Consider the following 144,179-nt stretch of genomic DNA (forward strand, 5'->3'; position numbering starts at 1 on the left):
ACCATTTTAAGAAATCTAAGGATGTTTGGGAGCCATTAACAAAATATTGTAAAGAATGAATATTACTTTTTCCCTTTGAACATACACGTCCAAGTTGGGGAGGATGGGGATACTTTTTGTTTTCTTATGCTTAAGGACATTTGTTGGGTATGTGGGGGGGAGGGATATTTGATGTGAATTAGACTTTGGTAGAATATTAAGTGATGTTAAAGTATAAAATGATTTTATCTTGTATTGCACTTATTGAAAGTTTTAAAAAATGAATAAAGAATTTTAAAAAAATAAACAAAAAACCTTGTTTCTCTACAGCAGGTTCTGAATTATGACTAGCTAAGCAACTTATTTTCACAAATATATTTCCTTTTTCATAGTTGCATAACTTTTGTATAAATTGCCTCTTTGCTTAAGCTTGACTACAATCCTGGCATTGCTCATCGTGTGCCCTTTCAAACAGGACCTCTGCCCTGAGCAGCTGGAAGGACTGCAAATTCACCTCTCCATCCCCCATCTCTCTTTCTGCCTACCTGTAGCCCCTCTCCCGCTGTTTGTGGCTGACTGGCTGTAGCCCCTCCTAAGCAAGCACTCAGGTGACCTCAATAGCCTTGCTATTTAAATTAAACCCTCTTTGGGTATGACAAAGGAGCATGAACGAGGAACAGGTGCTCCTTAGTGGGCTACTTCATGCGTCTCCAGAGTGTACCTCCCTATTCTACTTCACTTCTTGTATATTTCTATTTCCTTTCACTATTCCTCTCCTTTGGCTCCAATTCACTTTCTGTTTCTCATTCTCCCCAATCTCACTTCCCTCTCCTCTCCTCTCCACACCACGTCCTCACTTTCTTTCTGCTTTTCCTATCCCCTCACCATCTATCTTCTCATCTACCTTATCCTCTGGCCTCAAGCTCAAACATTCTCTCTCTTCCATTCATCCATCTCCTTTCTCTTAGAGCACTTCTCATCTTCATCATTATTCCTCTTTGCTTCAGCGCACTCTTAGAAACATAGAAACATGACGGCAGAAAAGGGCTACAGCCCATCAAGTCTGCCCACTCTGCTTACCCACCCCCTGTCTATGCCTTAATGACCCAATTTTCTTATCTTGACCCTCGTTTCTTATCTTGACCCTACTCCTTCTTCTCTCACCGCTGGAGATGTCAATCCCAACCCTGGCCCTCCACACCATCTGCCTCCCGAAATGTGTAACTGCCCTAACCTTAAACCTTTAGTCTCTCCTTTAGTCCTTCTCTCTCCCTTTCTCATGAGCCCTGTGTAATGCTCACTTTGCCTCCAATGAACTGCCCTACATTTATGACCTCTTTATCACTCAGTCCCTCAACCTGCTTGCTCTGAGATATGGATTGGCCCTGAGGACTCAACTGCAGCTGCTGCCCTCTCCTATGGTGGCTACCACATCTCTCCTACAGAACACCTTACAAGTGTGCTGGGCTTCTTTGCTATCCTTCTTGCAGATTCCAATCTCTTCTCCCACCTCAATTGCACAGCCTTTCCTCATTTGAAGTCCACTCTTTCTGCCTATTCACTCCTCTAACTCTCCGAATAACAGTCATTTATCACCCCTCCCCCAAGTCCCCTTCCTCCTTTCTCACTGAATTTGACTCCTGGCTTTCCGGATTCCTTGATTCATCTTCTCCCTCCCTCCTTCTTGGGGATTTTAACATTCATGATGGCAATCCCTCTGATACTTATGCCTCTTAAGTTTCTTAACCTCCTCATTCGACCTCCAGCTGTTCTCCACTACATGTACTCACCGGTATGGCCACTGCCTTGATCTTCTCTTCTTCTCCCTCTCTAACTTCTCTACCTCACTGCTCCCCATCTCTGATCATCATCTTATAACCTTCACAATTACTCACCCTCTTCCTCAGCTATGCTCAATTACCACCAACCGGTCTTGTAATCTTCAAGCCCTCGATCCTTCCACGTTCTCAAACATTTCATCTCTCCTCAACTCCACTATGTTATCTCATAGAAGTCCATTCTCTCTTCTACTCTGGACATCCTTGCTCCCCCTGTTCCCCGCACTGTCAGGAATACCAAACCTCAACCTTGGCTCACCCCTAGTTTCCGCTACTTATATTCCTGTGCCTGCTGTGCCAAGCACCTTTGGCTCAAATCTCGCACCAATGCTGCCTTCCTTCACTTTAAATTTATGCTGACCTCCTTTAATTCTGCTCTTCCACTGGTCAAGCAAGACTACTACATCCAGCTAACCAACTCCCTTTCTTCCAACCCATGTCGTCTCTTTGCCATGCCGAACTCCCTCAAGCACACACACCCACCCCCAACCCCTCCATCTCTTTCTATCCAGATGATGGCTGAATATTTGCGTGACAAGGTTCACAGGATTGGCCTTGAATTCGCTGCAAAGTCACATCCTTCTCCCCTTTCCACCATCCACTCTCCCTCACACCATCCCTTCTTCCTTCACCCAAACAACTCGGGAAGCACCTGCACATCCTTCCCTTGCCTGGTCTCACCCTCGACCCTCCTTCACCTACCACTGACTTTTCTTCTCTGAGATTACAGAGGAAGAAACCGCACAACTTCAGTCCTCAGTCAAGCCTACTACATTCCCCTCAAACCCTATTCCCACCCCTCTACTTTACCCCATTTCACATACTGTTATCCCTTCCATTTTCCATATTTTCAACCTATCCATTCCCACAGCTACTGTTCTCGATGCCTTCAAACATGCGGTGGTTAAGCCACTCCACAAAAAAACCCTCACTAGACCCCCACCTGCCTGTCTAATATCTCCCTGTCTCCCTTCTTCCATTTCTATCCAAGTTACTCAAGCACGCTGTCCTCCATCACTGCTCTGACTTCCTTTCATCTCGACAGACTCTTGATCCTCTGCAATCAGGCTTCCGACCCTTACACTCCACAGAGGCTGCCCTCATCAAAGTCTGCAGTGACCTGTTCCTGGCCAGATCTAAGGGCCTTTACTTGATCCTCATCCTTCTTGACCTGTCCTCTGCCTTTGACACTGTTAATCACTGCTTACTCCTTGATATGCTGTCCTTGCTTGGATTCCGTGAATTTGTCCTCTCCTGGTTTGCCTCTAATCTCTCCCATCGCACATTTAGTGTATGCGCCGGTGGGTCCTCCTCTGCTGCTATCCTGCTAGCGGTTGGCATACCCCAGGATTCTGTCTTAGGATCTCTTCTTTTCTCTTTCTACACTTCTTCCCTTGATGCCCTGATCTCCTCCCATGGCTTCCAGTATCACCTATATGCTGATGACTCCCAGATCTACTGCTCTACACCCAAAATTTCACCTAAAGTCCAAGAAAAAAATCTCTTCCTGTTTGGTTGAAATTGCTGCCTAGATGTCCTGGCATCATCTGAAAATAAACATGTCCAAGACTGAGCTGCTCCTCTTTCCTCCTAAACCCTCCGCTCCTCTCCCTCTGTTCTCAGTCTCTAAATAATACTGTCATTGTTCCAGTCTCCTCTGCTCCCAACCTTGGAGTCGTCTTCGATTCTGACCTCTCATTTCCTACGCACTTCCAACAAACTGCTAAGGCCTGTTGCTTCTATCTCTACATCACCAAAATTCACCCCTTCCTCTCTGAGCACGCTACCCAGACCCTTGTCCACACTCTTGTAACTTCACGTTTACATTACTGCAATCTACTTCTAACCAGTCTTCCACTGTGCCAACTCTCTACCCTACAATCTATACAAAACTCTGCTGCACGACTCATCTTCTACCAACCTCACTAAATTCATGACACCCCTCTCCTTAAATCACTTCACTGGCTCTCTATCTGCCTTCGTATACAGTTCAAACTCTTAATACTAACCTACAAATATGTTCATTCTGCTGCCCCTCAATATCTCTCCTCTCTCCTTATACATCTCCCAGAGAACTCCGTTCCTTAGATCAGCTGCTCTTAGCTGAATCCTTCTCCTCCACTGCCAATTTCCTTTCATCTAGCTGCCCTGTATGCCAGGAATAAATTACCTGAGTTTGTCCGCCAAGACACAAAGACCCAATCATTCCTATTATACTTGGGAAGCACAGCATGGAAACTGCAAAACGGACAGCACAAGAGCTACCCTTCAAGTTTTGTGAGAGACCTATTACCCTTAGGTATCCAGATCATGCTTGTAGATACTTGTGTTGTGCTCCTGTCAGCAGGTAGAGACTAAAAAGTAACCATGATGTCGCACCATAAGGTCCCTGTGCAGCCCTTTTACAATCTGTACTTCTCAGGCTCCAGCAGGCGGTAGTTGTGCAGCCTGGATTGGCCACAGTTGGAAACAGGAAACTGGACTAGATGGACCATCTGTCTGACCCAATATGGCTATTCTTGTTCTTATATCAATAATAATAAAACGCTAGAGCGCGCATGCACTCTCAAAAATTCGTGAGGTGTGGCGCCTTGAGGTGTGCTTCTGTGGCAACATTCTAACCTCACGGCGCATGCGGGGGCTGAAGGCGCGCGACTGTGCTCTCTCCCTGTCCTCGGCGCATCACCGCCCGTCCTCACTCGCCGCTGCCTCTCACTCGCTGCCTGCCCGCATCCTCGCTGTGTCACCTCACTCGCCGCCGCTGATCCTCCTCTTCAGAGCAGCCTGCGATCGTGGCCGGCTTTAAAGAACCTCGCAGGCCGCTCTCCAACCTCAGTAGCACGCTCCCTCTGACGCACGGGATCGCATCAGAGGGAACGTGCTACCGAGTTGGAGAGCGGCCTGCTAGGTTCGCTAAAGCCGGCCACCAAGATCGCAGGCTGCTTTGAGGAGGAGCAGGCCAGAAGACGCCGGGATGGAGGGGAGGGTAAGAAGGGGATCAATACCGGGAGCCAGGGGGAGAGGGAAAGGGGGCTGCTTTGGGGGGAGGGGTGTGCTGGGGGGAGACAGAAGGGGCCATGGAGAGGGAGAGGTAAAGGGTGCTGCTTTGGGGGGGAGGTGTGCTGGGGCCAGCTTTGCTCGGGGGGGAAGACAGAAGGGGCCATGGAGAGACAGGGAGAGGGAAAGGGGGCTCCTTTGGGGGGGAGGGGTGTGCTGGGGGGAGACAGAAGGGGCCATGGAGAGATAGGGAGAGGTGTGCTGGGGACAGACAGCTTTGCTCGGGGGGGGGGGGGTAAGACAGAAGAGGGCCATGAAGAGACAGTTAGGGGGGGGAAGGGAGACAGAAGGATACAGACAGCGGCCAAGGAGAGAGAGATAAAGAAACACAGACAGACAGACATCTATTCTAGCACCCGTTAATGTAACGGGCTTAAAGACTAGTTAAAAAATAAAATATATATACACACACACAAAAAAACATCAGACTATATAGCAAATAAAATATCACAGGCAATATTGTTAATAACAATAATAAAACAGTTAAAGCACCATTGCAATGTAGGTCATTACTCTTTTATATACCTATATTAAAATCCCATGAGATCACACCCAGCCTAATTAATATATATGCCACATGAAGCAAGAGCAAAAAAAACCAAACAAACCCCTGCTTATTCACGTCACATAATCTGAACAGTGTGTGGTGATTTTCAGACGTTGATAAATCACTCTTTCAAGCTTGCAGGGTTAACCAAAGAAATCTGAAACTGATCAGTTGATGGACTAGTAAGAAACATTCACACTTCCACTGAGCACAAAAAAAGCGCAATAAACAGGTACTAAAGTCTAACAAAAATGAATGTTAATATAGACATGTGCCACCAAAAAAATAACCTCCACCCTACAGAAATCGAGTGGTAGGAATAATCGGGTAAAGAACCTTAAAGGCAGGATTTGATCGGTGGCTCTGTGCAATACAACAACAAAAAACCAACATTAAAGTGACAAGATGACCACAGTACTTATTTGTACATCCAATAATCTGTCGCACCGACGATGGCCAGCGTTTCGCATTTGTAGCTGCCTCAGGGTGTGGACAAACCTGTGCTCCTGAACATCATCACCATGATGTCTTTTTGCTCTGTTATAGAACAACACATTTAAGAAAGCTTCATTTTCAAGTCAAAAATAAAATTGCTGTGAAAAATAGATGCAATCACCCTGAATAATGCTATACAAGGTCAAGTTACGTCTCTATTTTTTTTTTTTTATAAAACCTGTTAGGTTTAAATACTGCACAAGGTATAAGCTTCCTCCACTGCTAAAAAAAATAATAATAATAAATAATAGGACTGGGGTTTTTTTTCCCCCAGGCACTGTATTTCCTAAGCACATGCTTTGACATAATCTGGAAGCGCTAACACTAATGCTCGCAATCGCAAAATAAATTCCACAGTTACAGAAATGCATCTGCAAACATCGATATTAATAGCACCTACCAGTTCCACACACACTGCAAACACATTAACAGCAAACGAGGAGCTTCTACTCCCACACGCTCCTACTGAGCATGTGTGGAAGCGTACTGATGAGCTCTCCTGGCAGGACGCTGGGATTGTAGTCCGTTGCCTCGCACGGTGCACAATGTATGCGTGTCAAGAAACTGCAAAGCCCAGCATGCCAGAGGAGCCTCTTTGGAAGCCTCCCAACGCCTGAAGCACAGTGCAGGAGCAGCAGAGGGGTGAAAAGAGCTGGGAAGAGGACTGGGGAGAAGTGTTGTTTTTTTTGCCGTGCAAAACCTCAGCAGCCACAAAGGGAATCCCTCACCGGCCCGTTAATTGTGTGCTGCTTGCAAAGCTGTGGGATTAGGCTGAAAACAGCACTTGATGCAGAAGGATATTTATCTCTACCACTTGCACAGTTTTAATTGCACCTTTTAATTTCACTAGTAGCTCGAGTTATTTTCAGGTACGGGAGGCATTTCCCTGTCTCTGGAAGGCTGGCAAACTCATTGTACTACCTTAAACTGTGGAGGGTTAAGTGACTTGCCCAAGATCAATAGAAACAAGAATTGAACCAGGATTCCGTGGTTGACAACCTGGTGCTCTTATCACTAGACTATTTCTCCACTCCATGCTTGTGTATTTTTTTTATTTTATCTATCTATCCTAAGTGGTTTTATATTCAGGTACTTTATCATATTTCCCTATCTGTCCCGGTGGGCTCAAACTTTTATCTAGTGTACCTGGGGCAATGAGGGGATAAAGATATAATGTACTACAAAAAATATTTTGGCTAAATCACTATGATTAAAATAATCAAACACCCCATAATGGATACAGGTGCTTTGAATGAGTATAGGTTAGTATTTGACAAAAGCACTTATTGTTCCTTGCCATCTAATTAATTCCACCATAACTGAATGTTGCAGCTTTGCTTCTGCAATAGCTGATATCAAATGTCTTTCAATTGCAATCAAAAGTAGCACACCATCTCTTTGGCACCTGACAGAAACTGACTCTGAAAGGGAATGCCTGTGTTCAAAGATAGACTGCTACAGATCTGAACTGTGTGTTTTACATTTAGATTGTCACCGGCCTGTTTTTGTCTCGGCCCCTGACAGGGTGAAACATGGCCATTTTGGGCAATTTAGAATTGTCAGTGTTCATTGTAATGAAATAATTTATTTTATTTTTTTTTTTGCTAGTCTGCTGGTTTTTGGACTGGATATTACAGATTTTGCAGATTGCTTGCCTATCTAGTTTTTGGGGGTTTTTGGACCAAGAATCAAGTGACTTTTTTAAAGTGATTTTATACTGGATCAGACTGTGGCCTATGGCACTCATATTGTTCTCATATTGTTCCTTAAAGCCTTGAACTTCACCTGTCATGCTGTTCCATCAAGAGTAGGATAACAGCTCTTGCCTTCTACAGCACCCTTCCCCCTTTTGGGGCAATTAATGTAATCCCATATGTAATTCATTTGTGTCTGGCAAATGATACTCTTTGCTATAAACAACTCTAAACTGTCAAGGTATAGCAAGTTACAGTATATATAAATTTGAATTTTCTTTTTTTTTTTTTGAATAGGCAGTATAACAAATTTTTAATAAACGTGGGAACTTGTATTATATATCATATGTGGTGGACGTGCCCGAAAATGAAGTTGAAGGATTATCCTTCAGTTGATAACTTCCGAACGGTAATCAGTGCAGTGTTGACTCCTATTTTTGATTATTGCAATTCAATTTACCTGGGTATGATTTAATGCCTCTTTGCATTCTTAACTTGTTTAACTTTGAGCTGATTTTGCCTGTAAATGATGATTTGGTTATTTAGTCATCTACCATGGAATGGATCGCTTGATCTAATGCCTTTCTACATCTTTAACTGTTGAAATTTGATCTGATATGCCTATATATGTTGATTTGGCATATTGACATCTATTATGGGGGGATGTTAATGTAGTTGTCCAGTTATGTCTGTGTTACATGTATGGAGATCGTAGGGAGCACAAGATACTATGTATGTAATATGTAAACCACATAGTTGTATACGGTATATAAATTTTTTAATAAATGTGATTCAAGCTCTACAGCTGGCGCCAAATGCTGCTGCACAAACGATTGCGAGCACTTCTAAGTTTGATCATGTCACGCCTATTTTGCGTGATTTTCATTGGCTTTCAATTGCTTCTCAGATTGAGTTTAAATCTCTATGTTTGATATTTAAGTTATTGCGTGATAAGGGTTCAACAGTGTTGAGTTCTCTTTTGCAGCTGTATCAGCTGTCTCAAGCGTTACGCTCAGAAAACAGGAGTTATTTAGAAGTATCGTCTATGAAACTTTTGAAGTTAGCTAACATTGTGGAGCGTATTGCCTTTCGAAACTGCTCCTTTGTCAGGCCCGATGGATGCCTTTGTGGAATGCAGCTCTGCAGCACGGAGTTCAGAGGTTTCCACGGCTGGAGAGCCCGCGTGAACTCAGGCGCGAGATCTCTCCTTCGAGGGCGTCACTCTTTCCTCCGAAGAGCGCAGTCCGCCCAGCTGTCCCGGAGCAAAGGGAAAGTCTTTTTCAGATGTTCCGGCCCGGGAGTCTTTCTTGCTGGTCCCACGGAGCGGGAGGACCGATTCCGGAAGGGGACAAGAGGAGGAATTATCAACTATCCAGCGGGCGACGAGAATCCAGCAAATTCAAGGAGTTTTTTCTACAACTGAGGCGGCTCAGGGCATTGTGGGAGCTGCAGGGAGCTTTGGAGCAGAAGCTGCTCCCTTGCAGAGGCCCAAGCTCTTCACGAAGGAATCCATTTGGGAAGCTATTTCAGCTATGCAAACGTCTCTCGGGAATCAAATCCAGCAGCGTTCTACAAAATGTACTACTGCACTCTCAGAAAATTTGGAACTTAAAACTAAAGTAACAAGTTTAGAGTCTAAAACTAGTGACTTTGAAGTTAAGATAAAATCTTTGGAAGTATAAGCTCTAACTTGGGCTAAGGACAGTGCCAGTTTGCACTTTAAGTAAGAAATGATGGAAAATTCTATCAGGAGATGTACTCTCCAGATTATTAATTTTCCTAAAATGCATCCTATACCGCCCTTAGCAATGTTTAAAAGATATATGAGCAAAATTCTGAAGTGCCCGAGAACTCATACCCACCTCTCTCAAAAATATTTTACCTTTCTACGGGGTTGTTAGATCTCAAAATCCCAACCAGCAGAATGTGTCTGCTGATAGTTTGGATCTGACTAATTTCCTTGAAAGGTCAGAGTCTGAGGCCCAGGTTTCAGCTACTCTGATTGTACAGTTTGCTATTGACTCTGATAGGGAATGGATGCTTAAGATGTTTTTTAAATACAAGGATGTGCCTTTCATGACGAACACTATAAGAATGTATCTAGATGTTTCTCGGTCTACCCAGAAGAGAAGGAAACAATTTCTCATTTTGAGGCCCTGGGCAGTCCAATTGGGGGCAACTTAGATATCCCTGCAAGTGTGTGTTACTATACAGGGATGATAGATATGTTCTTTATGAACTGCAACAGTTGTCTAAATTTATTTCGGCCAGAGAGCAATCATTAATTACTACTACACTTCCCCCTCAATATTCGCGAATTCAATTTCTACAGATTCGCTTATTCACGGTTTTAAATTTTAAAAAATACATTTTTATTTTTCAGGCTATTTAAAGCCCTGTAAGCCCCCCCTTAAGCCTTACCTGGTGATCTAGCGGGTTTTAGGGGTAGAAGCAATGTTCCCACGCTCCTGCCTTGTGCAGATCGCTCACAGGAAATGGCTCGAGAAACTATGGGAGCTCACGGCAGCTATTTCCTGTGAGGGATCTGCACGGGGCAGGAGCGTGGGAAGATCGCTCCTGCCTGAAAAGCTGCTAGACCACCAGGTAAGGCTTAAGGGGGGGGGGGGCTTTCAGGGCTTAAAATAGCGGTCCGGACTACAAAGATGGTGATTCCAGCAGCGCTTGCATCAGTCTCCACACGCTGCTTCGGGCCCTTCTACTGCCCTGATTTACTCTGGCACGTCCCTGATGACATCATCAGAGACGCGGCAGAGCAAATCAGGGCAGTAGAAGGGCCAAAGCAGCGTGTGAAAACTGATGCACACGCTGCTGGAATCGCCATTCGGGTCCGCGGGAAGAGAAGGGGATGGGCGGCAAAGGAGGAACGGAGATCGGCGGCGGCGGCAGGAGGAACGGAGATTGTCGTCTGGCTGCGGTCTGGTTTGTGGAGGCGATAGGCTGGTGACGTATTAGCGCACATGCGCACTCCTTCGGCCACAGACCTACAGCGCACAGAACACGCAAATAGGAGTGCGCATGCGCGGCTAGCTCTTTATTATATTAGATGTTTTATATTGTAATTCGGCAAGAAAACCAATGAAGGCGACCGAGTGCTCAATTTCTTTATTGTATCGATTTGGACTTGACACGTGCGTGTCTCGGCCCTAGGGCCTGCTTCAGGAGTCTACAGAACAAAATAAAGAGACTTGAACAAAACAATATTCATATTTAGAACAACATCAATGGAAGTAAAACCTGGTTGTCTCAGTCAGTCCTCCTTTTTCTGGAGCCATATGGTAACCCTAGCTTAACCAATCTAAAAAAATATATATACTGTATTTTTCGCTCCGTAAGATGCACTTTTTCCACCCAAAAAAGTGGGTGGAAAAAGTGCATCTTACGGAGAAAAAAGGGTGCGTCCTATGGAGTGAATACCCCCAATCCCCCCCCTTTACCTTATTTAGCCCGCAACTACTGCTCGCCCCTCACCTGCCACCGCTGCTGCTGGTTGTTCACTGCAGCCGAAAGTAGAGAAAGGGAAAGGCCAGACGGACGCAGCGATTGCACGCTGCCGGCCCAGAAGCCTTACTCCCGACATCAATTCTGACGTCGGCGAGAAGGTCCACTGCACCCGCCTGGCCCTTCCTAGCAACTCCTTCCAGTCTGGGCTGAGCCAGGAATCCCACTCCACCCGCTGCTGCTTCTTCATCGACGTTGAGGGTAAAGCTTCTAGGCCGGCGGCATGCAATCACTGCACCCGCCTGGCCCTTTCCAGCAATTTTTCTTTGTAGGGGGTGAAAAGCCGCTGTAGGGAGTGAAGGGCCACTGCGTCCCTACTCATCCCTTGCTCTCGGGCCGCTCTCGGTGCTTTAGACAGGTGTCCTCACCCCCCCCCCCCCCCCGCTGCTGCTTCATGGACGTGTTCTCACAGCGGCAACAGCGGGAGGCAATTGAAACCAGTGCACAGGCAGGCTTGAAGCGAGGGCGGAAGAGGACAGGCTGGAAGGCAGTTAGGGGAATATAGGAGGGAGGGAGGATGAGACAATTGTTGGGCCTGAGTTTGGGGGGGGGAAGATGACCAAGGCAGTGAGGGGAACATAGGAGGGAGGGACAATTGGGCCTGAGCTGGGGGAGAAGATGACAAAGACGGGAACATAGGAGGGAGGGAGGGACAATTGTTGGGCCTGAGTTGGGGGGGGGGGAGATGACCAAGGCAGTGAGGGGAACATAGGAGGGAGGGAAGAAGGGACAATTGTTGGGCCTGAGGAAAGAAAGAAAGGAAAAAAAAAAAAATCACCAGACAACAAAGGTAGCAAAAATGATTTTATTTTCAATTTAGTGATCAAAATGTGTCAGTTTGGAGAATTTATATCTGCTCTCTATATTTTGCCTTATATTTGTCTCTTTTTCTATAGTTATTACTGAGGTGACATTGCATATTTTAAAAAGTCATCTGCTTTGACATCTGTGCCTGCCCTGTGCCCTGTCACCGCCTACCACTCGACTACCAGAGGAGGGACAGGGTGCAGAGTGTGGGGTTGGGTGCAGAGCCTGGCAGGGAGAATTTGGTTCAGAATGTTTTTTTTCTTGTTTGCCTCCTCTAAATTTAGGGTGCGTCTTATGGAGCGAAAAATACAGTATATAAAAGCAAAAAATTAATCAGAAAATAATGGTATATATTGAAGAACTAAGGCGAATATTGGGCAGACTTACATGGTCTGTCACCATATATAGCCATTTGGTTGAGGATAGGCTGGAGTGGGCTTTGAAGGCTGGGATGGTTTAGATGGGCAGGAGTGAGCTTTAGAGACTTCAGTAGATGGAACCTAAGCACAGTACCAGGCAGAGTTTTGGGTTCTGTCCCAGAAATAACTAAGAAAAAAAGAAAATTTAAATTAAACAGTAATTTAAAGAGAGGGTAAGGTTGGGCAGACTGGATGGACCATTTGGGTCTTCATCTGCCGTCATTTACTATGTTACTATCATATAAGAACATTTGGCTAGTCATAGCTTTGCATCAACCCTTGCCAACACTAAAAATGCCTAATTCTTCCCAGACCATCTTTGCCCCATACTGCCTCCACAATGTATGCTATACACTCCCAAGCAGCTTAAGTCAGCTTACCACATATTTCCAATTCAGGAAGGCACAGAAAACTCATGTATTCACTTCTCTGCACTGACCTATTATAACGAATTCGTATGTATGAAGCCTATACCTTTTTATGAATACTGTACCTCTACATCATTTCTAATATGTAGAGGGCCACAATGATTCCTAGCCAACATTTGCAGGATACAAGAATCAGTATGGTATGGTATGGCAGAGGGACAAAGACTTACAAAAGAGTAGCATGCTCTTAATCTCCAAAGGTGTTAGTTATCAGTCATTAGTCTAAGCACAGACGGAGTCGTTTCCATTTTCTTGGGCCTGGTATTGCAAAGGAGCATTTCCTCATCTCTTCAAGATGATTCTTACCAACAATCATGACCTCAGCTGGTGAAGCCGAGTCTTCAAGAAGTCTACCATTGAATGACCATGGCTACAGAATTCCTGATTAGTGAAATAGAAATAAAAAAAGGGCAGAATGGAAAATGATTTTTGCTGTCAGTGGGAACTTCGTGTAGGCAAGGTCTTATATGGATTCAGAATCCCTCTAGGGTCCAGCATAGCCTTTAATTTTTGCATGAGCTCAACTGCTTCCTCCGGTTTGCTGTAATAAATCTGCTGCTTCTTTTTGAAGCCCAGTCCATGTTCCGCGCTAATGCTCCCCTGATACTTTGCTGTCCACTCATAAACGAAGGGCTCGATAGCATTGAGAAGCGTCTGCTGATATGAGTCAGCTGTAATGTTCAGGTGCAAGTTTCCGTCCCCTGCGGAAAAAAAAGAATTACAAGAGTCATTCTTTTATGTCTGTAAATCAGATCAGCAGAGTGCTTTATAAAAGTCTTCATACCTTTATACATTTTTCACATTCGGTTGCTGCAGAATTCAAACTGCATAAAAGTAAGAGTTTGGTTCACTAAACCACACAACATACTCAACACTTTCAATGTGGTGAAAGAACAATTATGGGCCTGTTCAAAAGTAATTAAAATAAGAAAACAGGAAGTCTTAATGACTTAAATGCAAAATTCTTCTACCAACTACTGAGCTAAAAGGTGTGAAGCCCCTTTGCAGCCATTTAGGAAAAATGTCTACTAGAGGCTGACCAGATTTTGGTTTTGGCATTGAAACTGGCCCGTAATCCAGATTTGGGTTTTGGCCAAAAATGTCAGTGCATTTCCAGCTGAAAATGACAACCTCCTCTCCCCCCAAGGCCTATATTTAAATGCTCTGGTGATCTAGTGGCCTCTTTCAGACAAATGAGATCCAGAGTCACTGTTACTCCTGCTAGTTTCTCAGACAAAATCGCTGCCGAGACTACTTCGGGAGGTCCCAGCGGCCATTTCGAGATTGGAACAAATAGAAGCAGAAGTGACTGGAAATTGGAACCAGCATAAGGAAGAGCAATCTCAAAATGGCCACTGCGACCTCCCATAGCAGTTTCATGTAGCTGCCGGGGGAAGTCCTGGCAGCCATTCTGGCTGAAGAATCTGTGTGGGGGCAAGAGTGACTGAGGATTGTTCTTGCCCAGAACAGACCATTAGACAACCACAGCATTTAAAGGTAGACCTGGGGAGGGCAAAGGGGTTGTAGTTGGGGGGGGGGGAGGGGGGAAGATGGCCTGTATAGGAGGTCCCAGCTTCTGTTGGGGGAAGGGGGTGGCAACTGATCTGGAAGAATCGGTTCTCTATGCCAAACAGCAAAGTTCAGCTGCTGTTTTGGTTTTGGTTGTCCTCAATGTCTACAATCTTTGCAGTCCACAATCGTTACCCAATTTGCCACCACCACCAGGGCATGCTGAGTACCAACACCTTTTTCATTGCCTGCTAAAATTGATCCATGGTCCCCAAATATTTGTGAAAAAACCCAGGCTGTGCAGAAGTTGCAGGAGGCCTGGCTATTGTGGGGTAGGTATCTCAGTAATCTCCCCACCCCTAAAGGAGGGGATGGCATTTGAGTACTGGCACTTTAAAAATAACATGCTGTGTGCTACAATACAGAGTGGCTCAGTAAGGAGAAAGTGAATGTCCTTGAGTGACTCAATTGAGCTCAGACTTGAAGACTACAGGCCTCACAGTGGAAGTGAAAGACATCAGAAAGTGATAATTTAATTCCAGAAAGCAACAAATAAGCGCAGAAGATTCCTAGTGGGTGAAGAGGGGAAGGAAAAGCTGGAGATTTATTAAAGTATAGAATTGCATCAAAATGTTAATTAGACTAAGGGCTCCTTTTACGAAGGTGTGCTAGGGCCTTAACACACGGAATAGCGCGCACTAAAATGCCACGCGCGCTAGCCGCTACCACCTCCTCTTGAGCAGACGGTAGTTTTTCGGCTAGCGGGCACTAATCCGGTGCATGCGCTAAAACCGCTAGCGCACCTTCGAAGAAAAAAAAAAAAAGCCCTAACTGAATTTCATAGCTCCCAACTGGTCTTATATTCTATGTTGCTTCTTTAAGAGCTATAAGTGACACATACAGGAAAGTGACTTTAGCTCATTAGTCCAAAACTAGTATACATCTTACCCAGGTGTCCATAGCCAACCACATTCTTTGCGCTCTTCCCCAGCCGTGCTCTTGTATCACATACAAGGTCATAAAGCCTCTCTACGGGAAGCGAAATGTCATACTTGTACACATAGCCGTCATGGGTCAGGGCCTCCGTGATGCGTTCTCTGAGTGCCCATAGAGCCTATTCTTTCCAGGGTTGAAGGAAAGGAATCGAAAGGAAGGTTAAGAGCAAAGACCAAGACGTAACTACTCTCTCTCATAAACATTGCCTTATCTCATAATGGCAAAAATTAGCTTTTCGTTTCTATTTGACTGTAATGAATTTTGGGAGCAATCTTCAAGCTTTCCTTTGAAAATCTGCCCAGGAAACAAAACCTACAAAGAGTTACACCTACTTTCTTTGTAGGTATTATTTCATTAAAACAAAATAATACATTTATCCATAACCTGAATATCCCATCAAGACACCCCCCCACACACACCTTACCAAAAATCTTTACTGCACTGGTTCATAAGTGAGTATTTTTCTGCTTATATTTATTATTCTAAGATATTTACCTAGCTCTCAGTTTCTACTTTTTCTCTTGAGCATCCTTCTGGTAAAATGGGAAGTTCCTTAATATATTTTATTTCTGATTTATGGCTGTGTACGTGTTTATGTGCTGCTTCTCTGTCAAGTTTGTCTTGGTATTATTTTGTTTGAAGTGTGAGGGTGGCAGCTCGATGCGATGAGCAGTTTTTCTGTCCCTTGGTTGTCTGTGTAGTTTTATTCTTTGAATGAATAGGAAACGAATGGCAATTCTTATGTTCTTAACACACTTATGGAGAGAAAATAGCTTTGAAAATTAGGCTCCCCAGTTCATTTAGAAAAGTAGAAGAGATGTAAATTGCAGACAAAGTTTCCTGTCTCCCCTCCATCTCTGTTTGAAACATAGATGTCAAATCTGTCCACTTCAGTCTTGCCTACAGGGGCCGGATTAAAAGGTAGGCCCAGTAGGGTCCGAGGAGGTCAGGGGGGCCCAATGCGCTGCTAGCTCTGTACTCACTATCCATGGAGGAGGAGAAGATAACCAATATCTCCCCACTCCCAACATGCCGATGCTGCTGCTCTGGTGGCTTAAGCAAAGAAAAAGACTTTGTGGCTCATTCAAGTTCACGGCTGCCGGCCCTGCCTCCTCTGACATCATTTCCTATTCTGGAGCAGGGTCGGCAGCTGCAAACTTGAACAAGCCATGAAGTATTTTTCTTTATTTTTGTTGCTAGACACCAACGCCAGCAGTTGTGGGGGTGGATAGACATTGGATAGAGGGGGGACGAAGAGACAGACTCTGGATGAGGGTGAGGAGAGGGGATAGACAATAGACACTGGATGACATTGGGGGAGAGAGAAGGTAGATGCTGCATGAGGGTGAGGAGAGAGGACAGATATCAGATGGAGGGGGGAGAGGGAACAAACACTGGATAGAAAGGGAAAGAGGGAAGCAGATGATAGATGACATGGAGGGAGGAAGACACTGAATGGGAAGGAGGGAGGGAGAGAGAAATGATGGGCTTAGGGGAGGGAGGATGTTGGATAATGGGGTAGGAGTAAGGAAGAACAGCAGGAAAGAGGGAGCAGAACTGAATGGTGGACCATGGTGGGAGGAGGGAAGAGAGATGGGCTGGGAAGATGGAGGAGAGAGGGAAAGGAGATGCTGGGCTACAAGAGTAGAGGGATTGGAGATAGTAGAAATGGTGGAATTATGTAGGAGAGATCAAGGGGAGCGGTAGCGAGATGAGTGAGAGAAGGATAGTGAGAACAGAAGTAGTAATGTGATAATGAGGTGTAGATGAAAGGTAGCGGGGAAGGGGGGAATAGGAGGCTGGGGAATGCGTGAGATGGGAAATGGCAGTGCTACAGCATGAGAGGAGAAGATGAAAGTTGAAAAAGGAAAAGAAAAGGTGAGAGGTGATGAAATTTGAGTGGACGGGGCAAGAAAGAAAAAAAGGAGGAAAAATCTCAAAGGAAATAATCAGAGACAGGTGTAGTGAGGGAGTGAAACAAGACAGGAGAGATAAAAAGAGCCAGATGGATAGCAGACACTGGAAAGAGAATTAGCAGAAGACACAGAAAGGCAGAAAAGAAACTGTGACCAACTTGATGGAAAACCTAAATGTCCAGACAACAAAGGTATTTTATTTTGGAATTTATTAACTGGAATAGGTTAGCTTTCTATTGTTCAATGGCATAGCCAGACAGGGCTGGGGGAGGGGGCTGGACTGGGCAGGGCCAGGAGCCTAGTGTACTTTGTGCCCTGTGTAATACCCCAGATCCAACTAGAGTTTTGGGCTTGTTCTTTTGCCTTGCCCCTTAGTTCCAGCTATCTAGCAGCTTCTCGGTGGTCATGTTTTATCACATTCCTTTTGAGCTTAGCTTCATATAACAACCCCTTGACTTGAGAATCTCATTCTATAAAAAAATACAACCTACATATATCTTATAAAATAGGAGTGGGCAACCATCATTTCCGAGAGCCACAATCCAATGGGGTTTTCAAAATTTCCATAATGAATATGCATGAGATGTATTTGTATACAATGGAAGCAGTACATGCAAATCTTAAGAACAAAAGAATTGCCTTACTGGGACAGATCGCAGTTCCATCAAGCCCAGTATCCTGTTTCTAACTGGCCAACCTAGGTCCCTAGTAACTAGCTAGATCCCAAGTAGTTAAACAGATTTTATGCTGCTTATCCTAGGAATAAGCAGTGGATTTCCCAAGCCATCTTAATAATGGCCTATGGGCTTCTCTTTTAGGAAATTACCCAACCCTTTTTTAAACCCTGCTAAGCTAACTGATTTCACCACATTCTCTGGCAACAAATTTCAGATTTTAATTAAATGTTGTGTGAAGAAATATTTTCTCTGGTTTCTTTTAAATCTACTACTTTGTAGCTTCATCACATGCCCCCTAATACTAGTATATTTGAAAAGAGTAAACAAGTGACTTACATTTACCCTTTCCACTCCACTCGGTATTTTATACACCTCTATCATATCACTCCTGAGCCGTCTCTTCTTCAAACTGAAGAGCCCTAGTCGCTTTAGCCTTTCCTCATAGGGAAGTCATCCCATCCCTTTTATTTTATTAATTGTAAACCACCTAGATATCAAGAAATTAATAAACATGGAAACTACATTTTCGTCACCCTTCTCTGTACCTTTTCTAATTCCACCATATCTTTTTTTTGAGATACGGCGACCAGATTTGCACACAGTATTTGAGGTACGGCCATACCATAGAGCAGACATGGGCAACTCCAGTCCTCGAGGGCTGGAATCCAGTCGGGTTTTCAGGATTTCCCCAATGAATATGCATTGAAAGCAGGGCATGCAAATAGATCTCATGAATATTTATTGGGGAAATCCTGAAGACCAGAGCTGCCCATGTCTGCCATAGAGCGATGCAAGGGCATTATAACATTTTCATCTTTGCTTTCCATTCCTTTCCTAATAATTCCTAACATTCCATTTGCTTTCTTAGCCGCCATCGCTCATTGAGCTGAGGGTTTCAACGTATCCTCAACTAGATTCTTTTCCTGGGCAATAACTCCTAATAGTTATTGGTAGAATAACTCTGTACTACTGTCATTTTAGCAACATACTTATTAGTAGTTAACAAGGTTAGCAGCTAACATATGTAGCTGTCATTAGTCACTAGTGGATGTGTCATTTTTAGGAAGGTATGAGGGTTTCATTGATCAGTTAAAGTGACATGGTAAACAAAAGTTAAGAACCCCCAATCTAAATCCAAAATTTAATATAATAAAGTCCTGGGGTCTAATGTGAAATAAGCTCTGGAACGCGTTGCCAGAGGTTGTGGTAAGAGCGGATAGCATAGCTGGCTTTAAGAAAGGTTTGAACAAGTTCCTGGAGGAAAAGTCCATAGTCTGTTATTGAGACAGACATGGGGGAAGCCACTGCTTGCCCTGGATTGGTAGCATGGAATGTTGCTCCTCTTTGGGTTTTGGCCAGGTACGAGTGACCTGGATTGGCCACTGTGAGAACGGGCTAATAGGCTTGATGGATCTTTGGTCTGACCCAGTAAGGCTATTCTTATGTTCTTATGATTCCAGGATATGAGATCAGGGAGAAAAGAGGAACACAGAGAAAAAGAAAAGTGAATTGAGGAACAGGACAAGAGAGAACGACAAGAAAGAGACACATCACAGAGTAACCTTTATCTTTGTGTCATCTGTAGCCAGGGTCCCAGCAATCACCAAACTGGAGCTCACAACCTGCTCCAGGAAGTTGTTTAGTTTCTCCTCGTCATGGCCAGCATTGGAGCCCGAAGTTTCAATCAACACATAAAAGGGACTCCCTGGAGAGGAGAATGGCAGGAACAATACATGGGAAACTGCTCTGGGTTGAATGTTTGGGTTTGTTTGTTTTTTTAATAAGACAAAACTCAAGAAGAGGAGGATGCTCAAAACTTACTGTGCCTTTAAGGTGCATTTAATATTACTTATAGCCAGTGTAGAGTAAAAGCACTATGTCCCTCTGAGCACCAAAGCAACTTGTTTGGTCTTTTCGGTGCCCCATAGCAGCCTCCGAGAATGGTATTCAAATGTATTACAACAAGCTCAATATTATTACAGTGAGCTCTCCAGGCAATGCCCAGACATTGCCATGTGATGCGTAGAACTTTAACGCTTAAAAATTTATGGCATCTCTGGAGGAGCCGGGAGCATTGAACACGCATGTCTTATATTTATATCCCGTCCTCCCCAGAGAGCTCAGAACGGGCTACAAGGTAACATACATAATAACAAAAACAAGATACAGAAAACGAAGGCAGAGATATTTGTCTAAATTCTAGAGCGAGGTTTTTCAACATTCAGGTGGATCATCCTACATTAGCAACTCAGAGATAAGTTATAGGTGTGACTCAAATTTCTATGCGTGTACACCGGCATGAAGTGCTGGTAGAATGGCATGGGGCAGCTCAAAATATGATGACAGGTCAAAAGCGCGCGGCGACAAAGGCGCGCCGAGACAACTGAGCGTAAGGCGGAAGTCTACGCCGAAGAAAAACAGTGTTTTAAGGGGCTCCGACAGGGGTGTGGGGGGAACCCCTCCCCCACTTTACTGAATACAGATCGCGCAGGCGTTGTGGGGGGGTTTGGGGGGTTGTAACCCCCCACATTATACTGAAACCTTCACTTTTTCCTAAAAAACAGGGAAAAAGTTAAGTTTCCAGTATAATGAGGGGGGTTACAACCCTCCAAACCCCCCACAATGCCGGCGCGATCTGTATTCAGTAAAGTGGGGGGGGGTTCCCCACCAACACCCCCCGTCGGAGCCCCATAAAACACTGTTTTTCTTCGGCGCGGGCTTCCGCCTTGCGCTCAGTTGTCTCGGCGCGCCTTTGTCGCCGCACACTTTTGACTATGAACCCAAAATATACATGAACATATACATGACTTAACTTTTCTGTGGGTGCGGGGGCTTTTCTTCGGAAAATTTGTGCATGCCAAAGTGGAGAGAAAAAAGAAAAAAGTATATTTGAGCTAGAAATGTAAATCCATTTTGCATGGTTGATCATCAGCCTGCCTCTCTGTCCCCCCCCTCCCCAAACAATGGTGTTAATAGACACACTTATATGACATATGCCTGCAATGGATGGAGATTTACTTTATGGCAAATACCACAAAGCATGCTGGGATTGTTTTCCTTTTGTAATTCATAAGCCCATGCACGATATGTGTCTATACTTTATTTATTTATTTGTTTTATTTTAAGATGCTTATAGCACGCCTAAACCTAAGCAGGTTCCAAAAATACATACAAAATTTTAAAAAAACACACAACAAAATAAAATCCATGACAAAAAAATACTAGATAGTATAATAGCTAGTCATCCTGCATCTACTTTATCCCTTTAATCACTGCTTCTACAAACAGAGATGTTAAAAAAGCTTTTTAAATCTCTGTACATCATTGATCAGTCTTAACTGTCCACTAGATTCACCCTTGCCATTAAAATGGCTATGGAACTGCTGCATTTTATCCACAGACAGGCGCATTGTCACCTCAGATCTCAATGACTAACATGGATGATACAACATCATAAACATGTGATAAGTACCAAGGCACCCCTTGATGGGTAGTAGAGAATGACACGGTGGTTGTTACCCGGGGCTAGCCGCGGGTAACCTGCCAAAACGGTGACCAAAAAAAAAAAGGTCACCGCGAGATCGGGGACAAGGCCATTCACCGCCCCGTGGAGCGGTGAATGGTTAGCACACGCGGTGAACGAGCATGAACACGCGGTGAAGAGAGTTCGATCCAGCAGCCTCCTCTCTCCCAACGGCCGGCCGGCCATGCATCTCCCTCCCTCCCTCCTTTTCCCTTACATTCCCTTGTTGAAACTGGCGATTTCTATAAGGATATGTGCTATATTACAGCCGGAGCCTTGAAGTTGTGTTGCGTTGCCTGCTGGAAAAGTCTCCTCCGACGCAACTTCCTGTTTCCGGTTGCATCGGAGGAGACATTTCTAGCAGGCAACCCGATGCGACTTCAAGGCTCCTGCCGTAATACAGCGCATAGCCTTATAGAAATCGCCAGTTTCAACAAGAGAAGGTAAGGGAAAGGGAGGGAGGGAAATCCAGGCTGGCCGGCAGGAGGGAGCTGCTGGACCGTGTGAAGGGTGCTGGGGGTGGGGGGATGGAGAGGAGAAGACGCTGAAGACGGGGACGGGGTGGTGAAAGGGACAGCGGGGACGGCGATGGGGCGGTGAAGGGGTCGGCAGAGACGGGGACGGGGCGGTGAAGGGGACGGTGGGGACGGGGCGGTGAAGAGGATGGTGGTTCGAGGATGGGGCAGTGACGGGAACAGAATTTTTCCCCATGTCATTCTCTAACGGGTAGCCTAGAAAATCAACACCAACACTTAAAGTGTTAAATGAAATCTACACTTCTTCCTCTGTATTCGCGGTTTCAGCAATTGCGGTTTCGATTATTTGCATAGAGAAATGGCTGATTCCAAGCGTTTACAGAGAAAATCGCCGATTCCCAGCACTTTCTTCACCGTGTTTTGCCTCTCATTCAGGAACAGTCCAGGTCTCCCACCATGTTATTCACGGTATCACCATATTCATGATGGTTTTTAATAGAAAACTACGAACAACATATGAAAAAGTTATTTGCAGGTCTGTTAATCCCCTATCACAGGGAATACAGAGGGAGAAGTGTAATAGGTAGCCAGTGCAGTTGCATTAAAAAGGGGTGGGGTGGAGTAACATGCTCAAACCTACTACTACCACAGATTAAATGCAAGGCGGCATTTTGAATCACCTGCAGCGCTCTGCACTTGGACGATACCATCCTCAAATATAAGGCATTACAACAGTTTAGCTTCTGTAACACCATACTTTGAACCAAAACCCGAAAATCATAAGGTGATAACATTGGTTTCAATTTACTTAGAAGCTGAAATGTAAAAAAAACAGTTAACGCTAACTCTCTCATAGATAAACTTGAATCTAACCAGACACTTGAGACTTTTATCTTCTGCCAAACTAGAAGCATTACAGCATTCACTTCCACCAACTCAAGCCATATAGGGTCCTCAATTCTTCCTGCCAGTAACAACAATTCAGTTTTAGCAAGATTCAAGGATAGTTTTTGACGAACCATCCACGCATTCACCATCCGTAAACATAATGTGAAGTAATATATTTCAATTCACTTCGCCACTAAGACATCGAAAAGAAAAATTGGACATTGTTTGCGTATAGACGATAACTAACATACAACTCACAAAATATATCACCCAATGATGCTAAAGAGAGATTAAGGAGAAGCGCTATTAAAGCAGGTCTTTGTGGAACCCCTTTACAAATAGGCATCATCATGGAGATACAAACTCCGCTCTATACCTGTATTGATCGATCTTGAAAATAAGAGAGAAACCAATCATACACTGATCCACCTATCCCCACTGCAGCCAGTTTACCTAATAAAATCTTGCTCTCCACCATATCAAACGCTGATGACTCCTCCAATTCTGTCTGCCACCAAACGGCTTAACAAAATGGATCACCCTATCCAACTAATCACCCCTTCTTCTTTACCCCCCTTACTTAATGTTTCTGCTCGGCTTTATCGAACTTCGCAGTATATATCACCGCTGTATGTAACACTACTGTATGAACTCCGCTATATATATGCAACTTTACAACAAATGTAACTTCTCTGCAATAGTAACCGACCTGAAAAATAACTTTCACCGCAAATGTAGCGTCGCCGAAAATGTAAATGTGGCTATGCCAAAAAAAAAAAAATGAGTAACTTCGCTGTAATGTACAGTCTCTTCATCTGTTAACCGCATAGAACTTCCATGGTAATGCGGTATACAAAAATAAAGTTATTATTATTATTATCCACTGACACCACACAAAGTTTTATTTTTTATCCATCCCCATCCTCAACTCATCAACAGTAGAGACCAACAGTGATTCATCAGTGTGCTCTGTTCGAAAGCCATACTAATGGCACTCCAATACATTTTCCTCTTTCACAAAATCCTTTCCTTTGTTTCAGGACCACCTTTTCAATGATCTCCCCCCTAAATGGTAGTACCGGAGTTGGCCTATAGTTCCTCAAAACAGTCTCATCCAAATTCTCTCTCTTTAATAATGACTTAACTGTTACAGCTTTCAACTCTGGCATCATTTTAGTTTCTAAAGATTTATTAACAATCACAGTAAAGGATGACATGACATCTTTACCCCCTAAAGTTAAAGAGCAAGGATCAACCATTGATCTAGTAAGACACAAAGATTGTAAAAGAGACCATACATTGGCCTCTGAGAAACTAGCACCACCTCACAAGCATCACATGAGAAGTTTCATATCCAGGCACTTCCACACTGGGCAATGTCTGTTGCAATGCATTGACTTTTTTGAACCAAAAACTGTAAGTGCTCTTCAGCATTTGGTTCCAATTTCTCTGTCTGAGCAACTGGGCCCTCAATCAAATATTTTACAGTTTCAAATAATTCTATTGGCCTATTAACCTTTACCTTCTTACAATACTCTCAGGTCCAAGATGCTATTGCAGTCCCTAGTGCAGGTACAGCAGAGGATCATGAAGAAAATGGAAAAATCTCTCTTTTTCAGAATTACAGGGCTTTAGAATAACCTTACTACCCCCACTGCGGACTCAGGTCTCCTTCCAACTATTCCGTAAGCATCTGAAAACCAGTCTTTTCACAAAAACGTAACGCTCTCCTCCCCCCCTATTCTCAAGCCACCAAACTCAATGTGCTATTCTCTTCCTTTATTAAACTTTTGTAAACCGTGCCGAGCTCTATATTCATGGAGAGGATGCGGTATATAAACTTAAGGTTTACTTTAGTTTAGTTTTAAAAGACTGCAGGACGGACATATCTTTTTAATGCTTTGTTTCATCATATATTCCGTTCCTACCGGGAACCTCCTATCCATCTACTGCACGATACCCCCATTCTGCAAAAGTAGGGTTGCCAGATTTTACTACTGTAAAATCTGGACCCATGGCCCCACCCCCGAAGCCTGTCCAGTTCTGTCCAAGTCAAGCCCCATTCCGCCTCAGCCTCGCCCCCCCCAAACCTGTTCTGTGCAGACACAGGTGTGACGCGATGACATCACATGCATGCACGTGACATCACCGTGTTGCTTCCGCTGAAAGCTTTTCAAAACCCAAAGTGATGGGTTTTGAAAAGCCTTCCGGGTAAATCCAGACATCTGGTAACCCTATGAGTCCTTTCAAGATGCACAATCCATTCTGTTTTGAAAATCTCCCTTGTGCCTATTCATTAAGAATATCCTGAAAATCCAACTGGCTGATGGTCCCTCAGGACAGGTTTGAGAACCACTGCTCCAGCCAGCATGTTAATAACATCAGCCTCGCCATTACCACCTTTACCTGTAAGAGGGTTGTTTAGTTTCAGGTGTTTCTGTACCAGCTTCATACATTCATTATCCAGGAACTCGTATGCAGACAGGACCTCTCCCAGCATGCCCTTGCAAACTCTGAACGTTTCTAGGACGTGAGCAAAACTCTCACAACCTTATAAAGGAATTGCGAAGATGAGATCAATGAAACTAGTAACAACAATAAAAAAAAGCCTACTTCATTCAAACCACCCACAGCATCCTCAGAGGGGTGATATACCTGTTCCATCTAGAGCAGTGGTCTCAAACTCGCGGCCCGCCAGGTACTATTTTGAGACCCTCGGTACGTTTATCATAATCACAAAAGTAAAACAAAACAGTTTCTTGATCATGTGTCTCTTTAGCTATAAATTACAATATTATTATTAAGACTTAGCCAAAAGGAAAGATTTATAAACTATAAAGAGTTTTACCTCGTGCAAAATTGCCATTTCTTTAATAAGACATTAACTATTTTTTTTCTGAGGCCCACCAAGTACCTATAAATCCAAAATGTGGTCCTGCAAAGGGTTTGAGTTTGAGACCACTGACCTAGAGGCAGTTTTCAAACTGTCAATGCTGAGATCAAGTTAGCTACTTAGTACTCACAGATTATGCACTAATTTTCAACAGCAAAAACATGCATGTATTTTTATTTTGTAACCTGCCACTATCCCCAAACATTTGCACATGCTTTTTTTGCAAATATGATACTTTTTCTACTGAAAATAACATGACGCTCATTGTCAAATTAGACACACAAAGCACCATAGGTTTCTGTGGTACTTTGTATGTCTATGTGCTTTGAAAATGAGCCCTAGTGGTAAAGTAAGGGGGGGGACAGTGAAGGGTGGTCCGCCCCGAGCACCATCTTCCTAAGGGCGTGGCACCCCCACTCCTCTACTTGCCGCGCACGCACCCTTTGCCTTCCCACGTACACAAAATTGCTGTCTGTGTCGGCATCGGCGCTCTCTCAGATGTCACTTCCAGGACCTGCGCCTAGAAAGTGACGTCAAAGGGTAAGCCGAAACTGATATGGGCATGCTGCTCCCGCCGGAGAAGTTTAAAAGGTACAGGGAAAGGGAAGGAGGGCACAAAGGTAAAAAGTATGACCATGTAACTCCTTTCTTGATTGAATCGCACTGGCTCCCCATTACCCATCGCATTACTTATAAAATTTTGCTTCTGGTATTTAAAACTCTATCTAAGAGTGAACCATTATTTATAAATCGGATGCTTATCCCGTATAACTTATCACGCACTCTTCGATCTTTAGCGCAAGGATTATTGGCAGTTCCTTCTTTAAAAGTGGTAGGCACCAGACGTCATGACATGTTTTCAATAGTGGCCCCCCAAACTTGGAACTCCCTACCACAATATATAAGAGATGAAAAGGAACTCAGTCTCTTTAAAAATAAACTAAAAACTTTCCTTTTTAAAGATGCCTTTAGTCTCTACAATTAACATTATTTAAACAGTGTAGCCAAGTCATCCCTCCTTATGTCTTTTCCTTGAATGTTCCCTTTTCTTTTTTCCAAAACATTTACTATGTAACTTTTCCCCTTTTATCCTTTTATGTTTTTGTTTCGTATGTTTATGAGTCTGTTTTTTACCCTTTTTTATATAATATTATCTGTATGCTTTTTTAATATGTTTATATAACTTATTGTAACTCACTTAGTAAATTATGGATAGGCGATTCATCAAATTAATAAAGAAACATAAACATAAACACGTGCACAACATGGGGGGCGGGGAGGAAGGCGGGGGAGGGGCACCATTGCCCTGGGGTGCTGCTCACCTTTACTAAGCCACTGTTGATCCACATAGTATCTATCCTCAAAACGTAGACCCCCCCCCCCAGGAATACCTCCTCTAAATGCAACTAAATGGATTGCACTGTAGAACAAAACATATACTTTGATTTTAACCTGGCAGTTTCCTCCTGTTTCTCTGGGCTTCCAGTTCCCATAGGGCCCAGTGCAATGAACCTCTATTTACAACTACTTGAAGTATTTTGCCCTATTTTAATCTCTCACCCTCCAATATCCCTAGCTTGAGCATTGCAACGATGGCACTAGAGTGAGAACCATCCTCCAGGGTTATTTCCAGAACTGTGCAATCATAAGCACTGATCCAGCCACTAGGTGTCAAATTTAGATACGACAGCTCCCTACTCTTCCCTCCTTCTACCCCCTTACTCCCCAGCAGATGTAAATGCTGCATCTGCAGAATCTACTATTACTACTACTTATCATCTATAGCGCTACGGCACATATGCAGCGATGTACATTAAACATTCAAGAGACAGTCCCTGCTCATTAGAGCTTACAATCCAATTAAAACAGACAGACAAACAGGACGAGTAGGAGTCAGGGAGTTTCTCAGAGAGGGAATCTTCAACCCCAATCCACCTGACTTGGAATGGAACATATGGCAATGCGGAGTACCACCACCGAGACATCAGGTTTTTTCCCCCCCACTCACTTTTAGCCACATTGAGGAAATGCAATTTTCAGGCAGCTGATTTTATTCAGGTAATTTTTTTTTTTTTTTTTTGCAGTTTTGATTTGCCTGTGTAGATGAATTTGAAAATGGTGCTTCCCATAAATACTCAGTACCCTATAGCAGTGGTTCCCAACCCTGTCCTGGAGGACCACCAGGTCAGTCGGGTTTTCAGGACAGCCCTAATGAATATGCATGAGAGAGAGATGCATATAATGGAGTTTCCAGGCATGCAAATCTGCTCCATGCATATTCATTAGGGCTGTCCTGAAAACCCGACTGGCCTGGTGGTCCTCCAGGACAGGGTTGGGGGGAACCACTGCCCTATAGAACACAGGGTACCTGTGTCATTTCATACATTCCGTCAAAATGGTGACAGAATTTAAAAAGGCAAGGGATGAACATAGAGGACCTCCAATTAGAAAATGAGTTTTATTTAAAAACAAAAGTTAAACGGTTGCATGCGTGTTTGATGTAGCCAGTGGTGCTTAGATGGCAACTCCAACTGTTTGTTTATTTATTTATTCATTCATTCAATTTTCTATTCCATTTTCCCAAGGGAGCTCAGAATGGTTTACATGAATTTATTCAGGTACTCCAGCAGTTTTCCCTCTCTGTCCCGGGGCAATGGGGGGATTAAGTGACTTGGCCAGAGTCACAAGGTGGCTTGAACCCACAACAAGGTGCTAAGGCTGTAGCTTTAACCACTGCGCCACACTCTCCCGATACTGGGCAGACTTCCATGGTCTGTGTCCCGTATATGTCAATTCGGTTTAGGACAGGGATCTCAAAGTCCCTCCTTGAGGGCCGCAATCCAGTCGGGTTTTCAGGATTTCCCCAATGAATATGCATTGAAAGCAGTGCATGCACATAGATCTCATGCATATTCATTGGGGAAATCCTGAAAACCCGATTAGATTGCGGCCCTCAAGGAGGGACTTTGAGACCCCTGGTTTAGGATGAGCTGGAGGGCCTCGGTGGAAACTCCGCTAATTTGGAACGTGAGGCCAGTGCCGGGCAGACTTTTACGAATGGCAAGATGGTTTGGATAGGCTGGAGGGGGCTTCAATGGCAACTTCAATAATTGGAACCTAAGGACGGTGACGGGCAGACTTTTACAGTCTACGTCCCTGAAATGCTAAAAACAGACAATTTAATTAATTAATGAGGACAGACAGGATGGGCTGTTCAGATCTTTATTTATTATGTTACTATACAATCTCAACACTTTACAAATCACAAAGGTGCAGATACCATTCTATATGTGTAGGCTTACCAGATTTCACGAAGTAAAAACCCAGACACATGGGCCCCACCCCCAGCAATGCCCTGTTCTGCCCCACCCTGTTCTACCTCAGCCCCACTCCATTCTGCCCCAACTCTGTCTACACACAAACCTCCTCCTAAGCTTGCAGCTGTGTTTCAAAGGGCCTCTGAGCTTGCTCGGATGCCGCACACATGATGTCATCATGTCACACCCACGCAGGCTTGGAGGCCCGCCCAGACACAGCCCCGAGCCGAAAACCCGCAAAACTCTTTACAGACAAACAGAGGACATGTCCGGGTAAATCCAGACATCTGGGAATCCTATATATGTGCCACAGAACTCTTCAAAGCACAGGATGCCTGCAACATTTTGCTTTCCCACCCCACTCCAAAGCACTGAGTGTCTACACCCCTCTCCCACCTATGAGTCTTTCCTCCCCAATTATGAATGAACTCTCAGATTGATCTCACTCCCCCAAAGTGAAGCGACGGCATCTTACCCAGAAATGCTACATTGGTAGTCTTTGGTTTTCGTGGACAAAGTATAGAAACAGCAGTAATAACCCCTAAAGTCCCCTCTGAACCAATGAAGAGCTGCTTCAGATCATATCCTGTGTTATCCTTTCGCATTGAGGTCAAGCAGTTCAAAACCCTACCATCAGCCAGCACCTGGGGACAAGGAACATATTTATTTATTGGGATTTATTAACCACCTTTATGAATTATTTAACTGATGGACAGGGCAGAAAATTTAAAACTGAAGTGCTCAATTGACCCTGTCCATACCAAATATTGACCCTATACATACATAAAATGTTCTGAATATTGACCCTATACATACTGAAAGAGTAAAATCAAAATATATTGGCTGCTGGGAAGGAAGAATATATAATCTTATGTAAGATATTAGCTGCAATTCAGGTTAAGTAGTCAGTTAAAATATAATACTGCAGTATTGAGAAATAATGCTGAGATGAGGGTTAACATACGATAAAAGGTTAGAAGATCACAGCACGATTGGGATGGATAGAAGAAACCCCAGACTATATGAAAAGACTGCAGAACACCGCTCTTCTCACCACTTCCAGTCCCAGGACTGTCCCCCGCAGAGAGCCGTATCTCAGAAGCCGAATGCCACCTGCATTAGTGGCCACATTCCCTCCAATATGGCAGCTGCCCTTTGCCCCAAGATCAAGGGGCATGATGAAGTCCTGCTCCTCCACATACTGGTTCAGGGTCTCTAAAATGCAGCCTGCTTGGCAAATGAGGATTCCTGAAATCCAAGAGAAAAGCCTCTGTAATCTAGCAGGGGGAAAGAGAAGAGTGTTACCTTCCTGTATCGGCAAGGACTGAACCTGGAGATGTCTCCCCATGAACAAATATAAAATTAAAAGGTTTTACTGGCTCCAAATGGTCAAAAATACTTTCCAGTCCTGACTCATCCTTTAGGAAGGACCTTTTAGTACCTTTTGGCCTCATGAATATTCTGGATTTCATACTGCCCACATTAGAAACATTTTAGACATCATTCAATTCAACTACGCCCTGGTGAACTTTCTTTAATCTACTCCTTTAAAATCATCCTCGAGAGACACAAACATTTCCATACCTCCAGATGTATAAACTATCTTTTCCTTCACTTAAAAGGAATAAAATCTTTATGATGCTTTTCTGGATCCTTTTCATATGCTTTTACATCTATTTGGAATGAACTTCCAGTAAATATTAGAACGGTGTCAGGTCAAAAGCGCGCCAGGACAAAGGCGCACGCAGACAATTGAGCGCAGCGCGGAGGCACACGCCGCAGAAAATTACTGTTTTTACGGCTCCGACGGGGGAGGGAGGGCATGGGGGGAACCCCCCCCACTTTACTTAATAGAGATCGCGCCGCGTTGTGAGGGCGTTGTGGAGGGCGTGGGGGGTTGTAACCCCCCACATTTTACTGAAAACTTCACTTTTTCCCTGTTTTTAGGGAAAAAGTTAAGTTTACAGTAAAATGTGGGGGGTTACAACCCCCCACACCCTCCACAACGTCCCCACAACGCAGCGCGATCTCTATTAAGTAAACTGGGGGGGCTCCCCAACAAAAAAACCCCATCGGAGCCCCTAAAAACTGTAATTTTCTTCGGCGCGCGCCTTTGTCTTTCGCGGGGTTGTCTATGAACCTATTAGAACGCTTCCTTTACGTTAAAGTTTTAGGAAATCTTTAAAGACACATCCTATTGAAGTTGTGGGTTATGTTTAAGAAGAAACCAAAAGAAACTCTGTGGAATGACGTTGTTCCTTAATGGACTTTATTTGAAAATGTCAAAGTTCCAAAGGTACACTTAAATCATCCAATAACAACACGACCTCTAAATGCTCTTAAGATCTACAACTTACCTCTCTAGCTAATCACTGTAATTCTGTCTTTTTTAAATTAACCTTTTGTAATCCGCCTTGAACCGCAAGGTAATGGCGGAATAGAAATCCCTGATGTAATGTAATGTAATGTAATAAAAGTAAAGTAATCCACATAAAAGCCTTAAAGGACCTAATCTGCTAGGGATGCAGGACCCAACATGGTCTACGTTTTGACAAAAAGTCTTCTTCAAGGTCCCTGGGGGTCCTATAATGGTGATTATGTGGGAAAGCTAATATGTGGTGAGCTGGAAGTGAGACACTGCTTGCATTTGCAAATGCGGATTAGGACCTTTAAGGCTTTTATGTGGATGATTTTAGTGTACCTTTGGAACTTTGACATTTTCAAATAAAGTCCATTAAGGAACATCGTCATTCCACAGAGTTTCTTCTGGATTTTCTTCTCTGTGGATATTTTGGGGTCATTTTTTGGTTTTTGCTTGTGGATTATAAGAACATAAGAAGTTGCCCCCGCTGAGTCAGACCAGAGGTCCATCTTGCTCAGCGGTCCACTCCCGCGGCGGCCCATCAGGCCTAGTGCCTGAACAGTGGTCCCTGATTAATTTTGTAACTTACCTCTAATCCCATCCCTATAATCTACCTGTACTCTTATCTGTTTAAATCATTTCTCTTATAATTGCTAATTAGATCTGATCTAAATTTGTTAAATATCTTTATGTAAACCGAGTCAAGCTTCCTTTTTTGGAAGAAGATTCGGTATATAAATCTAAGGATTAGATTAGATTTTTTGTATACAATGGAAGCAGTACATACAAATCATTCCTGTATATTCCATTACGGAAATCTTGAAACATGACTAGCTTGTGGCCCTTAAGGACCGTGGTCGCCCATCCCTGTTATAGAAGCCTATTAGATACCTGAATGTTTGTTTCCTATCTTTCTCCCACCTTTCCCCTAGAAAGCATCAGGCTTCATAGCTTGCATCCTAAGTTATTTTTTCAAGGTCCTAAATGGTTCGAAGGTTCTTTAACCTTCTGGTTTATGGTTTTACTTTTGTTCCAGACCACTTTTTTGATCACATTTTATAAGAAGCTATGAAGTTCAGGTTCCCTGAAGCAGCTGTCATGCAAAATGCAGTCCATGTCAGGAGCCAGAACCCTTAACTAAGTATTTTAAAAAATTGCTTTGTGTGCATGGATTATTTTCATGTGCTATGATTGATTTTGAGCTGAGATTAAAAACTATAAATTATGGGTTCATCACTTAGGCCTCCTTTCATCAAGCCACAGTAGAGCACTGGCTGGCAAGGTATATGCTCTGACACTCATAGCATTTACCTCACCGCCAGAGCTAAAATGCACTAACGCAGGTTGATAAAGGGGGGGCCTTAGTTTCTGGACTTGACATTTCCCCCAGCATTGGATAAAACTTAATCCCCTATTTTTGTTTTGGGTTAACTAGAAGTCATGTATGGAGAATACATTTTTTTCTAGCCTGTGGAAACACTTCTTCCTGCCACATCGCCTTCATCTATGCAGCTAACACATAGATGGGGAAGCAGGGTATGGATCTCAGGTCCCTATTTGCTCCTTCCTTGTAGCAGTCACTACCTTTGTTAAGTCACGTATTATTTTATACCACAAAGAGAATGAAACGGTGACAAAATTCATCACCGTTCCTGTCCCTGCAGATAACCGCGGGAAACAATCCCATGTCATTCTTTAGTGTCTATCTCAACCTCAGTCCTTCTACTCCAGCATTCTTCAATGCAAGGCTTGAGGGTAAGGGTTGTGCCCATTTGTATTCTGATTCTTATGTCAGCCAAGTATGGGATAATGAAGCCATTGTGACATCACTGATGAGATTGGCTTTTAGGCTTTGATGGAATGAGGCATTATGACATCACAATCTCAGTTCTGGAATGTTGCTACTCTTTGGGTTTTAGGCCATGTACTTGTGACCTGGGTTGGCCACTGCTGGAAACAGGATACTGGGCTTGATGGACCTTCAGTCTGTCCCAGTACGGCAACGCTAATGGTCTTATGTTCTAATCATCCGGTGTCATTCTTTAGTGTCTATCTCAACCTCAGTCCTTCTACACCAGCATTCTTCAATACAAGGCTTGAGAGTCAATGGCGGTGCCCATTCATACTCTGATTCTTATGTGATGAATCCATTGTGATATTACTGATGAAGTTGGTTCTAAGGCACTGGTGGAATGAGGCATTATGACCTCATAATATCTGCTCTGGATACCAGAAACTGTCATTCTTTAGTGTCTATCTCAACCTCAGTCCTTCTACACCAGCATTCTTCAATCCAAGGCTTGAGGGTCAATGGCGGTGCCCATTCATACTCTGATTCTTCCCTCTCTCCTTAAAGAATGACATGGGGATGGTTTCACACAGGGACGGTGCTGAATTTTGTCACCGTGTCATTCTCTGCTACTGCCGCAAGTGCTCATTTCCCTCCAGCCAGAGCAGAATTTACCAAGAGAAAGATGAGACGCTCTTACCAGACACGCTGTTGAAACGGATGACTTGATTCATCAGTGCTGTAGAGAGAATAATCTCATCAAAAACGGGCACGCTGCCTCCTACAAGTCCTGTGTTGCCCCCCTGGGGAGTCACAGCTAGATTTCTTTTACCGCAGTACCTGCAGAAGACCACAGTTATAGAAACCAAACATTATATGGGCAGATGCTGTAGGCCAGTGTGCGAGAGGCGAACATCTTTCTACTGCCTACCCTTTGTTCTTGGGAGGCTCCCCAGGGCTCTTCCTCTTGCCAACATTATTTAATATTGTCACTGCACAGTTGTCACCCTGATGCAGGCGTTAGTATTTGTGTTATTACTCAGTAAATAAGAACATAAGAACATAAGCGTTGCCTCTGCCGGGTCAGACCAGGGGTCCATCGTGCCCGGCAGTCCGCTCCCGCGGCGGCCCCCCAGGTCCATGACCTGAAAGTGTTCCCTACCTAACCTAAAATATCCATACCCTATTCGCTCAATGTCCTGTAAGGTAAACCTCTATCTGTACCCTGTAATCCCCTTCGCTTCCAGGAAGTCATCTAGTCCCTTTTTGAACCCCAGAATTGTACTCTGTCTTATCACCTCTCCGGGAAGCGCGTTCCAGGTGTCCACCACCCTCTGAGTGAAGAAGAACTTCCTTGCATTCGTTATGAATCTGTCTCCTCTCAGTTTTTCTGAATGACCTCTTGTTTTAGTTGTCCCTGCTAGTCTAAAGAATCTGTCCCTCTCCACCTTCTCTATGCCTTTCATGATTTTATAAGTCTCTATCATGTCCCCTCCCAGTCTCCGCTTCTCCAGGGTAAAGAGCCCCAGCCTGTCTAACCGTTCGGCATATGAAAGGTTCTCCATACCCTTTATCATCCTCGTTGCCCTCCTCTGGACCCTCTTGAGTATTGCCATGTCCTTCCTGAGGTATGGCGACCAGTATTGGACGCAGTATTCCAGATGTGGGCGCACCATTGCTCGATACAGTGGCAGGATAACTTCTTTTGTTCTGGTAGTGATACCTTTTTTGATAATGCCCAACATTCTGTTCACTTTTTTTTTTTTTTTTTTTGCTCAAGTACTTATTCCCAGTGACTCTTAAGGCCTATTACTCATTTATCTGTGAGTTATTACCATAGAAATGCTTGATTTATTTATTATCCGCCTAAAACCTAGGCAGCGTACAATAAAACATTCATAGTCAGTTGAACAAATGAACAGTAAACAAATACCACATCGTTTACATCACCCAAGCTGTAATGATGATACAAAAAGCTCACCAAGTTCATAGATCTTCTTTTCAATTAAATGCCTCAACAACAACAACAAAAATAGTTTGAAACAATTTCCTAAACCTCGAAGCATTACCACATACACGTAAATTCCCAGGGATATCATTCCACATAACTGGGCCAGCCACTGAAGGATTTTGCTGTAACAATATAAATGCACCTCTTTGCGTCTTCCCTTATCTAACATTTGACTTTCAGATTAGAGAATGACACGGGGACAAATTTTTCCCCATCCCCGCAAGAACTCAATTTCCCTGTCCCTGTGAGTTTTCTCGCTGTCCCTGTCCCATTCCTGTAAGCTCTGCCTTAACCGCACAAACCTCAAAGAGTTATGATTTTAAAGTGGTTGAAGCTTGTGCAGTTGAGGACAGAGCTTGCAGGAAAGGGGCAGGAAAAGAACTCGCCGGAGTGGGAAATTGAGTTCCTGCAGGGATGGAAAAAATTTCCCCCCGTGTCATTCTCTATTTCAGATTTCAATATACGTTCTGGCTTGTATAGGAGTAATGTTTCCTTAAAGTATCTGGGCAATTAATTTACCATATATCCCCTGATGTATCAGTTTTACTATGTGAAACCTTTTATAATGCGAAACCTTCAGCACTTGCTCTCCTGTGGATGAAGCTGAGGGCAAACAAAATAAAATGCAGTTGAACCAGTGACCGCAAAGGCGCTGCTAACACTTGCCCCCCTCCCCCCACAATACTCCAGAAAGCATATGAACTCCAAATAAGAAAAAGGATCCTAAGGACCAAGACAGCCACCCTGAGTCAGATGAAAGGACCATCCAGCCCAGTATGCTGACTGTACAGGGGACAATCCAGGAATTCCTGAAGTCCCCAAAAGAGCCCCCATCAGGGCCAAAGTCTCCCTGAGCTGCAGGAGATCACACAGAGAAGAAGAAAATGGCTACCACTGGCGGGAAAGACAGATACATAGAGCCCAACAGCCGACCCAGCCTCCAAAAAGAGCCTGCTAAAGCTCCATTTGAAGGGAGAGAACAGACATCCCCTAACAGCCATAATGCAGAATGCCACTAGTGCCACCACATCAGCTCTCCCTGTTGAAGTATCGCTAAGGGCCCCTCCTCACCATTAGCGTGGCCACTGAAGCCTGAACTGTGAGGCAACTTTGTGGCCAGAGAGCCACCCAGTGAGAGCATCCCAAACCCCAATCTGACCCCTGGGCTCTGGCAGACAGTGCAACAGCACTATCACTGGAAACCATGCCACAGAGCTCAATATCACGGAAGCGTTGGCCCAAAACCTGAGAAGGTACCGCGACGGGGAGGAGGGCAAAATAGTACTCACGTTCTCAAAATCCCCTCTTTTTATTTTTTTGACTGCCGAACATAGGCAGTAAAGAAAAATATGTGCTTAGGCTGCCTACCAGGAAGGTAACGCTGCATACTTAAAGTCGGCTGTGCTCAATGGAGTTTTCCTCTTTTTTTCTGCTTTGTGAGGAGGGAGAGAAACAGTAGAACAGCTGCAGTATCAAGGGCAGGGCAGAGAGGATGGAAGGGACCTGGCGCCACCTGGTGTACCCTTGGTAGGACCCAAAAAAACTTACCCCCCCCCCCAAGCTCAACTATGTTAAAAAACTAAAACAGGAGCTCAGAAGTAGATGTAACCAGGAACTGGAAAGAGACCATCCATATACTTGCTGGAGATAGAGAATACTGGCTGACCAGTGAGCTTACCAACCTATATATGACAGAGCTCAGCTTTGGTGTTCTCTATGTCCGCCTGCTGGTGGATGTACGGACTTAACCCATTCGTCTCTGGAGTCATCTGCTGCTGACGACAAGGAAAGGGTTATTGCTTTCAAAACTTGAACTTGCTCTATTCTGTTCCTTCCTACTACTAATGCCTCATTTCTATAGCACCACTAGACACACACAGCCCTGTACACATTATATGGAGGTACTTTGTGTGTCCCCTACTGGGCTCACAATCTAAATATTTTTGGACCTAGGGCAATGGAGGGTTAAGCAACTTACCCAGGGTCACAAGGAACTGCAGTAGGAATTGAGGCCAGTTCCCCTGGATCTCAGTCCACAGCGCTAACCATTTGGCTACTCCTCCTCTCCACTTCCTACCTCACTGTCTTACTTCTAGGGCAAAATATGGTTTACTGAACCAATTAAAATGATTTATTCATCCTACTGTGAACCAGTATGTTCACAAACTGCTACCAGTGTTACTATTTTAAGTATTAAAACATCTACTACTTTACTGTTGTAAAAAAACATTTTCCACAACATACAGCCCTAATTAAAACTGACTGCTTGTCTAACAGTAATTCACAATTGGGCTTAAAAAAAAAAAAAAATATATATATATATATATATATATACATATATATACCTATGGGCAGGGCTGGTATTAAGATGTTCAGGGGCCCTGGGCAGAAACTGGGGAGGAGCCTCCTTGCTGACCTTCAGCTTGAAGCAGGCTTGGGGCCCCCTGTTGTAAGGGAGCCCATGGCAATTACCAACCCCTAATGCTGGCTCTGATTGCAACACCTAGATAGAGACAGCTGACAAAGTTACAAAATATTGGCACAATGGTCATGCTTTTGACCAATTATAGAGGAAGTGGTGCAGGTCATGAGATACCTACAATAACAGTGTGAACTCTGTTCCTTCTCCCTACAATGCTGGGCTGGGGTGGGGTGCGGCAAGTCTTACAGGAAGGAGACTATTCTCCTAACTCCATCCCTAGATAACCACAAGAAAACTGGAGTCCAGGCCTCCTCTTCACTGCAGCTGAGGTCAGAATGCAACTCGCTTCAGAAGATTTGCCATTGCGTCCTTCCATGACAGAAAACTGCTGGAGGACACTGCAATTCAGCCCTCTGCCGTCATCATCCCTCAGCAATTAACAGCATCCCCAAAGGTGTGGGGAGAGGCAAGCACTGAACTACCATGTTTGCTGTACACCTATAAGGTAATCCTGATCTAATTCAGAATGGCCTCATCTACTCTAAGAAAGGACGGATTGAGACATCATAAGAACATAAGATATGCCGCTGCTGGGTCAGACCAATGGTCCATTGTGCCCAGCAGTCCACTCACGCGGCAGCCCTCTGTCAAAGACCTGCGCCCTAACTGAGACTAGCCCTACTTGTGTACGTTCTGGTTCAGCGGGAACTTGTCTAACTTTGTCTTGAATCCCTGGAGTGTGTTTTCCCCTAAGTCAGACTCACAGAAGAGCATTCCAGTTTTCTACCACTCACTGGGTGAAGAAGAACTTTCTTACGTTTGTACGGAATCTATCCCCTTTCAATTTTAGAGAGTGTCCTCTCATTCTCCATACCTTGGAGAGGGTGATTAACCTGTCCTTATCTACTAAGTCTATTTCCTTCAGTACCTTGATTTCAATGGAAGTAAATCCCGGATATGTCTTCTTTTTTTCTGGAGCCATATGGTAAACCTGCCTCATCTGCTATCTTGTCCAAATCTAAACCCAATCCACCCACTAGATCCTGATCCACCATCCTCCCATCCCCTGGAACACTTTAAATCCCACTCTACTCATCCATGTAATGCCTGCCCTGGAGGCAACCATCTTGCTGGGTCATATGACTAATATCACACACTTTTCTGCCCTGCCTGTATGGATAACTACTGCCGAGACACACAAGTAGCTACAGCTGCCCAACCATGGTTTAGTATATGGCACATCCCTCCAAGCCAGGACCAGTGGGGGACAAGCGCTCAGTTAAAGAGCAGCATACATAATTTTTTTTAAGCGACTTTATTATCAAAATATATATATATTTTTTTTTTTTGTGGGGGGGATATGTGGTATATGTTCGCAGAGCTGGTATTAGATATTCAGTGGCCCAGGGCAGAAACTGGGATCGAAGCAGACTTGGGGACCCTTCCTAGTATGGTGGCCCAGGACATTTTCCCTGTTTGCCAGCCCCTAACACAAGGAGTCACCCATCTGACATCAAAACCCCTTTTGGGAGCTACAAACTCCCTCTTAAATCTTTGGGTTTACAGCTGGACTCAACACTAATGCTTATTCTTCAACTACAAACTCTATCACCTTGCAACAATTACGACTGCTATTCACATATATTAAGAAAGCAAGTCTTTTCATAGTGGTTCATGCCATGATAACATCAAGACTGGATTACTATACTCTACATTGGTTTGACTGCAAAAAGGTTTTCACCAGCTTCAACTGTTTCAGAATACCTCACTATAACTGATAGGAGGTTACAAGCGACATGACCACATCACACCATTTCTTTAAAAATTAAAAAAAAAACAATCTTTGGCTACCAGTACAATACTGGGCTCAATTTAAATCTCTATGTTTGATCTTCAAGGACCTTAAAGGAAATGACACAGAATATTTGAAATACAGGATTAAGATCTAAGGTCCTCCCCCAAGCAGCATGCCTACTCAGACCCGTCAGCAAGCTTTCTCAGGCCTAGTCCCCACACTCTGGAATGCACTCCAAGAATGACTCTTTCTAATTCAGGAAGCTAGTGAAAGCCTGGCTCTTCTTCCAGGACTTTAATGAAAGAAGCAATTGCCTAACAAGTCACACACAAGCACACCCAAGAATTAATATTGACTGACAGTTCGATGTACTTCTTTTGACTACACCTGCAATATTTTTGTCAAAGTTAGGCAATAAGGGTGACTATATAAACTCCTTTTGCTCTATTTATATGTTCCACTTCTGCGTCTATTCTTTGCTGCTGAACTCCCAAGTTGTCCTTTTAATCCTTCCCTTGGTTGTCACCATTGTGCGGTGTAATTGTTTATTGCCTATGTCCAGGCCAGTGGCGTACCAAGCGCGGGGCAGTCTGCCCCGGGTGCACGCCCTAAGAGGATGTACAGCTGGCACACCGGGTGCGGAACCTCCCACCCTACTCTGCCGCAGGACCTTCCTGCACCTCCCCTTGGCTGCCAGTCCACCCCCTCCAACGTCACTTACTTGTTCCGGAGCAGAGTCGGCAGCCGTGGGGAGGTGCAGCAAGGTCCCGCAATGACTGTGGAACAAGTAAGTGATGTCAGAGGGGATGGACTGGAAGCCGCAGTGGAGATGCAGCAGAGGGGGTGGACCGGCAGCCGGGGGGAGGTGCAGCAAGGTCTGCGATGGCTGCGGAACAAGTAAGTGACATCGGAGGGGGTGGACCAGCAGCTGCAGCCATCAAGGGACCTTGCTGAACCTCCCCATGGCTGCCAGTCCACCCCCTCCGACGTCACTTACTTTTTCAGGAGCAGAGTTGGCAGCTGCAGTCATTGCGGGACCTTGCTGCATGGCATTAGGATGGAGGGAGAGAGAAAGGAGCAGGAAACTTTTATGGAAGTGAAGGGGAGAGGAAAGTGGGGTGGAGGGAAAGGGAAGGGAGCAGGATACTGGTATGGAAGGGTGGTGGAGGGAGAGAAAGGGGGCAGATGTTGATGGAACTTGTGTGCAGGGAAAGAGGAGAGAGACATAAGGGGGAAGGATACTGGATGGATTTGGGTTGGAGGGAAAGAAAGGAGGCAGATGCTGATGGAAGTGGGGGGAAGAGAGAGACAAGGGGTAGATGCTGATGGAAGAGGGGTGGATGGAGAGAGAGAAAGGGCAGACATTGTATGTTAGCGGGGAGGGTAGAGGGGGAGATTATGCTGGATGGAAGTGTAGATGGGAGAGAGAAGGGAGCAGTTGATGGATGGAAGTGGGGAGGAGAGAAAGAGGGGAGCAGATGCAGGAAGAAAGTGGGGAGGAGAGAAAGAGGGGAGCAGACACTAAATGTAAGTGGAGAGAGGAGGCAGATACCAGATAGAAGTGGACAGAGAAAGGAGAAGATTCTGGATGGAAGGGGTAGAGAAAGAGGGCACATGATGGAAGGAGGGGATAAATAAAAAGAGGGCACATGATAGGAGGAATAGGACTGAGTTAATGAAATACTGGAGGGGGTGAGGGAAAGAGGTGGCAAACTGTAGGTAGACAGTGAAAATGGAAATTGATGACAGGGTATTAAGAACTTGATCTAGACATATGCAGAAATAAATTGAGAAGGAAGATGAGAGAAGAAAAGAAAAGGGAAGGGAGAGGAGAGGAGAGAGTGAAATGCCAGACCATGGGGGTGTGGGAGAGGGAAGGGAAGGAGAGGAGAGGAGAGAGATGCCAGACCATTGGAGGAGGGGAGGGAAGGGAAGAAGATAGACAAGGAAATGCCTAGTGTACCAGACTCATCTTGAGCTACTACTGAAATTAAAGTATCTTTTCTGAAGCCCCCCTCTCTCCTCTCTGTGGTGCTGCTACTGCAGAACATTCCAGGCCCCACTGAGAACCAAAGATACATCTCCTTCCTGCTTCCGAGCCTCTATTGAGATGTTTTCTGTTGCTGCAGCTGAATTATGTTAGTTCAGCTCAATGGAAGGAAACAGTGGTATTCCCCGTGGTTTACTCCACGGTGCTACTTCCTGTTGTCAACTGCTTCAGAGGAATTGCTCTTCTCAGCTGGGCAACAGTTCTTCTGCCTTGCTGTGCCCACAATAAATGAGTGTGGTTTTTGAAAGCCTGCTCATTCAGCACAAGAGCTTCATATGCTATTAATTATTAGCTCACTAGCTTATATTATCACCAGATGTTCAAGTTTTGAAAAGCTTCCAACAAATCGCTGACAGGCAGGAAGGTGCACATGTGCATGATGTCATCTCGTCGTATACGCGGATGCCCTCCTGCCCAATGAGAGCAGGCAGCGGGGGGTTGAGGCGTAACGGGGCGAGTCTAGGGGGTCCGAAAATATGAGGATGCCAATAATAAGTGCTCCCAGTTTGGAACCCTTGAAAAAGCCTGTTTAGGCGAAACGGGTCCCGTCGGGCATACAATTGTTGGGGCAAGCAAATTAAACTACAATAAAGGATAAGTAAAAAATGATTTACCAGCTGCTGATTGGTTTTTGAATCACAAAGAAGAAATGTATCTATAGATTGAATAAGAATTCTACAGATTGATGATTTAACCCTGATGAGTGAGGGCATTTTCACATTGCAGAGTTTTCCAATTACCTCACTTTCCGTCTTCTACATTTGGTTGCTTTAGTGTTTACTAATTTGAACAGAAAATCTGGTAATCCTAACCATCCCCACCAAAATTATTCCACATTCTCATAAGAACATAAGATTTGCCACTGCTGGGTCAGACCAGTGGTCCATCGTACCCAGCAGCCCAGCCCTTAAGTCAAAGACCAGTGCCCTATTTGAATCTAGCCTTACCTGCATATGTTCTGTTCCAGTAGGAACTTAACCAAACTTTTCGTGAATCCCTGAAGGGTGCATTCCCCTATAACAACCTCCGGAAGAGCGTTCCAGATTTCTACCACTCTTTGGGTAAAGAAGAACTTCCTCACCTTTGTACGGAATCTTTTCCCTTCTAACTTTAGCGAGTGCCCTCTCATTCTCTTCACCTTGGAGAGGGTGAACAATCTCTCTTTCTCTACTAAGTCAATGCCCTTCAATATCTTGAATGTTTCGATCATGTCCCCTCTCAGTCTCCTCTTCTCAAGGGAAAAGAGACCCAGTTTCTCTAGCCTCTCATTGTACGGCAACTCCCCCAGTCCCTTAACCATTTTTGCCGCTCTTCCCTGGACCCTTTCAAGTAGTACTATGTCCTTTTTCATGTACGGTGACCAGTGTTGGACGCAGTATTCCAGGTGGGGGCATACCATGACTCAGTATAACGGCATGATAACCTTTTCAGATCTGTTCATGATCCCTTTCTTAATCATTCCTAGCATACTTTACTATGTCTAACAGAATTTTAAAAAAATCATTTTTAGATTGTAAACCACTTAGATCTGCCTAGTACAGTAATAGCGGTATAGCAAATGTGATTATTATTATTATTATTATTAACATTTCTTTCCTCCACATTCTGATGTTAATGGTTAATGTACATCTTGTTTGGCTGCAAAACACATTGTGGTTACCTTAGGATCTCAGACACCTCTCCAGATGTTCTTGGCTTCAGTAGCACCTTACTGCAACCTTTCATCAACAAAAAAAATAAAATAAATAGGTACAAGGAATAGGCAGAATGTAACTCAACAAGCCGGTGGAATCTAAGCAGTGAAGTCAGGTGATAAGATTAAGCCTGAAAGTCTCATATAATCTGTGTGCCCCAGTTAGCTACTGAATGACCACCAGTTTAGCCTTAGAGAAGTCATTCACTTCCAGCTCTCAGCCAATAGGAGAACTTGAGGCACCTGGTGCATTCATCAACCAAAGGAAGAATGGACTGTTAATAATCGTAGAATGACTCGCCATCAAGTCAGTGGTTTCAGAAAATACATCATACCCAACCACTTCTTCATGTAAGTTAATTCTGGTGGTGTTATGCTAACAGTCTATATTAATAAATGCAAACTTTTGCCACTGTGCATCATAAGTAAGAGGATGGTCTAAAAAAACTAAAAACAAGATGACAGGAAGACTTTCATTGAAAATCAAGCCATTATTTCAATGTTGTCTCATGGCTCAAGCCACACCCACAACTCAAATACATCAATTGGACAGAAAGAATACAGAGCACTCAGATACAGAGGATTGCTTTTGTAAACTATATTAAAAAATAACAGTATCTAAGTATTGTAAGGCTATAGAATAGTGGGTTCCCTCTCTCATATACCACCACCATCACCAAAAGCAGATAACATGGTGCTCCAAAATTAGCACTTCTAAAAAGGTAAATAAATCATCAATAACCAATAAAATATACATAAATCCAATCAATACAGATAAACTGATCACACATTAATTCAATGTAAATTAAGAAATTTTTAAAAAAGTCTTTACTACATCCAACAGCAAATTTAAAAAATAGGACATAATATTAGCATCAAAATACAGCTTATAAATTTAAAAAAGCAGTTCATAATAGATCAAATGCCCAACATCAAGATACTTACATCAGAATCAGCCAGATACTCTGGGGTGCAATGCCCATAAGAGACTTGCAAGTCACAAATATAGCAGCATTTCCATATACTTCACTAAAAATAAAAAACTTAAAATAGTGTAAATTCAGGTTTCCACCTTAAAAAGGTAATCAGTAATGTTTATAATGCACTAAATCTTGCATAAAGAATTGTATTCAATAGCCTCTCATATAAAAGTGCAGCATAAGAAGAGCCTTACTGGGTCAGACCAATGGTCCATAAAGCCCAGTAGCCCATTCTCACGGTGGCCAATACAGGTCACTAGTACCTGGCCAAAACCCAAAGAGTAGCAACAATTCCATGTTACCGATCCAGGGCAAGCAGTGGCTTCCCCCGTGTCTTTCTCAACAACAGACTATGGACTTTTCCTCCAGGAAATTGTCCAAACCTTTCTTAAAACCTGCTAGGCTATCCACTGGGTGGTATACCATAATTCAAAAATACCCAAGTACAGAGGTTGCAGCAGAGCATTCTGAGAGCAAAACTGGGTCTACCTTATCATTGCAAAATGGCTGCTACGACCTCTAGCAGCAGTCTTTCGACACAGCCACTAGAGATCATTGCAGCCGTTTTGAGACCAAAACAGGCAGGGGCAGGGCTCCTGCCTCAGCTATACCCCTGGACTACCAGGGGGACTATATACGGGTAGGTAGGGGGGAGGGAGGACTACTGTTTGGGGGGGGAGGTCAGCAAGTGCAAAAAAAACAAGCTGCGAATTTCAATGGGACTGAAAATATACCAAAAGTAGATTTGGGGACAGTTTTGGCACCAAAACCAAAATTTGGTCACCCTTTTCTCTGAATGCTGACTTTATACTACTGTATATGCCCATGCCCAGAAAAGGCTCAGAATAGCAAGTCCTTGGCCAGAAATCTAATCCGAGATGTATTTACTCTCAGCGAGTATCAGGCTGGTTCTGTACGATTGCAATAGGTGTCATTGAGTTTTGTGAATATTTGATAAAGTGCTACAGACTGGCTAAACTGTTGGCATTTAGCAAAAGACCCTGGACAATGAAATACCGAAAAGCGCTTACCTCTCACCATCTTGAGCCAATCCACATTGAATGGCTTCAGCACATCTGGGTCTGTGATAACTCTGCCAGGAATTATATTTTCAAAAAAGGCCAAATCTTCATCCGACACATGAGAGAAAGGCAGCCTTTGCACGCCGTACCTTTCACTGGTAAGAGGTACCTCCTGGGCGCTGTCAGAGAAAGTACAATAAAAGACTCTCTTTCTAAAGAGACTAGCAAGCCAAAGTTTTGTCACGCTGTGGATGGAGTCCTTTGATGGTTTCACCTTCCTGTTCTCATGGAACACGCTGTATGATGCAACACTGCCAAAAGGTGTCAAAGGCCTACCCTTGTAGCAGGTTATCCGCCATCTTGGTAAGATCGAGCAGCACCAAACCAAACTATGATGATAGACAGAGGAACCAGCCATAGTTGCCCTAAAATATAAAATCTAGTTTAGAACTTGAGACTGCACTCCTGTTAGCTTTAAAAATATCCTCATCTCTGGGTGAATTCAGCCAGGCCACAAAAAACAAACAAAAAAAAAAAACAACAATCAGAATTTGGATTTCCGTTAAATTCATTCTCCCAATTTATCATTAGTTCTGAAGGTTTGGACATCTAAAGGTGACCTAAAAGTATGACAAAACAGAAGCTAAACCTGGGATTTTCCCTCACACTAATCCTAGATTTTATGTGACCATTTTAAAAACATTTTTTTGAGCGGGTCGCTGAAGTTGCTATTACTGCAAGGTATCTGCAAAAATGTAAAGGGACTTGATACTCTGTGCCCAACGTCCCCTTCATCTCGCCCCCCCTCCCCCCCCACTCCATACTCACGCTCTCCCTCCTCCACCCCATACCTATTAATCTTCGCCAGTGCGAGTAGCTTTTCTCGAGCATGTTCCTCGCGCCAGCTTTGGATTTCCCTCCGACGTTAGTTCCTGGCCCTTTGACCCGGAAGTGATTCAGAGGGAAACCAGGCTGGTGCGAGCAACAGGCAAGATAAGTTGCTTACAGTAGCAAAGATCTACAGAGGTATGGGGTGAGGGGGGAAGGACGACGTGGTGTGGTGTGATGTGGGCAGAGATGTTCCGGCACCCCCACCAGCATGGCGCCCAGGGCGAACCACCCCCCCTTACCACACCACTGGATAGAGTTTATTTATTTATGCAATTTTCTATACCATTCTGCCGGGGAAGCTCAGAACATTATACATGAATTTATGCAGATATTCAAGGATTTTCCCTGTCTGTCTCAGTGGGCTCACAATCTGTCTAATATACTTTGGGCAATGGGGGACCAAGTGACCTGCCCAGGTCACAAGGAGCAGCACTGGCTCAAATTCACAACCCCAGGTGCCGAAGCTGTAGTCCCTACCCCTGCACCATACTCTTAGACAGTATGATGGAAGACAGCATGGCAAACATTGTCTGACAGGGATGGCAAAACATAGTACGGTGAGGCATAGCATGGCGAGCATAGTACGGCAAACTTGGTATTACATGGGTAAAGTAGGACAAAGACTTGGCAAAATCAGTAAGGCAAGCGTGCGTGATGAAATATAGCATGAAAGACACAGAACAGCAAACATTATGTGGCGAACTTAATAATAATAATAACAACAATAACTTTATTCTTTTATACCGCCATAACCAAAAGTTCTAGGCGGTTTACACTAAAAAGAGCTGGACAATCAGCGAAATACAATAATACAGTAAAAAAATACAAATATTTGTAAAGTAGAATTTCAATAATAAAACTCTCAAGTAAAAACGTATCGAACAAAGTGGTCTTAATTAATTTCCGAAAACTGCAATAGGATATCATAGCTTGCTGAATGCATTTACCTAACCAAGATAGGGTCCTATCTAAGAAGATCTTATATCTGCACCCATTAATTTTTGGATAAGCAAATAAGTAGAAGCTTCTAGTTTCTCTTGATGGTCTATTCAACACAAAATGAGGGAAAAGATAAGCTGGAGACAATCCCTATATCAGCTTAAAGCAGATACAGGAAAATTTGAACAATACTCTTGCCTCCAAAAGCAGCCAATGAAGTAAACGATAATATGGATCAAAGGCACTACTAAAATCTAGCTGAAGAATAAAAGCACTAGTGCCTTTGCTAAATAGACCAAGCATTGAAGTTAAGACGGTCTCCGAACTATATCCTCTTCTAAATCCCGACTGATGGTCATTAAGGATATTAAATTTATCCAAATAACTTACTAATTCTAAATTAACTAAACCTTCCAGTAATTTGGTAAACAAAAGAATGCTTGCAGTTACAGGGAATGGTTACTTCAGTTTTGGTACTGGGTGAGGGTGTGTCCAGCAGAGAGATCACACCAGAACAGGGTGCTGGAAAGTTCTCAGCCCAACCAAGAAGGGAAATGACGTGGATATGCTTCAATCAATGATCTGAAACAAATGTCAAAACATAGAATTTTGTTTCTGCAAATTGGCACTTAATGAAATAACACTCTTTTCAGCTACAGTGGCAAAATAACGCTCAGAATTTAGAAAGTTAGCCGGTTGGGCTGAGAACTTTCCAGCACCCCTTTGTACACTACAGTACACATATATTCACGTGCCATTACCCAAGCACTTATATCAGGGGTGTCCAACCTGCAGCCCAGTGAAATATTTTGTGCTGCCCTGGTCGAGGGCGATGCAGTGTTTTCCTCTGCTGCCCCCGGGTGTTTACCGTCTTGCCAGCTCTCTCCTCTGTCTTGCTGCAGCGTTTGTGCAGCCCCAGAAACATTTTTTTCGGCCAATGCGGCCCAGGGAAGCCAAAAGGTTGGACACCCCTGACTTATATCATTATGCAGATACTAGAGCGATGACTCTGTATTGCTGGTTTTAAAATGTGGAATGCTTTGGGTAGGAGAATTGCAACTGTGTGCAAAACTGGTTTCAATTTAAGAAAGTTAAAAACTCAAGTTGGTTGTTGCGGCAGTTTTGTGATTTATTAATTGGCATTTGAAGAAAAGAATCTGCTTAACCATGTTTGCAATTGTATTCTTGCAATTTTATGAGTTGGCATTTGTAGAGAAGACATTGTTTAATTATGTAGATTTTATGATATAGTTTGGTTTTATCTTATGTCTGTTTTAATGGATGCAAATTGTTTAGTTTTTTTTGTAAATGGTATTAAAAAGTTTTAAATAAATAAAATTATCCTTTCACCCGTTAGTCCTTATATCTACACCTAGGCACAGATTAAGTCAGACACTGGAACCCATGTTTACATTAATCTGGTCACTGCCCCAACTAAATACAGGCCTATATACACATTACATTACATTAGTGATTTCTAATCCGCCATTACCTTGCGGTTCAAGGCAGATTACATCCAAAGTAAAATAAGAATTACATTTCAACTTTTAAGTAATAGATTAAACGATGAGATAAAATTTTAAAGGAGAATTATATATACAGTATTTCACACAGCAGAAAGCTCTAAGCACAGGCAAAACAAAAAAAAAAGCAAATCTGGAATGCTTTATGAGAAGCAGGCTTCAATAAATATCTTCTTGGAATAATTTACTTTCCCTAACACTGTGTAAACACCAACAATCAGAGAATACATGAACTTCAAAACAAATGGAAAACCAGGAACATTCTAGAACTCACAATAAACGAAATAATAGATAATTGATTATAAAAGAAACTAAAAACATGTGCAGCTAGGGTCTATTCGCCTTCTTTCAAATTATTATTACGTACTTTGATTTAGGCTGCCATCCCTTTAACTGGCAAAGGTAAAACAGACAGAACAGCAATCAGGCATGGTTAAAGGTACCACCGAAGTTTAAATAGCAGCATAGAGCCGCCAGAGAAAAGAAAGACTTGAAGATTAGGTCGCATGTGACACAAAATAGTTTTCAAGCAGAGGTCTGCAAAATGAAAGCAAATTATTTATTCAGCACCAGCAGCAGCTTTAGACACTGCAGGGGGTGGGGGGAGGGGAATTAGTTATTCCAGTGGTGGGAGGGGTAAATCAAGAAGCAGTACTCAGGCATTGGTTTCTGTGAAGCAGGCAGGAGACAGGAAGTAGCTGGCTGGTTGTAGGGCAGCCAGACCATGGTATCAGCAAGTGTGGTTGTAGAGAGAGGAAGAAATTAGTAGCTGAGTTAGCTGCAGCCATTAGCGTTTCCCCACTTCAGATAGTTTAGGAAAGCAGTGGCCAAGGGCACCTCAAGGTGATCTACTGCCTCAAGAAGGGAATGGCGTATTCTCTTTGTTTTGATGATAACTTTTTATTGGACTTATTTGATTCCACCTATGGGTGGAAGGGAGAAAAGCATTATTTCTTTTTTTCCCCTTCATCTCATTGTTCAGAATCAAAGGGGAAGGGAAGAACAACAGAAAAGGGACAGGGAGATATAGCCTGATCAGTGGAGGAGAGAGGGAGGGGGGTTCTGAAAGTGGTGAGCCATTTGGATGAGGTCAAAAGGGAGATGACAAGATGAGTGAGAGAGCAGTGAGTACAGTGGTAGAAATGTGGTAATGAGGAGTAGATAGAAGGGAATAGGAGACTGGGAAAGGAGTAAGATGGGAAATGGGAGAGCTAGAGACTGAGAGAAGATGGAGAATTGAGAGGTAGACGGAAATTTAAAAAGAAAAAAGATGAGAAAGAGGCAAGATTTGAGTGGACAGAGGCAGAAAAGAAAAAGTTAGGAAAGCTGAAAGGGAAAAATCAAATATGTTGGAGACAGGCATAAGGAAGGAATGGAACAAGAGAGAAGAGGAGAAAAAATGAACAGACATTGGAAAGAGAATTAGTATAAGATAGACAAAAAGGAGAAAGAGAAACAGGATGGAAAACCAAAATGTCCATACAACAAGGTAGAACAAATTGTTTTATTTTGAATTTATTAACTGGAATATGTTAGCTTTGGGATATGTGCATCACAATTATTTTTGTATTGTGTTCAGTGGCATAGTCATACAGCTGCTTTGGAGGAGGGACTGGAGCCTAAAATAAGTGGATGGGTACCAAAGTGCCCTGGCCTGAGTGCAATATATTAATACAGTACTTGAGCTAGTGACAAGCTGCATGCATGCATGTATGAAAGCCAAGTGGAGCAGAGAGGAGGGAAGGCAACAGCTCTGCAATATTGCTGCCAGCTGCAGAACTTGGAAAGTTCTGGTCACTGGACCTGGCCTTCAGTTGGTAAGGCTAGGGGATCCCCACCAGCTACAGCAAGGGAGATGTTCATTTTGAGAGGGCCTAAGCTCAAAGTGAGAGGTCCAGCCCCCTCTCATGGTTATGCCACTGATTGTGTTCAAAATGAAGTGCAGTACTTGCCGAGCTTGACTTTTTGGGATTTCCAGTTCAGCTTTGGGATTCATATTTCTATTTCTAATTTGTGATCCATCGTTCTATATTTGGTGAAGGTCGGTCTGTCTGTTTTGTGTGTGAAGTTATTTAAAGGTGGGTGGTGAAATTGGGAGATGGGTAGGTAGAAGAAGGGGTCCCTCTCTTTCATTTCTGCCTTGGGCCCCAGCATGTCTAAAACCGGCCCTGTCCACCTCAGTCAGAATTAGGCTTGGATTTGATGCCATAAACCTTCAATTTTACTACCTGAGGATATCCTTCTTCTCACACAGACAAATGCTTTAGTTGGGCCACTGCAGTGGCTATTCTGGCTGAAGGAGAGGTTGTGTGGCCCCTCTGGAATGTGGCAACCATGATGAGTCCCTGAGAATCAATTGGAACATTCCACATCAAAGTCAATGAACACTTAGCATCTCAGCAATAAATAGCTTGACTAGCTTTGGTGTGTTAACACTCCCCATTCACTAGTTAGAACAAAATGATAAAAAGGTGCAATGCTATAAAATACCAGTGAATCGTGCATATACTTTTATTCTTTCCAACCCATGGAAGTTGGAAAGATTTACACAAAAGGAGTTGAGAATACCTGTCTGTGGTTAAAATAACTCTGAAAATTTGATGGAAAGGGATGCAACCTGGAATGTAAGAAATCTGGCAAAGAGATATTGAGTTGATGGGCCAAATAAGACTAGGGGTTCCAGAGAATTAAGCACCCCCCATGCATATCTATGGGAGGGAGTTCCAGCTTCTGTTCCATAAAGTGAAATAAGTCACATCTCTAAAATCTATACCCACAACTACCTCACCAGTTGCCCCCACATCTGTCCCACTTCCAAAAACTAGCTCCTGCAAAGATCATACCCTTGAAAAACTACCTCCACAAGGGTCCCACTCCACATTTTGTTCCTGCTCCCACATTTATGAACTAGACTCCCCTACATCTGACCCACCTCCCCACAAACTACTCTTATGCCCACACCCAAAATCTAGCCCACTTCCCAGCAAACTACTTTTGCTTCCACAACTAAAAACTACATCCTCGGCAACTGCTCTTCCAGTCTGCACGAATAGAGGATGTCCGGAGCGGTACTTGGAGAGACCTCCTAGGAAAGAGACTTGGGAGTTATGATCGACAAGTCGATGAAGCTGTCCATGCAATGTGTGGCGGCAGCGAAAAGGGTGAACAGAATACTAGGAATGATAAAGGGGATCACAAACAGATCGGAGAAGGTTATCATGCTGCTGTACTGGGCCACAGTGCGCCCTCACCTGGAGTACTGCATCCAGCACTGGTCGCCGTACATGAAGAAGGACACGGTACTACTCGAAAAGGCCCAGAGAAGAGCAACTAAGATGGTTAAGGGGCTGGAGGAGTTGCCGTACAGCGAAAGATTAGCGAAACTGGGCCTTTTCTCCCTCGAACAGAGGAGATTGAGAGGGGACATGATCGAAACATTCAAGGTACTGAAGGGAATAGACTTAATAGATAAGGACAGGTTGTTCACCTTCTCCAAGGTAGGGAGAGCGAGAGGGCACTTTCTAAAATTGAAAGGGGATAGATTCCGTACAAACATAAGGAAGTTCTTCTTCACCCAGAAAGTAGTAGAAAACTGGAACGCTCTTCCAGAGTGTCATAGGGAAAACACCCTCCAGGGATTCAAGATAGACAAGTTCCTGCTGAACCAGAATGTACGCAAGTAGGGCTAGTCTCAGTTAGGGCGCTGGGTTAGACAGACCAACTAATACAAAAGGTAAGAGGGAACAGAACTACAATTCAGTATTTTTAAAGTACAGAGGAGAACCATATATGGAAAAAAACAATAGGAAGGGAAAAATGCAATCAAAGAAAGAAACAAATATAAAGATTAAACATAATTTAAAGGTTAAAAGTGTCTTTAAAAAGGAAATTTTTTAAATTACTTTTAAAACGACTCAAATCGTTTTCCACTCTTAAATGCTGTGGCATGGCATTCCAAAGCTTCTATAAACTTCATGGAGGTATTGGCGGTGCTCAGCATTTCTTTAAATACTGGCCACCACATTCATAGGTTACCACCGCGTACACGTAGCTATTTCCTTAATAAGCTTGGAGATTTTGTTCCCAGTTCCTAACGCCCCTGGTTCTTTTTGTTTGGTTGCTGGATAAGGTAGTTTTTCACTCCTAGATTTGGGGGGGGGTAGGCTGTGGGGAAGGGAGGACTGTTGAGGAAGGGGGTTGTTTTTAGGCTTCAAGATTGGGTTTAGGGAGTTGGGAGGGTCAGAGATTTGTTCTCCCAGGGTCCATAAGAGTCCAAGTCCCTGGGAGGGTTGTTTGAGTTTACGTGGTTGTTAGGCGGTGGGAGGGTAATCACCATGAAAGCGGGGACAAAGGGGGGGGTGTCTAATTCCTTTTGTATTTTATTTGCTAAATTATTGGCGATGCCTGCTGATTCGTTTGTACGGCAATTCTTTTGTAAGTGCTTTCTTCTGCATATTATTGGCTCCGTTGCACTTGCATTTTCTTTCTCATCAATAAAAAAGTTGTTTTACACTAAATACTGGCCACCACCAGCTGAATGAAGGCCTGAATATTCAGTGTAGCCTCTGCCCAGATACTGACACTAAATATCTGGTTCTGGTACAGCTGGCAGAAGTTACCCAGGTGCCACAAATATTCAGCCAACTCTACCCAGCTAGCTATCTGGTTAACTTGGGACAGATGTTTTGCTGCCAACTCCAGACTCCGTCCCTTCTGCCTTGCTGCGCCGTATGCTTGGAACAAGCTGCCCGAATCCCCACGGCGGACTCCGTCTCTACAGTGTTCAAGGCCCAGTTAAAAGCCCACCTCTTTGAGAATGCTTTGGACTCCTAATTCCTCTCACCTTGGGTTCTGCATCCCCAACCCTATGGGCTCCTTTTACGAAGGTGCGCTAGAATTTTTAGCGCACGCACCGGATTAGGCGTAGCGACTAGTGGAGGTGGGAGGAGGCAGTAGCGACTAGCGCACGCTATTCCGCGCGTTAAGGCCCTAACGCACCTTTGTAAAAGGAGCCCTATATGTCATATCTGTCTGGCCAAGTTAGATTGTAAGCTCTTCCGAGAAGGGACCATCTATAAATGTCAAAATGTACAGTGCCTTTCAGCACTATATAAGTGATGAGTAATAGTAGTAGTAGTCCTACAGGTCTTTAATGTTATGATATACCACTGCTTCCCTTTTGTGATGTTGTGTCAACATTTCCGTTAACGTTTAATGTCAACATTTAAGCTGCTCTGTTATTACTGCCGTGATGCCTGGAGAATAACAGTACAACAAATTCTTATAAATAAAACTCCCAGCTCCATCCCTAGACAGGACCGACAGGAATATTGCCCCGAGGGTTCTGTAACTGCTTCAAACTTAAGGAAGGATAGGCTGCAGGCAGGCCTTTAGACCCTCTCTTCATTTTCTAGCCTAGGCCCCTAGACAGTTCTGGCTCTAAGCAAATAGTGCCACAGCTGTCTGCTCGAATATTCAGCAGCACTATTAGAGGTATGTACTGCTGAATATCCAGGTTTGGTTTGTCCAGCACAGTTTAACCACACAGGGAGGAGAGTGTGGTGGGTTTGTGGGTTTAAACCCTGTGCTGCTCCTTGTGACCCTGGGCAAGTCACTTAGGGCTAGATTCACAAAGCAAACCGATCGTGTACCGATCAGTTTGTGACCCCTTTGCGACCAGATTTCCCTCGGGCCTCATTCACTAACCTCTCCTGCGATCCGATTCAAATCCGTGCATGCAAATGAGGAGAAACGCATGCAAAGTAGTCAGGGATGTGATTCACAACACTTTTTTCATGATCCAACTGGGCTGGCCGATCATCCCAAGTAGCGACTGCTGGGGACCAGTCGAAAACGTCTTTCCGACTCTCCAGCCCTGCTCTCTGCACGTCCTGTTCTCTGCTGCCCCGAATCTTTCCTGCCTGCCGCCCCGAAGCTCTTCTCCTGCCTGTTCTGCCCTGATGAAAAAAAGCAGCAAAAAAGTTAAAAAATAAACCGGCCCTGAAAGCCTCCTGCAGCCCCGACTCTCCCCCTGCCCCGAATTGCCTACCTGCCCCAAACAACTGCCTGCCCCGATCGCCTGCCTGCTCTGACTCCCACCCTTCCCCACAGTGCAAGCCCGTAGTTTTAACCCGCGGGCTTTAAATGGGTTAAAACCACGGGCTCCTAACATTAAAAAAAGAAAAATAAATGCCGGGCCCAGAAGTCTAGCACATGCGCAGACCATCTATAGATGGTCTGCGCATGTGCGGGGATCGCACAACAGCGTTCTGTGCCTGCAGATGGCGGCGTTCCTCCGATCGCTCCCATCTGCATATTTAGTTGTGCAGAATTCGTCAGACCTGCCTGGATCGGGCCCGATCGGGTAGGTTGGTGAATCCAGGCCTTAATCCTCCACTGCCCCAGGTATATTAAACAGATTGTGATCTCACCGGGACAGATAGGGAAAATGCTTGAAGTACCTGTATGTAAACTGCTTTGAATGTGGTTGTAAAACTACAAAAAGGTGGTATACAAGTCCCAATCCCTTTCCCTTTGAAAATCTAACACCCCCTCCTCCCCAAGAGATCTTAGGGGAACCTCTTTAGAGAGCTATAATTCAACTGCAGACTTCTTACTTAGCAGTCTGTACCATTTTAACCTTGTTCAAGTGTATTGATTCCTCATTGCTATTTGTTTGCCTATTACGTCTACAAGCTGTGCCGTATGCTTGGAACAAGCTGCCCGAATTCCTAAGATGGGATCCGTCTCTAGCAGTGTTCAAGGCCCAGTTAAAAGCCCACCTCTTTGAGAGTGCTTTCAACTCCTAACTCCTCTCACCTCACCCATCCCCAATCCTATATGTCAGGTCTGTCTGTCCAAGTTAGATTGTAAGCTCTTCAGAGCAGGGACTCTATAAATGTCAAAATATACAGTGCTGCGTATGCCTTTCAGCACTATATAAGTGAAAAGTAGTAGTAGTAGTAATATTTAAGTGGGTGAACAGGGCAACCATGGTACATCATTTTTAAGAGAAATGATAAAATCAACAAGCAGGCTCAGATTTATGTACAATGCAACCTCCAAGAGGCATAAGGGTGTGTTTTATGAAGTCTTGAAAACTATGCTGCAGTGTAAGTTTCAGGCACAGTGTTGGTTTGCACAATTTGCCCAGTTACTGTAAAAATTAGTGATTCTGCTCAAAAGCACTTGATTTTTAGTTTAATGTTTCTTACTTTCCTCAGGATTTTATACTCAAATGATAATGAAACAGAAATTTACACAACCAGGAAACAAATACAGAGGTTCCTAAAAGCTTTACTGCCATCACCTTTTCACACAACAAATTCCACCATTGTACAGCTCTAGATCACCAGAATACGTTTTAACCAGCGCACTCTCCAACAGCAAGATTTCATCTGGGCAAAACCTTCTGCCCGTCAGATTATTCCGCAGCTTCTCGCACATTTCAGCTGGCAGATATTGATTTGCCAAATCAAGACTGCAGGATTCAATCACACCACCCACTACATTCATATGTAACTTAACGTCCAGTCTGGATTGCCGATAGACCAGCTGAAAGCACGAACTAACATCAAACCTCGGCGTTTTTCCATAAATCCATTGCCAGCTCTGTAGCTCAGTGTATTTGTTTCCAATTCCAGGGAACACCGTCTCATCCGCGGGATCCACCAGCTTAACCTTGCCGTCTATTTGATGCTGCGCAGCATACTCTGTGGCCATGGCATCCACAACAACTTCACAAGTTAAAGCTGGATCCACATCCAGGAGGTTTTTTACCGAAGCAGGCACACTTGTAGTGGCATTGCTCTTTATGCCATGATAAGGACTCTTCAGCGCTGCTGGTAGAAGAGATCCATCTGCATTGCACAGTAAGGTGCAGTGGTGATAAGCAATGGTCCTCCCAAGTTTTGCCGCAGTACCTGAGATTTTAAAATTCCCATCCAATACTAGATCATATCTCTTCGTGGCGGACACAGCCAGTTCAGGCTGTACTGTTTTAAGGGCCTTTATAACTAGTTTAAGGTTTTCCATTCTGTCATACTTTTTCTTGGATGTAAAGAAAGTGAAGTTGACGTTGCCCAAGTCATGATAGACTGTGCCTCCTCCACTCCTCCTCCTGGCCAGCTGTATCCCTCTCTGTCTCATTAACTTGAGGTTACATTCTACCCAGGGGTTCTGGTGCCGGCCAATCACAACAGCGTGGGAATTTCTCCAAATGAAAAGGACGTGCCCGTCCTTCAAGTCCGTATTGTCGTGGATCCAGTCTTCCACGGCCAAATTGGCATAAACATCGCTGGAGACGGACTGTAGGATGACCCCACCTCTCACTGGACTCCCGAAACCAGCACCCGAGATTTTGCGTAGACAAAGGACTGGCAGGTAGTTTTTCAAAAAGGATCTGGTCAACATGCTTTTAATAAAAAGAAAGAAACTCATTGATATTTAGTCCATAAACAGTCACACTATCACTGTTGTACAATTAAATCCATATTTAAACACATTCAACTATAAATCTTATTTTTACATTGTTTCCGTCTGAACATTTCCCCCAACTTCAGACAACAAGTCTGGGCTAGTCATATGCCCTCAATGGCCAGTTAACAAAGGCAAATGAAGATACAGCTGCAGCTGTCCTCCCACCCCTCCAGAATCAAGCGTTTTACGTAAATGATGGCAGTCAGCTTCTACCGTCTCTCAGAACTTTGACAAGGAGAAAGGAACTGGGACTTGTATACCGCCTTTTTGTAGTTTTACAACCACACAAAGCGGTTCACATACAGGTACTTCAAGCATTTTCCATATCTGTCCCAGTGGGCTCACAGTCTATCAAATGTACCTTGGGTAGTGGAGAATTAAGGCCCAAATTCTGTAACCAGCGCCTAATGTTAGGCACCCTTTATGGAGGCACCCATCTAAATAGGTGCCTACCTAAATTGAATAGCAAGCTCAATTAAGCTTCTTAATCAGCAATAATTGAAACCTAGGCGCCTATCAAGAGAGAGCGATTCTGTAACAAGGCGCCTCTAAAAATTTAGGCAGCCTTCAAAAAAAAAAAAAAAAAAAATAGGCGCTATGCATGTTAGGCGTGGGCGTGGCTTCATGTTAGGTGCCTTGTTATAGAATCGCTGCTCTTAAGCGTGCTTAAGCGCTCGCAGGGGCGCCTAACTCTTTAGTTGTGCCTAGAGCTGGCCTATTTATTGGGCGCCTCCAAAATAGGTGCCCACATAGGTGCCGCTCAGCGCGATTCACTAAACAGCACCCCAATTTTACTTGAATCGCGCTGAACGGTGCCTATGTCGGCGCCTAACGTTTGGGTGCTTCTTATAGAATTTGCCCTTAAGTGACTTGTTCAGCAAAAAATACTTTAAGAGAAATTAGTTTAAATAGCATTAATGTATAATGTAAAAACAATGTGATAATTTTCTATATTTTAAAATGGCTTTTCTACAACATTCTCTTTATAAAGCATGTCACCTTCTTTTTAGTTTCTTCCTGTTTCCATCTTATACTTCTAGAAAGAAAAGGCTTAGAAACATTTAACTGATTGGTAACTAATTGTATCTCTAAAATACTTAAGAACAGGTAAAAATAGATCAACGTTTTACTCTTTCAAGAAGTACAAAGACTAGGGAACACTCAATGAAGTTACTTAGAAATACTTTTAAAACAATTAGGAGGAAATATTTTTTTCAGGAACGAATAGTTAAGCTCTGGAACTTGTTGCCAGAGGATGTGGTAACAGCGGTTAGTATAGCTGGGTTTAAAAAAGGTCTGGACTAGTCACTGGAGGAAAAGTCCATAGTCTACCGTTGAGATAGCCGTGGGGTAACCACTGCTTGACCTGGGATTGTTAACATGAAATGTTATTATTTGGGTGTCTGCCGTGTACTTGTGACCTGGATTGGCCACTGTTGGAAGCAGGATACTGGGCTAGATGAACCATTGGTCTGATCCAGTATGGCTATCTTATGTTCTTATTACTACAGTTTTGTTTGCTGCAGAAAACAGAAGTGGTAAAAAGTGAAACAAGTAAGAAGGAGCCTGTTAGTTCGACATTGATATACTACAAGAGGAACAGAAGAAATATGATGCATACATTTAAATATTTTAAAACTATTAATGAAGAAACCTTTTCCAAATATGGCCAGACTATAGAATTAGAGGACATCATAAAATGAAACTGCAAGGAGGAAAACTTAAAAGCAACATAAAGAAGTACTTTTTCACAAGAGGGTAGTTGTTGTCTAGAATACTTTTCTGCAGGAAGTAGTCAATACACAAATAATGATGAAATTCAAAATGGAGTAGATTAAATACAAAAGATCCCTCTATGGCAGTGGTCTCAAACTCGCGGCCCGGGGTACTATTTTGAGGCCCTCGGTATATTTATCATAATCACAAAAGTAAAATAAAACAGTTTCTTGATCATGTCTCTTTAGCTATAAATGACAATATTATTATTAAGACTTAGCCAAAAGAAAAGATTTATAAACTATAAAGAGTTTTACCTCATGCAAAATTGTCATTTCTTTAATAAGACATTAGCTATTTTTTTTCTGAGGCCCTCCAAGTACCTATAAATCCAAAATGTGGCCCTGCAAAGGGTTTGAGTTTGAGACTACTGCTCTATGGCAAAGGAATCGAAAGGTGCAGAGTATTTCCACTCAAAGCAAAACTAATAACTTTTTTAAAATTAAAACCAAAAGGACAGGGGTATACTGCACGGAGCAGCACATAAGTCCCAGCCACTTTTCTGGACAGTTTGGATGGGCCATACTAATCTTGCCATCATTTTCTATGCTATGTTATGTACCAGTGGGAAAATGTAGCTTTTAAGCAACTGCAATCAATACCACTTATACCCAGATCAAGAGAGTAGGGAATGAGGGCATTTGGCACCTAGCATCCTGCTGTTGCTTAGCACCTCTACATGACACAAACTTGTTCAAAAAGGAAAGAAAGAGTCCCAAAAGATGGTAAGGTGGTATCTGCTCTGATCTGTGACACAAACAGCTCAGTCCATGGGGGTTAGAAGTGGGAAGGTGCTAGAGTACTCCTTGCAGTGTAGTATGTATGTATGCATTCATTCATTCCCATTCTTCCAGGGGAGCTCAGAATGGTTTACATAGAAACATGATGGCAGAAAAAGGCCAAATTACATGAATTTATTCAGATACTCAAGCATTTTTCCCCATCTGTCCTGGTGGGCTCATTGCTTTATCACTTAAAACACATTTTCCCACATCTTTATTATAAGACCTCTTCCAGGTTCCCAAGTCAACCTGTTCTCAGGGCCTTAACAAGTGATGTGCAGCACACAGAAAGCAAGGGAGACAGGGGCACCAAAATAACACCCCATTCATTGGCTTCCCTGGTTTGGCCACAACCTACCAGTGACCAGTAGGCAGAGAGGAAACAGTTGGTGTGCACTACAGTGTGTGTTTCTGGCTCTGGATGCTCCTGCTTGTTCTGGCAGCCCCACACTCCAGATGGGGCTTGTGAGATGCTCTGTGCTGTCTAGCCAGCCTTCACCAGACAAGCTACCTATGCCTTGACAGCACAGAGCAGGGAGGATGGATCTAAAGAATGGAAGAAAGTCTTGGTGGTGAGTTAACTCAGCTACATGGTGCTGAGAGGTTCTGTAATGCAGAAATCGTCTCCCTTACCTTGAAGCACAGGCAGACAGGGGAAATATCCCAGGCTGCAACTTATGGAGAAGCCAGAGTTGCTGTAAACATGGTGGTGCAGGGCAGACAAGCTTAATAGGTTCCGTTGCAAACTAACTTGCTGTGCTTGGCTGCCGGTCCAATTCTACTTCCTTATTCCCTGCGGACAATCAGCAGAGCCTGAGTGAATGGTCCAACCTCCTCCTGCCTCCAGTTCTACTTCCGTATTCCCTGCAGCCAATCAGCAGAGTCTGAGTGAATGGTCCAACCTCCTTCTGCCTACCTTCAGCTTCCCTCCTACAACCAATCAGCTGAGCCTGCTCAAGTGTTCCAATCGGTCTGTGATTCCTTCTAGCTGCTAATGCAGCAGTCAGTCTGCTGAGTCCTCTTATGGGAGGGGGAGGGGGAGGGGGGTGTCAAGGACTAGCGTGGGGATTACCCTAACTGTGCTCTATTAGTGATCTTCCTGTTATTTTTATAGTTAGGTATATATTATATTAACCCTCTAATTTTAACCACCTTATGTATTATCGTGCCAATAAAGTTTCCTGAATATGACATCAGTGGCAATTATCAGATTTTTCTGACAGTAACAGCCTGACCTGTGTCCCAGCTGCTTAGGAAAAGCTAAGAGAGTCAAACTTATTGGCATGTCAATAGTGATCGCCCTTGCTTTTTAAGCACCCCCTCCCAGTTGTCAACAGCACCGTTAGAGTCAGATCTTTTGCTGTCCCAATTCAGGGGCACAACAAGCAGGAGAGATACCAAGGATGAACCATCCCAATAGCTGAGATTTACTGCTCCAAAAAATAAGGCCTTGATGCTTGCACTATAACTAAGCAGCGTTCTTGGTAGCGTTCAGTGGAGTTATTTTTTTGTGACCTAATCAAGCTCTACCTGGCTGATTTGGAGCTGTTATTAACAGAGCACAGTCTGTTCTGTTTTTTTACTCCACTTTTACGCATGGGCAGCAGTCCTCTTAACCTATCTGGAAGAGAATAGTGTTATATAGTGATTTATTTATTGATAATTTTCCTACTTTGACCATAGTACCCACCCATATTAGCTCTGGGTCTGGCTATGCAAAAGTGGTTTGAGAGTGAGAAAGTTTTGAGCAGGATAAATTTTGGGTGGAGAAGATTGCGGGTTTGGAAGAGTAGGGAATTCCACCTTTTTAAAACTGCCTTGTGTTTTCTAACTACTACATTTCCCAAGGTTTCCGAAGGAGGGTTCCAATAATTTTTGACCCAATATATGATACTGTATATTCCTGCTAGGTCCCTTAGTTCTGCCCAGCAATATTTGTTACAAGTTCCATCTGTGCATCAGGTTTCTTTGACATCATTTAGGACAGTGTTTAATGTTATGGACCCTGAGCTTTGGAATCAGCTTAAGGAAGCTCTGCCTGCTGTTAAAAGATTTCTTACAGGAAGCATTTATTGCTGAAGCCTGAGGGGGGTGTTTTAGGAGTGTTACTGCTTGTGTCTACAGGGATGCGACCGCTGGGGGTTTTCTTCTTTGTCCTATTATGTAAATGGAGTTCCTTTCTTTTGAATTATTGATCAGTGGTTAGAAACAGAGTATGATGGCAGAAAAGGGCCAGCAGCCCAACAAGTCTGCCCACTCAAGAACCCTCCCTCCCTCGAGAATCCATCTTTAAAGCATTCCTCTGGAGCGACCCCACCTGTCTGTCCCATCGTCCCTTGAAGTCGAGCGTGGTACTGGCCTCGATTATCTGATGTGGAAGACCATTCCATCGATCAATTACCCTTTCGGTGAAGAAGTATTTCCTGGTGTCCCCATGAAATCTTCCCCCCCCCCCCCCCCGAGTTTTAGCAGATGCCCTTTTGTCACTGTGGGACCCATAAGAAAAAAGATTTCTTCCTCCATCTCAATGCGGCCCGTGATGTATTTGAATGTTTCTATCATGTCCCCCTTTCTCTGCGCTCTTTGAGAGAATATAAGCGCAGCTTACTCAAACGTTCTTCATATGGGAGATCTTTAAGTCCTGAGACCATCTTGGTGGCCATTGGCTGAATCGACTCCATTCTCTTCACATTCTTTTGATAATGTGGCCTCCAAAACTGAACACAGTACTCCAGGTTAGGTCTCACCATGGATCTTTATAACGGCAGTATAACTTCAGGCTTTCAGCTAATAAAGCTTCTTCTGATGCAACCCAGCATTTGTCTAGCCTTTGCTGAAGCTTTCTCCGCCTGATTGGCAGCTTTCATATCTTTCCGGATGATTAATCCCAAGTCCCATTCTGCTACAGTTCTTGTTAGGTTTTCACCATTCAGTGTGTATGTTCTGCATGGATTTCCGCTACCAAGGTGCATTACCTTAAATTTTTTGGCATTAAAATTCAGTTGGTTAATCAGATAGAATAAACCTGAACTTGAACCTACATTTCACTCTTAAGGTCTATGCTAAAGAAAATGAAAGTCCTTCCCATAGAAATGCATTAGACCAGTGGTTCCCAACTCTGTCCTGGAGGGCCACCAGGCAGGTTTTCAGGCTAGCCCTAACGAATATGCATGAGAGAGATTTGCATATAATGGAAGTGACAGGCATGCAAATCTGCTCCATGCATATTCATTAGGGCTAGCCTGAAAACCCGATTGGCCTGGTGGTCCTCCAGGACAGGGTTGGGAACCACTGCAATAGACTATATTTTGGGAGGTAAAATTTTCTCTGGTGGCTTGTATCTCTGAAACCCCCAGTCCCAGCTATCTTATTTTCAAACTTGTCTTTTTACCTCCTGCTGCCAAGTTTCATCCCATTGTACAGTATTACATTTTCAGATTATTATTTTACATCTCCCCCCCCCCCGGCATTCTCAACCCCTTTTGTATAATTTTTCCAACTCCTGGATTAGAAAGAATTAAAATGGGGGAAATGTTTCTCATGATGTTAGGTTAGAAACGCTGTAAGCATTCACCTGACTTAGGTTAGGTAGTATTACAGCTTTCTGCTCTATAATATCTACATCGGTTAACACCTGAAAGAGTTGAAAGCATCCCGGGCTGGGAAATATTCTAGATCATTGGAAGGCAAAGCCTGCAACAAATCAGGAGCCGTCACGAGCGCCCCAGCCTAATTCAAAGTTTGCAGCTCAAGTGCAGCAACCAGCTTTCGCCTGCAGCTGTCCCGCAAAAGGAACGTTTGCTCTGCTGTCTCTGCTGCCTGTCAGCACTCTTTCCAATCCCAGCCTCCTCTCTCCCGAGGCATGGCGTCCAGCGAAGAGGACAGCACGGTGGAGGAGAAAGAGAACAACAAGAGGGGCATCGGCACAGTTGCCAGAACATGGCTCATTTTCTACAATATTGCCATGACGACGGGGTAGGTAAAAGCCTTTGCTACTACCTGGGGCTGGAATGTTATTCAGGTGCACGGCTGGCTAGAATTGGGTTTCTTTACCGTTGGATTAGGTTCCTCTAAGTTTGTTATGTAACCCATCCTCTCAGAAAAAGCTCCAAGAACGACTTGCAAAAAAAAAAAAAAATATATATATATATTCATAATAACTTTGGCACTTGTACCTAAAGCTGTCTTGGAATTAGAGGGAGAGGGAGGCATGTCTCTTTAAAAATCTCCCCCCTCCAAAAAAAAGGCAAGTCTTTAGCTGAGCTTTAATGCTTTTAGAATATGGTGCAGCCCATGGCTTCGATGCATTTAGAGATTTGCAAAAAGCCTGGTTCTTGGAAGGGGAGGGTGATTCGCTTCTAGTGGGGCTCACATTTCCATTTACAGTAGCAGCTGCATCACCTCCCCGGCTCGCCCGTAGTTAAGTATATCTCATTGGTGGTGGGCGGGAACGACTTCTTCAGACACATTTTCGTTCTCTTGAAAAGCTCCCAGGGCTTGGCGCGAGTGAAAGGGACTGCGGCTATGGCCCAGTTCTTCTCGTTTAACCTTTCGTGAGCCAGGAAGGACTGCACACATCCACAGAGCCCGAATTTTGCACGAGAAGACCAATATTTTGGTGTACAAAGACGGTGTATTTCTAAACGAAGACAATCTGATCCCTTTTGACTTTGTAGTGATTTAGAAACATTTTAAAAGACTTAGCACAAACATAATGCCATTTGTCAAGGTTTCAGCCCTCTCTCTGCTTGTAATAGAAAATTTAAAAATTCTATTATCTTGCCTTTTCAAGTTAGAACCCACAGTGAGGTACAATGGAGATTTTTGACACCATTTAAACAAAAACACATATTTAGGCTTGCACATCATAAAAATTCAAAATGTAATTACTTTAAAAATAATAAAAAATGAGAGTGCATCTTACGTAGCTGGATTTAAAAAAAAAAAAAAAAAAAAAGGGCTATATTATGCTACAGTAGCTTCAAACTGTGATTGACTCATTAAAAAGGTTGATTTTCAGGAAATGTTTTTTTTTGGGGGGGGATATGTCATTGCCTAAGGTCTCCTTTTAATAAGCTGTGATAGAATGTGACCTTTGTGTGCCCTTATAGGGGGGGGGTCTTTCCTGCAATCTAAAGCTTATTTTAATGTTGAGCATATTTTATTATATTGTAAAATGTAAGAAATTGGTGTAATGGTTATAACATGTGTAATGTGTTTGACTGAATACTGTGTGTATGTGATATATATATATATATATATTTTTTATTTTTTTTTAATGCAGCTGGAAAATAGCTGACTTCCATTTTCTCTCTATTAATGTTCATGCATTAATGTTGCCATTAGAATGCTGCCATCAGGGCTTCCTCAAGCTATGAATCAGATGAAGATCTGGCCTAGTCCAGTTTACCTTCAAACGTCTAGAGTAGGATATCCACAATGAATATGAATGAGATGGATTTGCATGCACTGCCGCCTTGAGATGCAAATCTATCTCGTGCATTTGTTGTGGATATCCTGAAAACCTGACCTGCCTGTGGCTCTCAAGGACCAGAATTATAAGCAGTGTTTCTCAACTCTGTCCTGGAGTACCCCCTTGCCAGTCAGGTTTTCAGGATATCCACAATGAATATGCATAAACTTGATCTGCATACACTACCTCTATCATATGCAAATTTACTTCATGCATATTCATTGTGGATATCCTGAAAACCTGACTGGCAAGGGGGTACTCCAGGACCAAGTTGAGAAACACTGGTCTAGAGAGATAGATGTTGAACTTAGATTTTGGTCAATGCCAAAGTTGGCTCTGAGCATCACAGTTCCTTGAGCCAGTCCTGGCAGCCATTATAAAAAATATTAGTGGAGAACACTTACCAATATCTACAGTATTTTGTAGGCAGTAGGGGCACACACACTAATCAGGGCATGGTAATGTAGCTGTTACAACTCAGCAAAAGGGAACCCTTCACGCTACAGATTTTTCCAACCTTGCTGACACAGAACAAGGGTTCTTTTCTCCATCCCAATCTGTGTTTGTTAGCACTCACAGCATGGTATTTCTCTCTGCACCAGTATCAGCCATCATTGAAGCTTCCAGAAAAATCTTCCACACAGTGCTGCTATCACTTCAAGTGGACCTGCTTCACAGTTTGGAGTAATCTTCGCTCGTTGCATCTAATCACATGTCCTCTACCTGTATTGCTTGACTACCTCCTGCACTTTTCCAACTCTGGTCTCTAAACTACTTCAGTCGGGGTCCTTATCAGTGCCTTTCATACTCTACTAGACAAAAAAATCCACTGTCTGTACATCCTTTGGTTTCCAAATTCATAAAAGGCCTTTACCACTGCTCTTCCGGTTACTTGTCATGCTCTCAACTCTAATGAAGCCTCTGTTTGAAGCACTTTCAACTTCATCTCTCAAGCGTCTCACTTGGAAAGTAGTTGCCTCATCTCTTTCACATCTGCATGCCGAGTCGGTGAACATCAAGCGCTCTTGACGGATCCACCTTATACAACATTCTATTAAACAGATTATGTTCAACCATTGTAATAGGTTCACAGATTGTTTCCATCCTTCTGTAAAGAATTTGTTTTAACTGCTAACAATGCAACAACCACGTTGTTTTAGGTCTTCAGATACTTTTGAGCTGTTCTTCAGTATATCCCAGAAGTCCAAAGCCATTTAAGAGTTCTGAAATGATACGCAATAATGGCAGACAGTTGTTTTTCTATATTAACTAGGAGCAGAGAGGAAAGTCTTGAGGCCTGCGGCATCCCACATCTCTCTCTTTCAATATGCTTTGGGAAGGAACAGCTAGACATGAACCGAATGGTTTTGTTCTGTTAATTTAACACATTATGATGTCTACATTTTATTTGTTCTTGACCATTTTAGAAAAATAGATGCTTTGGTAGTTCTTCATTCTTCTGAGAATATAGATTGGCCAAGTCACAGAAATTCGTGCAGTCAGGAGTTATGTTTAGTATCATTCTGTGTGCTTCTGAGTTGCTTTGGTTTCTTTCCCCAGATGGCTGGTTTTGGCGATTGCCATGATTCGGTTTTACATGCAAAAAGGATCACATAAGGGTTTATACAGAAGCATTCAGAAGACTCTTAAATACTTTCAAACATTTGCTTTGCTTGAGGTAAGCTAAATAGCTGATTGCATCATAGAATAACAACAACTATTTTGGAAATAAATTGGATGAAAAGTGTTTTTCACTCATCCATAAACCACTCCATTTTTCCATTTGACAGCAGACTAAGAACATAAGAATTACTATACTGGTACAGAGCAAAAGTCCATCAAGCCCAGCATCCTGTTTCCAACAATGGCCAACCCAGGTCCCAAGTACCTGGCAGAACCCCAAATAGTAGCAACATTCTAGAGCTCATATTTTGATGTCATTCCACCAATACCTAAGAGCCAACCTCATCTGTGATGTCACAATGGCATGATTGTCCTATACTTGGTTCACATAAGAACATAAGAGTTGCCATGTTGGAACAGAACCAAGGTCCATTAAGCCCAGCTTTCCTTTTCCAACAGTGGCCCAACCCAGGTCCCAAGTACCTAGCTAGTTCCCAAGTAGTAAAACAGATTTTATGCTGCTTATCCTAGGAAGAAGCAGTGAGTTTCCCTAAGTCCATCTAAATAATGGTCTATGGACTTCCCTTTTAGGAAATTATCCAAACCTTTTTTTTTTTTTTTTAACCCTGACTTACCATATTCTTTGGCAACGAGTTATGTATGTTGTAAATTTGATTTCTAATCACTTAGTTTTGTATTTGTTTTCTTTTTATTTCAGTTGGTCCACTGTTTAATTGGTGAGTTGAGATTTAATTTTCTGATTCTAATTATGAAGAAGAAAGAACAATTTATTGCACATGATTTTACTTTCTCCTGCCTATTCCCCCAGACCCTCCATGATAATCAGGCATTATTATTTTCATCTCTATGCTGATTTGGGTTAATGAGGGAAATATCCTTCAAAGGCAAAAATTTACACACACCTTCCAAATTAATGAAGCCTACTCCTGTACTGAATTACGGTATCTTTTTTCTCTCTGGGGCTTAACCACATTCTCTCTGTTAACATGTGTTTTAATTAGCTATCATAATAAAAAGTATATTTACAATACATATACTCTTCTTGCTGTGGAATTATGGATATGCACAATGCAATATTTTTTGTTTTTGTTTGACCATTTCCCCTAATTTTCAGGTTGGTTTAAATGTACTGATGTGTACTAAAGGGCGTAGTTATCAAGGTATAGTAAAAATTGGGATTTTTCTATAACTTAATTTCCCATGGGAGTGACTACGCAGCTGCATTATTCATAGGGCCTAGCAGTATCGGATGCTATGCCAAGGCATGATATTTCTGGGCCACTATTTTTTAATAGAGGCCGGCAAAGCCCTTCCAAGCACATATCCCTCCCCCTGATGGCCATACTGCCCCATTGTACAATCTCCCCTTCACCTCCCATAGGCCACCCCAACCCTAATTTAGTAATCTCAGGCATTTAGTGGGGATGGGGCAAGAGTGATTGCAAGCCACTTCTGCCCCTGCCACCACTGGGTTCAAAATGGCACTGGCAGCCCTGAGTGGTAGTCTTGCAATACTACTTCTGAGGGGGATCATTTAGAAGGGATTCAATGTGGGGGCCTTCATGGGGTATGTGCTTGGAAAGGGCAACACTAGAATTTGAATGCTGGACCTTTTCTGAAGTGGCTGGGATGCTACCAGACAGGAAAGATAATGCCAGTTTTTGCTGGCAGTATTGAGTTTACGTGTTTTGAATTAATTTGCATGCTTTCCATCTCGTTACTCTATATCCCATGGTACTTTAAATCAATGTGTGCTACAACAGTGTTTCCCAAGTTGGTCCTGGAGTACTCCCCTTGCCAGTCAGGTTTTCAGCATATCCAGCATGAATATACATGAGATTGATTTTCATACCTTGGGACCGTTGGGAAACAGCGATCATAATATGATCAAGTTCAAGGTTGAAGTAGGAATACCAAATGGAAAGAGAACCATAGTGACAACTTTCAACTTCAGGAAAGGAAACTATGAAGCAATGAGGGAAATGGTAAGGAAGAAAATTAGGAACACTTCCAAGAAATGGCAAACGGTAGAATATGCCTGGTCTTTTTTCAAGGACACGGTGAGCGAGGCACAAAATCTGTACATCCCCAGATTCAGAAAGGGGTGCAAAAAGAGTCGAACAAAAGACCCGGTATGGATGACTAAAATAGTGAAGGAAGCGATAGCCAATAAGAAAAATTCATTCAGGAAATGGAAGAAGGACAAAACTGAGGAGAACTGGAAAGAGCACAGGAAGTATCAAAAAGAATGTCACAGTGTGGTTCGAAAAGCCAAAAGAGTAAGAAGAGAGGCTAGCCAGGGAGGCACAAAATTTCAAACCGTTCTTCAGATATGTTAAAGGGAAACAGCCAGCTAGGGAGGAGGTGGGACCCCTGGACGAAGGAGACAGGAAGGGAGCAGTGAAGGAGGAGAAAGAAGTCGCGGAAAGACTTAACATGTTCTTTTCGTCTGTATTTACAAACGAAGACACAACCAACATACCGGAACCTGAGCAAATCTTCAATGGAAATCAAGCAGAAAAATTAACATCCATGGAAGTGAGCCTTGATGATGTACACAGGCAGATAGAAAAACTTAAAACTGACAAATCCCCTGGTGCGGACGGAATCCATCCAAGGGTTTTGAAGGAATTAAAGGAGGAGATAGCTGAACTACTGCAGCAAATTTGCAACCTATCCTTGAAAACAGGCATGATCCCGGAGGATTGGAAGATAGACAACGTCACGCCCATCTTTAAAAAGGGATCAAGAGGTGACCCGGGAAACTACAGACCCATGAGTCTGACCTCGGTTCCGGGGAAAATGGCGGAAGCACTGATAAAAGAAAACATCGATGAACATTTGGATAGAAACAAACTTTTGAAAACAAGCCAACATGGTTTCTGCAAGGGGAGATCGTGCCTAACTAACTTATTGCACTTCTTCGAAGGAATTAACAAAAGGATGGACAGGGGAGACCCCATAGATATCATATACCTTGATTTCCAAAAAGCCTTTGACAAGGTGCCTCACGAACGTCTACTCCGGAAACTAAAGAATCATGGGGTGGATGGAGACGTACATAGATGGATCAGAAACTGGTTGGCAGGTAGGAAACAGAGGGTAGGGGTGAAGGGCCATTACTCGGACTGGATGAGGGTCACGAGTGGTGTCCCGCAGGGCTCGGTGCTCGGGCCGCTGCTATTTAATATATTCATAAATGATCTAGAAACGGGGACAAAGTGTGAGATAATAAAATTTGTGGACGATACAAAAATATTTAGTGGAGCTGGAACTAAAGAGGAATGCGAAGAATTGCAAAGGGACTTGAACAAACTGGGGGAATGGGCGGCGAGATGGCAGATGAAGTTCAATGTTGAGAAATGTAAAGTATTGCATGTGGGAAGCAGAAACCCAAGGTACAACTATACTATGGGAGGGATGTTATTGAATGAGAGTACCCAAGAAAGGGACTTGGGGATAATGGTGGACATGACAATGAAGCCAACGGCACAGTGCGCAGCGGCCGCTAAGAAAGCAAATAGAATACTAGGTATAATCAAGAAGGGTATTACAACCAGGACAAAAGAAGTTATCCTGCCGTTGTATCGGGCGATGGTGCGCCCGCATCTGGAATACTGCGTCCAATATTGGTCGCTGTACCTTAAGAAGGATATGGCGTTACTCGAGAGGGTTCAGAGGAGAGCGACACGTCTGATAAAAGGGATGGAAAACCTTTCATACGCTGAGAGATCATACGCTGAGAGATTGGAGAAACTGGGTCTCTTTTCCCTGGAGAAGAGGAGACTTAGAGGGGATATGATAGAGACTTATAAGATCATGAAGGGCATAGAGAGAGTAGAGAGGGACAGATTCTTCAAACTTTCTAAAAATAAAAGAACAAGAGGGAACTCGGAAAAGTTGAAAGGGGACAGATTCAAAACGAATGCTAGGAAGTTCTTCTTTACCCAACGAGTGGTGGACAACTGGAATGCGCTTCCAGAGGGCGTAATAGGGCAGAGTACGGTATTGGGGTTTAAGAAAGGATTGGACAATTTCCTGTTGGAAAGGGGGATAGAAGGGTATAAATAGAGCATCACTGCACAGGTCCTGGACCTGTTGGGCCGCCGCGTGAGCGGACTTCTGGGCATGATGGACCTCGGGTCTGACCCAGAAGAGGCAATGCTTATGTTCTTATACACTGCCTCCATTGTATGCAAATCTTTCATGCATGTTCATTGTGGATACATTATACTGAAAACCTGATTGGCAAGGGGGGGTACACCAGGACCAGTATGTGAAATATTGTGTTGGAAAAAGCCTGAAGGTGAGTCTATACTCGTTTCATCACGCCTAAACTATGGAATCGAATCCCCATCATCTATTACAGTGTCTCGCAAACTTTGCCAAGCCGCAGCACACTAAGGGCTCCTTTTGCGAAGCCGCATTAGCGGTTTTAGCACACGCAGCTTTTTATCGCGTGCTAAACCCACGCTACGTGGCTAGAACTAACGCCAGCTCAATGCTGGCATTAGCATCTAGCGCGGCCGGCAGTTTAGCGTGCGCTATTACGCGCATTAAACTGCTAACGTGGCTTCGTAAAAGGAGCCCTAAATGTGGTGACCGGGGCTTGAGGCATCCAGAAGTGCGCGATGACATCACGCTAACGTCCGCACATGCGAGAAGGCCCTCCAGACATGGCCCTGAGCCACCGGGGGGAGGGGGGATACTGGAAGGGAAGACATGTGGAGAGGAGAGGCCTTGCCATGAGAGGCATGTCCTTTAGGTAGTCAGCCAGCATGCCTCCTCCTCCCTGACATCTCGCAGTACACAATTTGCAATACACTGATCTATTAGATCCTTAGAAGGGTTGCTGAACTTTAGAAAAGCTGTAAAACCTTATCTTTTCAGTTAAAATTGTCAGAACTTGTTTGTCACTCTCAAACCGTCATTCGAATGAGATTTTCCAATCAGTCTGAAACGATGTAATCCAATTTCAACCTGGATTACTATCTAGTATGTCTCATGCTATATATGTAAAATTGTAACCCATTCTGAGCTCTTTTCAGAGGACAGGCTAAAAAAACTGAATAAATATTGCATATTATGGCCATAATATACCTTAATCACTGTCCCCAATTGACTTAATATGCACTAATTTATAGTTTAATGAAAGTTAAATCAATGCAGTGTAAATCATGGTGTAGATACTCAAAAGGGGTTAATTGGGCAGTAGAGACCCCTGCCCTGTTAAACCCCGCTAAGTTGACCACGCCTGGATTTCAACGTCCATGTAATGTGGATGTCTAAATCCCATGTTGCAGATGTCCAAAACAAAAATAGAGCTTCTAAAATAACCATCCTGTATCCTACTATTTGTTAATATTACTTTTTTTTTAACCTAGTTGATTCTGGAGTCTTAGCAAGCTGTGACACCTTCTGAAGGACAAGCAGAAAGTGGTTACAGTTTTGTAAACTGAAAATTGAATTACTGGCACAGTCAGTTAGTTCTTGAGCTAGCAGTTTGTTTGCTAAATGGAACAGATTTGTAACCTGTTTATTTTTAAGGAATAGTGCACACCTCGATGCTTGTGACTGGAGTCCAAGTGAGCTCAAGAATCTTTATGGTGTGGTTTATCACCCAAAGCATAAAGCAGGTATCTATATAAGTGCTATTGGTGATTTTTATATGTTTTCTCCCTTATGTGTTCAAGAGCATGCATGGGTAGCTCCTGGGACCCTTGTTGTGTGGAGGGTACCTCCGCCAAGGCAGATCCTCGGCTCTATACAGCTGTAAAGCACCTCCTACACACACACACACTCTCTCTCTCTCACACTCACTCTCTCTCACACTCACTCTCACACACACACTCGTACACTTTCGCTGATGAGGACAATTTGTTTGATTTTTAACATAGGGGCTCGTCTACCAAAATGCATTAAAGTTTTGGGCTTACACTACAATACAGAATTTGATTGTACATCGAGCCCAAAACTAAGACTGCATCAAGAAGGGGCGTTACCAGCCTTTTTCATTGCAGGTCATGTGTTAACATTCAAAGTAACCCGTTAATACAGAACTCTTTGCACCTTATATTAAGGAGGCAGTAAGGCCCATATTCTGTAAATGGAGCCTTGATCACACTTACCAGTGCCTAAATTAATTACTTTAATTGGCTTTAATCAGCACAGTGATTGACATGTCATTTAAAACCAATTTTAAACACTGGACTTGCGCCTAAAGTCAAAGTAGGTGTGGTTAAGGGCAGAGATGACCTTTGGCGCCAGTAGGTCTGATTCTCAAAAAAACTTAGGCTCTGGTAATGTAGGCCTTTAAAACCTTGACCTACATTGCCACAATTCTGTTAACAGTACCTAATCATGATTGACACATGGCTGGCACCATTTTTCAAGGCAATTTAGGTACCGTTAACAGAATCTGGGCCTAAATGCATTAGCCAGTTAGTGCATGGCAAGTACAGTGGAACCTTGATTTGCGAGCAGAATTCGTTCCAAAGTGAGTTTCTCCATAGAAAATAAGGGAAACTCGCTTGATTCGTTCCACAGACACCCCCCCCCACTCCCCAGAGGCCACTGGCGCTGCTCGCTTCAACCCCACCCCACCACATCACATCCCAGAAAGACCCCTCAACCCCAAGGCCACTGGCGCGCTTCCACCCCACCCCCGAGAACCGGCATCGCCTGCCCAAACCCTAACCCTGTGATCTGGCACCGGCACTCAGCACCAACCCACAGGATGTGCCGGTGCCAGAAGATCCTGCCTCTTGCCGCTGATCTCTGCTGGTCTGGGCCTTGAGCATCTGCGCATGCTGAAAGCCTTCTGGCTCCCACTCTCTCTCCAGATCGCAGTAAGGGTTTGGGCGGGCGATGCCGGTTGTTGGGGTGGGGGCTCACGGTTGGGGGGAGGCAATGCCGGTTGTCAGGAGGGGGGTCGCAAGTTGAGTCAACACTCGGTTTGCGAGACAAGATTTGCTCAAGTATTTTGCTTGTCTTCCAAAACCCTCGCAAACCGCATTACTCGCAAACTGCGGTTTGACTATATAACAAATTAGGTGACTAATGTTTTCACAGCCACCATCCACCCATTCCGAACCCCCAACAGAAAATTTTTGAAAAATTTGGTAATGTGTGCTTGAACACACAGAAACAGACAAATCACCTTAAAACCCCTTAATATGGTCATGTGGTAGCCCGTTAACCATGCATTTAAGTTTTTAAAGCCCTTTAGTAAAAGAGCCCCTAAGTTCTTTAAAAGTGTATGTTTTAGACCATTTTGATTCCTAGGATTGGCCAAGGCTGGGGATGTTGTGAAAGCAATACTAGCAACCCTGTGGATGAGGGAGATGGAATAGTGGCCATTGCATAACGTGACACATAGCAAATTATGACTCAGGAGGAGAAGTAGGGGCAGGGTTTAAGGAGTGAGAAACAGGGAGAGATCGATGAGTGTTGAAACCCATTTCATAGGCTCTTAAAGGCCTGCCCCCAGGCTTTGCCCTTATCAAAGATGATGACTTCTTCAACTCCCATTAATACTCAGCTAGCCTGAGATTTAAAAAATACTTGATATGAGAATTGTACAGTGCTGCCATAGCACTAAAAGGCCAGCGCAAAACTGATCATTTTTATCTCATTGATATTCCTGCAATATTTATACTTTGAATTTTATATTTGTAAAGATGAAAAATGCCAATTCTTATGTAATTAACTCTATAATTTCAGGTTCATATTATTTTCATATACTGAATATGCTCGACTCCATTTAAAAATGTTTTCAGTAAGAATAACTACAGCTTGCCAAAGAGGACAGTTGTACTAGATTTTCTGTAGAGCGAGTTTCTAAGTAACAGCCACACTAAGATTAGTATAAAATGATGCAAACATGCATGAAAGAAGTGAAAGCACCTACAGCCAGGGCCATCAACACCAGGACAAGCTGGGGGCACCAGATTGCCTTGCTACCACCATTGCACAATCAGTAGACGTAAACTCCAATTTACTGTATGGAAGATTTATTCCATGGCTTGATGGTTTTCTTCTAATGATACAGCTTTTCAAATTATAGAAGGCTGGCTGCTTGCATCACTGAATGAAGAGTTCATCTCGTACATGCCTCCCCCTTCACCTGCTACCCCATCCCAGATGATCATCTAGTTTTGCAATCATTCATTCTGCATACTGCATTAAGATATCATGACTGTGGTTACAAAATTATTCAGAGTCCATGTCCAGCGTTTCTCTCTCATTCTAGACTATGTCTTTTTCCCTTCTCACTTCAAACTCGGAATGAAAAGCAAGTGCTTGGAACTCAGAGCAGGATGCCCAGCAACTCCTCCTTGCTCCATTTCCATCCTTCTCACCTACTTTGTGTGACTAATTCCATGTGTACCCTTACTTATCAATCAGGGGACTGTACCACAGAGGTCTCTTCAATGGGGGGGGGGGGGGGGATCACCTACGATATACTCATAAATCAGGTTGAAAAGGTGATGGTGAAAGCTAGAAGGACGCTAGATTGCATAGGGAGGGGTATGGCCAGAAGGAAAAGGAGGTATTGATGCCCCTGAATAAGACTCTGATGAGACCTCATTTAGAATATTGTGTACAATTCTGAAGGCCCCACCTTCAAAAAGATATAAAAAGGATGGAGTCGGGCCAGAGAAAGGCTACTAAAATTGTGTGTGGTCTTCGTGATAAGGCTTATGGGGACAGACTTAAAGATCTCAATCTGTATACTTTGGAGGAAAGGCGGGAGAGGGAGATATGATAGATGTTTAAATACCTATGTAATGTAAATGCGCATGAGTCGAGTCTCTTTAATTTGAAAGGAAACTGCAATGAGAGGGCATAGGAGGAAGTTAAGAGGTGATAGGCTCCAGAGTAATCTGAGGAAATACTTTTTTACAGAAAGGGTGGTAGATGTATGGAGCAGTCTCCCAGACGAGGTGCTGGAAACAGAGACTGTGTCTGAATTCAGGAGGGCCTGGGATAGGCAAGTGGGATCTCTCAGAGAGAGAAAGAGATAATGATCACTGTGGATGGGCCGACTAGATGGGCCCTTTGGCCTTTATCTGCCATCATGTTTCTACTCTCCCCTTCAGCACCCTCAGATGTTAAAGGCACATTAGTGTTAAAGAGGGATCAACAAATCTCCTTACATTACAGTGTATCCTTTTATCAAACCGCGCTAGCAGGGTTAGCGTGTGTGACTTTTAATCATGCGCTGGCCAAAAAACTACCGCCTGCTCAAGGCAGGCGTTAGCGGCTAGCGCGGCCGGCGGTTTAACGTGCGCTAATACGCGCGTTAAACCGCTAGTGCGGCTTGATAAAAGGAGCCCTAAGACTTTTAAGAAATAATTTTGTTTGCTTTAAAAAGCAGTTAATCAGGGGCAGAAAGAAAAATTCACTGAATATTCAAATACAAGTATGGACCTACACTTAGTGAAATATATACTTGGTAGGTTAGAATATTTTGGAGTCATTTTTTTTTTCCAGTTTTATCTTGCCGTTTATAGTTAAATATATTTTATTGAGCAATCAAGAAAACAACAGAGTGATACAACAAGATCAAAAACCAGCTCAAAAGAGTTTGAAATAGTCCCCCAAAGAACCTCTCCCCCCCCCACCCAACCCAATACACCCCCCTCCCCCTCCCAATCCCACCCCTGGGTCCTCCTTCCAAGAACCAATTACCAAAAAGAAACAAAGAGCGAGCTATACCCAAATGTAAACAAAAGAAATATGCATTACAAAAAGCATCAATTAAGTATCCGGCTACGAGCCAGAGGGGTCAAAGTAGTCCAAAAGGGTTCCCAAGTAGTTTGGAAAAGGCGGCCCTGGCGAGAGGACAAATCAGTCGCATCCCGTCGCTCCCACATCAAGAGAGCAATCATGCGGCTCCTCCAAAGGGAATAGTCCGGAGCTGCAGCATCAAGCCACTTCAGCAAGATACATTTCAAAGCAATCAGGATAGACCACTTGAGAAAAGCTGCAACGCCTTTGGAGCGTGGAAAGGAGTGAGGAACAGTCCCAAACAATAGCAATATCTTGCCGTTTATAAGGAGAAGAAAAAGCTGAAAGGCAATCTGAGTTGAGCAGAGAAGCAATAGCTGGTGGATTTGATGTTAATTGCACAGGGATTCACTCTATGCTCCTCCCCCCCCACTGACTAAATTTCTCCACAAGCAGGACTGGTTTTTACTATCGGGCATACTAAGTGGCAAAGAGCAGACAGTCAAAACAATAGGTCCTAACTGAAAGAACGTTAGCATGGACTTCTAACTGTAAGGAAACTGGGCAATTTTCAAATAGCTCATTTACCCACATAAATATTTAGTTCTCGTAGTTTCATGCTGATGATGAGGCTAGCAGCAGGCACGCTCACTGCTTTACATCTGATGTGCAAATTAATTGGCCCTTACAGACTACAGTAAAATTTAAAGAAACAAAACCTTTTTGTGTACTGAAACGAAAAAGGAATACTTGGGGTAGTTGGGGTGAAAACAGGGGTAATGTGTGCCTTGCAACTCAAATGTACCCATCTCAAAACCATTCACATTTAAAATACTGTTCATACTCAAATATAAACCGAGGTAACTTTTTTTTTTTTCTCTCCCCCAAAAATGAGAGAAAAAAGGCTGCCTCAGATATAAACCAGGGGGTTTATATTCAAGTGCCTTGCATCCAACCCTCCTTTCCCAGTGGTCCAGCGGTGAGCCAGGACAGGAGCGATCCTTCCTGTGTCCTTTCCTGGCCGATTCTAAACAACTCTGCCTCCATCCAACCTCCTTGATCCCTCTTACCTTTAAAGCCCTGATGGTCTAGCAGTGAAGTGGGGCAGGAGCGATTTGCTCCTGCCCTGTGAAAAGCTATGATCAAAAATGTTTGCCTTGAGTTCCCACAGTCTCACGAGACTGCCGCGGGAATTCGTGTCAGCCATTTTTGATCACGGGGCAGGAGCATAGGAAGATTGCTCCTGCCCAGCTTTACCACTGGACCATTAGGGCTTTAAAGTTAAGGTCTAGAGGGAGCAGGGAGGCAGGGTGGAAGAGAATGACAAGGAGACAGAATCTGTCCCTGTCCCCGCAGGAAACCATCCCATGTCATTATTTAGTGTCTATCTCAACTTCAGTCCTTCTACACTAGCATTCTTCAATGCAAGGCTTGAGGGTCAGTGGCTGTGCCCATTCATACTCTGATTCTTCCCTCGTTCCTTAAAGAATGACACGGGGATAGTTTCTCGCTGTTAACCACGGGGACGAGGACAAATTCTGTTGCTGTTTCATTCTCTAGTTTACAGTCAGCCAGGACAGAAGGCAGGAAGGATCACTCTTGTCCTGGCTCATCACTGGACTACTAGGGCTTAAGGCAGGCCCGTGGGAGGCCTGCAATGTATCCGGGTATGGAGGCACAGACCAGAGGACTCTAATATAAACTGAGACCTTAACAATGATGATGACTTCCTCAACTCCCATTAATACTCTGTCCCAGCCATTTTTGGGCCATAGTTTTGGCCCCAAAATTTCAGTTTACATTCGAGTATACATGGTAGGCTTTTTGCTAATGTAAAGGTTTTCCAGCACAGCGTGATTCAGGTGTTACAATCTGCGGCTGAAGGACACATTGATTCTTTCTGCAGATCCAGAATGAGGAGAGCGTTATTCTTTTCCTGGTCATCTGGACTATGACCGAAATCACTCGATATTCCTACTATACTTTCAATCTGCTCAACCACTTGCCATATTTCATTAAGTGGGCCAGGTAATTATGCTTTTTAGCTTAGTTTTTCATTCTGCTGTGCATATTCCTTTCTTCCATGCTGATCCAACACTTTGTAGTAGAGATGTATCAGTTTTAGCTACTTCTCAGCTAAATTAATTTTTCAGTGCATAGAGGTGTGTAATTGTAATTACTTAAAAAAAAAAAACCCCAAACTAATTCATTCATTGTTTGCAAGGTGTTTTTTTTTCTGTTTTTGATTAATTTTGAAAAAATTGAAGCAGAAAATTGCTGGTTTATTAGTGTGCTAGCATCTCTATTCTCTCTCTTTTAGAGAAGGCAAAGCTAACTCTGATCCTTGAGGGCTCAAGCAACACAACGGAGTGGATATGGCCAAGGAATGGAAGGAAGTATTGCACAAGACTTAAATCACAGATAAATCTTTATTAAAATGACCCAACACAGTTGAGTTTCTTCTAAAGTATACAGCTTCAGATCTTTAAGTCTGTCCCCCATACGCCTTATGACAAAGACCATGCACCATTTTATTAGCCTTCCTCTGAACCAACTCCATCCTTTTTATATCTTTTTGAAGGTGCAGCCTCCAGAATTGTACACAATATTCTAAATGAGATCTAACCAGAGTCTTATACAAGGGCATCAATACCTCCTTTTTCCTACTGGCCATACCTCTCCCTATTCTGGCCCCTAGCATCCTTCTAGCTTCCGCTGTCACCTTTTCAATCTGTTTGGCCACCTTAAGATCATCACATACAATCACAGTCAAGTCCTACTCTTCTGTCATGCACTTAAGTTCTTCACCCCCTAAACTGTACCATTCCCTTAGGTTTTTGCAGCCCAAATGCATGACCTTGCATTTCTTAGCATTAAATTTGAGCTGCCAAATTTCAGACCATTCTTCTTCACTAGGGCTTTCTTCATGTTATTCACACCATTCTGGATGTCTACTCAATTGCAGATTTTGGTATCATCCACAAAGAGGCAAATCTTACCCGACAGTCCTGCAGCAATATCATTTATGTTTAAATGATTTTTATTATTCCAGCAGTAAGAAGCAAATACAAACAGTAGTACCATTCAGGAAATAACATTTTCAACAATATAATCAGTTCCCCTCCCATCCCCCCATCCCCTCCCCTCCCCAAGAATCCATGGCCAGTCCAACAGCTGAGAGTGGGAATAAAATCTTAAAGATTCAAAAGTCTACTGCGAGCACGCGGTGTGAGGTCCTGCCAGAAGTGCTCCCACACTTGACAAAATTTGTGACCCGGGCCAAGAGTCAAGTCTCCCACCATGCGTCTCTCCAGTGTTGCGTGCACTATCATTAGGGATCTCCATTGTTCATATGACGGGGGATCATGGGAGAGCCAGTTGGTGAGGATGGCTTTTTTTCCCATCAAAAGGGCTCTGGAGATAAATGCTGACATTCCCCTGGGTTTGGGGGAGGCTATATTATAAAATCCAAATAACGCCCTCGGTTGCGGAAGCCATCGCCTTCCCCAAAGCGATGTGGTATATAGGCCAAGATGTCTCCAAAACTGTTGGATTGCGGGGCAGGCCCAAAACATGTGACTCAAAGATGCGTGAGCCTGATTGCATTTCGGGCAAGAATGTAGCAATATCATTTATAAAAATATTAAAATGAATAGGCCCAAGAACAGAACCTTGTGGCACACCACTGGTAACATCCCTTTCCTCAGATTGATCTCCATTGATCACTACCTTCTGTCGCCTTCCACTCAACCAGTTCTTGACACAGCCCATTACTGTGGGACCCATCCCAAGGGAACTCAGTTTATTTATTAGACGTCTTTGTAGAACACTGTCAAAGGATTTGCTAGAATCTAAATACACCTCATCTAGCACTCTTCCTCTATCTAATTCTCTGGTCACCCAGTCAAAGAAATTGATCAGATTTGTCTGACAAGACCTACCTCAACTGAATCCATGTTGCCTCTGGTCCTGTAATCCACAGGATTCCAGAAACTTGACCATTCTCTATTTTAAAAGTGTTTCCATTAATTTGCTTACCACAGAAGTCAGACTTACCAGCCTGTCCCTAATTCTTCCTTACTTACTCTTTTGTGGAGAGGGACCATATCCACCCTTTTCCAGTCCTCCGGTACCACTACCGACTCTAGAGACTCAGTGAAAAGATCAGTCAGCGGAGCCACCAGAACTTCCCATACTTCAAGTATTAGTATATACTGCTTTCCAGACGTTGCCCTCTTTTCCTATTTGTGTAGAGCTATTTAGTGATTCACTTACCTAGGGGCTTTGATCACCCTGTCCCAACAATTCTAGTTTAAAGCTCCCTTCAATAGGTTAGCCAGTCTGCTGCAGAAGATACTTAAGAACATAAGAATTGCCGTACTGGGACAGACTGAAGGTCCATCAAGCCAAGTATCCTGTTCTCAACAGTGGCCTTCTTTGATAAGATACACACCATCCCTGCTCAGCAGCCCTTAGAAAATCATCCCATTGTTTAGGTTCTAAGACAGCACCCAGTAGTATGCTACTTTCTTAAGGAAAAACTGTAGTTTAGACCAGCTCTAATCCAACAATCAGCTGGTATTTGAAATTGTCTGCACTTCAATCTTTTATTCATATTAATCCTGCTTACACAGTATCGCTGCTCCTTGTTAATCTGGGAAATTCTCCATATGTAAACCACTTTGAATGTGTAACCACAAAAAGGTGGTATACAAATCCCATCCCCTTTCCCTTTCAGGACCCCCTAATGGAGGTGATGGTGGAAACATGACTGTATCGAGTCATTTTAATAAAGACTGATTTGTGATTTAAAGCTCTCCTTGACCAACTCCATTCCTTTTTGTTGCTTGGTCCTTTATGGAGTGTGGTTGTTCTTCCTTTCCTTGAGGGCTGCAGACATCTTGGTCCTGGTTCTATAAATGGCACCCAGATTAGCCGAGTGCCACGCAAAAATCAAAAATTATTTATTTGGCATTGTAATTGAAAACACCATTAAAATCTAATTAAAATAAATAAAAAATGATTAGTTTAAGTCCTGCAGAGAATCTGGCAAGGCACCTATCTGAAAAGTGGGCATGGTTAAGGATGGAGAATGGGCATCAAATTACTTGGGCATCTGTGTTAGGCCAGGGTTTTCCTACCCTATTATACTGATGCCTAAGTCGAGTTAGATGCCGCTGGGTGTGATTCTATAAAAGACACCTAGCCGTTGATTGACAACCATGCCAAATGGCGCCTAGCTGTTAGGCAGCGCTTATAAAATCACGGCCCTTGTGTAACAAGTCACCACAATGTGCCTTTGATGCTGTAAAAGGAGCAGCATTGAGAATTCGTTCTCCAGATTAGTGCTGGTCAAATGAATGAAGAGTACTCTAATTTGGAAGAGCCCCAATAGTAGCAGGATGTTGGAAGGATGTGCCAAGGGTCTTCCTTCTTTCCCACAGTAGAGTGTCCAAAGTAAAGATGTAGTGGGAAATGTGGTGGGTTTCCAATACTGGGGTCTATCAGAACCTTGGTCCTCTAACTCAGAAGTTAAGGTGAGAGAAATGTGGAAAGAATAGGGGGTTGTATGTCCGATTCACAGCTGAAAGCTGAGGTACAGGATACCTCAATAAGGAGGGATAGGGAATCTCATCTCCAAGAAAAGTAGGTAGATGGCTTGGAATAAAGGAGTAGTGAAAATATATGCTGGAGATCTGAGTGATGAGAGGTAGGACCCAAGCCCTGAGTGTATCCTGCTTGACTAGTCAGAGAGGTCGAGAAAAACATGGAGGGTCAAAGTATACTGAACCAACTCAAATAAAAAGCAGAAAGGCCCATATTCTATAACAGTGCCTTCATTTAGGCACCCTACCAGTGTCTAAGTGCAAAACATTGTTTAAAAGAATTTTTGTAACAAATTTCAAAGCACCTACCCGTGCCTATAAAAAACGCCAGAATCATGCCTATGGAGGCGCTTTACAATGCTTATCACCACTGTAGGTGTGGCTAACAGCAGAAGTGGCATTAGGAACCGTAAAGCGCTTCCATAGGCCGACTCACTTCAAAGGTAGGCACCTGAAATGTAGGTCTTGAAAACCTTGGTCTAACATTTCCAGTGCCTACCATTCTTAAAGGCGCAATTCTATAAATGGCGCCATTATTGAAGAACTAGAAGGTAATCCTGTGCACGGGTATTATTATCGTTATTTTCACCTTTTAATATTTGAGTTAGTATATTGTTTTTCTAGTTGTTTATCATTTTATATTTTTAGAACCTTGACAAAGGCTGGTCTAGCTCCAATAAGTAAAAATTGTGTGGTTGCAACCATGGCCGTCCCTCCTCCTTGGACCACCTTTGCTATTCCTACATGGTTGTTTCTGCAAAGGTTTTATTCCTGTTCCTTTTGCCTAAAGATAGGTGCCACTTTATGAGGATCATTCCTCCTTTGGTTCAAAGTAGAGAACGACATGGGGACAATTTTTTTCCCGTTCCCACAAGAACTCAATTTCCCCGTCCCATCCCGAGTTTTGTCATTCGTCATTGTCCATGCCACATTCCTGTAAGCTCTGCCTTAACTGCACAAGCCTTGGAAACTTATGAGTTTTAAGTGTTTGAAGCTTGTGCAGATGAGGATGGCGCTTGCAGGAATGGGAAAGGGACAGGAAAAGAACTTGCGGGGATGGGAAAATGAGTTCCCACAGGGATGGGGAAAAATTTATCCCCGTGTCATTCTCTAGTTCAAAGAATATATAGTTTCAGTATACATTGATTCTTATAAATGTCTTCATGAAAATGGAGACGTTTTCTTATTTGCATATCCAGGTTTTCCAAGATCTTTGAGGCCAGCCTACAATTCTCTTAGCAATTTTTGATTTTGGCTTCTTCTCTTCTCCTACATCCTGTTCTTCATGTCGGTCATCAAACAGAAATTTTTTTCTGTTTTGCTCAATTTTCCTCTAAGAAAGGTTACCTTAGCACATTTATCCAGGCCAAAAGTTATTTTTGATGTCATCTGAGAAGCTTTTTACTACCACTAATTGATGATTGCTAGAACTATAGACTTGACGTCTTCTATAAACTGTATGACATTACCTCTGATTTGTTACCATTTTTAGGATTAAGACTATATTTGTATCCCAATGAGTTAATAAGAATACTCAATGGATTAAGTGTCATACGAAACAAAAGTGATGATAGGGAACCTCTCTGAAATATTTCTCACTGGATCTTGGTGATAGAAATCAACAAATTATCCATGCTTCATATTGTTGCCACACTGTCGATGTAAATTTGCTATAGTTGGCCAATCCCAGGGTTTAGTTTGTACTTTTCAAGGTATTTTATTATCCAAGAATATGATATGCTATTCAAAGCTTCTTATGGTCAGTCCATGCTAAACTGAGATTTTTGATTATTTTTTTTTTTTTTAGTACTGGCCATGATGGCTTTATTTAGCATTCACTGATCTTTGTTTCCATAAACACCTCTTATTCTGTTCTATTGCCGTGATGTTATTAGAGTCAATTTGATATTCAAAGTGCCTGCTTAAATCACTTGGGGCAGCATTGAACTGAGCAGTGCTACTGAATAACAAGATCTAACCAGCCACATTTAAAATGGGCAGGTTAGAAGCTAAAGTGAGGAGAAGCCCGCAGCTATGCAGGTGCCGGCAGTATTCATAGCCAGCATCTGCATAGTTAACTGGATGAATTTTAAGTCAGCTTCAAAGCTGTCTTAAATTTATCCAGTTAACAATGCAGATGCTGGCTGAATATTGCATAATGTTTTAAAGAAAGCAGCCTTTCCGATCTACCCCAGAACATCTCCCTTTTCAATTTTCCTCCCACCCACCTGAAAGAGCTGCCCTCCTGATCCCTCCTTCCCCTTAATCCTGATGGGGCCCCCTACCTCAGTCCTACCAGTGGGGGCAGAAGCAAAGTCCACTTGATCCTGCCCTTAGCGGCTGCCATGACCTCTAGTGGCAGCCTTGTGGTACTTTAGTTAGTACCATGAGGCTGCCACAAGAGATCATAGCTGATATTTTGCTGTTCAGCTGCCAAGGGCAGGAGAAAGTGAACTTCACTCCTGTCCTCATTGGATCATCAAGAATCCCTCATAGGCCTGCAGGGAGTGGGTTTCCTTCCTTTCCAGGGGAAGGGGGGATCACGGCAAGGTAGATCAGGAGGGGGAAGCTGTTTCAGGAAGGGGAGATGTTCTGGGGGGGATTAGAAAGCCTGATTAATTAAATAAAGTTATGCGGGTCCTGGCTGATTTCAGCCGGGGCCTGCATAATTATCTTTTGCAGGTCATAGCTGAATATTGGCTGAATAAGCTCCCAACAGCCAGCTCCACTTAAATTAGCACCAGATATTCGGTGCCAATGTTCAGATATGGTTCAGGCTCACTGCTGCCAGCTGAATATTGGCCTGAATATCTGCTATAATAAAACCCTTAGCATGCATGCGCACTTCAATCGCCGTGGTGCTGTGCCTCTGTGGTGCCTTGTCCCTGCATGCGCAGTAGAAGCCTGTGGCAATTCACGATGCGTGCGCCGGTTTCCCCAGCGGTAGTGGTGATTTGCGACGCTTGCAGTGGTTTCCACATTTGAAAAAGGAGCCAGCTTAATAACGAGCCTGTGGGAAAGGGTGCTTCTGGACAGGTGGGAGGTAAAAGGAAGGGAGAAGAGCTACTGCGGGACAGGGAGAGCAGGGAAAGAGTGCTTCTGGACAGGGGGGAGACACAGAAAGAAAGAAAAAAAGAAATGCTAAGTCTATACATCTATTCTAGCACCCGTTAATATAGCGGGCTAAAAAACTAGTAATCATATATTCTATCACACTGTACAGTTTAGATTTTAGGAAGACAAGTTAATATGTAGGAATATTATTTAGTCTTCCCTTTAGAAGAAAAGGTGTTCTTTCTGTTAGCTAATTTTGGCTTCCTAGACAAAAAAAAAAAAGAGTATACTAGGAAAACCTTGTAAACTGCAAAAATATTATCAAAATCAAAGCATGTAAAAAATGAACATAAAAACTAAAAATGGGTCGCAACCTTCTGTAGGTAAGCCAGCTAAGAAGCCTTTCCCTACTCCATCTGGGACTTGGGTCAAAGTAGCAGCGAGCCAAGTCCTGCCAACCTCAAAAAAGTCCCGAAAGCGCACTGCTCTAACATCGGTGAGTGCCTCCTCATCGGCAAAATGTAGAGCAGCACCGAAGGTACCAGCAAAACAGCCAGTGATACCGGTGCTTTCCCTGAAGCAAAAATTGACAATTTGCTACGGGAAGAAATGCGTAAGCATTTCCAAATGCTGGTGCCGACACAAATTATGCCATTGTCAACACCAACTCTCCCGGTGCCGGTCCGGTCTAACGTCAGAGAGGAAGTTCCAGGCCAGCCAGGCGGCGATTGGCTGGCCCAGAACTTCCTCTCTGACGTCAGAATTGATGTCTGAAGTGAAAGCTTGTGGGTCTGGCGCTTGTATGCGCCTGGCCTGGCTTGAGGAGACAGGAAGAACAAGATCGCAAAGGCAACGCGATTGACTCGTGTTGCCTTTGCCATCTACTGGTCAATCGTGATCGACCATTTGGGCACCCCTGCTTTAGACTATGACCAACCCCCAAAGGAACTATTAAAGCTTCCTTTTCATAAAATTTTGCGAGAAACATTCTACAAAAATCTGGAAATGCCACTTTCTATTCCTGTGGCTTCTCAGAAGTTGGAATCTTTATACCGAATGGTTCCTATTCCTGGTTTTGACAAACCTCAATTACTACATGAGTCCCTAGTAGTGGAGCCCACCTTAAAGAAATCTACAGGGGCTAGTGTCGACGCATCTGTACCCTCTTGCAGAAAGGGCAAAGCCATGGACAAATTTGGCAAGCGTCTTTATCAGAATGCCATGTTGGCCAACCACTCTGGAAACTACAATTTCCATTTTTCCTTTTACCTTAAATATCCGATTAAGAATGTTTCAATTTTTCAGAAATACATTCCAGAACGCAAGCTTCCTGCTTTCCAAAAACATATTTCTGATCTTTTTCAGTTGAGGGAATATTTGGTTCGTTCTACATACAACACATCTGAACTTACCTCCTGGGCCGCAGCTATGTCCATGGCCATGAGACGCCTGGCCTGGTTTCGTGTGTCAGAACTTGATGTTTCAAGTATTGACCTTATATCGGGTATTTATAAAGTTTAAAGCCTTTTGCCTATTTATATACACATAGGCAGCTTTATAAGAGCCTACCTAAATGTAAAATGCCAATCTAGTTACGTCTTTTATAAAATTACCATCAATATGGGGAAAAATGCTTTGGGACCTCAGCTCTGCAGCCTTCCTTTGGATGATCCAGCAGAATATTTCTGGTGTTTTGACTGAAGGTAGATAAAATAATATTACTGTTCCATAATAACGGTTGGCGATAACAGGGTTTTGGTTTCCATCTCGAGGCTTCTCTTGACTTTGATTGAATGTTCAAACTACTAGACTATTTATTTATTTTTTAATGTTATTCTGCCTATCGACTAGGCGGATTACAAATGAACATACATAAAATGAGATCTACAAAAAGTACAAATTTAACTAAAACACAAACTCCACTAAAAAGTAAATTCAGTAATAAAAAGATCCTAGGAAAAGTACATTAAAGCAGAAATTCCTTATTCATAGAAGGATTTTACAAATAAGTGGGTTTTCAATAGTTTTTTGAATGACAAAGTTAGAACATAATCTTAATGGTCCATTCAATGCATTCCACAATTTTGGGCCAGCTAAAGAAATAACTGACATCAATGTCTTTTTATAATGCACATCCCGGACACATTATAGTCCCTTACTTATTCCATTCACAAATGACAGTATATATGAAATAGGAGTAGCCTAGTGGTTAGTGTAGTGGCTGGAGACTCTGGGGAACTAATTGAGTTTGATTCCCATTGAAGCTCCTTGTGATTCTGGGCAAGTCTCTTAACCCTCCATTGCCCCAGGTACAAAATAAGTAAACTGCTTTGATTGTAACACTATATCAAGTTACGATCCCTTACACATTATTCTACATGTCTTGCTTTTTCATTCTGAATTTAATTTTGGACAAAATTCTAGAGCCAACTTCAAAAGATGTTGACAAAGTTTTACATGAAGACAATCGAGCTGATAAAACAAGCCCTGTTCAAGATATACAAGTTAACAAATCCAATATCTGGTAGTATGCTAACATTGCGGACTGAAATATACCCCAGCTGACCATCAGAAAAGTCTGAATTGGCCAACTGGATTGCTTTTTCCAGTGCGTAAAATTGCATTGTGTAGCCACATGAAGGCAACATAAAGACTAACTCATACACAACATATTAGGTTTGGTTGGAGTTTATCAGCTATAAATAATTTTAGAAATCTTGTCATTTCAGGTACACTTTATTTATTATTCTATATCCAGTTGGAGTGGTTGGTGAACTTTTGACTATATATGCTGCCCTGCCATATGTACAGAAATCAGGCATGTATTCTCTGCGGCTTCCCAACAAGTATAATGTCTCTTTTGACTACTACTATTTTCTCCTCATCGTCATGGCCTCTTATATCCCATGTAAGTAAAGCTATATTTTGCTTAATATTTTTAATCACAATTAATCACAAAAGTACAGGCATTTTAATTATTTCCTATTGCAGTTCTTATGGAACTGGTATTATAAGTACCTGTATAATATTTGAACTGTTTTGACTGTAGCACAAAGGCAACATATCAAATCCTCTCTACCTTTCATTCTATAAAGGACAGATAATCTACCTCCCAACCCTATATCAACCCATTGGCCATAGATTCTACTGGTGGCCCCTCCACTTCTACTCACAGGACTACAGGTTACTTCCCTCTCTCTACCCACAATTTGGTGTCTGCCCCTTCCCCCTGCTGGTCTACCTTAAAGATGGTCCCTGGCAGTGACCTGCTATGAAGCTCTCCCTCTGGTATCACTTGTTTCTGCCTGGGAAAACTTTCAGACTAGGCTGCAGGCAGCAAATGTGCAATGCTGCCTCTGTCGTGGAGTAACAGAAGACTATATTTAAGGTAGACTAGCATGAGGGGTTGATGTTGAATTGTAGCTGGGGGGAAAGATGCTGGATTATTTCAAGGACTGTGAGTAGAAGAGAGAGCAGAAGAGACAGAATTAATTCTTTGCTTCGGTCTTTACAGAAGAAGATGTAAGAAATCTTCCAGAACAGGAAATGGTTTTCAAGGGTGACGAAGTAGAGGAATTGAAAGAAATATCTGTGAACTAAGCCAAATTGACAAGTTAAAGAGTGATAAATCACCTGGACCCGGATGGTATACATCCCAGGCTACTGAAAGAACTCAAACATGAAATTGCCAATTTGTTGTTAGTGATCTGTAACCTGTCATTAAAATTGGCTATAGTACCTGAAAATTGGAGGGTGGCAAACGTTACACTGATGTTTAAAAAGGGTTCAAGGAAAGAGCCGGAGACATACAGAACGGTAAGCCTGCTTTCAATGCTGAGCAAAATAGTGTCATTGTGGATAATACGCTGAAACCGTCCCCCAATGTGTGGACAAGATACCAAGAATGTTGTTCAGTTCCGGTCTGCTTATCTCAAAAAAGATATAGTGGCACTAAAAAGGTTCAAAGAAGAGTGACCAAGATGATAAAGGCTCTTCAGCTTGGAAAAGAGACAGCTGAGGGGAGATATGATTGAGTGGAGTGGAGTAGAGTAGAAGGGGTACAAGTGGATCGTTTTTGTTTTGTTTTTTTAACTGTATCAAGATTTACAAAGACTAGGGGACACTCGAAGTTACCGGGAAATACTTTTAAAACCAATAGGAGGAAATATTTTTCCACTCAGGAGTATAGTTAAGCTCTAGAATGCATTGCCAGAGGATATGGTGAGAGCGGATAATATAGCTGGTTTTAAAAAAGATTTGGATAAGCCACTGCTTGCCCTGGATTGGTGGCATGGAATATTGCTACTATTTGGGGTTTTGCCAGGTACTTGTGACTTGGATTGGCCTCTGTGAAAACGGAATACTGGGCTAGACAGACCATTGGTCTGAACCAGTAAGGCTATTCTTATGTTCTTATAAAAGTGGTAGGTGCTTACCATACAGTTAATTGCAATTTAAGCCAATTATGAGGTGCAAACTGTTCATTATTGGTGCCAATTAGTCTTTTTACATAAGAACATAAGACTTGCCACTGCTGGGTCAGACCAATGGTCCATCATGCCCAGCAGTCCACTCACGCGGCTGCCCTTAGGTCAAAGATCAGTGCCCTAATTGAGTTTAGCCTTACCTGCATACATTTCTGGTTCAGCAGGAACTTGTCTAACTGTCTTGAATCCCTGGAGGGTGTTTTCCCCTATAACAGCCTCCGGAAGAGCGTTCCAGTTTTCTACCACTCTCTGGGTGAAGAAAAATTTCCTTACGTTTGCACGGAATCTTTTCCCTTCCAACTTTAGCGAGCGCCCTCTGGTTCTTTTTACCTTGGAGAGGGTGAACAATCTCTCTGTCTCTACTAAGTCAGTTCCCTTCAATATCTTGAATGTTTTGACCATGTCCCCTCTTTTCAAAGGAAAAGAGGCCCAGTTTCAGTCTAGCCTCTCATTGTACGGCAACTCATTGTTAGGCACCGAGGTCGGCTAGTTGCACTAATCTAGGTGCCTGACTTCAGGTGTCTTTAATAGAATCTGGGCCTTTGTGCCCATTAGAATGCTTTTACTGCACTGAAACTTCAGCGCAGATGTAGTGCCTAGCATTTGGCATCATGTATAGAATTTCCCACTAAAGCACTACTTTATAGACTAGTGCTGAAATGCGGTTACGTGCATAACTGCGATTTAACCCTGTTCAGACACACAACTTCCATTTTAGGGCCAAAGGTTGCATGCTGAGTTGGCGCCTAACTCGGCACATGAAAGCTTGACTCTAATTTTCTCAGGAGCCTCTCATGAAGATCTTTAGTAAAAGCTTTCATAGAATTAGGGAAATACACTTCTCCCTCCGTATTCGCTGTGATAGGGGATTAACAGACCTGTGAATAACTTTTTCATATGTTATTCACTGTTTTCTATTAAAAACCATCGTGAATATGGTGAAACTGCGAATAACATGGTAGGCGTCCCTGAAGGAGAGGCAAAACACGGTGAAGAAAGTGCTGGGAATCGGCAATTTTCTCTGTAAACGCTTGGAATCGGCAATTTCTCTATGCAAGCTGATGTAATTGGGGGGGGGGAGGAGCCAGCAAGCTAAAAACCGTGAATAATCGAAACCGCGAATACGGAGGGAGAAGTGTAGTATGTTTCATTGGTTGCACATGCTTAAGTTGAGGTGGATCTCCTGTCAATTGTGTTTTCTGTTTCGGTGCTTCTCAACCATCTTTCAGAGGCCCACCTAGCCTGTCCTGTTTTGAGGATTACTGCAATGAATATGCATGAGATTCAATGCACGAGAGCAGATTTCTAATATACACAGAATTATCTTAAGAAACGAACTGCTTAAGTGGGCCTCCAGAAGAGGGATTGGGAAGCATTGCTCTGTTAAATACACGTGCAACTCCGATGCATAAATATAGTCCTATGTTTGTTTCTTTTTCAATCTAGTGTTTCCACAACTCTACTTTCATATGCTGCGGCAGAGAAGGAAAGTGCTTCATGGAGAAGTGATTGTGGAGAAGGACGATTAAACCGGCATGTCTATCCATGGGGCTTTTTCCAATAGCATGGAAAAGGAAAAAAAGAAGCAGAAGCCGCCCTGGCTATGATCACTGTGACCCTTTTCTTAAAAAGTCCAAGGTTTATATGATGGAACAAGAATAAACTATTTATGAAATACCATGGGACATTACTGTTTTGTAGAACTTTTACTCTAACATAGCCTTCATTTTCTGTAGAGATATTTTTTCCCTCACTGTACCTCTTCAATATTATTTCAGTAGAATCCCAGTTAACTGGTACTCAACCAGCTAGCAAAAACACCCCCCCCCCCAATCATCTTCCCTCTAGCCCCTGCCAGGAGCGGCAGCTGGTCCTGACCCAACCACCACCCCCCTTCCCTCCAGCCCCCAAAGCAGCAGCTGGTCAGCAGAGGTAGCGCTGTAAATAAGCTGTTTGAAGTCAGCCCCAGCAGGGCCTTTCCTCTGCCACATCACTTCCGACCCAGCAGAGGTTGTGGTAAAGGTGGATAGCGTAGCAGGTTTTAAGAAAGGTTTGGACAATTTCCTGAAGGAAAAGTCCATAGTCTGTTATTGAGAGAGACATATGGGGGAAGTCACTGCTTGCCCTGGATCGGTAGCATGGAATGTTGCTACTCTGGGTTTTGGCCAGGCACTAGTGACCTGGATTGGTCACTATGAGAACAGGCTTCTGCGCTTGAGGGGCCATTGGTCTGACCCAGTAAGGCTATTTTTATGTTCTTAGGAAGGCCCTACTGGGGCTAGCCGCAAACAGCCTTTTTACCATGCTGTCTCTTCTAACTGGCTGCTGCTATGGGAGAGCCGCAGATAAGAGATACAAGTTCTATCCATGTGGAGGTGAGGGCAGACTCCGTGGGGAGGGGGAGGGGACATGGATTCTGGACTTGCAACGTGAAAGGGAGGTGAAGGGAGATGGATAGACGCAGGACCCATAAGTGTGTGTGTGGGGGGGGAGTGACCCAGACCAGAAAGGAGGGTAAAAAGGGAGGAACAGATGCTGGACCTACAAGTAGGGTGGGGGAATGATAGTGACTCAGACCAGAAAGATGAGGTGGGAAGGGAACCAAAACTATTTGCAATGGTAACTCTCAAGCAACCAGAAACTACATTTATCTGGCATCTACCAATTCCCATGGATAACACAGAGCCTGTTGTATTGTTCAGCATAGCTAATGATCCAGAGCTTGAAAGGGTTGCTACATTCCTTTGCATTACAAGTTACCTGTGTCTGAGGAACCGGGAGAACACAAGAACTCTGGTGCATGGGGGAAACTAATTTTCTCATAAATGGTTCTATCACTATTATGCTGATTCAAAGCTTGCATGGAGCCGATATTTGCCTTTGTTCATCAAGTTTCTCCTAGCCTTTGCCCATGGGAAAATCTTTGATAAATCGGGCCTCCAGTGTGCAGCCATGTGTCCGAGACTTGTTCTGTAGAAGAGGCTCTCTCCTTTTTTTGCTATAGAAAAGTGTCAGTCAAACTATCTTTTAGGAAAATAAGATGAACTGCACATTTTCAAAGCTCACCGACCTATTAAAAATACTCTATAATTTGGAAATGTACATCACATGTCAAAAATAAGGCCTACATGGCAAATCCGGCCCACCTGGCCCCAAGTCTCTGGGTAGTCCCTATGGCCCAGCATGTCTTCCTTCTTCTCTCCACACCGGTCCAATGGTCCACCCAGGCAGAAACAGTAAGTTATATCACTGGAGACAGACCATGGCCGATGGAAAGCAGGAAGGGAAGCTGCAGGCAAAGTTGCTGAATTACTGCTGAGGCCAGCAGATTTTTCAGCGTGACAGAAGGTGAGGGCGACATCGGATCGGCGCACAGAGAAGGGGGAGGACATGCTAGGCCGAGGAAGCCTCCTGGACTAATTGGTTTTGTTTTGTTATTTTTAAAGTACGAAGTGCCAGATTGGGCATGGGGGGAGTGCTTATGCGGCCAGAAACAAGAGGACAGAGAGAGATGGTGGCAATTGTCTGAAGGGAGAGAAGTTGGACCTGGGGTGGTATAAAAGAAGAGGGAATGAGATACTTGAAAGGAGAACTGTTGGGAAGAGAAAGGGAGACATGGTGGACCTGGGAGGGCAGGGGGAGAGATGAGATGAAGGGCAGTTGGGAAGAGAAAGGGAGAAAAGTTGGATCTGGGGATGGAGAAATGTTAGGCCTGGGGGTGGAAGGGAGAGAGAGATGTAGCATCTCTTTTTTCCTTCCATCTCATTGTTCAGCATCAAGAAGAACAACAGAAAAGAGAGGGAGCAAAATGATGGAACACGGGGAGAGAGAAGAGATGTGGTAATGGGGAGTAGATAGAAGGAAATAGGAGGCTGGGAAAGGAGTGAGATGGGAAATGGGAGAGCTAGGGACTGAGAGAAGATGAAGAATTGAGAGGTAGCTGAAAATTTTAAAAGAAGAAGGCTTAGAAAGAGGGCAAGATTTGAATGGATAGAGGCAAAAAAGAAAAGAAAAATCCTGAATAGGAAAAATCAATACTTTGGAGACAGGCATAAGGAGGGAATGGAACAAGAGAGAAGAGGAGAAAAAACAGACAGCAGACACTGGAAAGAGAATTAGTAGAAGATAGACAAAAAGCAGAAAGAGAAACTGGGACCAAAATGATGGAAAAACAAAATGACCAGACAACAAAAGGTAGAAAAAAATAATGTTATTTTCCATTTTCTGATTACAATATGTCAGATTTGAAATGTGTATCCTGTCAGAGCTTGTGTTAGACAGCAAGCGTGAAGTAGGACCTAAAAGAGAGGAAAAGTCTTTATTTATTTTTACACCACAGAGCCGGCATTGGGTTGGAGAGGTTGTCACCTTATACTTCTGCTAAGACTTATGCTATAGGATATAATGGACACGTCAGCATTTAGCGCACGCTAAGACGCACTAGCGCACCTTAGTAAAAGGACCCCTAAGTGTCTTAATAAAAAATTTGGCTTGCGACTTATGGCCTCTTTTACAAAGCCGCGCAAACGGCTGTGCTGCGTTAACAGCCCCGAAGCCCATAGAGATTTAAAGGGCTTCGGGGCTGTTGTTGCGCGGCTTTGTGAAAGAGGCCAATAGCCTGTGTTTTAGATTTTGGCCCTTTATGTGACTGAGTTTAACACCCCTGCTCTACATTATTGAAGAAAAGTCTTTGTTAATAGTTTAGGCTGATGTTGCAATAATTCATTTTCTTATTGTCACATTTTAAAATCAGGTTTAGGAACATATGGTTTTCAGCATTTATAATTTCTTGGTGATCTCTTCAAGATTACGCAACCAGTTGTAATTGTTGTACTGTTAAGATTGTGTCACATCTATGATGTAAAGGTTTAAGACGACTTCCCCATGAGAAGTAGTTAAAGAAGCTAGGGCTTTTCAACTTGGAGAAGAGATGGCTATATGATAGAGGTCTATAAAATACTGAGTGGAGTGGAAAGGACAGAAGTGAAACACTTGTTCATTCTTTCCAAAAATACTAGGACTAGGGGGCATGAGATGAAGCTACTAAGTAGCAGATTAAAAACAAACCGGAGAAAATATTTATTCACACATGTAATTAAACTCTGGAATTTGTTGCCAGAGAATGTGGTGAAATCAGCTTAGCGGGGTTTAAAAAAAGGTTTGGCTAATTTCCTGAAAGAGAAGTCCATATGCCATTATTGAGAAGGCTTGGGGAAATCCACTGCTTATTCCTAGGATAAGGAGTATAAAATCTGTTTTACTACTTGAGATCTAGCTAGGTACTTGGGACCTAGGTTGGCCACTGTTATAAACGGGATAGTGTTCAAAGTTGCTAAAACGCATGCGGATTATGAAAAATTGCAAGCAGACCTTAGAAAATTGGAAGACTGGGCATCCAAGTGGCAGATGAAATTTAATGTGGACAAATGCAAAGTGATGCACATTGGGAAGAATAATCCAAATCACAGTTACCAGATGCTAGGGTCCACCTTGGAGGTTAGCGCCCAAGAAAAGCATCTGGGGATCATTGTAGACAATACAATGAAACCTTCCACCCAATGTGCAGAGGCAGCCAAAAAAAAAACCAAACAAGATGCTAGGAATTATTTAAAAAGGGGATGGTTAACAAGACTAAGAATGTTATAATGCCTCTGTATTGCTCCATGGTGCAACCTCACCTGGAGTACTGCATTCAATTCTGGTCTCCTTATCTCAAGAAAGATATAGCGGCACTAGAAAAGGTTCAAAGAAGAGTAACCAAGATGATAAAGGGGATGGAACTCCTCTATTATGAGGAAAGACTAAAAAGGTTAGGGCTCTTTGGCTTGGAAGAGACGGCTGAGGGGAGATATGATTGAAGTCTACAAAATCCTGAGTGGAGTAAAATGGGAACAAGTGGATCGATTTTTCACTGTCAAAAATTACAAAGGCTAGGGGACACTCAAAGTTACAGGGAAATACTTTTAAAACCAATAGAAATATTTTTTCACTCAGAGAATAGTTAAGCTCTGGAACACGTTGCCAGAGGTTGTGGTCAGAGCAAATAGCGTAGCTGGTTTTAAGAAGGGTTTGGACAATTTCCTGGAGGAAAAGTCCATGTCTGTTATTGAGAAAGACACGGGGGAAGCCACTGCTTGCCCTGTATTGGTAGCATGGAATATTGCTACACCTTGGGTTTTGGCCAGGCACTAGTGATCTGAATTGACCACCACGAGAATGGGCTACTGGGCTTGAAGGACCGCTTGTCTGACCCAGTAAGCTATTCTTATGTTCTAAGTGTGATCGACATGCAGCTGGTGCATTTTTTCAAGGCGCTTGTCAATTAAGGTGATGTTTATAGAATCTGGCCCAAACTGGGCTTGTGAATTGTATACTTATCTTAAAACATCTTTAACTCGTATGGTTTAAGCTATGCACAGAAATGTAAATATTCAATAACGCCATGCCTAAATCCTGGCAATGCCTGGCCTTGACCCACCTCTGCCCACATCCATTTGGAGTTGTATTAGAGATGAATTAGGTAGGTGCATAGGTTACAGAAAAGGTGTGTAGAGCTGTTAAGTGCTAATTGGCAGTAATTACTGGTTAGGGGGGTATAAGTACAATATATCACCAATTTAGCCAATTAATTTATGTGCATACCTATGATCCATGCCCAAAACTGCACACCTAACTTTGGATGACCTACAGAAAATAATAATAACAACTTTATTTTTGTATACCGCAATACCACAAGCAGTTCAGAGCGATTTACAGAGGAAGAGACTGTACACAGACAGCGATGTTACAGAAAGAGACTTTCAAATTACATTAGCAAGCCAAGAGTAGTCAGGTATATCCGGAAGTATTTCAGAGATATAACAAGGCAGGAAAGGAGTCAGAGAAATTTATCAAAGAGATAGGTTTTAATTGATTTCCTGAAGGTTTGGTAGGAGGGTGAATTTGAGATGAGGGTGGTTAGACATTTATTCCATTTGCCTGCTTGGAACGACAGTGATCTATCGAGGAATCTCTTGTAGATACAGCCCTTCAAGGATGGGAAGGCAAACAGGCATTACGTGTGCAAGTGGTGCTTGGAAATTCAAAATGGTGCGACAGGTAGTTTGGGGATGAACCTGTTATGGTTTTGAAGCAGAGGCAGGCAAACTTGAAGATGACCCTTGCCTCCATCGGCAGCCAGTGTAGTTTTCTGTAATAGGGGCTTACATGGTCTAACTTTTTGAGACCATAAATAAGACAGATGGCAGCATTCTGAATGACTCTCAATCGTTTGATGGTTTTCTTAAAGGATCCTAAATATATAATATTGCAGTAATCTAATATGCTTAAGACTAGAGATTGAACCAGCAGTCGAAAAGAGAGGAAGTCAACATAGTGTTTGATGGTACGAAGTTTCCAAAGGTGCAAAATCATTTTTTTGACCTGAGCATTAGTATGGTCTTCAAAAGTCAGGCATTAGTCTAGGACGACTCCAAGGATTTTGATAGTGGAATTAATTGGGTAATTTAACTTGTTTAATTTCAAAGAGGTATTCGTTAACTTGTAGTTAGGACTTGCCAAGAAAATTTTGGTTTTTTCTGGGTTCAGTTTTAATTTGAATTGTGTAGTCCATTATTCTACCTTAGTGAGAACAGTTGAGGTGAATTGTTCTGTCTCTTGTGTCAGTGAGGTTATGGGAATGATAATTGTAATGTCATCTGTGTATATACACGATTTCAATTTTAAGTCAGAAAGCATATGTCTCAATGATGCCATGTAGACGTTAAATAGAGAAGGGGAGAGAGGGGAGTCCTGTAGAACTCCGCAGGGATTACACCAGGATTGGGAAAAGGTTCCGTCACTGTGAACTTGGTAAGTGCGGTTTTTTAAGAAGCCTGTTAACCAGTTTAGTACCTGTCTAGAAATGCCAATAGAATCGAGGCATCTAAGCAGAATGTCGTGGTCAACAAGGTCAAAGGCACTGCTCAAGTCGAACTGAAGTACCAGTGCGCTTTTTCCCAGGGAAAACAAATGAAGAGGTAATCTGAGGGCTAGTGACCAAAACTGCACACAATATTCAAAATGTGCTACTTATTTTATGTATAACAATTTTAATGGATGACAAAACAATACAATAATAAAGAACATATGAATACAACACGGATCATCTTCTTTGGTGAACTTATACCTGCACCCCTCCCTAGTCCAAATTTCATGTGTAAGATGTGTAAACATAAACCAAGGACACAAGGAATGCAGCTTCATAACCTGTATTATAACCATTCCCATCCCTCTAAAGCTTTTATCAATAAAATCCATCTCTACTGAAGGGAACAGAAGAGTGGACTCTTTATCTCCCCTGTCCAACTGAGGGTAGGAACAAACTCATGAAGCATTGCTCATCTTACCCTATGGGCACTCCTTAACCCCTCGCTTTCCCCTAAAAAAAAGGAGACACTGACGCACACGATGTATCCACTCATTCGGCCCCTCCTTCTCTTCCTTTCAGCCAAAAGAATTTAGAATCTGGCTTTTTACCCTATGAGGGACAGAGACTGGGTGGTGAGGCATTATTCTTGGGGTTCGCCCCTTGCTTTTGCCTTCAAGTCTCTGAGCATATACTTCCGTTATACATATTGATTGAATGGAGCAAATATATGGTTGTCTTTATGAAGACATTTGATATTTCTATAGGGGAGTGACTTTTCTATTGTAATCCATCTCAATAAGCCTATTTTCTCATTAACTAGTTAACGCAGTGTTCTTCAATGACGGTCCCTGAAGTCCTCTGGGGTGGACCTCCTTATCATTCTGGCTGTTTTTCTGCTCTTTGCCTCCCTACCCAAGCTCATGCTACAGAGGAAAGTGGATGGGAGGAAAAGCCACATGCTTGAAGGAGAAGGCATTTCTCAGTAGATGAAGTAAATCCATTTGGAAGTGCATACCTTCTTCAGCATACACACAATAAAAAGTTTGAAGAGAGGCTGGTGAAAAGATCTTACTCAAAGCATAAAATATAAAGTGGGGAAGAAAAGGATCTCGGAAGCCTGCTTGAAAGGTTCCATGTTTCATTCATTGATCCTAAAAAAACCCTCCTCCTCCCTATTTTTTACTTTTTATTTTTATTCTTCATATACTTTATTTATCTTATTCTTCTTTAAAAACTTTTTGTTTGTATTCTTTTCTTTAAAAGGGCATATATAAGCTATTTTTCATAAATTACTTATCTTCCGTTTTGCAGGCAGCCCATGCCCGACGGGACCCGTTTTGCCAAAATTATTGGCTTTATCACGGGTTCATACGCGCTGCTGCATAATTTCAGGCTGTACCGCTCCAGATTTCTTCTGAATGCTGATTTTCGGCATGGAACCTTGTCAGACTCGGCTGAGGTTTATTCCATAATCCCAAGCAGGTTTCTGAAATCCTTTTCCTCCCCACTTCGAATCTTATAGCTTTGAGTAGCGAGATCTTTTTTTTTTTTTTTTTTTTTTGTTATTTTGGAGGAGTTCTATTTGGTCTCACTTTCCATCTTCAGTATATATCAGTAGATGTGACTGAGGCACACTGGTCAGCATTTGTCACAGCCTTGCATGGGAAGAGAGTTGGCAGCTCTCCTTCAGCTCGGTTGGATCCAAAGTGGCTCCAGCTTAAAAATTAATGAAGACCACCGATTTAACGTATTGGTGCACATTAATAAGTAAGAGATCAATATTCAAAGCGATTTAAGTAGCCAGGAACAGCTCCTGACCAGTTAAATCACCTGATTGGAGCCAAAAGCTAATTTCTCAATGGCACTTAACCAATTAGTGCCAAAGTGAAAACCAGCTATTTTGAGGGTGTTCCGGGACAGAGTCAGCACTTAACCCTTTCAGGACCAAGGGACATATTTGTCCCATAACTTTAAAATCCTATAAATTTTGATTGGGATAGTCTACAGTTCTAAATTTGATATGTACGGATTCCATATGATACTGCCTTTATGTAAACAAACTGGTTCCGACATTCATTCATTAGCGTCGTTGCCAGATTGACGAGAAGATTCACTTGCCACACTGTCCATAAGCCAGAAGTTTGATTTTTTTTTTAAAAATGATATTTCACAAAAAAAAATCAATTTTTTGGCATCTGCAAGCCCTTTTTACCATAAAAATGTCATCAAAACCACAAAAATTGGCCTACGATCCTTATGGTCCTGAAAGGGTTAAGTAGCCAGGAACAGCTCCTGACCAGTTAAATCACCTGATTGGAGCCAACAGCTAATTTCTCAATGGCACTTAACCAATTAGTGCCAAAGTGAAAACCAGCTATTTTGAGGGTGTTCCGGGACAGAGTCAGCACTTAACCAGCCAGGTTAACCACATAAATAGGACTGCATAAAAATTAGCTTTAAGCTGTAACCCATAGCCAGTTTAAGTACTGAATATTGTACTTAGCTGGCTCGGGAAACCCAGAAATTTGATGACTGTGCCCGGACATGGCCAGGCATTGAAACTTATGGGTTTAATGCCAGCCGTGGTCAGCAAAATGCACATTACCACTGGCTTAATATTGGGCCCTAAGTAACTAGATGCCATTCATCTCAGTGGGGATAACAGGAATTAAAACACATTCTAGAAAATAACATGGGGACAAATTTTCCCCGTCCCCGCAGGATCTCTCTATCCCTGTCCCATTCCTGCAAGCTCTGACCTCATCTACCCAAGCCTCAAACACTTTAAAATCATGTGTTCGAGGCTTGTGCGGTTAAGGCAGAGCTTACAGGAATGAACTCGAGAGGGCAGGACAGGGTATATTGAGATTCCATGGAGACGGGGACAAATTTGTCCCCCAGTCATTCTCTACACTACAAATTTTGCCCTTTGTAATTTTAAGGCCAATATTGCTTTTTCACAATTGGTGGATCCCAGCTCGTGTTTATGCCTCACTGGCTGCCACCCTTCTGACTTTTAGAAACTGGATTTCTAATTTTCTTTTTATTTTTGCCTTGCTTGGCCCCTCTACCAACACAGAGATTTGCTGGCTGCGATTTTATGTTCCTCAGCCTAGTTTTAGTGCCAGAAGGCTTTCTTGTGACTTGGCTCACACCAGGTTTTCCTACCACTTTCTCCTTTTTCACACAGCGCTTGACCCTTAGCTTTCTCCCGAGCATGTTCAAGCCATCCATCCCCAGGGCCAACTGTACGGCATCTGCGTCATTGAAAAGGACATAACCAAAGCCCTTACCCATGCCAGTGCCCTTATCCCGGATGATCCTCACTGATGCTACCTGGCCACAGTCGGAAAAGAGTTCTCGCAGACCCTCCTCCTCAGCTTCATAGGGCAGGTTCCCCAGGAACACCGACCGCCTGTTATCATGAGAGATAGCCCCGCTTGCTAAGTCCACACGGATGTGGAAGCCACTGGCCACCTCCATTCCATTCTTGACCAGGGCTTTGACAGCAGAAACCTGCTCACAGAACACCACATAGGCATTCATGTTATTCCTTTTGGTGTGTGTCTGCCGCTGGATAGTGGCCAGCTTGCGGGAGACGGTGGCCTCTGCTCGGGCTAAGGACCTGAAGCGTACGGACTCAATGGCGCCAAACTCTTTGAAGAGAGCCTTCAGCATCTGCTTGGTGAAGGCGACAGGCAGATTGCCCACAAACACCGTTCTCTTGTTTCGAATGCATTCCTCCGCCTTGCTGAGCCTGGCAGGCATTTTGCCTTCTTCCTTGGCACTAGATCGCTGGCGGGTGGATGTTCTCTGTCCTGCTTTCTTCCAGAAGGCACCTCCACTGGAGCTCCTGCTCGGTGATCCCCTCTTCTTTTCCTGATCTGCAGAGGCTGGAGTATGCTCTTTCTCTGCTCTCATCAGAGCCCCCTCTTTGCTCACTTTTGTCCTCTTGAATAGCTGATGCCCTGATGGGGGCTGCCCTTCAGAATTTCCAGCCCTCTTCCCTCCCACCGCATCTTTTTGTTTCCTGGCTGCAGGAGCCACAGGGACAAACACCGGCTGCACCGCTGGGGCCGAAGTGCTGAAAAGGGAAACGAGTGGACTGGAGATCATGGTAGCACCTGATATCTGACACAAGCTGCCAAGTACTTGGCCCACAACATAGTTTTCTGAAGATCTACTCTTGGGACCGTGTTTGTTAGCAGGGTTTTTCCTCTCTCCTTTTGGCTTCTTCCTTCCTGTTGATCTTTTGCTGAGCTGCTTCTTTTCTTTAGGCATTGTAACTGCACATTAAACCAAGAAATACAATTATGAACACATTCATTGCAAAAATTAGTAGCAGAAATTACGGTAAAATACTGTCACAAATTTAATCCAAATCCACAACAGGGAATTCAGGATGAAGACCATTCCTAGAAACTCTATCTTCACCCCCTAACTACAATCATGACGCTATTTGAGGGAGATGGCTGGGCATGATGGACCACTGGTCTGACCCAGCAGCGGCACTTCTTATGTTCTTATGACACAAATTTATTCTAAATTGTTAAATCACAAGAGGATTGTGAAAAATTGCAAGAGGATCTTGCAAGACTAGGTATCAAAATGGCAGATGACATTTAATGTGAGTAAGTGCAAAGTGATGTATGTGTAAGATGGCCATACGTCCCGTTTTGAACGGGACCGTCCCGTTTTCAGACCCCCTGTCCCGTTGTCCCCACACACAGCTTTGGGAAGCCGAAATGTCCTGTTTTCAGGAACAGCATCCCAAAGCTGTGCTCGGGGACAATGGGATAGGTGATCACTTCCTGTCCATATCTGTCGCGCCAAAAAAAAAAGCCTCCCTTCTTCCTTTCCCCTGGTTCGCTTCTATCTTACCGCCCTGCTGCTGCTGCTAAAGCCAACATGAAGTCTTCTTTCCAACGTCAATTCTGACGTCGGAGAGGACGTTCTGAGCCAGCCAATCGCTGCCTGGCTGGCTCAGAACGTCCTCTCCGATGTCAGAATTGACGTCGGAAAGAAGACTTCGTGTCGGCTTTAGCAGCAGCAGGGCGGTAAAATAGCAGCGGACCAGGGGAAAGGAAGAAGGGAGGGTTTTTTTGGGGGGGTTTGCGCAGCAGGGAGGGAAAGAGGTAGGCAGGCAAGCAGGCTGGCTTTGGCCAGGGAGAGAAGTAGACAAGCAGGCAGGCTGGCTTTGGGGGTAGGACAAAGTGTGGAAGGCAGTGAAAGGGACATAGGAAGGAGGCACTGGAGGCACTAAAGACATGGGAAGGAGGTACTGGGAGCACTAAGGACATGGGAAGGAGGCACTGGAGGCACTAAAGACATGGGAAGGAGGTACTGGGGGCACTAAGGACATGGGAAGGAGGCACTGGGGGCACTAAAGATATGGAAAGGAGGCACTGGGGGCACTAAAGACATGGAAGGAGGCACTGGGGGCACTAAAGACATGGAAGGAGGCACTGGGGGCACTAAAGACATGGAAGGAGGCACTGGGGGCACTAAAGACATGGGAAGGAGGCACTGGGGGCACTAAGGACATAGGAAGGGGCACTAAGGACGTGGGAAGGAGACACGGGGGTCACTAAGGACATGGGAAGGAAAGAGGGAGGCAATAGAAAGGGACAATTCTTGGGCCTGAGTGCAGAAAGAAAGAAAGGATGCACAGTCAGAAGGAAATGCAACCAGAGACTCATGAAATCACCAAACAGCAAAGGTAAGAAAAATTATTTTATTTTCAATTTAGTGATCAAAATATGTCAGTTTTGAGAATTTATATCTGCTGTCTATATTTTGCACTATATTTGTCTATTTTTCGATAGTTACTGAGGTGACATTGCATATTTTAAAGTCATCTGCCTTGACATCTTTGAAACCCCCCAAATATAAATGATCTTTATCTGCCATCATATACTATGTTTCGATGTTATGTATATAATTAACATTTTCAGCATATAGTGAGCTTTGTAGTTTTTTAAAATTTTATGGTTACCATTATGAATTAATAAGTTAAGTGTACATGAAAAATGAATGGAAGAAATTGGGGGTGAGATTGGGGGCAGGGCTAGGGCGGGATTGCGGTGGGGATAGGGCGGGATTGGGGGGGCGGGACTGACAATTAATAGATGTCCCCTTTTGATGAAAAAAATAAATGGTCACGTTATGTATGTGGGAAAGAGGAAGTGAAGAAAGGATGAGATTAAAGAAATGACAAATGGACAGAAGGCCCTAGAAACATAGAGCCAGAATCAGAGACTGGCACCAATATGATCAGAAAAACAAAGTCACCAGACCATAAAGGTAGAAAAAAGTCATTTGTATTTTCAATTTAGTATTTGGAATGTTTAATTTCAGAATTTACATCTGCTGTCTTTATTTTGCATTGTAAGGGAGGAAAGATGTTTCTTTCTGTTTTCCTAGTATTTGTGCTGCAAGCAGTCTGGCTTCTTGGGATTTCAGGTTAATTTTTGCCAGTATTTGAAAAGAGGCTCTCTGATCTGAATGTGTGACCGCAAAGCCCTTTTATATGCTTTTTTTTTTTTTTGCTGGTTAAGAGAGGAACATGGCTACTGTGGGGTGAAGCCATGGATAGTCACACTGTTCCCTAAGGAGGGCCCTATATGAGTACCAACCACAGCAAGGGAGTTAGCTAATTTGGGGGGGGGGGACTTGGGCCCGGGATCCCTGTGTGTTCAGAACAAAAAGAAGTGCATATCTGTTTTTATTTCTCCAGTTCAGTTGTACTTGCTGATTTTAATTTCTTGGGGGGAAGGGGGGTGCCAGTTCAGTTTCTATTGCTATCTGTGATCCCTTGTTCTGTATTTGTTAACGTCTGTGTGAAGAAGTCATTAAAAGTTGTTTTATGTGTAGTAGTAGTAATGGCACTGGGGAGATCGGGGGAGGGGGACAAGAAGGACAGGGGATCAGGGGCCCCCTCCTTAATTTTTGCCCTGGGCCCCAGCATGCCTAAAACCAGCCCTGTCTGCACCAGCACCAAAACCCAGATATTTGTAAATGCCTTTAGAAGTGAGTCCCTGCGTTATAAACATTTCAGCCCGGTAAACAGTGTAGCCCTGCAGTGAACAACCTGCATTTAACACCATCCCATACTTTTCTCCTGCATGAGGATAGGAGAAACTTTTACAAATCAGTCTGCCTCCCAATCTTGCATACAGAAAGGAACAAAAGAACAGATACTGGGGATATAGGACTGCAAGCAGAGCAGCTAGCAACAGATAAGTCCGTTTAATCTTACCCCTTCTTTTCTTACTTTCCAGGCAGTTGAAAGGCTGCAACCATCACGTTGGGGAAGTGAAGAGCGATCATCCACCGGAAGGAAGTAGGTGAGCAGCCAGAGTGAGGTCTGGAACGCACTGACAGAAGCTATTGGAGCACCTGAATGAGGGTTGAATAGAGGGAGATAAGCTATTGGGACCCCCAAATGAGGCTTGGATTGCAAGACGCTATTGGAGCCCCCAGAATGAGGCTTGGAATTCACAGCGAGCCCGCCCAACAGCATTGCAGGGTCTCGGCTGCCACTTCCATAAACATTGTAATAAAGTTTATTACAGTGTTTAAAGTATGAAAGGGATAGGCAGTAGCAGTTGCAGGGGGGGGGGGGGGGCAGTGGTTGGAGCTACAGCCTCAACACCCTGGGGTTGTGGGTTCAAACCCCGCGCTGCTTCTTATGACCCTGGGCAAGTCACTCAGTCCTCCATAGCCCCAGGTACGTTAGATAGATTGTGAGCCCACCGGGTCAGATAGGGAAAATGCTCGAGTACCTGATTGTAAAACCGCTTAGATAACCTTGATAGGCGGTATATTAAAAAAAAATCTAATAAACTTGAAACTTGTTTTTTTTGTTTTTCGTTTGTTTTTTGTTTGTTTGTGGTTTTTTTTTTTTTTTTTTTTTGGGGGGGGGGGGGTGTTAGTCCCTTTAAGTGTTGTCTGTGAAAAAAAAGTACTGCACACAGTGGACTTCTGAGGCTTTTCCCTCTCCGTTTCTTGCGTTTCATATGGTGATTTATCTCGGTAACATTCTTTTTGCGAGATCCCTCAACTGTTTATTTTGTATACTCTACACAGTTTCTAAACTAGCCATACAGGTTTTAAGTAACCATATTAAATATCATAACATGCCAGTTAGTTTTTTTTACCCTCCTTTCCCCTGTATAGCAAAACAGCTCTTCCCCCCACCTGTTTTTGCTGTGTCCCTTACATGCACATGTATGCAGAAATCTAAAGTGTGGACAACAGAAAGAGCAAAAGGGGACAGCAGAGCTGGGAAGCAATGGCTACTAGGTTAAGGCTGCCAACTAGATCCAGATTCACAGGTTAATCCAGTCCTGGGATTACCCCATTTCATGTAGGGATCTGTAGTTTAATCAATTTTGCATTTCCTAAGAAAAGAAAGACAAGTCCCTGTATGTAATGGACTAGATCAACCTGGTTGAGAGAATATGGATCCAACTGAAAGCTTTATAAAAGGAAGTAGGGTGTGCACCAAAACAGGCCTGTCCAACCATCTGTAAGTAGGTCCTAGGAGTGGACTGAAGCAGAACTTGTTTCTTCAATTTAATCTCAGTATCTGCCTCCTATCTGAAAATATGGAAGATTTCACAGACTCTACCTGCAAAGTGTGAGAAGGGGGAAGGAAGGAAACTACAACTGTGTGTATTAACCTGGACTGTTACACTGAAACACAGAAGAATGAAAGCAGATAAAGGACATGTGGCCAAATCCAGTCTGACCATCTACTATAGGGTTACCAGATTTTTGTCCAGAGAAACCCGGACACATGGCTCTATCCCTCTCCACCCCAGCCATGCCCTGTTCTGCCTCCAGACCCACCCCATTCCACCTCTAGCCCCACCCCCACAAAGCCTCATCTTTGTTTTCCGACCTCCGTGCTGCGTCTGGAGGGTCTCCGAGCATGCGCAGATGCATGTGACATCATCCGCGCAGGCTCAGAGGCCCTTCAGATTCAGCTGGGAGGTTAGGGCTTTCCAAAAATCAGGCAAACTACTGGGTTTTGGAAAGTCCATCCAGGCACCCAGACAGCCCTCTAAAAAGAGGACATGTCCTGGTTTTCCCGGACATCTGGTAACCCTAATCTACTATCCTCCCTCTCCCTTAAAGGTCCTATGTACTTGTTCGAATTCAGATAGTCTTCATTTTCACCACCTCCACTAGGAAGCCATTCCACAAATTAACCACAATTTCTGTGAAGAAGTATTTTCTCATGTTACTCTTCCTGAGTCAGTTTCCTTTCACCTTCAACTTATGCCCCCTAATTCCTATTGTGATGGATGGTGTCCCAGGACAAGGAAGAGGGCCTCCTACCTCTAATGTGGCTGCAATGGGCAACCATGCACAGAATGTGATAAATTATTGCCATTAACACTACTGGTGCCTCACAGCAGTGCCCACTGTGCCAGAAATGGTATTCAATTATGATGAATCAGAGGAACTCAAACAAATCTCTGTAACACCGGATGATGTAATGAGTCAATTTGACAAATTGATCAGTAGCAAATCACCTGGACCAGATGGCATACATCCCAGAGTGCTGATAGAATTTAAAAATGAACTTGCAGAGCTATTGTTAATTATTTGTAATTTTTCTCTAAAATCCAACATAGTATTGGAAGACTGGAGGGTGGCTAACATGGTGTCGATTTTTAAAAATGGGTTCCAGAGGTGATCTGGGAAATTATAGACCGGTGAGTCTGATGTCAGTGCCAGACAAAATGGTAGATTATTATAAAGCATGGATTAATGAGAGAAAGCCAACATAGATTTAGTGAAGGGAAATCTTGCATCACCAATCTACTGTATTTCTTTGAAGGGGTGAATGAACATGTGGATAAAGGTGAGCCAGTTGATACCGTATATTTGGATTTTCAAAAGGAATTTGACAAAATAACTCATGAAAGACTTCTGGGAAAATTAGAAAGTCATGGGTTAGGTAGTAATGTCCTATTATAGATTAAGATCTGGTTAAAAGACAGAAAACAGAGAGTAGGTTTAAGTGATCAATATTCTCAATGGAGAAGGGTAAATAGTGGGATTCCCAAGGGATCTGTGCTGGAATCACTGCTTTTTAACATATGTATTTATCAATGATCTAGAGATGGAAATAACTAGTGAGATAACTAAATTTGCTGCTGACACAAAAAGTTGTTAGCTCACAAGAGGATTGTGAAAAATTGCAAGGCCACTCCCCTCAAAATATGGGCAATGACATCTCATGTAATACCAAAGGATCGATACTGACCGCTAAGACTTACTCCCTCTTACAAATCCAATGGGAGGGAGTAAGTCTTAGCGGTCAGTATCGATCCTTTGGTATTACATGAGATGTCATTGCCCATATTTTGAGGGGAGTATTAGTGGCACATCGGTTCCCTGAAGCAGTATCGAAATGTGGCACGTCGGAACCAGTGAATTTCTAAAGCTAAGTCCTACCTCTACAAATTATTAACATAAGATGATAAAGCCATAGCCAGTTTGGCATTTACAAATCCAATAGTGATTTATACCATCATTTTGACACTGTATTGAACAATACAATGATTGGGTGGTGAGGCAGTATATTCGCCTTCATGTCTCTGAGCATAAGTTTCAATTACAGTAAAAGATATCTTGTCAATATTGTTTGCTGTCAGGGCATACAGAGTGACTTTTTTATTGTTGACATATGCTCTTCAGTCACTCAACACTTCAAATCAGGTTGAGATATTAGTCCCTTTTTTCCATTTTTGACTATGTTTTCAGATACTTGCAGAACCTAGTATACATAGTAGTAATACAGATCTACACAGGAAATGAGCCCCAAACAATCTGAGAGTTTGAAAGATTTGCAGAGGGACTCTTTTTTTTTTTTTTTGTATTTTATACTTTTCATAGATGAAAATGGCAGTCAATCACGGTCAGAATTTCAGAGACCTAATATTTTGGTGAATCTTGGGAACGTATGAGTAGTAGGGTTACCAGACATTTGGATTTACCCGGACGTGTCCTTTTTTTTAAGAGGATTGTCCGGGCATCCGGATGGCGTTTCAAAACCCGGCACTTTGTCCAGGTCTTGAAAAGTTTCCAGCTCGGGGCTGCATCGGGAGGGCGTCTGCGCATGTGCAAATGGATTACGGTGCCATTATTGTTGCACACGAGCAGATGCCCTCCCGACGCAGCTCCAAGCATGAGAAGAGGTTGGGGGTAGGGCCAGGGTGGAACAGGATTGGGTGAAATTGAGTGGGCCTGGGAGGGGGGCCATGGGGCCAGATTTTACAATCGTAAAATCTGGTTACTCTAGTCAGGAGCATCTCCATATAGGATCTTAAACGCCAAGTGCTTTTTGCTGTGGACTCAAATGCCATGCAGCATAATTTGAAATCAATCCGCTTTTCTACCGGGAACCAGTGTTACTCCATAAGAAACAGTGTGACATAATTTAATCTAATCAGGATTTCTTAATCACACTTATCCAGTACAGATTCAAGGCAATTTACAAGATAAGAGGCTCATGCAGCATCATGGGGAAAAGTTTACATCACATCATAGAGGAAGGTTACATTGTAGGTTACAGTATAAGTCTTGCTGCAGTGCTTATTAAACGTTTTGTAAAGTAGATGGTCCAGTGATTGTATTTTGGACCCTGTTAGATATCTGTGAAACACACACATGCAGGTTTAAGAATGCTGAGGTCTCATCTCGGCTTAATGATTGCCAATCTGACTGTTCAGTCAGGCTTTGTTAGTACTTGGATGCCCTCTAGTGTTCATTCTGTGTTTCAGCAGGCATTTGGGGCACTATATTGTTTGCCTTCTGCTTTCCTTAGGTCCCATGCTCACTACCTATCACAACCTTCTCCTCTCAAGGCTGCATTATATAAGTATAGTTGATACAGCCCTTGCTTGGTTAACCACTTACCCCCAAAATAGATCTGATATTCTAAAATGTCATGACTGCCTAATCTCACTATGTGGAGTCCCACAGGGTTCCATACTAGCTCTAATATTAACCTTGTTTTGTCCCCATTTTCAGGGTTACCATATGGCTCCAGAGAAAGGATCGAGACATCTGGACTTTACTTCCATTGAAAGCAATGGAAGAAAAGAGATAGAACAGATTGAGACATTTATGTATTTATTTCATTCAATTTTCTATATTGTTCTCCCAGGGGGGAGCTCAGAATGGTTTACATGAATTTATTCAGGTACTCAAGCATTTTCCCCTGTCTGTCCCAGTGGGCTCACAATCTATCTACTGTACCTGGGTTAATTGGGTGGAGGGATGAAGTGATTTGTCCATAGTCACAAGGAGCAGTGGGGGTTTGAACCCACATCCTCAGACATCTGGGTTTTATTTCCATTGAAAGCAATGGTAGTAAAACCTGGATGTCTCAATCCATCCTCCTTTTTCTGGAGCAATATGGTAACCTACTTATTCAATTCCTCAGCCTTACTGCTTTTGTTTATATAGATGACACTCAAATTCTTGCTATTCTTCCCAGTGACGATTCTTCAGAACTTAACAATCATAACCATAAACCCACCCAGATTGCAGACTGGTTATTTTCCCACAAACTTAACCCCGACAAATCAAAGGTACACTCCCACCTTTGTATTCACAGGTTTAAGATTCGCGAATTTGATTAATCGCATGTCTCTACCATCCCACATCTCACCTCCCTCCCAGACCTCTCCACACTAGTGCTGCCTGATTCAGGAAAAAAAATTTCGATTCGATTCAGTTTATTGAATTGGTTATTCGATTCGATTTTCCTGCCCAATTGGGTGTTTGTTTGTTTTTTTCAAACATCCTGGTGGTTTTATTTTATAGCTTCTACACCCCCTTTGCCCTCTCCTACCCACACTGGCGCTGTAGTGTAAACAAAATAAAGAAACAAAAAGGACTTTTCCTCTCTCTGTTAAATCCTAGGTCACGTTTGCGGTCTAACACCAGCTATGGCAGGATACACTTTTCAAATCTGACATATTGTAATCACAAAATAGAAAATAAAATGATTTTTTTCTACCTTTTGCTGTCTAGTTGTTTTCTGATAACTCACTTTTTTCTTCTTTCTCCGTGCTAACCATCCATCTTCCATCTGTGTCCTCCCCTTCCATTTCCATTCTTTTTCTCTCGTCTGGCATCTGTCTCCCACCCCACCCCACCCCCATGCCCTGACATCTCTCCCTCCATGGTCTACTATTGCCTTTCCTTTCCCTCCCTCCCATGGTCTTGGCATCTCTTTCCTCTCCTCTCCCTTCTTGGGCTTCCTTATCCCTCCTTCCCTCTCTCCCCATTTGGGTGCAGCAATAGCATTTCTCTTTCCCCTTCCCCTCTCACTCTCCTCCTCCACTGCTCTCCCCCCTTCCCCATCCACTCTCCTCCTCCACTGCTCTCCCCTCAGTCCTGCTGCAGCTTTCCCTCTTCCATTTTAAGTCCAGAAGCACTCTCCTCTGTTCCCAATCCAGCAGCACCTCTCCCTCTCACCTTCCTCCTCCACTCGTTTGACTCTGGTAAAGAAAGTACAAAAGAAAAAAACAAAACCAGGTGATTTTTCAAACCCTCCCCGTAACACTAGCCTGTATTAGCAGCTTCACAGCTCTTTCCTTCCGTAGCTTTAGCGAATCAATTCCCTTCTGCAACCTCAGAGCCTCTGCTAGGCCGTCCCGCCTCTGAGGAAGAAGGAAGTTGCATCAACAGAGGTGGGATGGCCTAGCAGAGGCTCTGAGGCTGCAGAAGGGAATTGATTCGCTAAAGCTACGGAAGGAGAGAGCGGTGCAGCTGCTAAAACAGGCTAGTGTTACGGGGAGGGTTTGAAAAATCGCCTGTTTTTTTTTCTTTTGTACTTTCTTTACCGGAGTCAAACACAACTTCAGGCTGTGCCAAGTCAGGTCGGGGAATCCACAAGCCGGTTAGAGGGTTTTTTAAAAAAATGTTTTGAGTGGCAGGATTTGTTAGCGTGATGACAGCCGGGCACGGGGAGGTTGGGCCTCGAATCGGAGAGGCCGATTTTTTTAAAATACACATCGATTCGAATCGATTCACTTTGGCAGTACTACTCCACACCATACTTTTAAAGCCTTGATTGTGAAGGGAGAATGTGCATTCATGATATGATAATAGGGAATGAGATAGATGGGACACCAGAATGTCCTAACATTAGTACACCCCCCTTCCATGTTCGTGGGAGTTAGGGGTGAATAACAAATTTTCACAAAATAACAAAAATTCACAGAGGAGGAAATTGGCCAGGGGTGTTGGGAGCGCCACAACAGAAGTGTGTCTGGGCCATGGGACTTTGGGGTGGGCACCAAAACAGAAGGAGATCCGGGGTGCCACAGCATTTTGAGCTGGCCCTACTTCCAGATCCCTTCACTCCTCACAAAATAATTATGCCGACTCATTGATCAACCTGCTTTAACACCATAACAATGAAAAATATTTAATGTAAATAGACCTTCTCTTTGGAAAGCACTCCCTTGACAACTTTGTTTGGCATCCTCCCTTTCTAAATTTGAAATAATCCTGGAAACCTGTCTTTTTAAAGATGCATTCTGTGACCACCATTAATTTGGTCTTCTGCTCAGATTGGCACACTGTAATGTATGAATCTGCTATAATTATCCTTCCTTCCTTCTCCCATGACTTACCATTTTCTCCTACCTTCCCTTTCCCATCTGCTCTTACTATTAATATTTTAGTTCTTTTCAACTCGTATTATATAATTTTTATATGGACCCGGTGAATATAGTCTACCAAATTTGAATAAAACTTGGAAACATATTCTTCTAGCGGCTGGACAGACAAATAGTTCCAGGAGCTTCTGCTCATTTTGGGAGAGACCTGGTGGATGGAGAAGGTGGGGCCCAGCAACAGTAGCACCATTGACATCTCTTAAAGATAGCCCTAGCTTGCAAAATGTGCAGGGTGCCCGATTAGGAAAGCCTAAATAGAAGGTGTCACACGGAGGCCATTCAGGCCATTTCCAAATTTAGGAAATAGTTTAATTAATGAGATGAACCTCACCTACCATATTACTGCTACTACTGTTTATCATTTCTATAGAGCTGTACATTTAACATTCAATTGTGGTACCTGCTCAGAAGAGCTTACAATTTAATATGGACAGACAGACAGTACATCTCGGGGTTGCGGAGTTTCTGGCAGAAGGAATGATAAAACGGGCTTTTAGCTTGGATTTAAATACTGCTAGATACGGAGCATGACCATCCATGAAACTTGATTGGTGGCAGGGAAAAGCGCTCAACTACCTCATGTTTTCTCCCTTCTCAGGGCCGGATTTTCCTATAGGCTAACTAGGCTAACTAGGCTTCAGCCTAGGGCCTCAAGATCCGTGTCACATTTTTTATAAAGGTTAGTACCAATAACAACATGTTTCATTTAATATATTGATATATATCAGAGTAATGATGTATTTTATTATCTCTCATGTAATTTACAAACTTAAAAATGGGAGGTGAAAGGGCCTCATAAGTGGAATAGCCTAGGGCCTCTTTTCATCTAAATCCGGCCCTGCCCTTGATCGATGTGGCACCAAGCAGAGCTAAAGCAGGTTCCAAAGAAGAACAAAAAAAAAAAAAAAGAAACAAACATTCCACCCCCACACTCATACTTTGAACATACATGCAATTCAATTTTATGAATGATTCCCAATGAGTGACCATAAATTATAGTATGGTAAGTATAGGGTTCCCAGACTTTACGTCAGTAAAATTCAGACCCCCCCCCTAGGCCCGCCCCCCAGGCCCGCCCAGTTCCACCCATCCCCACCCCATTATGCCCCAGCTCCGCCCTCAGCTCTGCCCCCACTGTCTATTCGTCGGGCAGAAAGGCATCCACGCATGCACAGATGCGATGTGGTCACACATATGCGCACGTGATGTCACTGCGTCGCATCCACACATGTGCGGATATTCTCTCCCGGGTTTTGAAAAGCCGTCCAGACCCCCCCCCCCGGACATGTCCTCAAAAGGAGGACATGTTCGGGGAAATTGGTAACCCTAAGAAAGTAAGCACCCTCAAATTGATCCCGATCAGCCTCTACAAGAATCATGATGCCCTTTTCCTGGAATAAATTCAAGTTTCTTCAGGGGGATCACAAGTTTTAGTCTTTTTCTTCACACATATGCTGTCTGAGCTGCTAGAGTGTAGACGGCATGCAAGTGCTTCACTGTCACTTTTGGATCATCTGACACAGCTTGGGGAGGCTCCTTAACTCTCTGCTTCCTTGTACTTGGTGCCCCTGTTGGCCTTTGTTTTCTCGCCTAAAAAGAAGGCAGAGATATTTTCCTTAAGTGTTGGCTCACAGTCAAAATATTGAAATGATTGTCTTTAACCCCCCCCCCCCAAAAAAAAAAACAAAAAACGCTCTTTAATAGGTTTACTCTGAAAGTGAACAAATTAATCTGCTTAACAATATGTAATGACTATCTTTTTCACACATAAACAAAAATCTTAATTACACACTTACCTTCAGCGTCCATATATGCTGCTGAGATTTTGGCACTGAAATTTGTGCGTGAAACATAGAAACACAGAAATAGACGGCAGATAAGGGCCACGGCCCATCCAGTCTGCCCACCCTAATGACCCTCCCCTACCTTTGCCTTGTGAATAGATCCCATGTGCCGATCCCATTTGGCCTTAAAATCAGGCACGCTGCTGGCTTCAATCACCTCCAGTGGAAGACTATTCCAGCGATCAACCACCCTTTCAGTGAAAAAGAATTTCCTGGTGTCACCCCGCAGTTTCCCGCCCCTGATTTTCCACGGATGCCCTCTTGTTGCCGCGGGTCCCTTGAAAAAGAAGATATCCTCCTCCGCCTCAATGCGGCCCGTGAGATACTTGAACATCTCGATCATGTCCCCCCTCTCTTTGCGCTCCTCGAGCGAGTATAGCTGTAATTTGTCTAACCGTTCTTCGTACGGGAGATCCTTGAGTCCCGAGACTCAAGGATCTCCCGTATGATCCCGTGGATCAAATTAATTATCTTAATTCGTTATGCCAAATCTTTAAAATGGAGCGGGTAATAGCCATACAGCAGGGGCATTTTAAGAAATTTAGGGATGTTTGGGAGCCATTAACAAAATATTGTGCAGAATGAATATTCTTTTTTCCCTTTGTTCATACACGTCCAGGGTGGGGAGGGGGGAAGAGAATATTTTATGATTTTTTATGCTTAAGTACAATTGTTGGGTATAAGGGGGAGGGGAGGGATATTTGATGTGAGTTAAACTTTGATGGTATATTAAGTGATGTTAAAGTATAAAAAGATTGTATCTTATGTTACACTTGTTGAAAGTTTAAAAAATGAATAAAGACTTTAAAACAATTAGCTTATAAGTTACTTAATTGCAATTAATTGATGTTAGTGATAAAAACATAAGAATGGCCATATTGGCACAGACCAGAGGTCCATCAAGTCCAGTATCTTGTTTCCAACAGTGGCCAACCCGGGTCCCAAGTTCCTAACTAGATCCCAAGTAGTAAAGCAGATTGCAGATAATTGGGAATAATTGAAATTTGTCTATAGGGTAAATATAGTCATTTACTGATATTCAGTTCATTAAAATGCTATGCCAAGAATACCATAACATAAAATTAATTAAATATTTAATTTATTGATTTCTTTAATTCAATTCATATTCTAAAAACCAACAAAATTTATTTCATCTACATTTAAAATCTAACATAACATGTAATACAAAGTGCAAAGTGCTACTAACAACAAAATCATAGGCTAGAGAAAGTTACAGGTACTATCTAAAGCAGGGGTGTCCAACCTGCGGCCCCATGAAATATTTTGTGCGGTCCCGGTCAAGGGTGATGCAGTGTTTTCCTCTGCTTCCCCCGGGTGTTTACCTTCTTACCGGCTCCCGGCTCCCTCCTGTATCTTGCTGCAGCGTTTGTACATTTGTGCAGCCCCAGAAACATTTTTTTCGGCCAATGCGGCCCAGTGAAGCCAAAAGGTTGGACACCCCTGATCTAAAGCTTTAAAATAGAGTCCATCAATCAAGCAATCTTCCAGGTTCTTAATGATGTTGAGTTTTGAAACTTTGCACTTTGTATTACATGTTATGTTAGATTTTAAATGTAGATGAAATCAGTTTTGTTGGTGTTTAGGATATGAATTGAATTAAAGAAATCAATAAATTAAATATTTAGTTAATTTTATGTTATGGTATTCTTGGTATAGCAATAATTGAAATTTGCACGTACATATGCCCATGCCCTATTCTATAACCCCATGTGCTTAAATCCCCTGGCACACAACTTTAAAGGGGGTGTGGCCAGTGGAGTACATAAGAACATAAGCACTGCCATACTGGTCCACCAAACTCAATATCCTGTTTCTAATAATAAACAAAGAAACATGATGGCAGATAAAGGCCAAATGGCCCGTCCAGTCACACCTGGCAAGATCTGAAATTAGTAAAACAGATTTTATGCTGCTTATCCTAGAAATAAGCAGTGGATTTTCTCGTCCATCTTAATAATAGAAAACAAAGATGAGAATGTTTTAATGCCCTTGTATCGCTCCTTGGTGCAGCTGCACCTTGAATACTGTGTGCAATTCTGGTCGCTGCATCTCAAAAAGATATAACAGAATTAGAAAAGGCACAGACAACGGCGATGCAAATGATAAAAGGAATGGGACGACTTCCCTGTGAGGAAAAGCTGAAGTGGCTAGGGCTCTTCAGCCTGGAGAAGAGTCGGCTCAGGAGAGAGATAATAGAGGTCTGTAAAATACTGAGTGGAATGGGATGAATAGATATGAATCGCTTGTTTACTCTTTCCAAAAATACTAGGATAGGAGGCATGCAATAAGGTTCATAGACAACCCCGCGAAAGACAAAGGCGCGCGCCAACAACTGAGCGCAAGACGGAGGCGCGCACCGAAGAAAATTACAGTTTTTAGGGGATCCGACGGGGGGTTTTGTTGGGGAGCCCCCCCCCCCCAGTTTACTTAATAGAGATTGCGCCGGCATTATGGGGGGTTTGGGGGGTTGTAACCCCCCACATTTTATTGTAAACTTAACTTTTTCCCTAAAAACAGGGAAAAAGTGAAGTTTTCAGTAAAATGTGGGGAGTTACAACCCGCCAAACCCCCCACAATGCCCCCACAACGCGGCGCGATCTCTATTAAGTAAAGTGGGGGGGTTCCCCCCCCACGACCCCCCATTGGAGCCCTAAAAACAGTAATTTTTGGTGGCGCACACCCCTGCGCTGCGCTCAATTGTCTGGGCGCGCCTTTGTCCCGGCGCGAATTTGACCTGACACCCATATCTTTGGAGGGGGGAGGGGAGATGTCAAAAATAGTCCATAGCTTGTTAATTGGAACTCCTCAACACACAACACCAATATCCCATTTCTCCCCCTCCCCACTAATGTTTATTCATTTTCTCCTGCATTTATTGACTTCCCTGGCATTCTTAATTTTCATTCACTTGCTCACTAAGCACCCTTAACACTTATAATCACCATTCACTCATCTAGACTTCGTTCCTTTCATCTAGCTGCCCCTTATGCCTGGAATAAATTACCTGAGTTTGTCCACCAAGCCCCTTCCCTTGTTTAAAAGCAAACTGAAAACCCACCTTTTTGATATAGCCTTCAATCCTTAATCCTGCTTCTCAGCCCTCCAACCCAGTCAGCTGATTAACCGTTCCCCTTAACTGTATCCATGACATCCTGTTTGTCTGTCTTGGCTGTTTAGATTGTAAGCTCTTTCAAGCAGGGACTGTTTTCTTATCCTTTGTGACTGTGCAGCACTGTGTGCACCTGGTAGCACTATAGAAATAATTCATAGTAGTAGTGTGAAGAGTTTCAGTCTTTGGGAAGCAGAGCTGAGATTGTGATGTCATAATGCCTCATTCCACCAATAAGAGCCAACCTCATCAGTGCTGTCACAATGGCTTTGTTGTCCTGTACTCTCCTCTGCCCTCTGACCCAGCCAGCTGATTAACCGTTCCTCTTAACTGTATCCCTGACATCCTGTTTGTATGTCTTGTCTGTTTAGATTGTAAGCTCTTTTGAGCAGGGACCGTCTTCTTCTTCTTTGTGACTCTGTACAGCGCTGCGTACGTCTGGTAGCACTATAGAAATAATAGTAGTAGTACTCACTCAGTAAGCTCACTCTGCCACTCATAGCCCCCATATATACCCACACACTCAATCCTTGGCCCCAATGCTACTCAGAACGTTAACATCCATTCAAGTCAGCCGCCTACCGCTGATGACCCCTCCGTCCACTCAGACTCTGTCCTTCCATCCACTTACTCAAGCTCATAAGCCACTAATGCTCCCCATCCACTCATTCAGCCCCAAACACCGTTTACAACACCTAATCCACTCATTCATCTAGTCCCCCTGCTTGTCTTTATTGCACTGACCACTTATTAACACACTCCAATCCAAACTACACATGCGCTCTTCAACTTGTCGTTTTTGTAATGTTCCCCGACCCCACTGCCGTTTCATTCAAGATTCCAATTGCAGCTCCTTAACTACCCTTGGGTGAGTCCTGAGCCACAGTTTCACTACCATTTAGTGCAGGGGACCCTACGTTAGAGAGTGGATTTATTTTACAGGGATGGGGGGGGGGGGAGTTGGGCTGGGGTTACGCGTAGGTTCACTGATGTTCTGTCCATCACGTCTATCGACTTTGTATTGAGAATGGTTTGTTATTCGAAAATTTTCAATAAACAGATTTAAATATTTAAGTGCAGGGATATTCAACCTCGGCCCTCACAAGGTTGGGTTTTCAGGATTTCCCAAATATATCTGCGTGAGATCTATTTGCATACAATGGAAGCAGAGCACGCAAATAGATCTCATGCAAAATCATTGCGGAAATCCTGAAAACCCAAGTGGATTGTGGCCCTTGAAGACCGACGTTGGACAACCCCGATTTAGTGTACAGGAAGTCCAGTTCCATAATAATAAGCACAATTGAACTCACGTCACGCTGATGGCACTCCACCGATGCCAAAGGTGTATCTTGAATGAAATCCAAAACAGTAGCTTCCGCAAAGCAATCTTTCACCAGCTGGTAGAGAAGCAAGAAGCAACACAAAGACAAATTTGTTTAGATGAACTTCCAGGTGGCCTTGGGCTTTCCCACATTTTCCTGAAAGTCTGTAGTTCTGAATTAGAATCCACAGAGAAATAACCTGGATTTAAAAAATGTCCAAAGTAGAAGTTTTTTGTAGGAAGAGAACAAGGAAAGGGAAAGAAGGGAGGGACTGTTGTGTTGTAAACAGTTACTTTAATTTTTTTGGTATACAAATCTGATGATTTTTTGCAGAGTAAATGTTGTGTGTGGTGAATTTGATATATTTAATAACCCCACCCTCTTGACTAAGCAGATTCGGCTATTCTTTTTCTCCTAGGTAGGTATTACAGTACTCCCCCAAAATTTGCGGGGTTTCCATTCCAGGAACCCCCACAAATTTAAAAAATGCGGGGTTTTTTTTCACCTGTCAAAAGGCAGAGGAGGCCGGAGAGGGCAGCTGGAGCGCCGGTGGGTGAAGAAAATCACTCGTGGTCTGCTCCGACCGCCTCTTCCTGTAGTAAAGTCGGGCTACACCAATCAGGAGCTGCCTTTGACACGCATGGAATTCACTAGAAAAGTGCTAAAATTAAAGCAGGGTTTTGGTTTTGGGGGGTTTGTTTGTTTGTTTTTTACTCTGTCTTTAATACTGATTTGTAACTTCAGCCTCAGGGGTGACGGAAAATCTGTGTTTTCCGTTTACTTCAGTGGAAATTAATGGGAGATTTTGAAAAATGTTATCCGCGAGCCTGAGCTCTCTAAGGGGTCCTTTTACTAAGGAGCGCTAACCGATTTAGCGCGCGCTGATTTAGTGTGCACTAATTGATTTAGTGCACGCTAATCGTTAGCGCGCACTTAATCAGTGAGCGTGCCTTAGTAAAAGGACCCCTAAGTTCAGGACTAGCGAGTTCCACGGGGACAGAAATCAAACCCATCCCCACTGGAATCGAATCCGTCCCTGCCCGTCACCATAAACTTCAGAAGTATTTATTTAATTTTATTATGCTCCTGAATTAAATGCTCTGGTAGAGACCCATTTACAAATAAGCAAAGATACTTTATTCATTTGTAAATATTAATTGGGAAGAATACATACTTTGTAAACTGGTCTTTGCCAGAGCCTCTAATGGTAAATATAAAATATGAATACTCCAGCTGATGAGGACCCCCAAGTTACGTCAGCTGAGGACTTCCTCTGAAGGTGACCAGGGGTCCGTTTTGCCAACCTTGGCAGGCAGCAGCAGTGTTCTTGAGTCACAGATGCTGGTATCTCAGTGGCTCTGGGATGCTGCCAGCGACTGCTGCACTTGGTGAAGGGCAGTTCTGGCCACTTTTGGAGAAGGTCCTCAGCCAGCGGTGCTTGGGGATCTCCACCAGCTATAGCAAATACTTCAACACTGGAGAAATAAAACCAGAAATGCATTTCCTATTTTCTGTAAACCGCTTAGAACCTAACGGATGTAGCGGTATATAAGAAATAAATTACATTACATTACATTTTTGAACACAATACAAAGACATCTGCTATATACACTTCCCAAAGCTAACATATTTCAGTCAATAAACTCTTTTTTTTTTTTTTTTTTTTACCTTTGTTGTCTGGAGATTTATTTTTCCATCTTGTTGGTTCCAGTTTTTCTTTTTTTCTGCTTTCCTGTCTTCTGCATATTCTTTTTTCAAGCGGTTGCTGTCCATTGGTTCCTCCTACCACGGTCAAGGATTTCTCTCTTCCCTCCCTCCCATTGTACAGCATCCTCACTCCCTTCTGTTCTGGATCCATCTCCTTCTTTTTCCCCTCGCCACTCCTGCACAGCATTTATTCCTTTCTCTCCTCCACTCCCATGTGCAACATGTTTCGCTCATGTCCACCATCTCTCTCTCTCATTCCCTCCCTTGCTGCAAAGGGAGTGGGGAAAGAATTGGAGAGAGAGAGGGGATCAAGGTACATCTCTCCTACTCCCTCTACTGCCACATCCAACATTTCTCCTTCTTTCACCTCTTAGTCCCTATGCAGCATATTTTGCCCCTTCCCACTAACCTATACCCAACCCTCTCCAGCACCTTGCTGCATCTCTCCCTCCCTCCTTTCCACCACCACATCCAATAATTTTCCCATTTTCTTCTTTTCCTCATGTGCACATCTCTCTTTCCCTTCTGCTCCATGCACCCATGTCCAACCATTCTCCTTCTCTTACCTCTCCTACAGGCACCTCTCGACCAGGAGAAGCACTGGCGGCGAGCTTAGGGACCAGGGATTTCAGCATCCTGAATCTCTGGTGCCCTGGTCCAGTGGTTGAGCCAGCCTTGCTAGTTTGCAAAATGGAGCAGCTACTTATAGAAGCAGTACCACTTACAGCCTTAACATTTCCACACATTAGTGCTGGATTCTTGCCGTTTATTTTATCCACATGTATATGTCTAAAATGGCCGCTCCCATTGTACATGCCAGCACATGCATCCCTGCAGGTAGTTTAGGCAAGGCTCTGCATCGTTAAAACACAGCTGGAACTGAGCACATCTCAACCTGGATGTTTCAGTTCTGGTCCTTCCATTGTCTGTAAAATGGGCCTTTGTGTATATTTGCAATCTATGTGGAAGAACTCATCATTATATGGGCAGATTGACACCTACCCCATTTTCTCTGAACTTGCAGTTCTGCAAATTGTAAGCTGCGGTTTTCTGGCAGTAGGTCTCTTTTATTGTGAAGTTGATGCTGAAGTGTATTCCCCAATCAAAATTCTGCAAAAAAAAAGAGAGAGAGAGAAAAAAAAAAGAAAATTGCCCCAGGTACATTAGATAGATTGTGAGCCCTCTGGGACAGATGGGGGAAAGTCTTCAGTACCTAAATAAATTAATGTAAATCATTCTGAGCTCTCCTGGAAGCACAGTTTATTTATTTATTTAAAACTTTTTTAATGCTGTTTACAAAAAACCCCCCAAATTTTGTTAATGCTGATTAACCATCATAAGAACATAAGAACTGCCATCTCCGGATCAGACCTTAGGTCCATCAAGTCCGGTGATCCGCTCATGCGGAGGCCCATCTAGGTGTAACCTGGCGACAACTTAGTCACTCGTATCCTTCTATGTATCTTTCGAGGAGATGTACATCTAACTTGCCCTTAAATTCTAGAACGGTGGTTTCCGCAGCAATCTGCTCAGGATCACCAGACTTACATTCAATTTCTTTTGTGGAATAATGAATAGATAATTGAAAAAAAAAAAAAAAAAAATCAAAAGTATGCATTTACTTCCCTAATCAATTGCAATAATGATCACGGTCAAAAGTTTGGGATACTTTATAGGAGCTTGCTTGACTGAGTTTGGAAGCAAATTGGCACAGAGACAAACTGTAACACAAGTGAGAGTCGTTACCTTTTTCTTCACGAGCACAAGCTTCAGCAACTTGAAGGCGCCTGCCTGTTCATTCTGCTGATTGTAAACTTCCACAGCAGTGCGAGCCACCTCCTTGGGCACCGGACGAGTCTCGGAAAGTGGTGCTGCCAAGGCAGACCCCGCAGCCAGGATCAGTACCACAGCCCAGAGCATCGCGGCGATCCACCCGTTCCCTTAACAAACCAACAAAATGCACACCCAATACCAAAGATTATTCTGCCCTTCATGGTGAAACAAACAAATTTGTCTCACAAAGTCAATGAACTTTATCAGCTTGGTTTGCAAACACAGAATATACACATAAAGTTAAAGGGGGAAAAAAGGAGAAGTAGGCCACTGCACTGTGCTTGTATGAAGGCTCTATATTTATATATATATATATATATATATATATATATATATATATATATATATATATATACACTAGTCTTTAAGCCCATTACATTAACGGGTGCTAGAACATCAAGTTTCATTAGGATTTTATATACCGCCTATCAAGGTTATCTAAGCGGTTTTTACAATCAGGTATTCAAGCATTGTCCCTCTCTGTCCCACTACTGCCCTGATTTACTCTGGCACGTCCCTGATGACATCATCAGAGACGCGGCAGAGCAAATCAGGGCAGTAGAAGGGCCCGAAGCAGAGTGTGAAGACTGATGCACACGCTGCTGGAATCGCCATTCGGGCCCACAGGAAGAGAAGGGGGTGGGCGGCAAAGGAGGAACGGAGATCGGCGGCAGCAGTAGGAACGGAGATCGTCGTCTGGCTGCGGTCCGGCTTGTGGAGGCGATCGGCTGGTGACGTATTAGCGCGCATGCGCACTCCTTCGGCCACAGACCTACATGCGCACAGAACACGCAAATAGGAGTGCGCATGCGCGGCTAGCTCTTTATTATATTAGATATATAAATTTTTTAATTTAGAAATTGCTCATTACAAAAAACACAACATTCGTAAACATAGCCCAAGTGGAAAAACAAATGATAAGAAAGTCTATCGCGTGATTCTTCGCGTAGACCATAAGGACTCAAAAAAAGACCGAAACTGCCCCCCTCCCTCTCCCAACCCACCCCCAGCACTCCAAAGGCTCTATATTTTTATATTTACAACTCACTTTCTATACTAAGGTCCTCTTCTATCAAACTGCGCTAGCAGTTTGTAGCACAGCGAGCCGCGCTGAATGGCCCGCGCTGCTCCCATTGCTCATGGAGTTCCTATGAGCGACAGGAGCAGCGCGGGCCATTCGGCGTGGCTCTCTGCGCTAAAAACTGCTAGCACAGTTTGATAGAAGAGGCCCTAAGTTTCCAAGTTTATTTACAGTTTGATATACCGACCATCGACAAGCATATGGTCGGTTTACAATGCTAAAATTTGAGTTAAAAAATAAGATAGGAGCAATACGTGGACAGGACAAAAACAAGAACATAGACAAAATTGATACAAGAGGCGCTGGGAAGGGGGAAGATTCAAAAGTACATTGAAGTTAAAATAAAAATTAAAGGAAGGTAAGAAGGGGAAAAAGAGATAGGGAAGGGAAGTCGTTTCTTAAAAGCTCCTGCTATAGATATGAAAAAATTAATGCAGATAGTTTGGGGCACAGTAATTTTTTAAAATTAGTTTAGGGTCCGTTGGCATCTTATGTTACTTTACTATAGCAGGTCTTTGTTTATAAGTCAGTTTTTGTTTATTTTCATACACATCCAAGGACGGGTGGGGGAGGGGGAGGGATATCTGTCCTAATTTGACTTTAGAGTATTTACACTTGGGGTGGGTGGGAGGAGGGGAGGATATTATTAATTTGATTAGGGTAAGATTATTGGGGAACTCTATGGGCTCCTTTTACGAAGGCGTGTTAGGGCCTTCACGCGCGCGCTATCTGCTACCGCCTCCAAGTTTCAAGTTTCTTTATTTTTGATATACCGTCTATCAAAACAAATGTTTAGAGTCGGTGTACAATATAAAAAGATTGTAAGAGACAATTAAAATAGGTAAATAAAAGCAATATTTTATCAAATATTAAAAATACTAGACAAATTCGGATTAACGTACATGAAACGGAAAGAAAGTAGGGGAGGGAAAGGTGGTTTAAAATCCATCGAAGTAAAATTAATTTTAAAAAAAGGACGGTAAATGGGGAGTGGCAAAAACACTAGGAGAGGAATCATTTCAAAAGAACTATTAGATGAGCAGGCTAGCGCGCTATAGCACGCGCTAATCTGGTGCTTGCATTAAAAACGCTAGCGCACCTTCATAAAAGTGTTTTATGGAATAATCATTAAATGGATGGGTGGGAGAAAATGATTATGTATAATTGTAAGTTGAATGTGCGTGAACTGACGTATATATTTATATATATTTATTGAATTTTTCAATATAATCAAGCATAACTTGTACAGAAAGGAAATTCAGCAAAAGAATTAATAATTAAACATAATACTTCAATCAAACATCAATTATAAGCTTAATCTCTACTCAAGTCCACAAATAGGATCCAAAGTGGATGATGGGCAAGTAATAATAAGAAAAATTAAATTGAGTAAATATTACTACCAGCACAACTTCTGCAAGGGTAGGTCATGCCTCACAAACTTATTGTACTTCTTTGAGGGGGTAAACAGACAGGTGGATAAAGGAGAATCCATTGATATCATTTACCTTGACTTTCAAAAAGCCTTCGACAAGGTACCGCACAAAAGACTACTTAAAAAGCTGTGGAAACACGGGGTGCAAGGGGAGGTCCACCGATGGATCAAAAACTGGCTGGCAGACAGGAAACAGAGGGTTGGAGTGAAGGGCCATTACTCGGACTGGCATGGGGTCACGAGCGGAGTTCCGCAGGGGTCGGTGCTGGGACCGCTCCTGTTCAATATATTCATTAATGACCTGGAGGCGGGAACAAATTGCGAAGTTATTAAATTTGCGGATGACACCAAACTCTACCGCAGGGTTGAAACCATGGAAGACTGCGAAGATCTGCAAAGGGACCTAACGACGCTAGAAGAATGGGCCAAAAAATGGCAAATGAACTTTAACGTAGGGAAATGCAAGGTCATGCATGTAGGGAAAAAGAACCCGATGTTCAGCTACAGAATGGGAGGATCACTGCTAGGGGTAAGTAACCTTGAAAGAGACCTGGGAGTGATGGTAGACACATCTTTGAAGGCGTCGGCACAGTGCGCCACAGCCTCAAGAAAAGCAAACAAAATGTTGGGTATCATTAAGAAGGGTATCACGACCAGGACAAAGGAGGTCATCTTGCCACTGTATCGTGCAATGGTGCGACCGCATCTGGAGTACTGTGTCCAGTACTGGTTGCCGTACCTCAAGAAGGACATGGCGGTACTTGAGGGAGTCCAGAGAAGAGCAACTAAGCTGATAAGGGATATGGAAAACCTCTCATATACTGACAGACTGAAAAAGCTGGGGCTGTTCTCCCTGGAAAAGCGGAGACTTAGAGGAGACATGATAGAAACCTTCAAGATCCTGAAGGGTATAGAAAAAGTAGACAGGGACAGATTTTTTAGATTATGGGGAACCACAAGTACAAGGGGGCACTCGGTGAAATTAAAAGGGGACAGGTTTAAAACAAATGCCAGAAAGTTCTTTTTCACTCAGAGGGTGGTGGACACATGGAACGGGCTTCCGGAGGCTGTGATAGGCCGGAGCACGTTACAAGGCTTCAAAGAAGGTTTGGATAGGTTCTTAGAGGATAAAGGAATTGAGGGGTACAGATAGGAGTAGCGGTAGGTTATAGGGATAGTCTGGGACCATTGCTCAGGCAATGGGCCTGATGGGTCGCCGCGGGAGCGGACCGCTGGGCGAGATGGACCTCTGGTCTGCCTCAGCGGAGGCAACTTCTTATGTTCTTATGTTCTTACTAGTAGACTGAAAATACACCTTTCCTTAAACTAAGCACTTATGTTCCATCTTTCTCTAAACATGAAGTTGATAGAAAGGTTGTCAGTTGAGATGGCTCAAAGAAGACAAATTTATGTGAACGATAATTAATTACACATTTACATGGATGTCGCAAATAAAATGTAGCCCCTAGAGCCATAACACCAGGTTTCCTTAACAAAAATTTGCGTCTCCTTCGCTGGGTCTCCTTGGCCAAATCTGGGAACATCTGTATTTTACAACCTAAAAATTCTTTTTGTTTATTCTTAAAGAAAAGTCTCAGCAACCAGTTTTTATCTGGCGCGAGTGCTACGGTTATAAGTAAAGTTGCTGGTTCCGCCAATTCTTTATCAGATGTTTCCAGAATATTAGATAAATTCATAGAGTCCTGTCCCATATTCTGTTGTTGCTGTTGCAATTTCTTATTTGGAAGATAATAAACTTTTGTAAATGGTGGTAATGTTTCTTCAGAAAGCTCCAGTATTTCAATCATATAACGCTTAAGCATTTCTCTAGGGGCTATTATAGGCACCTTAGGAAAATTAATCAATCTAAGATTGTTATTCCGGGAAAATTTTTCCATTACCTCCATTTTCCTTCTTAAATCAGTGTTATCTTTAATTAGTGTCTCAGTAATTTGTTTAGAGACCTTTATTTCTTGAAGTACATTCTGTATTGAGGTCTTAGAGTCCTCAATTTCACTTTTCAAGTCTTTAATATCAGTCTCATGTTTGTTAATTTTATTTTCAAATTGTTGTAATTGTGGACTTATGGACTTTGCCAAGTTAGCCACTAAATCCCACAAAGAGTCCAATGTTACCTCCTGGGGCTTCTCTATTTGAAGAAAGTGTAACTTAGATTTATTTAGTTCACCCTCTGGCAAACTGTCTCTTCCAATGTCCTGTTCGGTTCCTGCTTCCCCCTCCGCTTCCTCTTCAGTCTCCGAATTCGGGCTTCCCTGCAGCAGCAAGGGCCCCAGCAACACAGTTCCCCCTTTGATCTCATGAGCCTCCGGGAGGAGGTTAACTCCAACTTCCGGGAGTACCTCCGCTCGCGGCGAACTGGTGGACTGAGGGCGTGGGGGAGGTGCTCTCACGTCGGGGCTTAGTGATGTCTCCGGCCCCATGGAGAACGACGCAGACTCGCCACCGCTGCACGCCTCCTGCAGGGAACTCCCCGATAGTGTTGTTGGCGTTTGCTGCATTCTCCTGACAAGCTCCTCAATGTTGCTGAAGACAGCCGTTCTAGAGTGCTGTGAGGCTCCACCAGTGCTCCGTCCTCTCCTCTTCGGCATGGCTAGACAGGTAAGGTTTTACCGAGAAAAATAAGATAAAATGAGACGGGCTTGGGGAGAGTGTGCTCAGACCTACTAGCGTTCGGCCATCTTGGATGAACTGACGTATTATATGTTATATATTCATGTATTGCACTATTGAAGTAAGAAAATCAATAAAGAATTAAAACAAAAATAACAGTTCTCATTAATCATTGGAAGTTGCTGGAGAAGGGATCTTATCTTGTAGTTTGGTAAGCGTCAATTTGTATTGACTCCCCTAGATTCTTAATGTGAGCATTCTTCCTTGGCTCTTTATAGCTGGGTAGCCCAGCAGGTTGGAATTATGAGAGAGAGGAGAGTTGGTGGCACCTCCATTACAGAACCAAACACAAAAAGTGAAGAGTTCTTGCCTTAATATGTGTCAACCAAACAAAAAAGGCAAGCGAGATGTCCAAACGTTCAACCAACGGAACTGTTTATGTTCAAAACTGTTTATTGGTCAAAAACACATTCCAAAAGCAAAAGAACAACAAATAACACAGACCAAGTTTTATAATATTACAACAACCCCCCTCCCCCCCCCCCCCAAAAAAAAAAAGGCATGGAGCAGCAGGACAGCAAATGAAGAAATGCCACAAAATATATGCAATCAAATATTCAATACATGGCTACGAGCATTCCCGGTCAAGGAGACCCAAAAAAGCTCCCAAATTAGCTGTAAATTACGTCCCTGAACAGAATCCATCTCAGAAATGTTCAAACGTTCCATCTTTAATTTAAAAATCATCAAAGATCGCCACTGCGACAATGTTGGGGGAGTAACAACCATCCAATGAACCAAAATGGACTTTTTCACTGTTTGTTAAAATATTAATACCAAAGTCACAGTGCTGAAGATAATAAGGTCCCAACTAGGATCCCAGTTTCGGTATTCTTTGATGCCTTCTTCAGGGGACAAACCAATAACTCTTTAAATCTTTGCCAGCGCAAGCAGCTTCTCTGGCTTGCATTGTGACTTTGGTGTTAATATTTTAATAAATAGTCCCGTTGATTGAACGTTTGGACATCTCGCTTGTCTTTTTTGTTTGGTTGACTTCCATTACAGAGCCATCATGCACAGCCTCCTTGCATGCTTTTTGTTCTTGTGTATTTAATTCTGAAACTTCATGTGGCCATCAAAACAGTAGGTAGCTCCCTCCAGCACTGAATTGACTGCAAAAAAAATTGTCCATCAGGTGCTGATGTAAGGACCAGGCCTCAGTCTCTCTTTTTGGGCTTCCGAGCCTTTGTCAAACTGAAGAAAAGTGAGTACCCATACAACAGTGGTTTTATATACTGTCTATACCAGTGGCTCAAGAGTGGTTTACAATAAGTTCAAATCATAGACATATTAAGTTTAAGTTTATTAGGATTTTATATACCGCCTATCAAGGTTATCTAAGCGGTTTTACAATCAGGCACTCAAGCATTTCCCCTATCTGTCCCGGTGGGCTCACAATCTATCTAACGTACCTGGGGCTATGGAGGATTAAGTGACTTGCCCAGGGTCACAAGGAGCAGCGCGGGATTTGAACCCACAACCCCAGGGTGCTGAGGCTGTAGCTTCAACCACCGCGCCACACAATTTAAGAACCTAATCTATTTTTTAAATAGCCAAGGCTTCAACAATTTCTGAAATTTCAGATAATTTGCCTCACATCTAATTCTTACTGGCAAAGAATTCCATAAAGGAGGAGTAGCCAAGTTGATAAGTTGTCGTTTAAGATGTTCTTAAATGTGTGGAAGAACGCAGCTCTAATTTATTTAAGTGAATAGATCATGCATAGACTAAACATGGATGGATTGAAATAAAAATCAGCATACTTTAAGGTAGTGTACTGCTCTAGGTCTAGTCATCCCATTCAACCCACTATGAAGGTATTGGGAGTAACACTGGACCAGAGTCTGACCATGAAAGACCAGGTAGACTCCTTGATTAGAAAGATCTTTCTCACCCTCTGGAAGCTTTGGTCCATCAGAGCTTACTTCAATGTCTCATCATTTAGAATTCTGGTACAATCCCTCTTACTGAGTCAACTCAATTATTGTAACATCGCCTACTTGGCACTCTCCCAGAAAAATATGCGGCGATTGCAACTGGTACAAAATGCAGCGGTTAGGCTACTTTGTGGACTGAAGTTTGATCATGTAACACCTTCCTATCGACTTCTACACTGGCTGCCGATGGAGGCACGTGTGAAGTTCAAGTTTGGTTGTTTTTGCTTCAAGGTACTTTACGGCTTAGCCCCTAAATATATAACAGACCTTTTCTCTTTCACAACCAACAGACATAGGAGAAGTTCACATCCGAACTTTATTTCTCCATCGGTTAGAGGTTGTAAATTTAAAAGTCATCACCAACATCTTTTCTCACATCAAGCAGCATTATGGGGTAAAGACCTGGAACAACTGCTCGTGCCTACTACTTATAGGGAATTCAGGAAACGCCTGTTCCTGAAGTACTTAGGTAACTGACCTATACAATCTTAGTCCTCAACAAATGATCTTTAGAACTGTTATTCACTAACTCTGACCTTTATTTATTCCACTCAATCTGTAATACCTTTTAATCATTGTAAATCGCATAGTATTTCACGGTCCTGCGGTATATAAACTGTTATTATTATTATGTGCTAGTCTTGTATGCATCTTCTTTGGTGCTCACAGATGAGGAGAGCAAGTTAATCTGCTGCTAGGGAAATCAACCTGGTCATCTTTCCAAACACAATCATACAAAGACCAAAGGGCCACGCCAGCTACAAAGGGACAGGAAGGCCTACAATTTTTTTTCTCTTCCTTAGAGATCTTCTGTGCTTGTCCCATGCATTCTTCAAGTTGTACATAGGCCTCATTTCCACAACCGTTATGATAAAGAAATATTTCCTGAGATTACGTCCAAGTTTATTCTCTCTCACCTTCATCCTATGAGTCCTCATTCCAGACTTTTTTCAACGTAAAGAGGCTCGGGCCTCCTTTGCATGCTAAAGAAAATTCTATAACTGACAGTGCATAGTTGGACGCGTCTTACGCACATAACTGCACTACACGCTATTCTGTATAGTACTGTGCAACTGTTATAGTGCATAACTGTATGGGAGCATGTGTGTGGGCGGAACATGGGTGTGCAACTTATAGAATAATATATTATGCACATTACATGGGTCATGTAAGTGCGCGCATATGTGGCCTGCCATTGACCAGGCATAAATGACTGTGTCCGAGTTTTGGAAAGCCAATGTGAACTCATGCTAGAATTCTATAATTATATTTTGGTGCCCAGATACCATTATAGAATTGGTGCAGAGCACATACCCTTGGGATGCCTAAATGGAGATGATCTGTTATAAAATTGCCCCTTATACCATAAAGCAGTATCCTACTGGTCTACAGACCCCCAAACTCCCAATCAAGCACAACTACAAAATTGCTAGAAATAATATCAAGCCTTGCCTGCCAATACAGCAGACTGTTTATTCTTGGGGATATTCTTGGGTTCTACCAGCAACAATGATGACAAAAACTTCAACAAATTGCTAGAAGACAGCCAAATCACTATCATGCCATCGGACCCCACACATGAAAAAGGTCACACCCTCGACTTACTCGCATCCAAAGGCAAGGCAAATGATGGGATGTATCAATAGAAGCTTCGTCAGCCGTAAACCTGAAGTCATAATGCCACTCTACAGAACCATGGTGAGACCCCATTTGGAATACTGTGTGCAATTCTGGAGGCCACATTACCGGAAAGATGTGCTTCGAGCTGAGTCGGTCCAGAGGATGGCCATTAGGATGGTCGCGGGGCTCAAGGGTCTCTCATACGAAGAAAGACTGGGCAAACTGCAGCTCTATACTCTAGAGGAGCGCAGGGAAAGGGGTGACATGATTGAGACATTTAAGTACGTCACGGGTCGTGTCGAGGTGGAAAACGATATATTCTTTCCCAAGGGACCCTCGGTCACAAGGAGGCACCCGCTCAAACTCAGAGGAGGGAAATTTAGTGGTGACACCAGGAAGTATTTCTTCACAGAAAGGGTGGTAGATCACTGGAACAAACTTCCGGTGCAGGTGATCAAGGCCACCAGCGTGCTCGACTTTAAGAATAAATGGGACATCCACGTGGGATCCCTACGAGGGTCGAGTTAAGGAACTAGGTCATTAGCGCTCAGACTTAATGGGGTGGGTCAGTAGAGTGGGCAGACTTGATGGGCTGTAGCCCTTTTCTGCCGTCATCTTTCTATGTTTCTATGTTTCTATCCACACCCTCTGGCCTCACCTCAAACATCAATTGGCTCCTGGTCAGACCACTACCTCCTCAACTTCATCCTGAACCTTGCAGTAGGAAGTCAGAACAATAAAACCCTCAAAAGAGAAAAGCTGGCACGAGGAAAAACAAATCCTACCCTTTTCTGGAACAAAGTTACTGAATCTTAGACTACCCCATCGGACTGCATAAAAACAATGCTATCAAGCTGGAACACCTCCATTACAAACACCCTAGACTTCCTTGCCCCTCCACACCCTCACAAAATAAAAATGAATTAAAACCTCCTCCTGGTTTCCTGAGACACTGAAAACCGAAAAAAAAATCATGCCGAAGACTAGAAAGACTATAGCAGAAGAGCAAATCACCCAACCACAAAACGCAAAGGAGGACGACAATAAACAAGTACAAATACAACATCTCAGAGGCTAAGAAGAGCTACTATGCCAGTGAAATAGGAAACAAAACATTAGACAAGAAGCTATTTTATCATGTACAGAGTCTAAAACATCCCCCAAATAAGACACCACAGGTCGCCATAAGCAACCAATAGCCCAGGACTTTGCTGACTTCTTTCTCAATAATACTCAAAAATACTGAATTGTCGTTCTGTTCCCTCTTACCTTTTGTATTAGTCGGTCTGTAAATCTATTTGTCTAACCCATTAGACTAAATTTTAAATTGTATGTCTAAATATATGTTTATATTTTTATCAATTTTGTACCTCGCTTAGTAAAACTAAATAAGCGATTCATCAAACTCAAAATAAACTTGAAACTTGAATAAGATCAAAACAGTTCAAACAGACGTTGCCAAAATGACCATTGCCCAAGAACCAACACACCACACATATGAAAACCCTGTGGAACCCAGCAATGCTGACCAAATATGGTACACTTTTACCGTATTATTGACCTCCGAGACAAAAAAAAACTACTAAACAAACTTTCTACCTGCTGCAGCTCCCTGGACAACTGTTCCTCCTGCCTTCTCTCTTCCGCACCTGAAGTAATCATCACATGGATTACTAAGAGGATAGCGTAGCTGGTTTTAAGAAAAGTTTGGACAAGTTCCTGGAGAAAAAGTCCGTAGTTTGTTATTGAGAAAGACATGGGTGAAGCCACTGCTTGCCCTGGATCGGTAGCATGGAAAGTTGCTACTCCTTGGGTTTTGGCCAGGTACTAGTGACCTAGATTGGCCATCGTGAGAACAGGCTACTGGGCTTGATGGACCATTGGTCTGATCCAGTAAGGCTATTCTTATATTCTTAAGTTCTTAAATTGCATTCTAAACCAAGGTCAACTTCTAAATGAAATGGGAAAAATAGCGCTCACACCAATACCCAAATCACCGAATACAGATCTCTCCACTCCCTCAAACTACAGACCCATTGCTGGCATTCCCATACTTACCCAACTCTTAGAAACCCATGTAAGCAAACAATTTGCAACATACATTGAACAACACTCCTGCTTACATCCCTCCAAATTCGGATTCCGACCGCAGCACAGCACAGAACTACTCCTTCTAACCCCGACCACAAAAATCAAACAGTTATTAGGCATAGACCGGCAAGCAGCTCTTCTCCAATTCAACTCGCAGCCTTCGACTCAGTAGATCACCACCTCCTCCTAACAAAGCTCTCTGAAATAGGAGTGACAGGTATTCTCTTGTAAAAGAGAATACCTCGTCAAGAAAAATGACATCTTCTCCAACAACTATGCGGCCTTCTGTGGAGTACCCCAGGGCTCTACACTCTCCCCAATATTATTTATTTATTTATTTCTATTTCTATCCCATCCTCCCAGTAGCTCAGAACGGGTTATGAGCCAACATTCACAATGGAAAACATTTTGGACAGTACAAGACTATACTACAACTTAAGTACACTTTGGACAGTTCAAAGACTATACGGCAACTTAAGTACAGGAGAGTAAAGAAAGGAGGGGGAATATAAGGGGGTCAAGGAGTAGTTTGCAGTTAGAATTTCAGTTGAAGAATTTCAGTTAAACTATTTATGAGTTCATTGGTGATATTAAATTCAACAATAAGTGCATACTGTCATATGCAGATGACATCCTTCTCATAACTAGCAACCAATCTGATACAGTCCCAAAAATCTCAAGACAACATAGATAAAATACAAACATGGACAACAACCAACAAATTAAAACTAAATGCATCAAAAAACCAAAATTCTTGGGTTTCATACCCCACAGTAGATAGCTCCGATAAACATCACCCTTCAAGCAGGTAAAACTCTTGCAGTAGACAAATCCTTCAAAGTTCTAGGCTGTATTTTGAACTCCATGCTATCCCTGGATCCGTAAATCTCTAACCTCTGGAGGAAAACCTTCTTCACTATGAGACAATTGAGACTCATCAGACCATACTTCCATCAACAACATTTTGCCATGCTTGTGCAGATGCTAATGCCGTCTCAACTGCAACTCCATCTACACAGGCATCATCACCCTTATTCGCAAACTGCAGCTCATACAAAACACGGCAATAAGACTCATATTCAGACTGAAAAAATATGATTCAATCTCTAACTACCTCAAACAACTACACTGGCTACCCATTTCATCTCAAATGAAACTCAAAACACCCTGCATTATGCACCACATACTCAACGGAAGCTCTGCTGCACCACTAATTCACCTACTCTCCTTGTCATGGTCCGCTTCACCCAGAAATCTCGACAGGATACATTTGGACCTCCCCGCAACAAAAAACCTTGAGTATAAACACAATTGCCACTCAATGTTCACATTCTCTGGTGTAAAAACATGGAACAAGCTCCCAACAACCGTCAGATCTGAATCTAATTAATCCACATTTTGCAAGAAACTAAAGACCATTCTTTTTGACTCCATAAACTCCACCAGCAACTAATCCCAACATTCATCAGCACCGAACAAGACTAAAATGCAATAGACTCCCAGGGAAATAGACCCACAGAATGAATTTCACCTGATTGTCACCATAGAACCAAGTACTCAGCTAACCACTAGTTAATGACTGTAACAGTCTATCTACCTCATGGCATCTTTCATCAAACCATATTAGCTCTCTTGCTGTATGTAATCCTCCCCTAAATGTTATTTTAATGTACTTCCTACGGCACCTCTGAGCTGTATCAAATTACCTCTTTAATTGCACGACACGACAATCTCTACCCTCAAAAAATCCCAAAAGTCTTATAATGAATCAGTAAACATCCTTACACCATACTAACTGTTCTCCATAAACTGTACTGTAAGTTGCCTCGAACCTTTGTAGGCATAGCACGACTCATAAATCCTAGATTAGCTTAGATTTGATTAGAAGCGACTGAACTGGTTTGATACCCATAGAGGAAAACATTGAACAGAGCTCTGTGGGCAAACAATTCGAATCACTATTCAAACCAAAACAATTTACTTCTATTCCATTTCAGCCCAACAAGGCAATGGCAGGTAGAAAAATAAATAAGGCTGAAAGCTTCAAATATTGTATATAATTGATGCATTCATCTGCAGCTGTTGGTTGCAGGTCTGGCACTCAATAATCATCACCTGAGAAACATAAATGTTATCCAAAGAGAAATTGAGGAATATTGGTAAGAGGATAGAAAGACAGAAACTCCATGCTAAGCAGTTTTGACTGTTCCATCATTTTGGGGTTGTTTTTTTGAGTAGAGAGAGAGAGATGTTTGTATTGAGGACAGAAGTGAACTGTGAACTGGCTTATCGCTACTTTGATGTTTGTGTATAAAGTATGAAGAAATACATTTGGTATGGAAGGGATGGTACGGAGAAATTGGTGTCAAAGTGTTATCTCTGGCAGACTGTCAATATTCCCTGTTTTTACCTTTTAAAAGTAAACAGTTTATGAAGGGTCATAGACCTCCTTATTTCCAAAGACAAAGTCCATAACATTTACCTTAATAAGAAAAATGACATAAAATACGAGGGAATTATTTACTAGGTTACATTACCTTCCTGCATTCACACCGGGAATATCTTACCACAGACAGAAAATCATGCATATTGCATCCTGGAGCTATAAAGTTCAAAGCGACACTAGCCCTGAATAAAGTTTCTCTCAGGCTCCCCAAAAAGGAGACCTCCTCAGGTATAACTCCCCTCTCTCCTTGGAAATGCTCTTGTCCTCCTGGCCCACAGATCAGTAGCCCACCATCACCTGAATCTAGATTAAAAAAAGATTTCTTCCACCGGCCCCTCCTTATACTAGGGCAGCTCAAGCATTTTACAAGTAGGTGAATGTCCAATTGTTCTTGATACGCTGGTACTGAAATTCAAAATAGCACTAGCTGACCACTCACTGCTTCTTTTGCCATTCACATGCAGAGCAAAGAGGAACAGTGAGTGTTAGTAGCATTGTTGGGGACTCACTTGGTCTTGGAAGACCACCAGACTGTCCTAGGGTAGGGCTGGGCAGGGGGAGGGGGTATTCTTCTTTGCCAGATTTGGGTAGAAGTCAGAAACGGGACTACTGACCCATGCTTTTTTGAGCAGAAGGAGAAGGGGCAATCAATGGGGACGGTATGTCCAATCCGAGGCCTATTTGAGCTAGGTGGTGTAGAAAGCTTCATTCAGGGCTAGTATTCATTTAGAAATCAGGGGAGGGGAGAGTCTACCAATCGGGTGAGTCTACCAATGCTCTCAGGGTAAATTAACATTACCACGTTTAAGTTCACAAAAATATTGATGAGTAATATCAAAAGTCTTCACAATCGGTACAATGAGAGGAGGACAAAGCCTTAGAACCCCACCTGGGGCTCATCTTTTTGCTCACAGGCTCAACAAAAAAGGAGGAATGGGTAACCTTCCATTGCCTCACTTTTTTTATACTTTGCTTTCCAATTCTTCCAATACAAGAAACAGGTGCACTTAGTTGACTTTATATGTTTTAAATTCTTTACACAATTCTTTAAATACCAAAAACAGTTACACTTAGCTGCGATTGTGGCTTAAGTCAGCTGTTTGGTCCCACCTACAGGTGGGGTTCTGAGGGTTTTTTCCTCCTCTCATTGTACCAATTGTGAAGACTTTTGATATTACTCATCAATATTTTTTTGTGAACTTAAACGTGGTTTATGTGGTTCTTGTGGACCGCTTTCCTACTAATTTTGGTGAAGCTTTTGTGTATTTTTAGATTGATTTAACTTCCCAACTTATTTTGATTTGCACTGCTCAAATTAACATTATCCCCAAGATTCTATACAGTATATGGTGACTAAAGTTGCGTGTGCAAATTTGATTTAAGAATATAAGATTAGCCTTACTGGGTCAGACCAATGGTCCATCAAGCCCAGTAGCCCGTTCTCACGGTGGCCAATCTAGGTCACTAGTACCTGGCCAAAACCCAAGGAGTAGCAATATTCCATGCTACTGATTCAGGGCAAGCAGTGGTTTCCCTCATGTCTTTCTCAGTAACAGAGTATGGACTTTTCCTCCAGGAACTTGTCCAAACCCTCCTTAAAACCAGCTACACTATCCGCTCTTACCACAACCTCTGGCAATGTGTTCCAGAGTTTAACTATTCTCCGAGAGAAAAAATATTTCCTCCTATTGGTTTTAAAAGTATTTCCCTGTAATTTCTTCAAGTGTCCACTAGTCTTTGTAATTTTTGACAGAGTGAAAAATCAATCCACTTGTACCTGCTCTACTCCACTCAGGATTTTGTAGGCTTCAGTCATATCTCCCCTCAGCCATCTCTTTTCCAAGCTGAAGAGCCCTAACCTTTTTAGTCTTTCCTCATACGAGAGGAGTTCCATCATCTTGGTCGCTCTTCTTTGAACCTTTTCTAGCGCCACTATATCTTTCTTGAGATAAGGAGACCAGATTTGAACGCAGTACTCCAGATGAGGTCTTGCGTGACCAAATTGCATACGCAACTTAATTGTTTAATAAGCCAGTCAGCACCGACAATTGGCCACTTACAAACAATTATCAACACTAGTTGGCAGTAATTAGAATTCACACATGCAAACTTCTAAGCGTATTCTATAAAGTAGTCTGTGTAAGTTCTAACGCAGGGATCTGAAAAGGGGGTGTGGCCACAGGCATACCTAAAAGTTATGTGCACTATTATAGAATAACAAAGAAAAATGGGGAGACCCAATCATCCACAGTGAAACCAAAAACAAAAACAAAAAACTGTGGATACAGATGTTCTGGAGATAATTTATTATACACTGACATATAAAAACATGAAAATTCAATGAAAAAAGTACAATGATAAAAAATACAGTGGTAAAAATCCAACCGGACCCTACATAGTTCGTGTTTCGGCAAACACACCTTCCTCAGGGGTCCAATTGTTTGCAAACTCACATATAAAGAATTGAACTGAAAACAGTCTATTGCAGGGGTGCCCAATAGGTCGATCGCGATCGACCGGTAGCTCGCCAAGGCAAAGTGAGTCGATCATCCAGGACTCACTTTGCCTTGGCGATCTATCGGGCCGATCAATCTTCCTTTCCCCATCGGGGAGAGGAAGATTGATCAACCCGAAGCAGAGAGAGCATGGGGCGACGTCGGCGTTATCCATTGGTGGCGTTTGGGTCCTGTTCCCCAATGGCAGCGGCAGTGGCCTGAGGAAGGGCAGGGAGAAAGAAAGAAAAGAGGCAGGCAGGGAAACAGAAGGAAAGAAGAGAAACAGAAAAAAAGAAAGGGGGCATGGAGGGAGAAAGAAAGAAAGGTCAGGGAGAGAGGAAGAAAAAGTTGGGGGAGGGAATGAGGTGTGGAGCAGAGGCAGCATACAGGCTGAAAGAAAGATTGGATGCACAGTCAGAAGAAGAAAGTGCAACCAGAGACTCATGAAATCAACAGACAAGGTAGGAAAAATGATTTTATTTTTAATTTAGTGATCAAAATGTGTCTGAATTTATATCTGCTGTCTATATTTTACAATATGGTCCCCTTTTACTAAACCGCAATAGTGGTTTTTAGCACAGGGAGCCTATGAGCGTCGAGAGCAGTGCTGGGCATTCAGCGTAGCTCCCTGCGCTAAAAACTGCTATTGTGGTTTAGTAAAAAGGGAGGGGGGTGGGTATTTGTCTATTTTTGTATGGTTGTTACTGAGGTGACAGTGCATAGAGTGCATCTGCTTTGACCTCTTTGAAAAAACCCCGGAATAGGAATGATAATTAACAATTCTATGCGTACAGTGTGCGTTGTGTTTTTTTAAAATTTTATTGTTGGTAGATCATTTTGACTTGGTCATTTTAAAAGTAGCTCGCGAGTCAAAAAAGTGTGGGCATCCCTGGTCTATTGTCTTTAAACATGTGAGCAAAGAACATTGCAGACAAGCTGAAGTAGCCAAAAAACGCTTTTGAATATCCAATCAAAATCCAAAAAACACTCCACTCTATAGAAAAACAAAACAACAAAACACCACCATGCTGGAGAAGGTGAAAGAAAAAGCTTCAGTTTACTGTAAGTCCTTTGTAGTATGACTCTACTCAATCAACATCCTCGGCATAAAAAACTTTCACCTTCTTATGCAAGGAAAAACATAAAGCAATGTGTGTTATGGTGTCAAAGGTTAAAGCTAACAAGGCCAATGATTGTTTTGTGGCCTAATGCCACTTCCTCAGGGCCTCATAAACCTTCAGACACGAACTAAGAAGCAATTTCTTCCTCTGCTTGTTTATATTTTGTTTTCTATAGTGGAGTGTTTTGGGGATTTTGATTGGGTAGTTTTCCTCCACTCCTCCATGAGTTAGTTAGTGAGTTTCACTATTATAGAATACGCCTGAATCATGAATTTAGGTCTTGCATTTACACCAGGCTTTAGTTAGCATAAATGGTCGCCCTAAGTTTTAGTTGTAGGACTGGCTGCTATGAGTATTCTATAAACTGCAAATAATTTTAGCCACAGTTTATAGAATACCGCTAAGTTTGTTATTTTCCATGCTGATTTTCTTCTTTTTTTGTTCAAGAAAACAAGCAAGAAATTGACCCTTAATCCTGATATAAAAACACATGGATTAAAAACTGAAAACGTAGAGTTATGATTCACTATTGTTTTCAGTTTTTAATCCACGTGTTTTTATATCAGGACTTTTAGGAACCCCCTGTGGAAAACAACGTTGTCGAAACACAGACCGTGTTAGGTCCATATCTCCCAACAGTTTGGGTCCTAGATATATTTTATGTGAATTATGAATTTGTATATTTTTAAATAAAGCCTGCATCTTGAACATCACCATCTCCACAGAATTTTCGTTTTCGTTTTTTTTTGTCATCATATACGAGGTATGATAACAAAAATACAGTGAATGCTGCTGCCGAGAGTCATCCAACAGAAAGGCAGGGATCTTCAATACGGGAAGCAGTGTGTCCAATCTTAGTAGCAGTGTGTGACAAGTTTCAACTTGTTCAGTGCAGTCAGTTGATTGTGAGCTACAGTTGAAAGAAGGTGTGTGTTTTAAAGTGTACCGTAAATCATGGATCATGAACAACGCATTAACATAAAATTTTGTTTCGAATTGCAAAAAAAGTGCTAAAGAAACACATGAATTGTTAATTAGTTTATGGCAATGCTGCAGTGACCATGAAGATGGTTTACAAGTGGATCGAGCAATTTTGTCATGGTTCTGAATTGGTTGAAGATGAGAAGAGATTGGGACATCCTTCAACATCAAAAATCCAAGAGAATGTTGAAAGAGTAAGCATAATGATGCGATCAAACAGGTGATTGGCTATTAAGGAAATTTCTGGGGATCTGAACATCTCTTATGGTTCCATTCAAAACATTTTAAACAACAGATTTGAACTTGAAAACGACCTGAGAAATGGGCAAACTGTTTCATCCTCCATCAAGACAAAACTGTCACACATCATTTCTGGTATGGCAATTTCTGTCAAATAAAAACATGACGGTGTGTCCTCATACACCAGATCTGGCACTGTGCAACTTCTTGCTCATCCCCAAACTCAAAATTACCATGAAAGGTAAGTGTTTTGAATTAATTCAGGACACCGAGGCAGCCACAACAGCACATCTGGAAGTTCTGGAAGTCACGCGAAATAGGATTTCCAAAACTGCCTCAGAAAGTGGCAAATTGTTTTCCTCTAGAATTAATCGATCTTAAGCCAGATTTTAAAAATTCAATAGCTTCAATGTTGGAAAGGGCAGATAAAAGACACAGAGGAATGATGGATGGTAGGCAGAGAGAAGAAATGCCATATGGGTAAGGAGACCTTGGTTAGAGAAGACAGAGAAAAACCAGAAACTGGAATCAAAACAAGTAGAAAAATAAAATGGAGCAGGGGAAGCAAGATGGTAGCAGGAACATAAGAACATAAGAAGTTGCCCCCGCTGAGTCAGACCAGAGGTCCATCCTGCCCAGTGGTCCGCTCCCGCGGCGGCCCATCAGGCCTAGTGCCTGAACAGTGATCCCTGATTAATTTACCTTTAATCCCATCCCTATAATATACCTCTACTCTTATCTGTACCCCTCAATCCCTTTGTCTTCCAAGTACCTATCCAAAGCTTCTTTGAACCCCTGTAGCGTGCTCCTGTTTATCACATCCTCCGGTAGCGCGTTCCATGTATCCACCACCCTCTGTGTGAAAAAGAACTTCCTAGCGTTTGTTCTAAACTTCTCCCCTTTCAATTTCTCTGAGTGCCCCCTTGTACTTGTTGATCCCCTTAATTTGAAAAATCTGTCCCTGTCTATTTTTTCTATGCCCTTCATGATCTTGAAGGTTTCTATCATGTCTCCTCTAAGTCTCCGCTTTTCCAGGGAGAAAAGCCCTAGCCTTTTCAGTCTGTCAGTATATGAGAGGTCCTCCATACCCTTTATTAGCTTAGTTGCTCTTCTTTGAACTCTCTCAAGTACCTCCATGTCCTTCTTGAGGTACGGCGACCAGAATTGAACACAGTACTCCAGGTGCGGGCGCATCATAGCACGATACAGTGGCAGGATGACTTCCTTCTTTCTGGTCGTGATACCCTTCTTAATGATACCCAACATTTTGTTTGCTTTCATTGAGGCTGTTGCACACTGTGCCGATGCCTTCAATGTTGTGTCTACCATCACTCCCAGGTCTTTTTCAAGGTCGCTCACCCCTAGTGCTGATCCCCCCATTTTGTAAGTGAACATCGGGTTTTTTTCCCCTATGTACGACTTTGCACTTCCCTATGTTGAAACTCATTTGCCATTTTTTGGCCCATTCTTCCAGTGTTGTCAGATCTTTTTGGAGATCTTCGCAGTCCTCCATGTTATTTACCTTGCGATATAGTTTGGTGTCATCCGCAAATTTAATAACCTCACATTTTGTTCCTACCTCCAGGTCGTTAATGAATATGTTGAAAAGTAGCGGTCCCAGCACCAACCCCTGTGGAACTCCACTCGTGACCCATTGCCAGTCTGAGTAATGGCCCTTTACTCCAACCCTCTGTTTCCTGTCCGCCAACCAGTTTTTGATCCATCGGTGGACCTCCCCTTGCACCCCGTGGTTCCATAGCTTCCTTAGTAGTCTTTCATGTGGCACCTTGTCGAAAGCTTTTTGGAAGTCAAGGTAAATGATATCTATGGATTCCCCTTTATCAACCTGGCTGGTTACCCCCTCAAAGAAGTATAATAAGTTCGTGATGCATGACCTGCCCTTGCAGAAGCCATGCTGGCTCGACTTTAGCTGCCCATAGTTGTCGATGTGTTCCCATAGCTGTCTTTAATCAGTGCTTCCATCATCTTTCCCGGGACCGAGGTCAAGCTCACCGGCCTGTAGTTTCCTGGGTCTCCCCTTGAACCTTTCTTGAAGATGGGCGTGACATTTGCTATTTTCCAGTCTTCCAGATAGGTTGCATATTTGTTGAAGTGGTTCAGCTATTTCATTCTTTAGTTCCTTGAGTACCCTTGGGTGAATGCCATCCGGACCTGGCGATTTGTCGCTCTTTAGCCTGTCTATCTGCCTATCTTACCTCTAGTTGGACCAGATTTTCATCCTGCTCCCCCTTTACGATCTCCTCAGGTTCCGGAATGTTGGTTGTGTCCTCCCTCGTGAAGACTGACGTGAAGAACTTATTTAGCCTGTCAGCTATCTCCTTTTCTTCTTTTACCACTCCCTTTCTGTCCCCATCATCCAAGGGTCCCACTTCCTCCCTTGCTGGTTGCTTCCCCTTAACGTACCTGAAGAATGATTTGAAGTTTGTTGCTTCCCCCGCCAGTCTCTCTTCATATTCTCTTTTTGCTTTCCTAACCACTCGGTGACACTCCTTTTGGTGTTTTTTATGCTCCTTTTGGTTCTCCTCTGTTTTGTCCTTTTTCCATTTTTTGAATGATGCTTTCATGTCACTTATCGCCTTTTTTACTGCATTTGTTATCCACACTGGATTTTTTGTTCTATTTTTTTTGCACCCTTTCCTGTACTTGGGGATGCACAGGTTCTGTGCTTCGTGCACTGTGCCCTTGAGTAGGGCCCAGGCATTTTCTACGGAGTCCATCTTCCTTGCGCTGTCGTTGAGTTTCTTTCTCACCATTTTCCTCATGGCATCATAATTCCCTTTTTTGAAGTTAAGTGCAGTCGTTGTAGTTCTTTTTACCTTTGATGATCCAAAATCTAGCCTGTACTGGATCATGTTGTGATCGCTGTTTCCTAGTGGGGCTAGTACCGCCACCTCCTTAGCGGGTCCCCCTAGTCCGTTGAGGATTAGGTCAAGAGTGGCATCACCCCGTGTTGGTTCCGTGACCAGCTGTTCCATGAAACAATCCCTCGTGACCTCCAGGAATTTGGTCTCCCTCATGCAATTTGAGTGCCCAATACTCCAGTTTATTCCCGGGAAGTTGAAGTCTCCCATCACCACCACACTTCCGCTTTTGCATACCTGCCTCAGTTCAGCCTCCAGATCCTGGTCGATTTCTTTCGTTTGTCCAGGTGGGCGATAGTACAGACCCAATTTTGTGTCTGCTCCAGTTCCTCCTGGTAGCTTAACCCATAGTGATTCCAAGTCGCCCGCCCTTACTGTTGTTTCCATCCTGGTTGAAGGTATGGATTCTTTTATGTATAACGCTATTCCTCCACCCTTCTTGTGTGACCTATCTCTCCTGTATAGTTTAAAACCTTGTAAAGCCACATCCCATTTATTGTCTTCAGTCCACCACGTTTCTGTGACTCCAATTATGTCTAGTCCCTTTTTGCTGGCTAGGACTTCCAGCTCTCCCATTTTAGCCCTTAGGCTCCTAGCATTAGTGTATAAGCAAAGTAAGTCCCGTTTGTTCGCCTTTCTTGCTGTTTTTCCTCGTGGTTTGGCGCTCCTGGCGTCCCCCTCGTGAGTAGCCAGACCCCAAGCCTCGTCTCGGTCATCCTCCTCCTGTGGTGTGTCTTTTTCGTCCTCAGCTTGTTTCCCTGTTTTTGGTTGTCCCTCTGGAATCCGTTGTTCTCTATTAGTGTTGCTTGCCAGTTTTATTCATGCACTAGACCCCTGCATTTCTCCCTTAGGTCCTTTTTCAAAAAGTTCCCACTCAGTCCTGAGCCCTGTTTTACAGTGTCATTGCTCAATATCTTTGGCCCGTGTCCCCTGCATTGCGTCCTTAGGTTCTTTTTCCAAAAATTCCCTCTCAGTCCCGATCCCTTTTTTACAATGTCCTTGCTCCATGTCCATGGCTTTGGGCCCCTGTAATGCATCCTTAGGCCCTTGTTCCAAAAATCTCCACTCAGTCCCGAGCCCTCTTTTACAATGTCTTTGCTCAGTATCCTTACTTGATACTTTTGTCTGATGTGTCAGATCGACTGTCGGCTTTCCCATCTTCCTCAGTTTAAAGCCAAATCTATGACGCTTTGGAAGCAAACTTATAGCTTGT

General features: G+C 43.1%; 6 protein-coding genes and 1 non-coding gene across 19 annotated transcripts in view; 1 reads left to right on the forward strand and 6 right to left on the reverse strand.

The window, feature by feature from the left end:
- Positions 1 to 6,537, reverse strand: part of LOC117355614 (claudin-12-like) — a 14,779-nt gene extending 8,242 nt beyond the window's left edge. The window contains exon 1 of the mRNA XM_033934442.1: positions 6,317 to 6,537. Within this exon, the coding sequence (XP_033790333.1) occupies positions 6,317 to 6,342 (26 nt within the window). The 5' untranslated portion in view covers positions 6,343 to 6,537. The remainder of the gene's footprint in view (positions 1 to 6,316) is intronic.
- Positions 6,538 to 12,470: 5,933 nt separating this feature from the next.
- Positions 12,471 to 60,483, reverse strand: D2HGDH (D-2-hydroxyglutarate dehydrogenase). 11 transcript variants are annotated; one of them, XM_033931849.1, is made up of 11 exons: positions 60,125 to 60,483; positions 54,162 to 54,412; positions 45,112 to 45,527; positions 43,068 to 43,125; positions 33,830 to 33,969; positions 30,033 to 30,226; positions 29,454 to 29,622; positions 25,175 to 25,318; positions 19,444 to 19,586; positions 15,241 to 15,406; positions 12,471 to 13,484 (listed from the first exon to the last, which is right to left on the reverse strand). In XM_033931849.1, the coding sequence occupies exons 3-11, from the start codon at positions 45,518 to 45,520 to the stop codon at positions 13,219 to 13,221; spliced, it is 1,689 nt and encodes a 562-aa protein (XP_033787740.1). In that variant the 5' UTR covers positions 45,521 to 45,527; positions 54,162 to 54,412; positions 60,125 to 60,483; the 3' UTR covers positions 12,471 to 13,218. The 11 variants fall into 11 exon arrangements, with proteins under 11 accessions (XP_033787740.1, XP_033787745.1, XP_033787739.1 ...); XM_033931854.1 differs by lacking the exons at positions 54,162 to 54,412; positions 60,125 to 60,483 and adding exons at positions 36,823 to 36,912; positions 44,046 to 44,129 and having other exon boundaries at positions 45,112 to 45,166; XM_033931848.1 differs by lacking the exon at positions 54,162 to 54,412.
- Positions 37,886 to 37,996, reverse strand: LOC117356176. Its single transcript, XR_004538603.1, has one exon. It is a non-coding gene; the product is annotated as a small nucleolar RNA SNORD89 (small nucleolar RNA).
- Positions 55,761 to 56,867, reverse strand: LIPT1 (lipoyltransferase 1). The gene has a single exon (XM_033932903.1). It carries the CDS (start codon positions 56,865 to 56,867, stop codon positions 55,761 to 55,763), a length of 1,107 nt encoding a protein of 368 aa, XP_033788794.1.
- A 2,639-nt stretch (positions 60,484 to 63,122) lies between the features above and the next one.
- Positions 63,123 to 91,165, forward strand: HACD1 (3-hydroxyacyl-CoA dehydratase 1). Of its 2 annotated transcripts, none has more exons than XM_033931860.1 (7): positions 63,123 to 63,466; positions 66,525 to 66,642; positions 67,306 to 67,324; positions 72,156 to 72,244; positions 78,247 to 78,368; positions 87,730 to 87,908; positions 90,934 to 91,165. In XM_033931860.1, exons 1-7 carry the CDS (start codon positions 63,354 to 63,356, stop codon positions 91,014 to 91,016), a joined length of 723 nt encoding a protein of 240 aa, XP_033787751.1. In that variant the 5' UTR covers positions 63,123 to 63,353; the 3' UTR covers positions 91,017 to 91,165. The 2 variants fall into 2 exon arrangements, with proteins under 2 accessions (XP_033787751.1, XP_033787752.1); XM_033931861.1 differs by having other exon boundaries at positions 72,162 to 72,244.
- Positions 91,166 to 99,580: 8,415 nt separating this feature from the next.
- LOC117354400 (RNA-binding protein 34-like) lies at positions 99,581 to 104,784 on the reverse strand. Of its 2 annotated transcripts, none has more exons than XM_033931862.1 (2): positions 104,655 to 104,784; positions 99,581 to 101,682 (listed from the first exon to the last, which is right to left on the reverse strand). In XM_033931862.1, the coding sequence occupies exon 2, from the start codon at positions 101,675 to 101,677 to the stop codon at positions 100,388 to 100,390; it is 1,290 nt and encodes a 429-aa protein (XP_033787753.1). In that variant the 5' UTR covers positions 101,678 to 101,682; positions 104,655 to 104,784; the 3' UTR covers positions 99,581 to 100,387. The 2 variants fall into 2 exon arrangements, with proteins under 2 accessions (XP_033787753.1, XP_033787754.1); XM_033931863.1 differs by having other exon boundaries at positions 104,670 to 104,723.
- An 8,666-nt stretch (positions 104,785 to 113,450) lies between these two features.
- LOC117355128 (cathelicidin-2-like) lies at positions 113,451 to 122,064 on the reverse strand. The gene is made up of 4 exons (XM_033933226.1): positions 121,860 to 122,064; positions 121,116 to 121,223; positions 118,395 to 118,481; positions 113,451 to 113,697 (listed from the first exon to the last, which is right to left on the reverse strand). The coding sequence occupies exons 1-4, from the start codon at positions 122,031 to 122,033 to the stop codon at positions 113,551 to 113,553; spliced, it is 516 nt and encodes a 171-aa protein (XP_033789117.1). The 5' UTR covers positions 122,034 to 122,064; the 3' UTR covers positions 113,451 to 113,550.
- Positions 122,065 to 144,179: the final 22,115 nt, after the last annotated feature.

This window comes from Geotrypetes seraphini, chromosome 2 (assembly GCF_902459505.1).
Source record: "Geotrypetes seraphini chromosome 2, aGeoSer1.1, whole genome shotgun sequence".
Taxonomy (NCBI): Eukaryota; Metazoa; Chordata; class Amphibia; order Gymnophiona; family Dermophiidae; genus Geotrypetes; species Geotrypetes seraphini.

Bases quoted from the DNA above. Each gene is read 5' to 3' on its own strand.
- D2HGDH (XM_033931848.1), bottom strand. From the start codon at position 45,520: ATGGCTGGTTCCTCTGTCTATCATCATAGTTTGGTTTGGTGCTGCTCG. The intron at 43,126-45,111 runs GTAAGCGCTTTT...TGTTGATGAAAG, and splicing joins TTGGCTCAAGATGGTGAGAG to GTTGCAGTAAGGTGCTACTG. The intron at 30,227-33,829 runs GTAAGAGCGTCT...CTTGGATTTCAG, and splicing joins CCGTTTCAACAGCGTGTCTG to GAATCCTCATTTGCCAAGCA.
- LIPT1 (XM_033932903.1), bottom strand. From the start codon at position 56,867: ATGTTGACCAGATCCTTTTTGAAAAACTACCTGCCAGTCCTTTGTCTA.
- HACD1 (XM_033931860.1), top strand. From the start codon at position 63,354: ATGGCGTCCAGCGAAGAGGACAGCACGGTGGAGGAGAAAGAGAACAAC. The intron at 63,467-66,524 runs GTAGGTAAAAGC...TTCTTTCCCCAG, and splicing joins AATATTGCCATGACGACGGG to ATGGCTGGTTTTGGCGATTG. The intron at 78,369-87,729 runs GTAATTATGCTT...TTGTCATTTCAG, and splicing joins TATTTCATTAAGTGGGCCAG to GTACACTTTATTTATTATTC.
- LOC117354400 (XM_033931862.1), bottom strand. From the start codon at position 101,677: ATGCCTAAAGAAAAGAAGCAGCTCAGCAAAAGATCAACAGGAAGGAAG.
- LOC117355128 (XM_033933226.1), bottom strand. From the start codon at position 122,033: ATGCTCTGGGCTGTGGTACTGATCCTGGCTGCGGGGTCTGCCTTGGCA. The intron at 118,482-121,115 runs GTAGGTGTCAAT...CTTCTCTACCAG, and splicing joins GCAAGTTCAGAGAAAATGGG to CTGGTGAAAGATTGCTTTGC. The intron at 113,698-118,394 runs GTGAGTTCAATT...CCTTCTTTTTAG, and splicing joins TGGAGTGCCATCAGCGTGAC to GCGAGAAAACAAAGGCCAAC.